Genomic DNA, 138,452 nt, shown 5'->3' on the forward strand with positions numbered 1-138,452 from the left:
TCTCCACAAATCTGGTTAGGGGAAAGAAAACAAAATATGGTCTTAATTTATCTGGAATTCTCTTTTTCCCAGCTTGGGGAATGTGCCAGAGAATTGGGGTATGGCACAAAACCATGGCCTTGGGGAATTTGGGAAGAAACCAGAGGGCAATCATCAGTCAGACAGATTTAGGTTTTACTGGATGCCTCAGTAGCAAAGTACACATCCAGGACACTTATTGTATATACCAAGAGAGTGAGAAGGTAAACAGTATGGGAAAATTGGATAGATCATAATGTCAAATGATCAAACTAATAGCCCTAATGTTCCTATGGATTTGTGCATTTGTGATTTCTGTGTTTGGATATTCTCTGGATATGTGCGATTATAATGCCAAGCTGGAAAGACTCAATCTTTGATTTCAAATATGTTTTAAATCAATTTGCATCCTACATGCATTGGTTCATTTGATAATTATTTCAACATGTGAAGGAGAACTACAGTACAGTAGTACAGTCAGACTGGATTATTGCAGATTTACTCTCCTCTGTTCTAGTCTTCCATGGTAGTCTACTGTTTGATAGTAATATTCGCCCAGGGAGGCAACACTAATTGAAAGGAAATTGGAGTTGGAGGCTCAGTTAGGTAAGTTTGTTTTCATAACAGTGATCCGACAGCTCGGTACACCCTCACAAAATCTGCAGTGCTTTTTTCAGATCTGCTATGTGGACACAATATCTCCTTCAATGCCCCAAGACGTTCTGAATCAGCTTTCCTGATTACTTAAGCTATCTTACATGTGATCCATAGTCACCCTCAAGAAGGAGCATGGCTGGGTGTGGTCCTCACAGAAATGTGATTGGCATTTTATATTTAATTGTAAATCAGTCAGACTACTTGAGGTCAACATCTCCGATACATCACCAGACACATCTTCTGGGGAAGCTGAACCCAGGTTTGCCTTTCAGTCTGCCCTTCAGTAAGAGAAACAAACTAAATTTGACTGAAGTTGGGTGATTGGCTCGATCAGTCAACAGCATTCCACTGTTTGGACCAATAAAACACAATAGAAGTTTGGCTGCACATTTAGGGTCATCTTCCTGCTAAGTTACCCGCTCTATGTCTGGTCTGACAGATGAGGTGGTTTACCTTGGATTATGAGCTGTTCTTTTCCACCATATTGAAACAGTTTGACATATCTGTCCACAACAGTTAGTTTCAATACTCTGCAGATGCAAAGCGTTAGCCTACCTAACCTTTGTATTCTTCAGAAGGTTCTTGTTAACCTTTGAAACTATGCTGGTGTCACTGGCACACTGCAGCTAGAACATGGAGGGTGTTCTTGATCTAAGGGACAGGAGGTCCAATTCTTCCATGTTGATCCTTCAAAGTCTACAATGTCATTCACAATCGAGGAGTTTGTTTACCATTTGAAACATAACGTTTATTTTAATACATATGAATGAATTTTTTCGGGGTTAGTTTGTTCAGACCAGTGGGGTTATGCTCTCACAAACAGTTGGCTTACCCTCCTGCTCATAGTAATAATACATCATACTCTAGGCCTGGAAACTGTTGCATGAATAACATTTGCATATTTCAACAGACTCTCAACTGTAAGACATGCTAAGGAAAAATACGTACTATTAACTTATGACTAACATTATATATTAATATATTATTATTTTGTAGAGTCTAGATTGATCATTTTGTGAGGTGTAAGTGGTTCTGATTTATAGGTAAATTAAGAAGGGAAACCCTTCATTATCATACAGTTGGATTCATGTGTAGTATTAAGACATTATGATTAATGTCTCATTTGGATGAACAACATCTCTTTTACCTTCTTTGACACGTCAATAAATATATTTTACCTATTGATCATCCACAGAAACTTAAGTGGAGTAGTTAATCTTCATGTTCCTGCGTTCAACAGAGAGGGTGTTGGGCCTATGGCAAGCGTGGGCGTGTACCAAAAACTCTCCAAAGCGCTTCACCTTTGATTTGGGGCTTTTAGACAGCGAAGAGACTGAGAGGAGAACCGATATTCTCTTTGCTCCAAAGATCCTTACCACAAAGCACCCTTTGTTGTGTGACTGCAGAGCAATTTGTTTTGAGTAAACGCAGTTTCCTCTATCTTCAAAGTGCATGCAATAGGTATGATTTATGACGCAAATTTATGAATATGAAAGGAACCGAGCGACGAGCACCCTCGCATCCGTATTTTCTACATCTGGATCGTGTAAGATGAGCTGAACGTGGACATCTACACTGAAGTTAATGGATTTTCACTCGGTGCTGGTAGGAGAATTATTTGACAAGTGCGCCGCATCCTCACCGGGATATGATTCATTTTGGGAATATCTGACATGGCAAGGACAATATCCATCCTCGCTGAAATCATGTTTTCCAAAATGCTGGTTTTAATTCTCCTCCAAGGTACGTTTGATGTCGATAAGCTCAAAAACACTTTTATTTCTAACATTTATTCCTATATTTCTTTCTTAATGATTATCTTTTTATAGCTTATTTCTAACTTTTATCTCGTTTCTATCACTATACAAGGTGTGTTGATGTCCGACACCTTGCTCACATCCGAGGTCAGCCCCGGGTCTCTGCCTCCCTCGAGCAGGGCGTTTGGCTCCGGGAGGTCTGCTGGTTCACCGCTGTCTGAAGCAGCGGACGCAAAGTCCAGACCAAAGCGCTGTACCTGCTATTCTTACAAGGATAAAGAGTGCGTCTATTATTGCCACTTGGATATAATCTGGATCAACACTCCCGAGTAAGACATGTTTTGTGAAGTGCATAACATGTTATTGATTCTGCATGAGCCACCCAGAGGTGTAATTGTTAGCATCTCTGGGCTTGCACAATACTTTTTGGGGGGAGAGGGGGGGGCTTAAGAGTGGTAATTGACTATTTAAAACCGATTGACATGTGGCGGTTTTGTGAATCCAGTTTGAAGCAAGGCACGCCCGGTAAATGCTTCCCTAGGGGCTTCAGACGCAGTCATGGTTCAAGTGATGGCAAGCCCAGCAGAAACAAATTGGCCCAAGGTCACAGTTTAAAGTCAGAGAGGTGAAGGTTTTTATTGCAACTCTTGTTTGCAGTTACTCCTTTTCTCCTTTTTACCTTTTGATCCTTTCAGTAGCCCAACAGATGAGCAATAATACTATTTCAATGATATATTGTTCGTGTGAAAGCTGGTATTATTCAGGCTCAATTGAAAAAAATACTATTCTAATATTGCGAATAATTAGAATAAAAATATGAAATACACTAAAATATCAACATGTTGCGTCCTTTGCAAAACTGAATTGAAGTCATACATGAGCAACAATTTCATCAAAAATATGATTAAGTATGCATGCAAGGCAAAATAAAACAAAAATCCTTGATACAGGACATACTGAATGCATGCATTAATAAATAACAGTCAATTTCTCTGAGAGCGTAAGTATTCTCAAGTTTGAGGCAAACATTATGAAAAATCCCAGGAGAAGTTTTATTCATCGGATGACATATTCACCAAGATATCTGTGCAGAGGTGGTAACAGATGTAGCTACCGTTTAACTCCCATGCAATGAGCTGAGCAGTTGAAATACTGTAAAAATGCAGTGTGGAGGTTGTTAGGCTGAGTGGACAGAGATCAGAGAAACCTGTCGTGCAAACCCAACAGCTGTTGAGGTTGTCTCTCACTAGAGCTGGATTTGTTTAGAGGTAGTTTTCTGGTCACCAAAATTGTGCCACAGTAGTTGTTTGTGCCTTTAGTCTGCCTTCATTCTGCTTTTAAACTAAACCAAAGCAAACCATTAAAGAAGAAAACTCCATTAAAATGTAGATCAATTAACTTTTCATTAGAGAGAAGCATATTCAGCCTGTGGCACAAACACCTCATGCTGTCGTGTATGGACAAACACTGAGGAAGGAACACAATTTAGTGGATTGAACCTGGGAGAACCAACACAATTGGTTCTGCTCACCATAAGCCAGGGCCCTGTCCAGGCCAGAGGTATGCCAACTGCACACCATGAGTTATGTTGCCTCTGCGGGTGAAGCGGAACCGTGAAATATTACATTACCAGTTGGCATAATAATAGCCAGAAGATATTCTTTCTACACATGTGCTTACAAGGTGTTTTCAACATGTGGCCTGTCCACCGCAGATTAGTAGCAAAACCTTACAATTTAATTTCCAACACCTTTTTGTTTAGAGGAATTTATTTTGCCACCTCCTTACCGCATATTACAATCTCTGGCAAGACGGTAGGAAAGAATTCTTTTATTCTCTTTCATCGTTTGCCAACACTGCTGTCGGCTACACATTAATATCGCTGCTTAGCAAGTTAAAACAAATTGAAATAGTTTTAAGAATGATGTTATTGTTAAAGCGGTAGGTCTGTTTTCACAAATCGTGATCACATTGTGGGGTGCTCAGCCTCTGTGATAGAACATTAACCACCTAAAGAATGTTCCTTTGAGCTAATGTTTCATAAAGTCACCGCATTTAAAGTAGAAAAGGAAGGAAATCACCTCCCTCCCGTAAAGCTCCAATTCTCCAGAGGAGCTATTTATTATTGGCTCACAAGACTATAGTTTAGCTTGCAAGTGTCAGTCTGTGTGTATAAGGCTCCTTCTTGTCTTGTGACCTCTTCCCCCCACAATACAATTATAATTAACATGCTTTTACTCTGCTTTCCATATGGTTTAAAAGGCAGGTTTCCATTAAGAAGTCCTTCTTACACTTCAGATAATAGCCACCAGCTGATATCAGCATTTCCAGACCCTATAATTATACTGAAACACCACTGCCATTTCAGGCTGAAAAGCTAATAGTTTAAAAAGGCTTTTACCCTGAGGTCAATCAGGTATACAGCCGTAAATAGACAGGCTGCTTGATTGGCCTCACACAGGGGAAGCAGCAGGTATTCAATAATATAAAGGCCGCAGTCTGATAATCTGGCAAACCTACAAGGAAAATCAATTTATCTACTTAATGTCAATCTAGCTTTTATTTCAAATGTCTTATGGAAACAGAGTTGATCAGGGTGTTTTTTTGACCTGCCATTCTGATTCTGTGATTGGTTTTATTGTAAAAACACATTCTCCTTTCTCTTAAGATCTTATAGATTCTAAAGCATATGTTTTGATACTTCATCTATTACAGATTGTCAAAAGTGTGGGAAAAAATAAAGAAGTGATGACAACTTGACACCAATCATTCACAGTGGCATCCTAGATTTGGGTGGCAGGGTTAAAAAAGGCACATACTTTTCTAGAAGCTATCTTTCAAGTTGTTTTATTCACTTTCACCGAATCTCTGACAATCCTTTCCATCAACTCTACCCAGTGGTCACTTAACTAAAAACACATGTTCACAGGCAAAGTGTTTCATCAATAGCAGAATGTTTCTATCAGTTCTTTCCAATGCTGGGCCCTTTATATAAGAAGTTTCTGAGTCCCTCACTTTATAGTATGAAAGAAAAAGTGTATACCTGTGTTCTGGTTTGATGGCAACTGAAGATATCTCCACATTTGAGAACTCTCAATAGCTACCAATATTCAACATCTGTTGTTTTTCTGTATGCCCCAAATTGTGATACAACTCAATTTATAGTGTTACTTAAATACCTCTGTCTTCATAACCTCATCAGACGCACTGTGCCCTATGGAATGTCGAGCTACAGAGGACCTCAGCGAGTCAGACGTGCTGTCAGTGGACAAGCAACTGAACATGAGGGGGCAAAGACTCAACGCTGCATTTGTGCTGTGCGTGACGCAGACCCTGAGTGCCAAGATTTCTGCCTTCCAAGGTTAGTCAGATTTTTTGTATCCTTATCTCAATAGATATATCTTATAACATTAAGCTAATTATAAAAGAAGACGTAAATGAATTAACCCAGAATAAGGACATCTGCTAATGTAAAATGTTCTCTTCAAAGCCGGATGCAGACAGTGCCCGCCAAGAGTCTTCACAAAGTCCCTGGTGCCGGATGACAGTTTGACGCCTCTCCATCGCCATTCTTCTTCTTGGAGGAATGGACCCGTCTCTTATCTTCACACCCTTCATTGTCCATTTGCCACTCTTGCCTCCACAGGTACACACTCAAGGAAAACATTTGGGATTTTAACACTGCAGACATTCCTAGGCATCACTACTCTTGGAGCAAGTTCCATCAGGCCAAAGTGGTTTCAAGTTTTCTTCAGCATATTCAATACTGGTCCCTCGAGGCGATCCCCTCTTTGTTACCTCCTGAAAGCAGAAAGAGAATTGCTTCCACTGATATAATAGCAAATGACCTTGCTTCAGTCAAGCTTGATTGGACAAAACTTTTGTTTTCATACCTGTTAGTGTTGAGGACTACACTTGACTCTTTTTCTTTCAAAGGAATGAGATAAGCTTGTATCAACCTATAAGGGGACGACAAAGACATCTCTACAACAATGTTGGAAGACAATAGTGACACAAGGACCGTCGCTGGATAAATAAGGGCAATACATTATATTGTGATTTCTTGTCCTTTTAAATATTGAAAAACACCAACGGAAAAAAAAGGTACGCTTTTGGCTACCCCAGCTACGGGGCATATTACTGAGCTTGATTTATGGAACTATCTGCAGTAAGTTTGGAAAGCATTCACACCCTGAAAGTTCGCATACTTTGCTCTCATCACGTCTTTCAACAATAATATATCATATGTGCTCTTCACAAATAAACTGTCCGACATATTTACAGTGCTTTACCTTACTACCACTGGTATACTGTGTAGAAACTGTATTTTAGCTTAAGCTGTAGTGTCCTGTATATTCAACCGTCTATTATTGAATCCAGCCCAAGGGAGGACCTTTGTGTTCCAATGCAAAGAATCAAAACACAGGGAGACATATCCTTTAGCTGTTGCATGAAGTGGTGGATTACTTGTATATTAAAGAGTAAGATACATTATTCTGTTCTTTTCAAACTGTCTACAGACTCAATGAAAACCTAGACCAGCAATGAATTGGTTCTAATAACAAGGATTGCCTATGTAATCAAGACCTGATGTATCTGAATTATCTGTTTATATTCAGCTATAAAATTCAATATTTTTTTTGCACTTGTTCACCTGTTCCCTCCACATAATGAACAGTATATTATGTGTATTAAAGAAAAGGTTCTGAAATTATTAAAAGATAGTATTCAAGGCAGAAAATGCCCCCAACCTCGACTGTAATACTGGAATATATCCTATCATTAGGTAACTATTATTCAAGCATTTATGTAAAAGCAGTATTTTATTGTTGTAGTTGGTTGAGGTGGATCTAATTGTTTAACAATATTTATAGGACAGCAACTAATGATTATTTACATAATGGATTTATCTGCAGATCATTTTTTATGAATAATCGACTTGTTTCAGATATACTTGTATATAATGTTGGGTAGATTAATTTATAACAGACATATTTTTATAAGCTTTTCCAATGTTTTTTATGCAAATGGGGTGCATAATAATATATACTACTGTATAATTAAAGGTCATTATTTGGCTAAAAAATAAATTGCAACAAATCTCAATGTATAGTGAAACATCAGGAACATGACTGTCCAAACCAGCACTTCATTTAATTTCAATTTCCCAGCCTTCCCATACTGTGCACAACATAACACCACAGTGGTGCAATTAGCAAATTGATTAACTATAAAATTAATCGTATAGAATAAACAGCACAATTAAACATCACCAAACAGATAGCATGGGCATGTATAAACAGTATAAATCTGACAGCAGCTGCAGTCCACTAACACACATATTAAAGCAGAGAAGACACTGCACACTTTTCCATATCAAAGCAGAATAAGGCATTTCAGGGATCACTTTGACAAAGAGCAGAACGTCTTCACATACCTCACTAAAGGTAAAAGTTCCTCATTGAATGCACAAGTCACGGAAATAGAATGTTAGCCAGGCTGTAGTGCGTTTAAATAATTAATTGAAGTGGTGATGAAGAAGATTTTCATTTAAATAAATATCTCTGGTAAATTATCTCTCAACGAATGAGGTAACACAATGATGAAATGTGCAGTAGTATAAACTTGGTGCCTATAGCAACATTACTAGAAAAAAAATGCTGTTTTAAGTAACTGCTAATGCAAACCGACACACATATCATACTGCTGCAGCTTCACATTAAAATGTTTTTACTGTCAAAACACGAGTTGACTTTTATTATACAGTAATCACAGGAATTTGCAATGTGTTCGTCAATGAGCTTCACAATGATAATGCGTGTCACAATGCGTCTACGAAACAAGAAAAATAAGGTTATTTGCGGCACTTTTTAAAAGTGGTTTACTCTGAAGTATTACAACACTCTTCCCCTGTCCAGTTTGTCAAATAGTTCCTTTGAATAATGTTGAGATAAGAATATTTATGTATTTATTCTATCAAAATGTTTGCACCTTGTATAATCTTCCACAAATAGCAACAATAGTTCTCTTTTCTAAAAAACAGTTAAAGTTTGTTGGTCAGCGTTGTGTCTCACAGCACCGAGCTATGAACTTAATTATGTAGTGTATTGTTGTAAACAAAAAGCCACAATGAAAACAGTAAATGGACATACTATGCCTGTTGGTTCAGCACCCACATTGTTATAGTACACTTAAAGCATTCCCATGGATGGGAGTTTAATGTGGGAGACAAGTTTTGGCACGCCCTTTCCAGTGTTCCCTGAAGCTAAACTGGGATAACTGTTTTCCTGTATTTGTATTTGCCCAATTTCTTATGAACAATGCATGCAACATTTGTTTGGTAAAAACATACATTTTTACAATATATGGTTGAATAAAATTATATCTGGTTATTGTTTGATATTGTTGTTTATTTAGACACTCAGTACGGTAATGAAACTCCAACTTAGGTTAATCAGCCATTCTGGGCAGACCAAGTAAAACCTATGACTTTCCAAAAACTAGTATAACACAAGATATGTATGTATAGTTTACACAAATTGAGTAGGATTCACATTACATAAAAAAAATATATCATAAATCAATCCAAAATACTTAAAGATACACACAATAGAAATACAGAGAGACTAGGAGCGTAAGAGAGAGTTTCAGAAGAAAGAATTATGAACCTCATTACTACAGAGGGTCCTTTGAATCTGGGGAATGATTTCTCAGAATCTGTTTCTGCAGTCAGATCCGGAGTAGAAAGCCATACCTTGTCTCAAGGGGGGAAGTTGTGAGCGATGGCGGTGGTCTTGTTGCTCGTACTGGTCAGAGGCTCTCAGCAGGGCAGAACGGCTCCAGGGGCCACAATACCTGGTGCTGCTGGATGTGAGCTTGGACAGATGGAACTGGAATGTCCTTTCCTTGGGATCCTTAATTCATAAATGAATAGCAGATGTGGGCAAGGTGTTACAGGCCTATTACACGTAGGGAGTTGCCAGGCCCAGGTGAATGGGTTGATCAACAAAAGTTGAGGGAAGTCCTGAGCCCAGAAAAGAGGCTGATGTTTGCTCCTCAAGGTCCTTTTGAAGAACTTGATGAATAAGCAGAAAACTCTTGAAGAGGTCTATGTAAAAGATCAGAATATCATTTATGTAAAAAAATAGCTTTTTCAAAATATCGTTAAGGGTGTAGTTTACCTGGTTCAGAATACTACAGGGGCCTGGTTGAGATCAGACAGCAACACAAAGTACTAGAAGTTGCACAGGGGTATATTATGTCCATTAGGGATTATCTCCAAGGGATTAGCATTGCAGATGTCACTCCTGGTGAATTTCATGGCTACCTGGAGAGAGGCAAAAATAGAGTTCATAAGAGGCCGAGGATGTCATTTTTTCTACCTTAAAGTTGCTACGTTGTCTTGAGTTGATACACTTCCTAAGGGTTTTTTCCTTCTTGTTCAAGAAGAAGAAGAAGTTGTTTTCAAAGGGCGTGGTGGAAGGATTATCCCAGCGGCAATCAGGTTTTTAATATAACTCTCTATAATTTCCTGCTCTGGTTCGGATCACAGTTGGATGCAGAGCCCAAATACACAATGTGGACAAGCAACTAGTTTTAAAAAACAATGATTTAATAACAGAAGAAGTGTATTGTGGCTTGTTGGGATTTGTTGTTGTTGTCGAGGGAAAGGGAATCCTGCGCTGAGAGGAGCTAGGAATGAGAGCTGGCTGGCGGGCTTGGCAAACTGGTGAATCTGGCAGGTTTTTCTGAAGGAAAGAGAGCAGGTGTAAGTTTTAAGCAGAGGGAAACAGACAAACTGAAGGAATACTCAACTGACAAACTATTTTAGGAACTGCCTCAAAGTATGGCACATAGAAAAAACAGATATGGAACACCGATCCGGAGGAGAATGGCGGGTAGTGCAACGTATTTGATTCTTGATGGCAGACCGGTGAGCAGATTGCAGATGACAGAAAAAAAAGAACTCTTACCACGGACTACTGTTTTTTTGTATTTCTCACTAAAAACCTTTGCTGGGGAGTATCAACCCATTGTCCTGGAACAAATGGCACTGAGGTTCTAATCAAATATGGTTAAAGCCACTAATCACTTGTGGGGTAACTTTTCTGTTTTCAATTATTATACATCTTACTTATAAACCAGCTGTCACTCGTGTATTTGTACAATGCTGTTAGATAAGACAACACAAAAAGAAAGTGTCAAAAACATTTACCTACAATTTAAAGCCATCTGGTGTAGAGTCAGTCAGACTTCATGTAGCAAAAATAAAAACTATGACTCGGTGGAGTAAATACTTTCAACGGAAATGTTTGAGTTTCTTTAACCTTGGGATGGTGCAGGTGGGATGGTGCACAGCTGAGAACCCTGGGGATTCATTGTCTTTGGCTGCTTCCATGGTTAACTGCAGTACTCCATGTCATGTGTTTTGTAAATGATTGACTCCAGACCTCCAGACCTACAGACCTCCTGCTGAACTATGAACTTCCACCACATGCAAACATAAAACAGTTCTCAGTTCTCTGTGCTCCCTGTGGGTTTATCACACATTTTATCTCAAGTTGGCCTGTCCAATGAACAGTATCTGATACATGTTTTACTTTGAATAGTAAGACCACATTGAGCACCTGCAAGTTCTTCTGCAGATGTTTTTGTTGTTTTTGTTTAAACTTTCTACATATGGAATTCACAAAAATAAATTGCTCTGAATAAAGTAAACAGGTTTCTTTAGAAACGTTACTTATAGAACGCTACCGTGGTGATGATTTTGCCGTTATCACATGATCATGAGTTAAATATGTTCTTATAATTATGTTACATCAAAGCATAGCTTAGCGGTTATCTTGAGAAAACAAAATTACATTTTCTTGTGAAATTGGGTTAAACTAACAAAACAATGTGTTTGCACAAGAGAAGACAATTATCCAGTGACTTCAAGAAAGTCACTTTGTTTTCTATAGATCACCAGATAATTTACCGTGAGGATTCTTTCTGTATTTGAAGATAACTAACCATTTTCTCTTTGTTGTTCTTAATAAATTACATATCAATTATTTTGTTGGAAATTAAAGGATATATTTAAGATTTACCTATATGCATCTCTTCCCTATGGACACCTTTCTCCTCATAAGACAGAATGTGAGACAAACTAGACCTTTTGAGGCCCTAATTCCACCTATCATCCTGGAATGTCGCGCTTCCCTAAATAAGCCTACCCTGGAGCCTCAGTATAAACCTTCTGCAGTGAACACCAATAATATCGCTCAGAGAGAAGGGCCTCATTCCCACAGTTTATTTACCCTGGGAAATATTTCTGTACAGACATCCTGCCAATGTGATGGCAGGTTCAGGGCCCCTCCCATGGCTTAAAGTTTGTTGTTTGTATTCTGAATCATTAAATAACTAGACTTTTTGTGCCATGCACTGAACTCTGGATGCTGACTGACAACTGAACCTGCAGAGGAGAGAAACCACTCTTCCAGACACACAATCATACCTATACCTATAGCTCTTAAAGTAAAATTAGGTGGGAATCCAAATGTTATCAGTCCAGGTTCATGCACTTCTCATTGACTAACAAAAATGCGCCTTCTAGTAACAAAGGAATTAATGACGCACCAATGGCAAACCAAACTTTTTTTCCAAGTGAAATAAATATAATAACACAGTAGACCTAAGAGAACAATCCAAAAACGTCTGTGTTAAGAGAATCAACAAATTCTATAGAGGCGGAGGCCCACTACTCTCTTAATATCAAATCCTTCCCTGTCTTCATGCCACTCCTCTTTTTGTGAAAAAACACATAACACCAGCCGTCCAAGGCTTAGAGGATTAAAGGTAAAAGGTTAACCAAGAGTCCTCTGTGTGAATCCTCATCTGTTGAAACCTTAGATGACTAACACACACACACACACACACACACACACACACACACACACACACACACACACACACACACACACACACACACACACACACACACACACACACACACACACACACACACACACACACACACACACACACACACACACACACACACACACACACACACACACACCAAATAGTTAATAGAGATGTAACATAATATAATAACCACAGGGAGCCAAAAGGGGACAATGCTGGATATTGAAAGCACAGTGGGCCATGCATAACATATTAAAAATATCATGTGGATACCATATTTTCTATTCATATAGCACTTTTTAAGATTTCCTGGTGAAAGTTTTACAGAACGATAAATACCGTATATCAGATGATCTTTGGGGCTTGGCTGTCTGTTTACATTTATATAATGTAAACCTGAGACAGAGTGTGGTTGGCCTCATAGGCTTGATCAACAAAATGTCATCCTGTATTACAGTTATGACAGGGTCAAATGCGTTTCATTAACGCCTTCAATAGGAGTTAATGTTTTGGTTCAGCAGGACTATGGAAAAAAACTACCGCTCATTTTTCATGAAACACGGTGAAAATATAGGGGTACCCATTATAATTTGGAGTGGATCGAAAAATCTGTCATATACACACTGTTTTTCTACTCATTAAAGAGACTTGTTGGACATCTGTTTGCCTTTCTAGTTTTGGCTGGGTAAGTATCGACAGTAGCCTGACTGTCTGCCGCAGCTTAGGTCATGAACTCTAATACAAGTCGCTCGACTCTCAGTCTAAACAAAATGTCCTATATTTCCAGCCATCATTTCTTCAGTACCATGGCCAGCTCATGAATAAGAGCAAATGTTCAGGCAGAGGTTACAACATTATATAAAATCAACAACATGTTGTTGAAATGTAGTTTCTGAGCAAAAAAAGTTCTGTTAAGATAAGAAACTCTTTCAGCTACTTTAGGTTAATACCAAATAAACCAAGTCAAGGAATAAACTATTCCTACAGCTGTTTTCTGTATTAAACAGGCAAATGCAATCGTAAAACAGACTGCATTCAAAAATCATGTAAGTGAGAAGTTAATGAAAGAGTTCGATAAAAGTTACAAAACAACAACACAAAGGTCCTCGACAGTCTCTCAAAACTACAAGAAGTCATGCAAAGAGTGATGGGTTTTGGGAAAATGACAATACTTGTATTGTAGGGATTAATATTTATGCCCATTGGTTCCTTTCCATCTCAGTTTTTCCTCAACTGTGATAGTCACAACGTGTTGTTTGTGGAGACTGCTTCTGTGCAAATGTCTCAGGACTGTAGGAGAGAAGTTGCTTATTATTCCATATTTTGCCTCCTGTTCAGATATGTGCAATGTCAGTGAAGAATATGGTTCCAGATGTGTCTAAAGTTCTCCTCGTTTTTCATACTTGCTTTTCCAAAGTTGTGAACACTCCCTGGAACTATGCCCCGGAGCCTTCTCCCTCTGGTCCCAGCTTTGATGTCCCGGCTCCTGATTTCATGTTTTGCATTAGCTCTAGTAATATTCATCAAATTCAAAATCCCACTCTGAACCAGGGATGGGAATTTATAAGATATAATTGTACCCACAACTTTATTAGAGGCAATCAAACTTGATACAGCATGCACAAGGTCTTTCCTCGTTAATCATTCACAAGTCTTGGAAAGCATTTATTAAAATGATTTATAGTCAAAGAGGGATGCAATTCCAAGAACTCTGACAACTTGGTCTTGATGTAATGTTTCAATTAGGACGATGCACTCCCGAGTCTAACAATCCATGTAGTAAGAACGTTGTATTGCATGTTGAGTGGCGTCATTGTTTGGCTCCCAGCTCCAGATTTGGAGCTCCAGAATCCAGATCTATGGATCCTTCAATTTTCAAGCCAGGCGTTATTTTTGAACTTCAGCCTTGAAAGTCTGCAGCAGCCTATCATTAAACTGTGTATGTTGTTTAGACAACTTTGATGATGCACAGAGATGTAAATTTAGTATTTGAGAATTACAATGAACCTACATGGCTTGAGGATAAGTTTGTTTGTGTCTTTTGTTTCCTGACATAATGGTATCTTCGTCGAAACTGAGTCCAATGCACTTGGATGTTGCATTGGTTTGATCATTGCTTGTGATTTTGTTCCTAAAGTTAAACACTTAATTTTAATCTACCTGACTTATCTCACACAAACAGCTACGAGACACCTTTAACCATCTTTTTATGTTCTGCCATATATATAACAGATGCCTGGTGTTTCACAGACTTCTGCTTTGATCTTGCAGAACAGCGAGAAGGCTGCAGACTCCAGTGTCTTATTTTGAACATCTGGGCTTGGCAGGGTCCGTTTCTGTTCAGCAGACTATTTTGGAACTGTGGATCATATTTGCACATGAACCTGAACAGTGCTATGAAATGTCCTTTATTGAATGCCTCTGCTTTTCGATGTGTCCATGTAGAGGGCTGTCCTCCTTGGTACAAAACAGAACAATTTTGATTTCCCATTGGTGACAGAACAACATTCAAATTTGGCTATCAAGGCGGTACATCCACTGCAGATGGATCAGTGGCTTAGCCCCTGTCAGACTTACTGGGAGAGAGAGAAATGGCTTCAGGAAGAAGCTGCCATGTTAACTTTCTCTAGTTATCCTCGGGCTAACTACACAAGCTAACTGGGCAGGGAAGCCATGGTTGATTTAAGGATATTTTATTGGAGGAGGCAGTGTCTCCTTCCTCAAATAAAGTTTTTCTCAAAGAACCAATCAAAGTTGTCTTTTTAGGCCATTGTTGTGGCAGTTAAATGGCATTAACAAAGGCAGCTCATAAAGTTTGCCAGTGAGAACCACAGCAACCTCTATGTTACAGAGGCTTCATCCATTTTTCAGTTTCAATCTGAAGAGAAATTAAACACACAAGTCAACATAAATCAAATTTACATCCATTTCTATATTTTTTTGTAGTAGTGTTTACTTTGATACTAGCGTCGTGCCTGCTGGCATATGTTCATAATTTAAAGGCCCAGTTGCTTTTTTGGTGATCAGCAAGGTGCACAATTTTTTACATTTCTACATTTAAGTAAAGCCTGTAATGTACTGTATATGTGGGAGTAGTTTTTGATTTGCCTTACCATGAATATAAAGTAAATAATTATTCTACAAAGCGCAAGGATTTAAATTAGCCATTGGAAATGAAGATACAGCTGGTACTCAGGATTAAGCCAGGCATTAGCAACGGCAGACTGGACTTGCATCACTTTGATAAAAGTCTTCAACCTTAACTCGTAAACAAGCGCTTTCTCTCTTTTAAACACATTTGAATCAGTCTGTGAGCCTTCCTCCTTTGACCCTGGGGTGCAATGCTGCATGGCAACATTGTTCATTTGTGTGTAGCAACTTACACATAATGCTAATGTCTTAAATGATTAATAGTGTTATTTAAAAAAATAGATTGTAATAGTGAAATAGCAATAGCAGTATAAATAACATTCGTTTAGTGCAATCGTTAATGGCCTATTTCTTACGTGGATGTACCCACTGTGTTGATTTTCAGCAGGGGAAATCCTGTCATATTTTTAAAATGGAAGCCCAAAACGTTGTCATTTTTCTGTGGCCCCTCACGAAAATCACATGCTCTGTCAAGTGATGAGCTCTGGCGCCAGGGCTGGTTGGGATGTCTGAATCCAGATGGGTTTGTGTTTGGACTTGAATTAACACATATATAAACAAAAAGATGACATCTGTAACTGCTGCAGACAGCCAACAGAAACACATCCTTCAAATACTATAACTGTCGTGTTGTAGATTGTTTATTTTGGAGTTGTGTTTCCAACAGACAAAAACTTATGCCATCAAGTGTTGCAATGCTGGCCAGGAAGTAGAAAGTAAAAAGCAAAAGCTTAGATACAAACAGGTAAAAAGCTAATGATCCACTATAAACAAACTACAATGAATCTTTGGAAATTTGTAAGTTGAGTATTTACTCATGTTTTGTATGTCGAAGAACAAAAAGTGAACATCTCTTATGCCAGGCATCCAACAAAAAATACTTGGAGACGAGAAAACTAGAAGTGGTAAACGCCAATTCATTTCTGCATTTTAGGACTCATTCCTGCCCACTCTGTAAAGCAGAAACTAAAGAACATGATCCTCTTTTAAGCTTTTTCTGAAATCAGGCAGGCATGACTTAAACTGCCTTCATTTGGAAGGAAATTCAATAAAGTATCTAAAGTGCATTGCACATACAGGGTGCATGCTCAAGCACAAACAACCTGGCTAGAAGAGGTCTGTTTCACAAAGTTCAAGATAAATGTATTTCCACCCCAGGGTACAAATCTTTTTAACTATTCATCAGAGAGGTAAATCATACATCCCAAAGTCTTTCAAAAACATTTGAGTTATTAAGTAGTTGAGAATCTCACCTCAAGGAACGGAGTAACATGCAAACACTGGTTCAATCAGGTGCGGAATGTGAGTGAGTGTTCCCAATTGAGCTGTTGTTCACACTCAGTGAACTCAACATTAAACTGTGTCAAATGTATTATTAAAAAACTGTCAAAAATGTATTAAGTGTTATTTTGAAACTTTAAATGTTGCAATGCATGTTAGCCACTCTAAAGATTAACAAAAAAGAACCTTCAACCAACTGTGTTGAACAATAGAGCTCTTTCCAATACATTATCTCCTAACTATGAGTGGTGGGATTCTTTAGAAAGACATCTCCTGCTATGGTTATTACACTTGAAAGACTTACTTATGTCTTTTGTTTCTTTTATCAGTGGTTTGAGGTGGGTGGGGTGCAGTTGGGGAAGGTGGCACCTACTTCTAGGTAGCATAGTGATTAAGAAAAATTGGAAAGGATCTGATGACAGTAGGTGGGTAGTGCCAATCAAAACTGATCAAACCTCACCCAATCAGTCCTGATGAAGCACAGTAGTGTTTGAGAGAGTTCAACTCATCGAGCTGTTGGATTAATTTGTTCCCATATGTTAAGTTAATACAAATACACTGTAGGAGGGAAATATAAGTGTCTGTCATGTTAAAGACTTGAGTGAAAATATTTTAAACAGAAGCAGATGGAGAAAGGAACATGTGAGCTGAGTGAATGCATACCATGTTCATTTCAGGAACCATGTGTCTTTTTAAATCTATCAGCGATGACTTTAGTAGACCTTTCACGTCATTGGAAAGTTTTATTTCTGTAATTGCTTTGTAACATCAACATTATGACAGATCAAAACTACATGATATCAGCCTACACAACAAAGGAAAACATGTAGTAAATGTAACCATAACAGAAAGAGGAGCATTGTTAAAATAGCTTAAAGTGAAAACATGTTTATTAGTTGCAGTGCAACTGTTTGTACTTGTTTAAATCAGTGTGTTTTGGATGAAGAATACATTCTCATTTATCTGAATAAGCTCACCTGTCATAGCCCCAATCGTTGATATGCCCATGGGGAAGTGAAAAGTTTAGAGTATCAGTGCATGTTGTAGCACCACTCTTTTTTCAAGTGCATAATATTATATGTGAAGATTCCTAAAATAATTTAATACCACAAATTGCTATTTTGTTGGCCTCTGGACTTTATGAATGGTTGCCAAGCTCTATGTCTAAGACCCAGATTTTGGTGCTGTATACCAAAAACATAACACACTGTCTGAACCCTTACTCGGAAATGGAAAAGACAGAGACGTATTAAGTTCATTTCTGTCCTTTTGCTTATGTATTAAAGATTTTGTTATGTGTGAATGACTTTCCGGTTTTGCAGGGACCATTTAGGAAAGAAGGGTTTACATGTTATCCCTTCAATAGTTTTCTTTTGTCACTGGTTGGTCATCCATGAACTCTTTCTTTCGCCTAGCGCCTCATTCCAGATGTGTTGGACATTGTTCTTCATCTTCAAGGAGATTCAGGATTTTCTATGGTTTGTCCTTCTCTCCCTCCTTTCAGTCATCTATGTAAACAAAGTTGTGAGGCTATAGCTGCTTGACGTTCTCCCAGATCCATTCTTCTTTCATTCTACTGGTTATTCTATCACACCATATCTATTTTATCATTCTCCAGATGTCTCTAGAAAATATATTGCACATATGCTCCTGTTTGGAAAAGATGAGAATATTGATGATGTAAAAACAGTGATTTCCATGATGAAGCGGATATACCTCACAATGGGTGGGCTGGCCTTTTTCGGCACATTTCCTCCCCGGGGCACCAAGTTGGATTTAAAGGCACGGCCACTTAGGCTGAAGGCTGAACTCACATGCTGCAAGCTTAACAGTGCCCCACTCTAGGATTTCACTGCTTTAAGGGGGGCTGTGTGTGTGTGTGTGTGTGTGTGTGTGTGTGTGTGTGTGTGTGTGTGTGTGTGTGTGTGTGTGTGTGTGTGTGTGTGTGTGTGTGTGTGTGTGTGTGTGTGTGTGTGTGTGTGTGTGTGTGTGTAAATGGTGGGTTAAGGTGAAAGCAGGGGCAATGGCTTAGACTTCTATTATATCCAACTGGTGTGTTTATGATCAACTTGTTTATAGAGCTTTGTGCTTTACAACAGCATACCATTCTTCATAAATCTTCTTATTTTTACTTTAAGAGCACAAAATGATCTTATTTAACTTGAAAATCTTCTTCCCTATAGCACAGATGTCAACCATGGACTCACAACAACACTGAATGACCTCTGCAACTGTATCGGAGTGCCGGTGATTTGTTGTTTGTCAAACCCTCTCTTCCCCATTCAAGGGAGTAACAGCAAGGAATAGCAGTGTCTGTTAACATGTTTTGAAAATAAACACAGGTGTATTTGTTTTACTTCAAGGCTGCTTCCCATAGAGTCATAGGACTCTATCTCACATATAGAACACATCTGGTGGCCAAGCTGTAGTGAGAAGATCATGACTGAATGAATGCTGCATTGACGTAGATGCTCTCAGCTCAACAGATAATTAGATCCAGATGACAAACCTGGCTGCCTGTTCTTATACTCTGTCTTGTGTTTTCTGTCTCTTATAATTTTTCTTTAAGCATATTGTAAAATTAGAATGACACTCATTACGATGTCTAAACATTAACATAAGAAAACATAAACAGCAAACTGTTAATAAACAACATTTTTCTGTTTTTCATGTCCGTACACATACTGTGCTGATCCATCCATCTCATATCCATTAAATGTCGTTTGTTTAATCCTCAATGCAGTTGTTTTATGAGTTAACACCTTTGATTCTATTACAAAGTTGTTTTTGCATTAATCCTCACCTATTGTTTCTTGAAAATACACATTCCTCTCAGATCAGGTTGACTCTCTTATTGAGAATCTACATTAGATACTATAGTCAACTAAATATTTACATTTTTAGTGATGCTAATATCATCTTAATAGATGTCATGGGCCTCGTAACAGCAACACTGAACATTTGGACCATTGAATGCCTTTCAGCTGACTATATAACACTCAATATCACACTTTAAAACAAAGCAACCTCTGACTTCCTGTCTTCTTCAATGAGACTGTGTTCAGTCATGATGCAGAACTGCAGATGTTACTCTATCATACACATTATGATGCCCATATTTTAAGAAAGATGTTCTTGTGTACACTTATATCTCTTTACCATTAACTTAGGGTGCATTACTTTGAGCAATACAGCACCAAATGCAAATGTATCGTTTTCAGTTCGCTGGTGTGTGTCTTACCTAAACTAAGGTTCCCACCATTTTTAATGCGCCTGCCATCTTCAGCTTCCTAACATCAAGTGGGAGTGCTAAATTCCCCTTCTCCTTTAAAGAGCTTTTGAATAATGTTGCATGCATTCTGTAAGAAAGCTGTGTGTTAAATACAAACATATGCTTGTCAGACAAGACTCACAAAGTTCATTCTTAAAGTAGAGTATACGTTGTAATAGCCCTAATAGCATTATAAAATTAGCCTGGATTTCTAAGTAGAGGTGAGAGCGAATTATAATAACTGTCACGCTTTTAAACAGCATATAACCTAATTACACAGAGCATTTTTGTGGGAAGAGACGATGAAACTGAACAATGTGAGGAATGCCACAATAAGGGATTTATGTCCTCCTTGTAGTTGTGAAAAATAAAAACACTGCTATTTGTTTCCTTATGGTCCTTTCTCTTTTTTAAGTATTGGAATACATTTAAATTAAATTATGATAAAGGACAAAAATGTATGTTACATGGAGGCAACACATTAGGGCACAGTTGTTCATGTTGAACCTAAGCAGAACTCTTAAATCATCGAGCCTTCACATTCCAGCATTGGGTAGATTGTAGTTTAATTTGATCATATTCATTCATTAATATACTTAGTTTTAATTAATTACGTTTGATTTATGGGGATATTTTGGGAGCTATTATCATTCTACAAGTTTGAGGAAGACGCATACAGTACAATGTGATTTAAAAGTGCACAATTTAGCAGGTTGGTGGTCTGGAAATTAGGACCGTGGCCTCGCATTAAATACCGTACAGCCTTTAAGACAGGGTCATGACCAGAACAAAATGTGTGTAGAGTGCAAGTTTTTCGTGTAAGGTCAACATAAATATGGCATTCTCGCTGACTAGACATCTGACTACACTCATACCAAACACATTTTTTCTCACTATCAGTAAAGGAATCACCTTTGCAATGTGGCTGTTTTTGCCGTCAGTCCCCCACTACCTTCACCCGATCCTGATGGCCTTTGGCTCCAACTTGATTAGCAACTGCCACATTTGTTTTTGGTCAAGTAAAAAGTCTTGTGGGTTCTCAGAGTGTCCACTAGCTGTCGATCGAAGAGAAACCCGAGAGGTCGAGGCTTTCTGTCTCGTGTTTATTTGTTCTGCTGTCTATGCTATGGTATACTTTACAGGCTGCTAAAGTGCTAATAAATGTGTGAAAGGGCTGAACAACTTTGGAGTGAGTCAATGTGCCAAGTGTTCTCGTAAATGATGAGTTGACAGAATCCTACAGAACAACATGTTTTTCCCACCATGCATATAACAAACACTCTTACTTAGAGGTTGTCATTCATCACAAAGCAAAGTACAATGGAGAGTAGTGAACTTAGCTCAGGTGACTAAAGGTAACTAAAATACGTTTTGCAGTAGCTTTCTGGTAGATAACCACTTTCATATCAGCATTTTGAAACAAGAAGTAAAGGTTCTTTCTTATTGTGTCGTTAAAGCCGTGAAAAAACAAGCTATGAGTTTCTATTTTTAATAAACAACTTATTTTCTTCTAATGCTTTCTGAAAAGGTGAGACTGTTTTAGTTTGGTTTTATGTTACAAAATGGAGGCATCTTTTAAGACAAGTACTCAAGTGGGTCAAATGCTATATTTGTTGTTCTGTATTTTATATTTTAAGTGTGCACTTCTTTAAATTAACTGTGTTCTTTAGTGCTTGCACATATTTCTATAACAATTTTGTTATAATTTTCTGTATATTTGGTAATTCTTGTTTCAGTTAACCAAACTCAATTCTTTAGATTGTAAAGATATGTTTTCATTGTTGCCTTACCTTCACTGAATATGATATGAGCCATTTTTCTCTTGAGGAACCCTGGTTTGGATACTTTTTATTAATATAAACACAGATTACCATGACTTAACAAATATTGAAATCCCACAGAAAGTTTGCATCATGTATGTTGTCTTTAAACTACAAAAAAAAAGGGATCTCTGGAGAGTTCATACTTTCCAAACAATGCATGCTGGAAAGTCAAATATACTGATAACGAGTCTTTACAAATTCCATTAAATGGTTTCAAATTCCACACTTACACAAAGTCATTACAATCATAAGTTCAGGTCAAAAGATGTAGACACAGGTCAGAATGAATCATGTTAATTAAAATCATCTGATATAATATCCAGAAATGATAGGTTAAAAAAACTATACCTTTTTCAAGCTAATATATTAACTGCAAGGTAATGATGAAATATTTTACTGCAGTGAAGTATAACGTTTGACAACTGAGATGTCTCTATTAGTTGGATGCCTCTTCCAATTTTCTAGAAAGGAAAATGTAGTGGTACTAAGCTACCACAGTAAATAAAAAGAATGCCTTGTGGCAACTTAAGAAGTGATCTCGATTGCCCTTTAAAAGAGAAATACATATAAATCATGTGTAAAAGTGATTGATCTCACACATCAACTTTTCAGATAAATATTTTGGCCACCTCAAGGAAATATAACCATGACAGCATAACAATGTAAGGTACTTTGTCAGGCAGTAAAAAGATTTATGGCACTGCTTAGTCTCAGTATGCATTAGTAATAATGGCAAAACTGTAATACATGTATAAAATACCTTGGAGCAACCTAACCCATGTGTGGAAGTCAAGAAATGTAAATGTGATGAAACTGCCAGCAGATATGTGTAATTACATCGTAAAAGTAGAAGTGCAACGCAAATGAGATGATTCCTGAAAACGGATACGTGCTTGATGATAGTGTGTAGCATGTGCAGGCTGTGCAGTGCATTGTACTGCCCTCATGGATGTGCTGATGGTTTATTACTACCACCATGTGGAGAAATCTCCTCACGACTACTTGGAGTGACTTTGACTTCTTATGTTTGCAAGTGTATGTTATATTAATGTAAGTGACTTAAATCAGGGTGTCTGGTCATGTATTCATTATTCAACCTCAGTCACTACAGGGATAAAGACATATAGCTTTAGTTTACGTTAAAAAAACAAAGTCATTCCACTGCTAATTTTCGCATAAAGGCAGCTAAAGGAGAACCACTGAAGCATGACGGGAATTGATTTCCTGTATGCATATTTGCATTTGAACAGAACACTTGTGCATAAAAGCCAAAGAGGGCGTTCGGCACAGAAGGTTACTATGAGTCACCAGTGCAATACATCACCCAGTTAGCCTTCATTCATTCAACATGCCTTTCGCTATGCATGGGAGAGTATATGACCATTTTTACTTAAAGATATTTACTTCGGAATGTAAAACATATTTTACCTTCAAAAAACATACTAATGAGCTCTTTTTGTAGCACAGTGGAATAGAGTGGACATTTATCATTAAATACCATAAGTGATCTCACTTATTATAATGTAAATCCCTCTCCAAATGTATTTCTTTCAATTATGTCAAAGCAAGACGAGAGTTTAATTGTACATCTTCTTGCTCTTTGGGCTTCAATCCAACCTCATGTCAACACCAATCAATTACACTGTCTATCAGCTGCTTGCAAAGCCAAGTGCATTGATTTGAAATTAATAGGGACAAATGTACTTTGCATTTGGACATCTAGTGACTGACAGGTGTATAAATGCCATTTAAGGGGGCTCTGGCACAGACAGGCTGCAGTGATATACCTTTGCCAATAGCTCAGCAGGTGTCTCCACCTTTGCATTTTAAAGAGGTGGGGTAGGCTACTTGAATCTGAATTTGTAATTAGCAGCACAATAGACAATCAACAATCCTCCTCCCTAAATAAAAAAACTCATTCAACAGACAAATTTAATCCATCCAAAGTGTGTTTAAAATAAATAACAATATGCCTAATTACGCGTTTAAGTGTTCCTCTTACAGCTGAGGGTCGGTAACACGATTAAATGTGCATTAGAGCACATTTTCTTTCAAATACCCCTCATTTTGCTTTGGTCTGCGCCGGGAAAAAATGACCCGGGTATCAGCAAAGCCAGTGCTAAAGGGGTGCTGCGTGTCACTAGCGGAGAGGTCCATATATCACGCACGACGTGAGGAGTTCCCGGTGAAAACGCCCCTCTACTCTCCCCCTAGCCCTCCCGACTGTAAGCATCCCTGCCGGCTTGTGCTGTCTGCTGTCCCAGGCTGCAGGGCTACTCCTCCCGCGGCAGAGGGAAGGCGTTCCGGGGCGGTGGCGGCGTCCGTCTTCCAGTTCCCTGCGATCTCCATGATCAGAATCTGGACTGAATCTTGAAAGCCCGGACCTGACAGAACAGGTATGCCTTGTATTTGTTTGTCTCATACGGTGACAGCGGAACAGGTGCATGCTGCATTTGCCGGTTGTTAGGAAATGACATTGTAGGGAAGGAACCAGGGGCATCATCGTACTGGTGACACGCTTTGGCTCAACACCGAGCTCTGCATGCTCTGCAAAGATTCCGCTTTGTGCTTCAAGTGTCACGGACGGATAGGCAGGGTGTTGCCACAGATCTTTAATCCGGATGGCAGGATGGTTTAATAAGCTGCATGGAATCAGGGCATCCTTTCTTCCATGCATATCAAGGCCCTGTGGGCAGGTACACCTTTCCTATCGTCTTACTGAATCACATCAGCCGTTTCTGTACACATCCGACCCACATACGATTGTTCTGAGCTATTCTTGGAAATGCCGGTGTGTGTAATGATTGTGATTTCTCTTTGTGGATCTATCGGCTAACAACAGCTGATGTTCAAGATAATGAGCTAATTGAAGCCGGTGTGTGCTGTCGCGGGTGTGGCAGAAGGGGCAGGCGTGGGAGCCCCAGCAATAGGAAGGTCTCCTGAATGTGGGAATTGCAATGTGAGAAAGTAGGCTATTAAACTGTTAATGCTTGAAAACTAGAATTAGAATATTGGTTTAAAAAGGATACTTCACATGTATATGAATAGATACAGAGAAAGGGACAAACTGGCCTTGTTTCATTTTATTAGATGCTGTCCTTGGTCTGTTATTAAAAAAAACGTGTTCATTGGAAATAGGTAAAGGTGTTTGCATGGTTTTACAACTATAGCATTTAAAAATGTTCGCTAAGGGATTGAATTCTCTTCACTATAAATACTCAAAGCTGGATACATTTCGAAAACCACAAATGATTATAGGATGTAGATCCTTTTTTTTCTAAATAATTGTATAAATAATGCCACCTAATCTTCTGTCCTAAATGTTAAACAATATAATCCCTAACATGAAACTTTGAATTTAAATTGTATACAAAATATAAAACACAAATTAATTTCATATTAGATCTTGTCAGAAGATACAGCAATTTGCATAAAAACACAAAACTATAAAGCATACTCCTACATTTAAGTGATGCAACCAGATGACTGAGTTTCTGTAGTAAAAGTTTGGCAAAGAACAAAGAAAAATAACTAACCAACAATAAACTTAAATATAAGACATATGTAGTTAAAATACAAAAATGAACAACTCAGCAAGTTTAAATTTCAACAACTCCAAAAAAGTCTGTTTATAAAAGTTCCATTATCAATAACACAGCCTTTTGTAACCCTCATCCTACTCAGTCCTTGTGTATCTGGCTCGCCATGCCACAGGCTACAGATATCCAAGAATCTGAATTGGTGTAGGCAGAGCCAGGGAGGAGGCAAATTAGATTTTAAAAAATCCATCCATCTGTCAATCTGTACCTCTGTCCCTTAATGCATCCTCCAGTCTAATTTTTCCTTTCTTTCACCTGCTCCACTTCCAGCCTCCCTCTGTGCATAACAATGGTTCAACTATAAGGCAGAGTGATGCTCCTCTGTTATGCCCCTTTGCTCATTCACACCAAAAGGGCAAAGCCTCTTGGTGTGTTGAATTAAACTGCTACAGGGAAATATATGGTACACATTTTCAAGGCTGTTTTCAAGGTGGTTCAAGGAATAATGGAGTTACAAGCTATATTTCCCACAGGGCTATTTGCGCTTATCTATGACAGGTATGATGTAAAGAACATTCAAGCAAACTGTTCCGGTAAAACATGAAAGGACAAGGTTATTAGGTGGATGCACATGTGGCTTTCACATGCAGCGACTACATTACTTTCCGGTAGTGTGACCTCTGTGCAATCAGTCACCAATGCATATCAATAGGGCAAAGGTTAGGTCATATGTTATATGGCCTCAGGATGCATTTTTGTGCGTGTATCTCTGTGTGCTTAAATTCTGCATGCTTGTTTGTTTAAGGAAGCTCACTTCTATACATCTCTCCCAAGAGTCCTATTACAAGTCATCCTCTGATCGATTTGTAATAGCTCATTGAAGCAGGGCCAGCTTTCTGTTCACAGCCAACTTGGAATGCTCCACAAGATAAACGCACGTCACTTAGAAGTGAGAGAAGCTTTCAAAGGAATATTCAAGAGAACAGAGTGCAATCGTTGGTCATTTTTTGCATCAACATGATGTTTTGTGGGATGGAATGCCTAAGTCAAAGACATCCCATTGTATGCTTGTTCTCGCATCATATCAAAGCTACTCTTAACTAAATAAGATAACATAAAATCATAAAAGGAGTCTGTTTAAATTTAAAAGTATAGGGATTTCTTCAAGACCACTGAAGTCCACTTGAAAAGTCAGTTGTTGTGACCTGTTCAGTTTAAATGACTAAATTAATCAAATAAAAGTAATCTGATCTGACGTTTTGAACATACTAAAGATTGCTTGTTAAAAATCTGAAGCATGTTAGCCGTAATGCTAGCAACTTTACGGCTAACATGCTAAAATACTTATCTTATGTTACATTGTCCCTCCACAGTGACACACATAACATCTGCATCTTTTCACCAGCCCTTTGTTTTCATGGCAAACTATTTCAGAACAGACTAGAAGCTGCTAGAAATTCTTGGTCATCCTCCTCCACCCACAGACCCCATGTCACTTCAGTGCACCCACCTCTACATGAAAGTCACATTCTTCAGTCCAGTGCCACGGTCCGATTGTAACCTCATTTTTATTTTACCAATGTGTATATGTGAACCAACACAATATTTCCTACCGGCTGTTTCTGTGTGTTTCTTTGTCTTAATCTTGATCTTGTTTTGATATCTGATGTTAGGCAAGGGTTCCCATGGTAACTGAATTTTAAACAGGCACGCCTGATGTCTCTGTGTTAACCATCGTTAGTGGTGACAGTCTCCTCTTTGGTCAAATAGGGAAAAAAAACTAAACTGAGCTGCAGGCACAGTGGGGTGCCTGTCATTTTCCTGTCATTGTGATGAAGAGAGAAGACGTCTATTGTTTTGTCTACTTGACTCTGCAAGTAAAGCTCGGTAAAATTGCACAGAGGGAGGTGGAGAAGTACACTATGAAAATGCAGAAGATGCCTTTATTGCAAGAATTGGAGAGTTGCACACAATTTCAGTGAGCCTGAATTGTGGTTGAATGAAATATATTTTTTAAGGCTATGTGTTCATAGCGGGTCAGAATAAAATGCATTTCTTATTACATGGATTAAAAAAAAAAGCACCTTATTCGATCAAATGTATAGATTTTTGCATTTCTATGCTTGCTGGCTGCCTAAATACGCATGTGGTGGACACAATAACAGCAATATATGTTCTGTAATCATGAAATGGCACTGCAAGAAATATTAACTTCCGATTCTGTGGTTGCCAAGGATTTACTGATTTTGACTGTATGGTTTGGTTAAAAGGCTGTAATTTGGCATTTTGCACTAAATGTAAACACTGTTCCCACACTATAGACTGTTATACAGTATGTAGGCTACTGTCTGTCTGCCTTGCTCTGTCTAATTGTATATGTTAACTGCTGCAGCATATTTGTCAGACTGGACTGTGTTTGTCAGTTAGTGTTTTAACAGTATGTCAACATGTCTCACATCAGTTTCACCCACACAAGTGTCAGCAGAGTGATGGTTCTTAAAATAACCCCTCTTTTGATAGAAAACACATTTTAACAGATTAGCAACCAGAGCATTACAATCATGTTCTAGATGTTCAAATTTCTTTTGACACTTAATGTAATGGTCCCCTGCATAGTTACATATCCTGACGTTCCCTTTAGTAAATAGCATTAAGATGACTTTGTGGTGCATAATGGAGAAGCACGGAACTTCCAGTCAGGTAAACTGATTCATTTTTAAGATTTTCCTCACATAAATCAAACAATGCATTCTGACAGCTAATTTTTAGAGATTTCCCTGCCTGATTTGTTTTAATCAGTAAGGATTAACTCTACAATGCCCCTACCACCTGCTCTAATCATGTTGATATGCACATTTGCCACCTTCTTTGACTCCAATCTAAGATACGTTTGCAATCACACAATCTGTCGTTTCATATTAGCTCAAAAAGTGGAACTAAGTACTTTAGATGTTTAAGTGTATACACCAATGTAACTCCTGTAATATCCCTTGCTGTAGTGCAGAACCTTCCCATGAGAGAGTGCTTGTACTTTGTCGATGCAGGCAGCACAACTTCCTCTGGGTTTGCTTTCTCATGGGGAGGATGAACTTGCAGCCTCATTGGTTTGCAAGTCGTATCATTTATCTCTGTTGTGGTGGGACATGATTTGCAGCCGACTTTACAGTCCTGCTAGGCAAACTGCTTCCAAGACTGCTGAGTGCCAATGGTTTTAGCGAATGTGTGTATGTGGTTTCCCCTGAACAAGGACATCGTGCCACTCCCACTCTCCCAACCCCCACAGTCCTGTACCTGGTCTCCCAGATCCAGCCTTTGCACTGTAGGATTGATGGACTGGCTGTATATTCCATTAGGGGGGAAGCACTGATTATAAAGCTTAGATATGGAGGGAGCTGCATGATAAAAGGGCAAGGCTCATTGGGAAAATGTTCAGTGATTGGCTAATAGGGTGGGTGGCTTCTATGTGGAAATACGGTAATTGATCATGTTATGTATATAGTAGGTCGACTACAGCAGCTGCTTTGGACATCAACTGCAAAAAAACGATAACTGCCTCAGCTAGTAGCCGTAGTAACCATTACGCTCTTGATACACTCATTAAATTGTAGATGTAAAGTTTCCACTAGAGTCTTAGCAGTAAGAGAACCACATACAATATACTATCAATAAGACTGAGTCTACAGCCATGCTAGCTGCTACACTACAGGATGTGTGGCTGTATATAGACACAGTAATGTTTTCTGCTAATGTCAAGCATACATGCTAAACAGTAGTACTTAACATAGTCTAGCTGAGGTTGATACATATAGTTAGTTCAGCAGGGAGTAGTTCATAAACCAAATGACTGTTTTGGACAAAGGGGGTCAGCAAAATCAGCAGGACATCAGAACATGAATGTTTTTCAGTTTTCCAATAGATAATTCAGACTGGACCAAAGTAAAAGACCAACTATGTCAACTATGGTTCAGAAAAAGCCTTGACAGGGATTCTCAGCCATTACAATCAGTTTCTCTGTTTGTGCCTGTCAAAAGGCATCGTGGAAATTGCTATAAATCCGTGAAGGGGGCCAACTGGTCCAACTAACTTCCTGGAAAAAACCACATACACGTGGCACAAAATTAAGAGACCGAGATCAATTCTTATCTTCAATGAGAATGATCTCTTTACACACCCTGAAGACAGACAGATGGTTTGATTGGAGGTCTTTTTTTTTCTGGGCAAAAGTAATACCCCCTTCAAGTCTCCAAATGAATGAACAGTGTAATTAACAGGAGTACTGTTTGGGCCATGCTCGGTTCATTTTTCTGAATGATGTAGTCTTAATAGACCTTTTGGCAAAGGATGAACACTGCCTGTAGATCACAGCGAACTCACTATGTGTGCTCCTCTCCGAAGCAGATAACTGCTATCACTACGTTGTGTTTGTAACACTTCCCTGACTAGATTAAGCTTGGATTAGCAAATACTGATGGAAAAAACATAACCAAAATCCTAATCCTAAAGTGAGGCAGTGTATAAGTGTAAATAATATGATGCAAATTTATAGAAACCAGATGGTCACTTTAGCCCACTGGGCTTTTAATGGACTTAAAACAACAAGCTGAACAAAATCAGTGCCTTTATTTGATGGCCTGGTAACCCTTAATACAAAAACAATGGTTTCCATTTGATTTACGTACCAGTCAGGTTGTTTTTGACTGATAATTGGAGTTATTTTTGGATATCTGCCAGTGAGGCTTTTAAATGGTCTATGGTTTATGTATGTCTTACATTTAAATGAAATGGTCCTTTAAGGGACCTTGGTTATTTTTCTTTGTTATATTTATCTTGCTTATTTTAATATTTTACCATTATAATAAAAGCTGTACGGGGGCCGTAACTCTTGGGGGATTTTTGTGAGAAACGCTTGAAAGATTATGTTTTTCAAACAACAACAGCACAGTAGCTGTCAAGAAAAGAAAGGCACAAAGGGCCTCATCCACGGAGTTCAATTCTGCATCTTGATCTTAAAGCTTGAAATTAGAGCAATCAGCTCCTTCCACACTGAGGGGGAGTTAGCTCCATCGTGATGATGAGAGCCTGGCACAAAATTTTAAGAGATTTTTAAAATAAACTTCAATGGGTTATTATTAAGAAATAACACAGGTTTTCTACCTAAATGTCGGGCAAGTTAGTATTTTGAGTTCCTATGATATACTGTTGCACATTTTACTTTGAATAACAAAATAGTCTTGACTTAACTGATATACTCCTTTTTGTGAAATAGTTTCTAACACTATTCCTGCAAAGCTTTGATAACATAAGAGGAGGTGCTGATCACAGTGTGACTAATCAAACAATGCTTTCACAAAAAGGTACACCACGCTTCTTTTTCTCTCTCCCATATAATCAAGAGGTATGCGGTTAGCACATGCATTTCCTGAGAGCATACTGTGTTAAAGGAGTGAGAGGAATCCACAAGCCGTGTTTCCCATGCTCTGCTCTGATATTAATTTTGTAAGGCTGTATTTGACAGATTTCTCCTGCCCACCTGCTGATGGAGGACGGGCCTGTGGGCAACTGACGCCTGCCTGACGACGCATCAATTTTTGGGTTCGCTAAATTAACAGGCTCTTTGTTTGAGAGACAGCATGAAGACAAATGGGCTCAGGCAGGCCCCCGGTGAATGGTGCATCATGGGCATCATTCTGCCCTAGATGATCAGCCATCATGTCCGTTACTATCTGGCAATTTGTCTGAGCTGCTGCACAACGGATGATGAGTGTTTTGGAGCATCACATTGTCTGCATTGTGCCTCCTTTAGTAGGAGAGCAGTTGACGTTGTACATTTTTCAGATTTCAGTCGGAGCAGTTGATCCAGGCTTATAATAATGATTACTGTGTATTTGGACGCAGAGGTCAGCTCCACAGATAGACTGACGAGGAAAGGCCTGTATGAGCAGGCTCGGGAAGTCTGTGTGTGTGTTTGATAAAGATCAAGGAACAAGGCTACGCATCTTATCTTCACAGATTCTCACTAGCTGATCAGCAAACCACAGCTTAGGGTATTGATGCCAACAGAGTTATATCCCACTTCAATATGTAAAACAAAGCCTTTGTTTTGAAGATACGATCTGGTCTTCTTGCCAGCCAGAGATACCGTACGTCATAGCCATTTGAGCTATCACTTTATTTTCACAGACAAAGAAAGTACATTTTTGGAAAAAAGTGTGATAAAATAAAAAATGTAGCACTTGTATTTTGTTGCAGTAAAATTGTTTCCAGTCTCATATTTAGCACAGATTTGGACTATCAGTTTGCTCACTATGTTGTGAGACTCAGGAGGCGTGGATGACGAATGGCTTCCTTGCATACTTTATAAATTGAAGGCTCTATGCAGGTACATGTGCTAAATGTTGGTGACTCAAATGCACCTCCAGCAGCAAAAACGATCTCTATTTTAAAAGGAATTTGGAGGTTTTAAGAATCAGTTGGACCTTGTGTTTCCTTCATAGAGTAAGTTACCCATGTTGAGACTTGAAAGATAATGTGAATAATCTCCCCAAAATGTTAAATGTAGTTTTCAAACAGGATTTATTTGTTTTTGTACAGAAAAATATTTTAGACCTGCAGGGCTTTTCTTTTTGTACAGAAAATACAGTTATTCACATGATTTTGAAGGAGTGCAACGGCATGGGGGGATTTGATGTTTAAAAAGTCTTGACTTGCTTGGAGCCTTGCACAAACAGACAACAGTGACAAGGACAGAGCTTTTGGGGCAGAACTCATACATTAACGGCATACTCAGCGGGTGCTTAGCACACACCAACATGTTCATTAGGCTTTTTAAAAGCAATAGCAAAATATTGAACTGAAAAAGGACATTTTCCAGAAACAAAACATGCATGGTTACATTTTCTAAAAAGAAAAACAATTTACTGAAGACCTGCAAAGCTTAAACATGTATGAAACTTCCAAAATGATGATTCCTCTCAATGACGTATTGCATTATATATCATGTTGTATGTCAAAATGTTCGCTATCATGGCTAAAATGACTGTGTGTCAAGAAAAGTGATCACTCAAAGTGACACAACTATTGCAAATGATCCTTAAACTCTGCAGCTCACTTCAGCTCTACAGAGCTTTCAAATGTAATGGCTTCCTGCTCAGTGTTTAATTCTTTAGTCTACACATTCACTTGGACTGTGTGGGACGATCTGATTTGACTGTGGCATCTGCCTGGCAACCTAAACAAATAGCTGTCACCACATTGTTAATGTTTCTCAATTCTGATTGGTGCATGCAAATATTTGATATAACCTCTTTCCATCAGTTCCTCACCTATTTCTTGATATTTACAACAGAACAGACACAAATAAGAAGACCTTTTCAGGACCTTTAACATGGTCAGCAGTGTTCATTCAACAGTGTGGATAAACAATGAGAATGGGCTGCAACACTTCCCTGTTTTCTATCAATATCACATTGATTTATGTCTCCTGCTGTCTTGAGCAATTACCATCATTTGCAGTTTGGGACTGCTGCGACCTTTAGTTAGTTCCATTTTTATCAGGACCAAAACACATTTAAAACCCACCAGAGACAAACACACCACAGTGCCCACGCAGTTTGAGATTAATAGACATGAGCGGAAGTAAAAAGGAAATGTCTGGCATTATGTTGGCCCTCTATGACTCAAGCAAATGTTAAAACCTGTAGTACAGTATCATAGTTGTGTCTGATTTAGATAACCATCATCATATAAGCACTCTGGCAAATCCAGCACAATATTCTGTTGTTTGGTCAATACATTCCTGAAGTAAAAACATATTTCTGTCTTGTTTAAGTATAAATAAGCCAAGTTATGTAAAGTTACTATTTTTGGTGGGCCTACAAGCCAGCACATTGTTTTCAGGGCATTCTGTCATACTTCACAAAGTCTTTCCTTGCTGATTTCTCTTTGAAGTTCAAGAACCAAAGGGCTCCAGATGCTTTTTGTAGAGAAAGACCGTTAAAAGGAGTCTGTTTGAAGACAGTGACTGCTATGGGAACATTGAGTGTAAGCAGCCACAGCAGCTCATGCTTCTCTGTCACCGTCAAATTCTTCGCACAGATGATTAGGTGTGCAAAGACCGAGACTGATGTGGAGCCAGAGTGATTAAATCACAAAGTGACCCAAATGAAAGAATTGATTAGCTTCACGTTCATGATATATGTGAAATGAGCCTACTTAAGTCTCTGATACTGATTTATTGGGATTCTTCTCAAGTCTGCTTGTGATTCACTAATATATTGTTTTGACAGCTTTTTAATACGGGGCTGACATTCACACGGGTGGGGGTATTACAGTAGATGTATCTGATTGGATCAGGTGATCAAGTGTTCAGAATACATTTTATTTAGCAGATGACTAGAGATGGATAAAAAACAATGTGAATGCACTTGAAATTGTAATCATATTTATTCCTCACTATAAAACAGACTGTATAAAATCTGTTTTTCATATAAAACAATGTAATGTTAAAGGACGTTGTACTGCCACTTGATGAATAAACAACACTATAAGTCTACAGCTATGCTAGCAGCTCTAGGAGGATATTGGGTTGTGCTTTAAGATGCTAACTTAAGTATGCGGACATGCTCGTAATGATAACGCTACAATTCTGCTTCAATTCAAATTTTTTCACCATCTTAGTTTAGTGTACTCGCACTATATTTTTCTCTTTAGTACTACATACAAAGTTCAGCTAACTGGATTTTCATTAGCTTGATTGGGGGTTTGATAAAAAAAAAAAAAGTGGACCCAATTAAAATGTTACGTGTTTGAAGCTAGATGAAAAGTTAAAGGATCACTAACATTGTTACAATCCAATCCATTCGTTTCCAAGTCCTTTCACTCAAAACCACAATCGCAAACCTTACGATCGCACCAAGGGTAAAGTCAGGTGACCACTAAAGTCAGTATTAATCATCTGAGGACCATAAACTCTCAAACTGGACTAAAGGAGTAAACCAGCTGACCAACTTACTGTCATTGTTGATGAAATTACTGAGTGAACAGGTTCACACATCAATCAAAGCTCCATAAGGTGTAAAAATTCTGGGGTTAGGGTAAAAATTCTGCCTCTTTATATATTGTACATTCATGTAAATTGGCTGCACCCCTTGTCTGACTTTGACATGGTCTCCTTGCATAAACATGATTTGTAAGGTATGAGACAATTTTACACATGAAAAGTTATAAATATGGCTTCAAGATGCATATTGGTGCACATTACAGTGATAATGAGAATCTTTTTGTTATTATTCATTAATTAGATAATCAAACAACCTGCGACCTTCAAAGTTGTGGAGGAACACTGCATGGTGTTGGTGGGACATCTGCAGCCGTCCCTGTGCCAGCCTGCTCTGCTCTTTGATCCGGCTTCATTATGCAGAGTTGAGGCTGACCTATCATGAAAGCCGAGACGTGCTGTGCTCCAGCCTCCCAAACTGTAAACACAGAGATGTACCCAGACAGCTGGTGGAGGGATAAAATAGTTAATTAGGGACTCTTTTTCTGCTACCACATCTTTTCCTGGTTTACAAACACTTCACTGGCTGATATTATTCCAAATTAAACTGCTGTTTGGCTACTCCCTAATGATAGTTTTCCCTGGAAGCTGTGTACTTTCTATTGGAGCTTCTCAGTTCCCTCCTCACTAATCCCCTTACTCTCATTAACCTCTTGCCTTATTTTATGCTGTGTAAATTAGGCTTGAGGTTTGAACTTCAAATATATTTAAAGTGTTTTTGATAAGGTACGTATTTCATAAGGTTGATATTTTCTTGTACGTTTTAAATCAACAATTTGATTAGTGTGGTATGAGTTGCAATTTGTGTGTGAAAGTGAAAAGAACATTCTGGTTATGGCTTTAAAGCCATTTTACAATGTATGGGTACAGAAGTCGGTTTTAAACAATATTACATTTTCTGGAGTAATTCAAGATGAAATTGTTGCGTTAGAGAGCAGATATGGCTTTTCTTGCACTTTTCTAGGTGATATTCTAAGCCAAACAATATACTTGTAACAACCTTGGGCAAATAAAAGGAAAAGGAAGCACAAACCTAAAACTCTGCACCATTACTATGTCATCATATTTCAGTCTTTCTCCAAAAATGGCTTGTATTCATGAGATAATTTTCTACGTTATCTTGACATTTTCAGCTGACATAGAGAGTGTTAACCGGTCACCCTGTGCTGGCTTCTCAAACTAAAGCTGCACGTTGACTCTGGGCTTTATCTGAGATAATTCATTTTCGTAGCTGAACCACCTAATCTGAATATCACCTATTGTACTGTATGTCACCTAGAAAAAAATGAGCACTCTGCAGGAGTCCAGCTCTAGTACAGCAGTGGTCACCTTCAAATGACAAGGCTCATCTGTTCCCAGCTCTCCTAGTATTGAATCAGCATTATTGTATGTCTCGCTCTCTCCTTTCCTTGATGTCTCTTTGCTCATAACCTCTGCCTTTTATTCTGCGCTACTCTCCTTCCTCCCGTCTCATCCTCAGATCATTGTTGTCACATTCCTGCCCTCTCTCTCCCCCCCCCCCCCCATCTCATTTTCAGTGTGTCTGCCGTCTTGTGCCGAGCTGCAGGGCCCTCTGGCTGATGTAATTTATGCTATCTCCTTTTGCTAGTGTGAGAGGAGAGCGTCCTGAAGCCAACACTCTTCATGCAGAGTGCTCCTGTGGGAGGCTGTGAGCCAGCACTGACTGAGCTCCCCTCTTTCTCTCTCTCACCATCTCCCATGAACACTGCAATGACCATGCATGTGAAGAAGACACTAAATTTGCATGGCTGTGAAGGCTAATTACATACGCCATAAAGTAGTTGTCAGGTGCCAAGACGTATTGCATCTGATGTAAGGACAGGTATCTGTTCTGCGGGCATTCATTACACGAAAATGTCAGTTTAAGTGAAGATGTTTTATGCTGTGCACTTATGTGAAATGTTTTGCTCACATCTCATGAGACCATCAGGAAACTGTAATTAATTACAGTCGCAGTAAAGCCCAAACACAGGAATATAGTTGATGTTGACTGCTTCATTTATGTGTGGTTTCAGGACTGCAATCCATTGGTATGACAACAGAGACGGCTTTGGCTGGGGGATTGAAAAGTGCAATGGAGGGTGACGGCATGAGAACCAATCAGGTGAGAGCGCTGTGGAACTCACAGCAGCTGTACATCATTTCACTCAGGCCCCTCAATCACTCAGGGGCCGCCGCCATGTTTGATATGCAAGGCAGCTAGCTTCCTCTGCATGTGCCAGCAACAGAACATCTTAGAGCAGCAGATCACACTACATCGTGCATTTTGATGATTGCGTTATCTGATCAAAGATTTGGATTTAAATCACTTTAAAAAGACAAGTACATAATGCCCCCTGAGACTCAGAATTTAAATGTTAAAATGAAACACAAAGCACTGGGAATGAAGCTTACACTTAAAAGAAGGGATTTCTCTCCCCAAGGGTGCCGAGGACCAGGGGGATATGGATGATAACTCGGAGAAGACCCCCAGCAAAGCCTCCAGATCCCCCCAGAAGAGCAACAAGCGGCCCAAGACCGTCCCGATTAAAGTCAGTCTACTGGACGGCTCAGTCTATGAAACCGGGGTTGAGGTAAGCTTCTACCTATTCGCATCAAGGATGGAAAAAGGGCTGAATAATCAATGTAATGACTATTATTATGTGTAGCCTATTCTTGTGCATTGTTGGGTTAGAATTAACATTTTGGTTCTCTGTAAATTCATTTTATTTCACACGTTATGCACATTTTCAATTGTAGTAAACAAAACAAAATGCAGCAAATTGGAAAAGCAAACAGTACTGCAAATCAGGCTTTGCACTTGGCTAAACTGGAAGGATTAATAAAAGAGAATACAGACTTAATAATTGAACAGACTTAGTGAATATATAAAGAGATTGATGAAGCCTGCATCACTCAAACTTCTGCTTTTCGAGAGAGATGAAAATAGTGAGACATGAAAACTTCAAATTAGGGAAGCGATGAGGAGACCATTGTTCCTCGAATAAATACATTAAACAAACTAAAATACTATTTCCATCACATTTTCTACATCTGTTGTTCCCTGTTAGAGGATTGCCTGGTGTCCCCCTACATCTCAATGTCATAATATAGCTCCTAATGTTTTCATTGAGTGGATAAAAATATGGATTGAAACTTGAAATCTTTCACTGATCCAGGAAAATACACCATTTCACGGTCCTGTCTGGCTATCTACTTAAACTCTGACAACCACAGATATGCTCATAAAATATGTTCTTGGAATGAAATATAAGATATAGGGTACAAAATCTTCCTTAATGGTCTGTGAGCCTGGAAAAAAACCATCAGGATTCAATTCTGCAAACAGGCAGAAACATAATTAGAAATAATGATTTGAACATTGTGTTTTGCAGTGCTATAAGAAAAAGCTATTTCCCTGGCCGCTAAAAAACACAAAGACTTGATGAGCAGGAATACAGCATTCATAGAAGCTGTACATATTCCTCTTTTGAACAGAGCCCCTTACTCAACACAGTACACCTCAGTGGGCTCTAATCTCCCTCGGTAATTTGCGTTACTGAGTCAGGAAAGCCGCAGCAGCTCTGTTGCTCTTCTCACCGAGAGGGCGGGTGGAGCGAGGTAACACAAGCTCTGCATTGTGGGGGATGGAAGACTCAGATGAGCAATCTCCGGCTTCCATGAATCGTGACTCTGTAACCCTTTTGTGTTTGTAAACACACGGGCATAGCTCTGGGTTTATTTGTACTTCGCAATCGTCCACACGCTCACAATGCTTAAACACGGCAGAAAATTCATCTGGAGGGAAAAAAGCAAGTGGTGTCAAAGGGGCCATATACAGCAGAGAGACCCTGGCCAGGACTTACAGATCACATTAAAGCCAGCTCTGAAACCCCATTTGCGGCTGCCAATGACCGAGTGTGATGCGTGACGGGAATGATCATGTTGGCTCAAACTCATTCATGTCACTTTATTCCTTTTACGGCGTACTGCATCTCACATGACCTCCCATATTTTACTTAGGAGTGGAGGAATATGTCATGAGTCCTGACCGGGGCATCACACATGCATTCTCCTTCAACTCAAACCCCTCCCCCCATACCTCCCTCTGTCTTGCATGTACACACACATGCACACACATTTCTTCATGTCACCTGGGCAGTGACACTAGAGGTATTGGGCTTTGATGGAAAATCCATACAGTTGACAAATGAGTGCTCTTATGTTTGACCAGAGAGAAAATAGAATGGGAAGAGGAAAGCGGAGGAGGGAAGATGAAGAAAATGGGGGAGGAGGTGGAAAGAAAGATGGAGATGCCAGGAGGGGTCGTTTGTGTACTGTAGGATATATGCAAGTATGTGTTGGAAAAAAGGCAGCAGGCACACAATGATGAATGCAGTGGAAGCGCTGCTGTAATGACAGTTGTGCCGTGATGACGAAAACACAAAGAAGCAGCCTGAGCCTCGTATTGATGTTTGGCTCACGACATTACCGATATTGATTAAGCTCAGTGCATTAGTCCAGTCCTTAACCTACAGCCATAATATTAAGAAAAGAACTACACCACCTGTGTACAGTACTCCCCAGCCTTCACGCTTACAAACCCACATACATTTCCCTCCAAAACATCTTGAATGAAACTGGCTTTTTTACACCATGAGTTACCCACATTTTAACTACTTGGACCTTGGCTGAACACAATATTTTCTTTTGATCCAACCCATGAAATGCTAATGTATTTTCATGGAACATTCATTTTTGATTCTCCCACATGACTGCGGGAGTTTCCACTTGTTTTCCACCATTGGAAAGCCAGGGCTGTGTTGGGTCTGCAAACCATACAATTGCAGTGAAACTCAATTTAGCCTCTGATGCTGACCTGATACACTTTTTAAGAAATACCTTATTAAGAAAGCAATAGAAATAATACAAAATAACTGTTTTGTGAATAAATCCTAAGCCTATCATGTAGTAACTTTTGTTTCACATAGAAAGAATGGCAACAAACTTGTAATACCTCTGACACAAACCAATGGTGTGTTCCAATAATGTCCTACTGTATTTAATATGTCAGAAAATGATTAAGTATGTCCCAATATATAGAATATGAAATGTGCCAGTACTGCTTACAGTCCCATTTCTCATTTTCTGATTTTTGGCACCTACTTGCTATCGAATGCCGTATAGTAGGCACATGATAAAAGCATTAAACCACAATCCAGAGTGCTCCACATTCTTACATTCAAAGTACCTCCTGAGAGAAAACCACCAGCGCCATAAATCGAGGTTCATGTGATCATGTGGTTAACGAGTAAAAGCTTGATACAAGATTCATGACTCTGGGAACATCCTCGGGCTCCTTAAAGAATGAAAACATCAGCTCATCTATAGTATATTCCTTCCCATTTCCATAAGCACAGATGTAAGAGGTTTCTCTGCTGCACGAGCCACTAAAGGTTCAGATGAGTTCAACCTCTTGCTCAAGGGAATTTCAGAATTAACACTTGCACAGAAGCACAACCTGTCTGTTTGAAGGCCAGCTTTTCTTATACACTGCTCCATATACTAAAAAGCCAGCTTGTTTACGCTGCGCTAAAAAAAGAGCCTTTTTTTTTTACCTCACAAATAAACAAGTTAACTGTTTTTATTATTTTTGGAACAAAGTTAATATATTTTCCAAGTGGTCATGAGACAACCTTGTGATTTTCTCATTAGAGCTTTTAATACAATTAATCTGGAACCAGTAGTTATTTGCGTCTTCCGACCTCAAATGTTTATTGCATTCACATGTTTTCCAGCAAGCTGCTTAGTGTAGGCATTGTGATCGACAACACTTATGTTATTTTCCATCAACTAAAATGTGCTTTAAAAGGTGTATAATGACGGACAAATCAATACAAATTAGATACATGAAAGGGGCTTTCCACCTACTTTACACATGAAACTCCATTTGCTCATTTGTAGGATTTCTACAAAGCCTTTAGCTGTTAAAATGAGTCTTTTGTGGTTCTGGAGGGAGATTTCTGAAAACAACACAAAAAATAACTTTGGTCAATTCATCAGGTTCATCTCGACTTGGAGGCGTAAAAATGTATCAAAGAAAGTTGGAATTACAAAGTTAGAGGATGTGGAATTTTAAAGACATAATTCAAAGTAATTGATTCGTAGGTCAGCTGGGAGATGGCTTGGTCCGGATACCTTGACCTCTGCTGCTATGATGTTGCAAATTGCCCAATGTTGTGCAATTGAACGGCTATAGTCCTTAAACTGCTATTTGTTTGGATTGTACATTTCACCTCACTGTCAAATTTGAGTACCGTATCAGAGAACAAAACCATGCTACTAAATGGCAAACTAAGAAAACTAGGAAAACTCTATAATCTGTACAGTTTTTTTCTGTAGTTAATTTCTAATTTCGAAGCGCTATCTCTTACCTTGCATTACTTAAATAGACTAAGTTCGATAGATTTACTTTCTATTTGGGTAGCCATTAAATCATTAACACACATGTCTCTCCTCATCTTGTTTGCATGGGCGAGGCGATCATCAAAATAGATTTCTAGGATTACACCAAATGACTTCTAACACAATCAGCCCACAGAACCAGTAACAGAAATGTGATTGGAGCCAATTGGAGCGACAACGAAATCTCATCAGCAGCTCCTGAATTGGTTGCCATGCTTGGGGGATCACCTGAGATGTGTGTTACAATTTCATTTTGTAAGAAAATCGAACGTATGCGCCACTCCCAAAACAAAACAAAAATACTGACTGCAGCCTATGCCTGTTAATCAGCATTATTCTCCCACTGCTTCGCCCAAGTCAGCTTCATTGCAGCAGGATACAAGTTATCAATAATTTGATTGAGAGACAGAAAACAGATAACTTATTAGTCGCTCTTAAATATTTAAAAGATATGCCTATTGTACTGCTGGCTTTTCCTACAAGAGCTGAACAAAGCTCCGTCGTGGCCTTGTAATAACCAGAGAGAGGGGGAAAGTGAGAGGGTACACGCACACACAGAAGGGACCTATTACTTCTGTTTCCATGGTAACAGCTGCTTGGTTGCTTTGTCGCCATAGGAGCCAGGTTTCCCTAGGAGACGAATCTGGCGTGTGTTCCTGTGTGTGTGTGTCTGTGGTGTGCATGCGTGTGTGGAGAAAGCATTTTGCCGAGGCAGTGTATGCATCCCACAGTGGGCTTGTTTCCTCCCCCGAAGGGCTAAAGAGAAAATAGGTGTGGTCTCCTGAATCGCCACTGATGCGAAATGCATTTCCTTCCTTATACAGGCATAAGGAGGCAGTGTGGCTCCTCCTGCACCACAGGGGAGAGGACAGGCTGAAAGCTTCTCCCAGACCACACTTGGGGTGGATTTTTCTGTCACTTTTTCACTCCTTTGTGTCATAAAATATGTGTAATAAGAAATGGTCTAGTAAGTAAAATAGTATACAGTTATAAGATAATTAAAATCAACCAAATAGTTATATATTGAATATAATAGAATAAACATTTTTTCCATTATTCTTTCTTCACAGAGGATTTTATCGGGGTATTTTGCATATACTGTAGATGAAGTCAAAACAATATGAGAAGAGAAAGAAGGCTATGACATGAACTAACGGGTCCCGGCTGTAAGGATTTGTTGTGATTTATGAACTGATTAATTGTCGTCCCATTCCTTGGATTTGCATTCATTGGTGTCTATTAATTCCCTTAGTTGATGCTTTCTTGTGCACGCACAATGCCATACACTACAGTATGCATGCAAGTTTCATTATTAAGTTTGAAACTATTTCATTTGAATAGTTTGTATCAATTGAAAAGTGAAAAAATGGGCCCTAATAAACCTGGGTGCATCATTTTCCCCCCTGATAATGCTACACTCTGAACAACAAATCTCTGTTGAAACTGTCAAGAGGAGAGCAAGTTACGTTAGATGTTAGCAGCCGATGGGCAGCTTTGTCTTGTTGGGCTAAAATCATAAAATCTCTAACGTAAAACAGACACTCCTTTGTGATGAGTATATGCTCTAATTATTTAAAGTAGATATTGTACAACCGTATCAGATTCCAATCCGCCTTCGACTGAGGGCAAAAAAGGGATTTTAGCTGCATGTGTCTTCTTACATCTTTAATAAACTTGCAACAGGCAATATTGTACTCTTTTTGTCTGTTTTGTCTATTGTTTTTGTCTGTTACAATAGTTGATGTTCATACAGCCTGAAACTGCACTGTGTCACCTGCCCACTCGCTGTGTGTTCTTACATATTTGCGTGCTTGTGTGTGTGTGCGTTACAGAAATTTGCCAAGGGCCAAACCCTGCTGGACATGGTGTGTGGCCATCTGAACCTGCTGGAGAGGGACTACTTTGGCCTGAATTTCCAGGACACTGACAACGCCAAGGTCAGACACAAAGAAACACACACATGTATTAAGATATCTTTCTTCAGGAAGTTTGCATTCCTTAAATCATTTGTAAAAGAACCTCTGTTGCTCAAACCAAAGGAAGCTGCAATTTAACAAACACAGGGCATCAATTAGAAATTGGAAACGGCTATGATTCAACTGGAGAGAAGTCCAAAATTGTTTTCCCAAATGTGGCTTATGAGAGACCTCACACACGCAAAAAGATGAGGTGCCTGATGCAGGCACTGGTGTTTATTATGTGTCTAGATTTTGTATTATATCTTATGATTGTTCATTAAGTTCTTATTCATCATATAAAGTAAAATCTGTCATGTGGTTACATTTCCAATCATTGACGCTTCGAAGCTCTATGTGGCTTTGAAGCTCTTGTGACATGTTTAGGAGCATAGCCCTCAGAATTCTAATTTGTGGTTTACTGGATAGTCATCTGGCACAAAATGTTGGCGCAGATTTAAACTTGCGGTTGAAGTGGTACATTTTTATTTGTTAACAATGTGTTACTTGATCCAAAAGGATTTGCAAGTGCTTGGTAGCTCTCACTTGTTTAATGTTGACCATTATCTCAAATGCAACAGAGAACTTAAGTTCTAATCCTCTTTTTAGAAGTCCGTCTGTTCTGTGATCATTGTTGTTACTGTGCAGGGGACATTTAGGTTATTCTGTGGAAATAAGCTTTGTGTAGTCCAAGTCCAAATGAATGTGTTGAAAAGCACTTGCTCTGTTTCTTTATACCTGCTTTCAATTGTTTTTGGGGATATTTCTTCGCTGATATCACAGCAAATGTCAACCAGCCTTTCAGCCAAGCGTCCCATTTAGCCAACCTGTTTTTCTAGGTGTCATAAAAGCAGTGAGTCCACAGTTGCCCTTTCAACCGTACTTAACCACTTGCAGCCTGAATGTGGCATACATGGCCTTTAACCTTTTAAGATGTGATTAGACAGTATGGCCTTTTAAAAATGGCCAACTGGGTCTACAGTGCAGCTTGAAAGCTCTAGTGACATTCAGCATAGGGAGCTGTACCCAACTGGCATTTATAGCCCTAATATTGATGCTTTCAGCGTTTAAAGAAGCCTGGTAGTCTTATTATATTTGGCTTTCAACTACAGAACATATTAAAAGAGGGATGAACAGCCAGTGAGGTACAGTTATTAAAAAGGTTCTTAAAAGTGTGAATATGGATGATTTTACTAAGGTGATTTTTGGAAAAGAACATTGTCTCTTTCTGTCTTTTTCAGCATTGGCTTGATCCCTCCAAAGAGATTAAGAAGCAAATTCGGAGTAAGTGCAGCCGACACACACAGTCAGATAAATCCACACACATGGCTATTCTTTACAAAACAACCTTTCTGCTGGTTTGCAGTTGGTGCCTGGACCTTTGGATTTTCTGTGAAGTTCTACCCTCCAGACCCATCTGTGCTCATGGAAGACATAACTAGGTAAGTGTTAATACACGGCACAGCTTACAATTGTCTGAAACTAGCATGAAGAGGTGTCTTGGGGATATTTTCATTTAGGCAGGAGACATGGAAAAGAGGTCTCATCTCAGGCCCTTAAGTGAGCTATATATATATATATATATATATATATATATTATCTTCTTATTATTATAGAAGATTTTGCAATGATGTTAGGCTTTCGTCAAAACCAATGTAAGGGGCTGAGAGGCAGGGTAGTTGAAGGCACCTACATCCCTAACAGGTGGCTCCACCCTCTCCCAATCAGCAGTATTGGGAGCAGGTGTGGAGACCGACACACCAGGTGCTAATCACTCCCTCAAGGGAGGCAAAGCAGACTGAGAAGCTCAGTTAGTGTCGGCACATGGAGGGAGCAGGAAGCACCCTCTCTGAGAACAAGTTTGGAGAGCTGGTAAGTCGGTTAGCGGCCCAGCTACCTTAGCCTTGGTTTTGAAAGGTATTTTGAGTGGAGTAAAAATAAAACCTTTTTTGATTCAATCACTGCCTCCGTTTTGATTGCTGCGCTACCACCTTCCTCTTTGTCGGCCCAGTCCTGTTACACCTGGTATCATAATCATGACCAGAGCAAAGCAAAATAAACACCAAAAGTATGTGCATTAATGTCAAAATGTAGGCATAAGACATTTTTTAATGGTTTGTTCAACTAAATCTTACAACAACACTTTTGTCATATGCTTTACATTTTATATCCCACTGTTTTCAGACCTTTCGGAAACTATGCCTCTCCCATTTGTGGTTTGCGGTGCTCAATTTTTTTTACATAAAGCCGAAAAATAAGTATTTGAGTTTTTCTTGATGGTCAACACAGTTAATGTCAAACTGTTGGCACTATTTTTGTTTTGCGACTTTATTAGGACTCATGTTATGCTGACCATAAAATCAACGGTAGGCAGTGTGGTCTGTGGGTTCTCTCAAATACCTTTGAAATTGTTTCTGGGGCGGTGTTGCTGTTTTTCACAAGAGTTCTCACAAAAAATTTGGGGGGGAATAAGATGTTGATGTTGAGATATTTGGGTCTGGAACATGTTGTGTATAGGCTAAAAGACAGACACTCAGGCACTGCTTTCTCTAAAGGCCAATCCACTAGCATTGCTTTAAAATCAGATCAGGTCAACATCTAATGGACTGAGACTAAAGAGTCCAGCAGTGGATCTTGATGGTTCCTGATAATACATACAATTGTCTCTTAAACACGTGTCAGTAGTTTTTCGACTCCCTTCTGTGTTTCTCGAGGTACTACCTGTGCCTACAGCTGAGGGACGACATCCTGTCCGGTCGCCTGCCCTGCTCGTTCGTCACCCATGCCCTTCTGGGCTCCTACACTGTCCAGGCTGAACTGGGAGACTACGAGCCAGACGAACATGGCCCGGACTACGTCAGCGAGTTCCGCTTTGCACCCAACCAGACACGGGAGCTGGAGGAGAGAGTGATTGAGCTGCATCGTAACTACAGGTCTGATACAATATGACGGTTAATTAAAATCAATGCCATACAAATATTGACAAAAGCTGGTATTCTTCCTTGGTGGGATTAAAATAAAAGAAGCAATTAATTATGTGTGGCACTTTGACTTGTAGGGGAATGAGTCCAGCAGAGGCAGAGGTGAACTTTCTAGAAAATGGCAAGAAGCTCTCAATGTATGGGGTGGACCTGCATCATGCTAAGGTACAGAGAAGAAACGTTGTCTCACTGAGACTGTTTCATTTACTTTGTCTGAAGTTTTATAATACTCAATGCCATGTGATTACCAGGATTCAGAAGGAATCGACATCATGCTCGGTGTGAGCGCCAACGGTCTTCTCATCTATCGAGACCGCCTTAGGATCAACCGCTTTGCCTGGCCAAAAATTCTCAAAATATCCTATAAGAGAAGCAACTTCTATATTAAGATCCGCCCAGGAGAGGTAAATAAAAACTCATTATCTTGTATTTTGCACATTGGTCGTCTTGAGAGTTCACTGTGCAATTGTCTGCGCATTCCCACTAGAATACCTCATGACAGTCACTTTGCCAAAGCAGAACAAGTGGAACAAAGGATCATTTGGTTAAGAGCCAACTCAAGATTTCCATTTCATGGTTTCACAGTTTTCAAATAACATCATTGTCTGTCTTGACTCATCCCGAGTAGCATAAATAGTCATTTCATGGTTTGATAAAGGTGTTACCTCAGAGATTTATCTGCAGCAAACAAGGTCACAACTGACAAGGAGATAATGTTTTGTTAAGATTAGGCTGATAGGTCATGTTTTCATTCTTCTACTCCTTCGCTCTTCCTTCCTGTTGACATTAAAGCCTGATTAGCCAGTCATGAGGATTTGCACTCTTGAGGATTTTACAGTACATCCAAATGTCGGAGGCACACTATGCTTTACAACTACCTAAACTAATTATGATTCATTCTTATAATTAATTATTTTGCCTTGAAAGTATCTGCAGTGTGTTGTACATCCACTGTTTAACTTGCATTGACATCTTCGTAGTAAACATTGAGCCATTCAGTGCATCCACTGTTCTACACATCTATCCTCTTAAGTCGGCTGTCATTTCTAATTGCCTGGAAGTTGCTTGTCATCGTAATTTAAAATCCTTTGATTTTAAACTGTCCCCACATCTTTTTATTTGTATAATAAGACACGATTTGGCTTCCTCTTATGTTTAAAGCCCTGGAATATTGCAAATAACCTATTGATTTGAAAGCATCTTCTTCTCACACCACTGATCATCTGGTGGAGGGATTGCATGAATGGCTAATTTGTAGGTTGGTGGGGATAGAAATACTACCTGACATGGCAGTAGAAAAATATATAATGAGATACTAGCAAAACAGTATTGATTTGCTCATTGCTGCAAAGTCAAAACAGTTCAACCTGCCACCATCCCTCCATCTTTCCCCGCACTCACTTCCTTCACTCTCTTTTCTTCCACACCTTCCTTCCTCCCCCACCTCCACTCCTTCCCCTCACTGCTCAGTATGAACAGTTTGAGAGCACCATAGGCTTCAAGCTTCCCAACCATCGGGCCTCAAAGCGATTGTGGAAGGTCTGCATTGAGCACCACACCTTTTTCAGGTAGGATACTCACAGATGCACAGGTCCACACGTTTTCTGCACTTCACTCCTTGCATGATCTGTTCACACTCTGCACAATTACCTTATCTTTCAGGATTCTATCAAGTGACACTCGTTATGTAAAATGTGTTGTTTCCGTTCCACGGTTAAACAATTTGATTGACAAAGAGCTACTGATACTGATTTATTTGTGGTTTGTTTTGTTATGTTAAGCTGTTAGTGCCGTTTGACAATTCAGTAGATTAAAACGGATGCAAAAAAATAATGGGTACAGAGAGATAGAACAACTCATTGGGAAAAGCATGAAACATACACATGTTATGTTGTAAATAATGATCATGCTGATACAAGTTATTAGATATATACCTTGCTTGCCCCTCAAGCTATTTTATCATGTTATACTTTGCAGATGAAATCGGTAACTGTTCCACACTGCTGTCTGTGCACCCCCCACCAGCCCATCACAATTGGCAACTAGAAAGCATTAGCGCCAATCTCCTGATTGCATATTGTTATTGAAAAGTCACCAAATGTAATCACTGGTCAATCATTGGGGGCTTCTTAATTTTGGAGGTAATCAAGTAAACAATGTCAACAAGGGCATATTTGTGGTACACTTACACAAGCTGAACCTTTCTGCAGGTTGGTTTCCCCAGAGCCGCCTCCAAAAGGCTTCCTGGTGATTGGCTCAAAGTTCCGCTACAGCGGGCGAACCCAAGCCCAGACCAGACAGGCCAGCGCTCTGATCGACAGGCCGGCCCCACAGTTTGATCGGTCCGTTAGCAAGAGGTACTTGCTGGCCAGAAGTATTGATGGAGGTAAGATCCCAGACTACTTCTCTGTCCACTCTGAGGTTCACTTATTTTTTGGATTAACATGTGAGCCAATACATTGGCTCCAGCCCCTCAGGTATAAAATGGATTGATAACATTGCATGCCTGAAAGAATACTTAGCTATTCCATCAACAGTGCATATTGATTTTGTGTTATGGCTCTCAGACTGAAGAAAGTGCCTAACACATTTTTTAGGTCCCATGTTGACAGAGACTGAAACTCTTTGGCAAAAACTGCAATAAAAGCAGCTTTTAACTTGTGATTTGTTAGAGCACAGCCTTTTGATATATGTGGCTTTAATTAACACTGTACTGCATATCATGTAAAGCTTTATTATGGAGTTTTGGTTGGTTCACGTATTCCTTCCCTTGCACTTCCCCAGCCTCAGTTCTTGGTTACAGTATGGAACAGCTGTCCCAGCGGAGCTCCAGTGAACGCACACAGTTCATGTCCAGAGAAGATCTGGACCAGGAGGGCAGCCTGGACCTGGACCACGATCAGTACCATTATCAGGACCAAGACCAGGACCAGTTCACAGATCAGGAGCTAGAGCAGCATGATGACCAGGATCTAGATCAGAAGCATGCCTTGGGAGCTTACATATCAACTCCCAGTAAGACCATGGAGCTCAAGGTACAAACATGGACCTGCTGTTCAACAAGGCTTAAATGTGTATATTTAAATGCACACGGTTTGAATAAACTACATACAACTATTCAATCTGCAATGTCAATAAAATGATACACCAGATAAATCCATTATTTCCTAATAGTTTAAGAGAATGGCAATGAAAACTCTCAAGGCAGTTTCTTTAGCTCTAAAAGTATACATCTACACCCTGGACAGAAAAATCCCTCATGAACTTTTGCCTTACATTCCTCATCCTTCACTCTCACATTCCTTTTCATATACGACTGTAATCACCTTCCTGACTTTTTCTCTCCTTGGCCTAATTTCCTCTATTTCCTGCTCCTCTGCAGACTTATAAGACTCATAATGAATCCTCTTTCCTCTACATTTCTTCAATCGCCTCCCGAAGTCTAACTTGACCTCTTTGCTGCCGATGATATTTCTTTAACCCAGCTTCAAGCCTCTAACAGTTCTTCTCTTCCCCTTGCTGTGATGTTAACACACACTATGCTTACTTATACTCTCTTCTCTCTGACCTCTCTGTGGTCCACCTCATACTCTCCTGCAGGGTGAGGAGGAAGGCACGTCTCTAGACTCAAAACCAGAGGTATTTGGGCCTTGGCCCTTAGCGTCTGTCTGTGTTTTTCGGTTTTTGTAGGTTTCATACAATCTATCCTTTTTTTTTGTTTGTCTCTGGGAATGTTGTTTCTTTTCATGTCATGACTTCCAGGATTCCACTAAGTATAATCCATGGAAACTGCATGAATTGATCTTCAGTTGAATAGGACACAAACTGTTTAATATGGATTATTCAGATCTTTCTTTCCTTTTTTCTTATCTGCCCTCTGGAAAAATGTTACTAGATTTTTGTTCATTGAAATGTAGCTGTTATTCAGAGTGAACAGTGAAAAAAGCACCTTTCACAATTATCAACACATGTTTAATTGTGTCCCTGTGTGAAATTAGATATTATTAGCAGAATAAACAGATGGCCCTAAAGCACTGTTGATGATTCAGTGAATCAGCGTTTCCCTAGTTGGCAAATCTCCTGATACTGCTGAGATGGGTAGACGTCCCACTATTCAATTAATATTTAGCTATTTTAATATATATTGTGCTTTATAGAAATACATTCTTAATGTAGACGCATGAATTCATTGTTGTTTTCCTTATGGTAAAGGTTATTTTACAGTGCATTTAGTCTGATCATTTGTGTCTTTGTGATGCATTCCCACCAAGTCTTTGGATGAAGAAGTATGGGAATAATCTCCCTCTCCAAACACTTATGCTCAGTCAATAGATGACTGCATTAATTATCAATTGGCTGACACTGAAATGGATTGTCCCTGTCTTCTTGGCAGAGCATTAAATGGCTTGAAAGTCTTTTAGTAAAAAGCCCTGATGGTGTTAACTGTTTGTCCGTCTGGCTGCCTGCCTCTTTGACTCACCTGCAGCACTCTACCTCTTTGTCTCTGCACGCATCTGTTCTCAACCCCGACCCCCAATCCTCAACCTCCCGCTTTGCTCAAAACCCTTCACTTCATCTCACTTGTCCCACCCTGGGCTCTTTCATCTGTTGGAAAAGGATACGGCCACCTCTCGGCCCAGACAGGAGGTACTACTTGTTCTGTCTTTTGGCATGTGCTGTGTGTCGTTATCACCAGGTGTTCTGTGTTTTCTTATTTATACCTGTGTCTCTCACTCACTCACTGCTAAACTCAAACTAACACTTTTTTTTAATAGCCTTTGAGTCCTCAATTTTGCCTCAGTTTTGTTCCCCATCTTTCAAAAATTGCTAGGCATACTACTACATGCATCACCAGTAAAAACACACTTTGTAAGATATATTAAATATAATATTTATTCCCTCTAATTAGGGAATCTTTTAAACCTTTAGACCTCTCACTCAATATATGTTTGCACACATTTCCAAGGTAAACTAAAAATGCTGATGATACTAATTTTGAGTGTACTATGGTCTAAGGTCTATATCAGTTTTAGGTTATTATCAAGACCCTTAATCTTTCAAAGATGTGTAGCAGTATTTTATGCATCCTACAGCCCAGTATCACAACAAAAAACAGGCATGCATGCACTGAACCCTCATCAGAGTTAGATTGAAAATAAAAAGGTGACTGAACCAGAACCAAATAGTAAAGTAACATTTGTTCTTTTTTCCTCCCTGCTGTGTAAGCAACAGTTCTTGGATAAGCCAGAAGATGTTTTACAGAAGCACCAGGCCAGCATCAATGAGCTGAAGAGGGCTTTGAAACAGCCTAACAGCAAGATGGCCCAGAGGGAGAAACGCCTGTCCTCAGCTACTCCTCCTGGAGGAACCCCTGAGCGGAAAGCAGTAAGAACGACCTCCTGTTCCCAAGATATAATACTCACTGTACTATTACAGTTAGAATCATATATAGTTAAAGATTTTTTCCATCCTGACTTTTGTTCCACTCTCTTTCAAAAAATGTATTTCATTGTGCCAAAACTCTGAAAAATCTGAAACGTTAATGACTGTTTTTCTTCACAAATCATTGAGAGTAATGATGTGGGATATCAAGTAGAAGAGCTAGGCTAATGTAACCATCTACTCTATGTCAACATAGGCGACCGCTGATGCCAAATTGATTGACAAGCAGGATGCTTATGAAGGAGAGCTGGATACTTGCTCTGAGAGTAAAAACACATTTTCTTTGACACCTTGGACTGAAACAAAGACGAACAATGGTCAAACAGCCAATGACTCTTTAAAAACTAAACCTGGGTCATCTCCAAAACAGGAAACAGACTTTTGGGCTACAGGAATAACAGATTTGAACCCTGTGGATGGTACAGTAGCAACTAACGGTCATCACAATTCTGTATTAGCAAGCAACACCATTCAAGAAAATGGATACGGATCTCAACATGACAAACATGGGAGTGCAATGAGCAACAGAGATATTAGGCATTGTCAGTATGAGCGCAACACTCATGGAGAGGGAACAACAAACTTTGAAACTGTAGTGGCTGTGGATTCTCTCCCAAAAGGCAACAGAGGCAGAATCGAGTGTGATGCGAGTCAGTGGGAAACCTGGAAAATAAAAGACTCAAGCCCTGTGGGAGCTCAAGAATGCAACATAGGAAGAAACTCAAACACAGAAGTCACCAAAATAGTTCCTCTAAAGCCACAGAGATCAAAGAAGAATAAGGAAAACACTCAATCTCAGAGTTGGTCTGACAGAGGTGTCTTTGGTGAGACTGGGGATGTACAGATGACAAAATCAAAAGATGACTATTGTGAGAAAGGAAGGAGAGTTGATGACAATGCTGTATTGCAGTCTGCCGCAAGTGTTGTCAAGGAAAACACAGGAGCCACCATGCGCGACAGCGAGGTTGCAATATCATTTCAACAGCAAAAACTTCTGCATCCACAGATGAAGAATGAGTTGTGTTGGCAACAGGAGCTTAGGGACTGCAGAGGCACAACAGGACAAAGTGTGTTTACAAGAGGAGGACATGATGATAATTTTCCAAACTACTTGGAGTCTAAAGAGAATCTTCTCTTTAGCTCCAAGTTTCCAACAGTACCTCCTCTAACGCTGCCTCTGAAATCACAGTGGTCCCGGGACAGACAGAGCAACATGGACAGCAGCCACATCCACTTCAGGATGCCAAGCCAAGACGCATCCAAATGGAAGCAAGCGGTAAAACCATCCGCCCCTTAACATACTTGTCAATCATCGGAAAGTAAAGCATTGCATGAGCTTCAGGCGTGCAAATCTTGTTTTTACCATCTAAAAACAATCAATCACACATACTTCAGAACTCATGTGGCTGTTTATGAGAAAGCAAAAGTTCACGTCCCTTTGCATAGCATCATTGACAAACTTAGTTTACGTACATGGCCCAGAGAGCTTTTTGCTTTCCCTTGTTCTCCCTTCGCAAAGTTTGACATCTGCTTTGCCATTTCAGAATGTGCAGGCCTCTAAGCAAAAACACCTATGCTTAAGCTTCAGGCGTCCCTTCAATCCCACCTTGACTTGTCACGTGCACACTTGGTCTCTCCTTCCAACAACCTCACAGAAAAAAAGGTGGCTGCTGTTGCAAGGAGTGCAAGACCTCTTCACAATTTTTCTTTGAAACCTCTTTTTCACATAATTTAAGAATCCTTTCTGTAAATGACTGAGAAGGGCATTTGAATCAAATGTTCTGCCTTGGCACCACTGTGGCTACAGCAGAAAATGAAGAAGGCGATTAGATTTAATCACATGCTGCAGAGCTGCCAAAAATCTTCAGGGCTTAAGTATTCATATACTGCATTTACGAATATGAATACCTCTTTTCTGAAAGGGATTTTGAAAAATCGAACATTTCAGTGCATGGCATTACCATTGCACTTGCAGTCATTTCTGATTATGTCAACCTTTGAATATACCCTATGTGCATGCTTCAGACAGTAGTCGTAAGCTTTATTTGCTTATTGTATAGTTTACCTACCCATAAAACTTTAACTTAACACCCAGCCACTTTAACTCACTGGGTATGGTGACCGTTTTGATAAATAAACGTAGGTCTCAATATGACGTTTAGTTTTAGTTATTTAATGTAAATGATTTGGATGTGGGCCTATACAACGTAAATCCGTGAGTTAAGTAGTTCCAAGTTGCTTACAAAATAAACATAAAATAAATGGTTTAACTATTGTCAATATGGACAAGCTACATATTGGTAAATCGGTTAGATTACCGCAATTTAACCGTTCAGTCCATATTACAGTAAACATGATCACTAAGGTAGCCTATAGTTTATTCAGATTTACCGGCATGGTAAACAAGAGCGATAGAAACAAAAAGTGGCGGATCCCTACCTTCGGAGCGGTCCTTCAGTCTGGACATGGGTCCACTTCTCTATAATTATAATACACACAAGAGTTATTCATTTAAATAGCTTCCGAATCCGAGTTGTGTATATTGACAGGAGAGATACATTCCTCACGTTTCCGAAACAGTGTTGTTGGATGTGCTTGTTTTCTTTACCTTGCTGTAACGTGTCCCCCGTCTTTCTTTTTAAAATTTAACCGCATTTCATTTTTCGGCATGTGAAATAAACTATTCGCTGACGGACAGGTAGGTTTTTAACTAAGGATACAGTCCGTACTCCTCTTAAATCTATATTTAATTCAAAGTAATAGTGATGATAAAACAGATTATGTCTCAATCACTCTTGTCAAACATTTTACTTTAATTGAACAAAGGCTAGCGTCAAACCTTTTCAGGCTCAGCCAATCAGAGGCCGAGGAGGGCGGGTCATACTTTAGCAATCCTCGGGGTAAAATATCGCTTTAAGTAAAACCAAAGAGAACTTCGTTAACTGTCGCGAGAACGTGCAAAGCTCACTTTAAAGTTACTGTATAGTGGACAATTTGATGATGCCCCTCTTTGCTGTGCATTCATTTCTTGCTCAGTAATTGAAGGCCTGTCATCATAATTATACGCTGATTAAGGTTGAGTGATGGAAGCAAATTAGATTCAGGATAAGGATTACTGCCAAGTAGGTATTCATTTATAAGGAATTCCCTTTGGTGCACGCAATTTACAATTTATATAGGCTATGAAGAGGTTATAGCCTCCAATTACAGGTCAATTGCTGAAAAAGTAAAGAACATTAATATATAATTCAAAATTGGAAAGTGTATGAAGACACAATAAATGATACAATTATACATTTTGTCCAATATGACTTTCTAGTGAAGCATATGCAAACATCTAACACTTTAAATCATAAGCTTTTTATTTAAGTATATGGTATGCCATGACATTGTTAGATGAATTAAGTGCTGCCATTTTATAAATGAAAATGCAGTGGCTTCCGCCAAGTGCAAAAGCAATCAGTTTAAAAGCTGTGAGATCACACACCATGGTTTTCCTAGATGTGACATCAAGCTTAAATCAGTTGTCCTTTAAGAACGTCATGTCAATGCAGACAAAAAGAAAGGCTTTCCTAACTTTCTGCTTCAGCTCTTTCTTCTGTAGTATAGGTTGGTTCTTGTCACCTGCCTTATTTAGTTTTCCATTAACATTTTCATATTGTTTCTTTTTCTTTCATAGGATACACCTCCTACACCTGCTATTCATGAGGAACCTTTCAATGAAGCTTCAGTAAGTCGTCTCCACCAGTTTGTTTTTCTCTCCTTTTTAACCACTCCTTTGGAAAAAAAAACATCCCTTAATTATTTCACACATCTTTAATTCATTTGTGTTGATATAAAAAAAGGTTTTGGTTATGGTTTCCTTCAAGGCACAGGCTGTGTATTCATATCCAAACCAATGGTTTTAACATTTTAAACAATAACTGAATTTTATTTATACTGGGTTCCCATCCCATGGAAATGTTGTGTATATACTGTACAATTTAGGTAATGAATGGAAAACAATCAGTAGAAAAACACAAAAATGCTTTTGTTTTCTTTAGATCTTATATAATAACTTGTATATTCCAAGAACGTGAGCTACAGTGGTTCACAGCATCTGATTATATAAGTAAATATATTTTGTGTTTATGTTGTCTCATGTGCTGCACTGTTCTCTGCAGAGGGAACCGTGGGAAAGACGTCTAGGCTCCGTCTCCGAGGATGACCAGGACCCCGACATTCTGTACCTGAAGGAGACCCATCTGGGCATTGAGCGCAAGTGTTCCAGCATCACGGTCAGCTCTACGTCTAGCTTGGAGGCCGAGGTAGATTTCACCGTCCTCACAGACCTACACACTGGCATGGAGGAGTTCTCCAGGGGAATGACGGAGCTGGGGGATAGGGATGTGTCACCTGACATGGGTCTGTGCTTTGGCATGGACATGCTCCAGCAGCAGGCCCCCTTTGAACCACCTCCACCGCTGGTGTCAGCCCCTCCAACCAAACATATCCAGGCAGAAGAAGTGCGACCAGAGGTCAAACGGCCCGATATGCAGGTACAGCAAAGTTCTCATATGAGATGTGTTTGTAGCTTCTCCTTCTTTAGTTGGATTTTTCATGCAGGTAAGGTCAAACTATTCTATTTTTAGGCACCTAAAAATATGTGTCCTCTTTTATACAAACAGCGGGGAAGGTGGGCATGGGTGGGAACTTAAAAGAGACAAAAAAAATGTCAAGAAATCGACTGCGCGTTTTATTTCTAATGCCATGTGGTTAATGACATGCACTTGATATTTGATACTTGTTTTGCCAAAACAACAGCAAGTAGGATTTTATTTTCTTCTCCGACTCTAACCCAACCAATTCCCATCTTCATGCCACCCCATTTTCCAAACAAGTGTGATGTCGATGAGTTCATTCAAGTTTTGTTTACAAGCCTGTGCAGTGGTGGGGCGATGTGACTGTCGATACAACAAAACAAATAGAACAGTGACAACATTTGTACCATGAAAACCACCAAAGAAAATGTGTGAAATATGCATTTCCCACACATTTCACTTGTGTTTTGTGTCTTTTCTTATTCATTTTGGGGGATTTTATTTAATTTTATATGATTTGAATTGTCAAAACGCTGTGCAATCATCACAAAATGCTCTTTAAATATTTATTCTGATTCGGAAATATGATTCTGATATTCTGACAGGAAACCAGAGCAGACAAAGTGTCTGTTATGCAATGTGTTTGAAGTGGAATTTTTTTATGAAGCAGCACTTAAGGGTAAAGAAGAAATATCCTTCATCCCTTCTGCTGTGGTTTTCTTTGTTTTTTTAATCTATTTTAAAGTACATCAGCTCAAAACAAATCTCCCATCTGAGTTACTTTAACACTCACTTGTATTTGTCTTTGCTTTGCCTTTCTTTTGATTTACTTTATGCTTAAGAAGCTTCAGTAATAACCTTATAATTTGCAACCAAAAAAACGTATTTAAGGCTTTTTGAAGAAAAAGACAACAGAATTTCAAGCTCATCTGCTATTATGTGAACAAAATGGTGTTTCTTTTTCCTCTTTAAGCCTGTAGTACCCAAAAAACCAAAGAGGTCAGTGCCGGTGTCATCGTCAGTGGACAGAGAGTCGCACAGAGTCTCTGCTGTCACACCGCTGAGCAGGGAGGCCAGTGATGTCATGCCAACCCCCACAGTGAGGAAGACAGACGTCAGGACGGAGACTCAGCCCAATGGCTCAGAGGTCACCACCACCATCGTGGAGTTTACAGATCAGGTTAGTTCCATTTTTCACTGTAGATTAGATAAAAAAATATTTGAGGTGACTAGATCTAAAGTATTACTTCCCACAAGTCACATGAAAACAACATATATTTGTCTGTTTCAGGATCACGGTATCACCGGCCTGAGTGACATTTCCTACTCCACCAGACAGAGTGTATCCCCTGTGAGTACGAACAGAAGGACCTTTCCCATTTTAACTTGACCTAAAGCAAGCACACTGCTCTCCTGGGTTCAAGCCTACTTACTGTCAAATGTCCAAAATGTGTCTCAATGCATGTCCTTACATATCAAAACTCATCTTTAATTTCTCAGGTGCATATGGGAAGTCTTGGAAGAGAGGCATCAGGGTCGCCCATCCTCGTAACGGAAAATGTTACCTCAGCAACCACTCACGTCTCCAAGGTAGAGACAGACCTTACAAAGTGCTCAATTTAATGTATGATTACGAAAAAGTGGGTTTTGCATCATGAAGAGCAGTTCATCTCTTCGGTCTGAATACAGTTATATGTGGGATCTAATTCTGAACGCTATTAAAAGGAAAGCCCTTGTGTGTTGCAGACAGTGAAAGGAGGATATTCAGAGACCAGGATCGAGAAGAGGATCATAATCACAGGAGACGATGATGTAGACCAGGAACAGGTGAGCTGAAATGAACTATGGAGAAAAAAGTCAATTCAAAAGAACCATGTCATTTGCTGTTGGATGTTGTATGTTTGGGAAATGTATAGTTGTTGGATCTTTGCAGCTAAAAAATGCTCGACTGTACTTGATATCCTTTAAGTGAAAAATCCATGTCAAACATTCATGGATTAAGCCTTAACGATAATGCATATCGCTTTTGCAAACATTAGTGTACCTTAGATTACAGTAGATTGATTTTAGCCCACTTTCAGACAATGAATGGGTGTATTAAGTGAATAAATGAAATATGCCAAGTAAATCAATAATATAATTGATAATCTGGGTATATTTACAAACTATAAAACATTTAATTGATAGACTATAGCTTGAGTAGTTTGTCAAAACCAAGATATTGACATTACACCAATGTATATGGATTTCAAATTGATTGAGCAAGAAAACGGATGTCAACACAAAACTTTAGACAATTTATTAATTAGTTTCCGTGATAAATGTTACTTTTCACTTTTTCTTGCAGGCTCTGGCTATTGCAATACAGGAAGCCAAGCAGCAGCATCCAGACATGCAGGTAACTAAGGCAGTTGTTGTCAGGGAAACAGAATCGTCCTCTGAGGATCGTTACGCCACATCATAGGTACGGACGCCATCTTGATTTTAACTGATAGTATCTCGAGAGGATTTGGCCTTCACGTCCAACCTTTGAGATAAATAGATTTAAGGTTGACACTGTCTTCTCTCTCTCTCTCGCTCTCTCTCTCGCTCTCTACCCGCAGTCCTGATTTTGTGATACGAGAGCGCCCCCCTGTGGACTGGAAGTGTCAGTGAAATGCCTGAAATTTTCCCCCATCTCCATTCGGATAGACTTCTGCCAATGGCTCAAATGGGAGCCTCTTGCACACACACCACACACTTGCCACTGAAAATCCAAACATCTGGAACAATTTAAAGAGATCCCAATTTGACTAAATGCCTGCAAAGCTCTCAGGGCCGCTATATTAGAACCACTTACTTAAGTATTCCCTTGACGGTCAAAGGGAATCATTCATACACTGTGGAATAATCCAGGGCCATGTGCCATGTTGGTACCCACACAATACAAAATAAACTAGGAGTGTCTTTTTCATGTCTGTGCTGCTGTACTGAATAACAAGAAATCATCAGATTACTGCTGTGTGCTGTAAAAAAAAAAGAAAAAAAAGAAAACTGCTGTAAAAAACTACTGTCTGTGTTTACACATAAAATAATCCATCACATTTATCTCTAGTACTGATAGAGCATCCAGTGAAGCAGGGTTCAGTTCCACTCCCTCTGTTACACTGACTGATGAGGATGCACTGAGCAGATCGGATCATGGAGAGCAAACTAGATCCTCTGTTGATTATTCCAGCCTGAGCTAGTCTGATACGGTCCTCTGTTGGCTCACCTGAGAATTTAGTTCTGTAAAATGTATTTGGCCATGAAGTACGAGTCGCTTCATCAGGATGGACTTTGGTTGGAGCTGTTGATACACACAGTGAAGTCATATTTATTTACACAGTGGAGATGTAATGTAGCTTCTGAACATGCTGATGTTTCAGAACAAGCCCAGTTCCTCTCCTTTTAGCCTTTAGATATGCTTTCAGAAGACAGTATATAATACCACTTTGGCCATTTTGTGTAGTCAGTACGTAGAGTAGGCTCACACCCTTGTTCAGGTAACAGAATGGGCTACTGTATAAGTACAATTAGTATTTGAGATCATATTTGCATGATATGTTCTTGCATTATTGGATTGTAATTGAGTATTATAGATATGAACTAATACAAGTAATGGTGTCCAAAATAATGAGGGCAAGAAATCTGAAGCTAAATCTAAGCTTACAAAAGAGAGAAAAAGGAGGAAATTAAGCCTTGAGACAGGAAATGAAGAATATTCAACAGAAGTAGTGGGAAATTTCACAATACATTCAGTTTAGATATTTGTTAATCCCAAAATGTAATGACAACTAAGGGCAACAGTGTCCTTTCTCCTCATTTAAGCCACTAGTGCTGTTACACATATCTTTATTTTACATTTCAATTTGCTTTTAATTTAATCCCCATGGTAAAGAAACATGAAATAGAGTTATTTATTGTACAATACATTTTCTTTGTCTTTGCAAAATGGTGGTATACATCAGAGTCCTTCCGATACTCTTTTGAGAAAAGTACAGTGTTATAAATACCATATACAGTAGGAGCAGAATCTGTGGACTAGTTTTGTGTGATTTGGTACATGGATGTTAGAGGAACGTAGTATGCCAAGTAAGGTAGCAGTGAAATTGTACAAACTCTGATTTTATATTGAAATATTTGTATGAACAAGCTACTTTTAATTAAAAGAGGTCCAGAAAGTCAAATGCATTAACTTGACACGGCAAGGTTTCCCTTTAATAATGATGTATTTAACATTACCTGCAACGTCTCAAAAGTAACATTTTATATATAAATCAATACATGCAGCAGCAAAACCACTCAATTGAGAAAAACCATGTTAAAACCCCCGTCATGTCAGGTTTATTAGGGTATTACTGAGATATGAGTTTGGCTTCCAGACGCAAAACTTTTCTGTCAACGTTCAAGTGTAGTGTAATTCCCGTTGTTATTCATATTTTGGTTAAAAAATCCTTTAAAGTGATGATTAATCACGGATGTCAACCTAGAAGTTAAAAAATAATGCAGCCATGCATACCTTGTACTGTATATTTGATGACGTTTGATTGATTGTGAAGATGTAAAGTAGTGAATGGCAATGGACTTGATGTACACTAGGGGGCACCAATTATCCAAAAAAGAAGAGAGCTTTGCAACAACATGGAGCATTCCCAGCTGAAATCCTTCTCACTATTCCTTAATAAGGTGCAAATATATCCAAATCATGCCTGGATCAAGTGATAACATAACACCGTCCTTCCTCAGTCCAGAAAAGGCCGGCCCTTGGATGTCTGACAATAATGACCAGACGGTGATAAATCAGAGACATTTGGCTGTGGATGAGACACCTGGTGCTGACGTCTGATTGGACGACCTCTGGCTGATCCTTAAACGTCTCTCTGTACAGAGCCCCCCTCAACCCCTCCTCCTCAGCAGCTTCCTCCCCTCTGCTCTGCTCCTTTTGCCTGTTGCCGTGTCTTCGCTGTACATTGTAATTGCATTCCTTCGAAAATAAATAAAGAACAGAAAAAAAGAGAACGAGATTAGAAGGGAATCCCTCTGTTTGATTTCTTCCACATATCTGTGCATTAATCCAGCTGCAGTGCATTTGTTCTCTAGGCCAAATAATAAAAGTGCATCTACGGTATTTTGTTAATGATGAAAAAATAATGCAGTATTGAATACGATTTTAAGTTTCTCACATACAGTGGGGCAAAAAAGTATTTAGTCAGCCACCAATTGTGCAAGTTCTCCCATTTAAAAAGATGAGAAAGGAGTGTAATTTTTGTCATAGGTACACTTCAACTATGAGAGACAGAATGAGAAAAAAAAATCCAGGAAATCACATTGTAGGATTTTTAATGAATTAATTGGTAAATTCCTCGGTAAAATAAGTATTTGGTCACCTACAAACAAGCAAGATTTCTGGCTCTCACAGACCTGTAACTTCTTCTTTAAGAGGCTCCTCTGCCCTCCACTCGTTACCTGTATTAATGGCACCTTTTTGAACTCGTTATCAGTATAAAAGACACCTGTCCACAACCTCAAACAGTCATACTCCAAACTCCACTATGGCCAAGACCAAAGAGCTGTCAAAGGAGACCAGAGACAAAATTGTAGACCTGCACCAGGCTGGGAAAACTGAATCTGCAATAGGTAAGCAGCTTGGTGTGAAGAAATCAACTGTGGGAGCAATTATTAGAAAATGGAAGACATACAAGACCACTGCTAATCTCCCTCCATCTGGGGCTCCACGCAAGATCTCACCCCGTGGGGTCAAAATGATCACAACAACGGTGAGCAAAAATCCCAGAACCACACGGGGGGACCTAGTGAATGACCTGCAGAGAGCTGGGACCAAAGTAACAGAGGCTACCATCAGTAACACACTACGCCGCCAGGGACTTAAATCCTGCAGTTCCAGACGTGTCCCCCTGCTTAAGCCAGTACATGTCCAGGCCCGTCTGAAGTTTGCTAGAGGGCATTTGGATGATCCAGAAGAGGATTGGGAGAATGTCATATGGTCAGATGAAACCAAAATAGAACTTTTTGGTAAAAACTCAGCTCGTCGTGTTTGGAGGAGAAAGAATGCAGAGTTGCATCCAAAGAACACCATACCTACTGTGAAGCATGGGGGTGGAAACATCATGCTTTGGGGCTGTTTTTCTGCAAAGGGACCAGGACGACTGATCCGTGTAAAGGAAAGAATGAATGGGGCCATGTATCGTGAGATTTTGAGTGAAAACCTCCTTCCATCAGCAAGGGCACTGAAGATGAAGCGTGGCTGGGTCTTTCAGCATGACAATGATCCCAAACACACCGCCAGGGCAACGAAGGAGTGGCTTCGTAAGAAGCATTTCAAGGTCCTGGAGTGGCCTAGCCAGTCTCCAGATCTCAACCCCATAGAAAATCTTGGGAGGGAGTTGAAAGTCCGTGTTGCCCAGCGACAGCCCCAAAACATCACTGCTTTAGAGGAGATCTGCATGGAGGAATGGGCCAAAATACCAGCAACAGTGTGTGGAAACCTTGTGAAGACTTACAGAAAACGCTTGACCTCTGTCATTGCCAACAAAGGGTATATAACAAAGTATTGAGATGAACTTTTGTTATTGACCAAATACTTATTTTCCACAATCATTTGAAAATAAATTCATTAAAAATCCTACAATGTGATTTCTGGATTTTTTTTCTCATTTTGTCTCTCATAGTTGAGGTATACCTATGATACAAATTACAGGCCCCTCTCATCTTTTTAAATGGGAGAACTTGCACAATAGGTGGCTGACTAAATACTTTTTTGCCCCACTGTATTTATAGTGTTTCTGTATCTGCTTTTAATGTTTTCTGAAATTATATGGAATTAATAATTCACATAAAATGCATTGTTGCAATTATTACTCACCTACTGCTTTTGTAGATAAGTGTCCTTACAGTTTACAGCTAAGAGAACATGTTTCCATTCATTTGTCTAAGTCGTCTATAATTACTTTAATCAATAATTAATTTGTGTTATTTTTATGCAAAATAATTGATTTCAAAGAAACATAATAATATGAATATTATTAATATTATTAATAATAAAAATAATAATAATGATAATAATAAAAACTAAATTATGTAACCTGTTAAGGACAACCCTACATACATGTTTACACAATCTGTATTACACAAACAGCATACACATCTTCAATGACTTGCATAATGTAGTTACCGTGGTGATAATCTGACCTTGTTTGAAGTTTCTGCTCTCCACAGCAGATAAAAACAACCCAGCATTTCAGAAACATGAAGACGATGCTCTCCTCTGTGTGAAGATCCGCTGTAAGATCATCAAACACACCTCACAGTGGCAAATAAACAGTTGAAAAAGGCAGAGATGTGCAGATATTGATTGCACTTATGAGTATCTGCTTCCTCATATCGATCAGTAGCATCTGTGGAGGGAGAACAGAGAAAACACTGCTTCTCTATTTCTCTCGATCGTGTTTGGAACCAGCACGACATTGACCCTAAGCAAAAAAAACAAAACATCTTCATTTACATTTACAATTTAAATTAATGGAATACTAAAGTATTACTGAACAGAGCTTCATCCAAGAGACCTTGGACTGGAAGCAATTCTTGTACAAAGAAATGGGCTTAAACACAGCCACAGTATAGGAAATGTTTAGTTAAAGTCAGTGTTGCAAAGGTTTTAGTTTACATACTTTTCCATCCCAAACTCTGAAGCACTCACCAAAATCTTCCACTAAGGCATGTCAAAATCTTTGCTTGTTGAGATTGCTCTTTGTTGATCTATCTCAATTAGTTAAACGATAAAATTAAATTAAATTAAGTCTAAAAAAACCCCATAGTTTTACAACTTGATGTGTACAATAACTGAAACTCAAATTGAGGTTATTAGACATGATATGACTTTTGGGTACATTCTCAGCTTACTTAACTTCTTTGTCTGTGTGACATTTATGTCAAACTGTGATTGTGTATGGCTGACCTTTGACAAAGCAGATTTCTTACTTTAAGTCCACTTAAAACCAGAGCAAACTCCATCTGCTCAGTAAGACCTCTACCTATCATAGGACAGTCTGGTGATGCACAACCTTTAACGCTTTTGGCCTTTTCTGACACCAACGAAAGACATGAGGAAAATGGCATTATATTTATTAAAAGCAGGTTTATTCATCCAGACATCCTAAGCAACGTAGGTACATACACTGACCAATCTCATGCCAAACAGCAGCTGACAGTGAAATACTGTCCCTACTTCAAATAAACTAGAAAAGTCAGTATCACTGCCACTGTATTATAAAGCTCATCATGAAAGACGTAGGAGAAAGGCATGTTGTTTCTGAGCCCAAAATGGCCAAAAATATGATCTAAAAAGTAACAAAAGTGAAAATTCTCAACAAAGTGTAGGGCAAGGTCAGTTATCCATACGTTCCAGCATGAGTGAGCCAAAACACAATGCAGGAGGAGGAAAAATAAATAAAACTCTCTTGAATAATAACAACATGTATACTAATCAAAAGACTTAAGGCTCATTTGGGACCTGAGGATTTCCAACATACAGTGTAAAACAAAGTCGCTCTCACTGCTCAGCAAGCCTTTGTTACACACTGGATCACGGATGTGGGAGAAAGGTAAGACATCAATTAACCAACACAAGTCTGCTGTTTACAACTGAAGCCATATTGGGGATGTACACACTGCATTTTCGCACACAGATACAACAGTTGGAACTGAACCTTGTCGGTTCAATACCTTTGGTTTACAGTTTCATGGCAACGTTTGAGGTTTCGATGCAATGTGGTGTAACGCAAAAGCATGAATAAAATCCAAGCAAAGTCACAAAGGTCCCAAATTCTTGTTTGTCATAACGGAATGCGGCTTAGCTCCCTGTTTTTGGGCAGGGATTAGTAACACTTGGTTTTCCTTCTTTGACAGTGCAGGAAGTTTCCCAAAGACAGTCAAAAGAGAGGAGGGAAAACACTTTACCCATTTATTGTCTTCACCAAGCTTAAATGTAACTTCACTCACATTATTATGAGCTATGCCAGGTCTCCTCCATCCCCATTCAAGACAAAATCTCAGCATCAAAAAGAAAGTCCAAAGGTTCACAAGAAAATCCATTTTACAGAACCTGCACAGTCCAAAAGAGAAAACATATACACATCCTATTGTGCATCACACACCGCCGCTTCCGAGGTTCAAACCATTTGAGAATATCCACTGCTTAGAAGGGGACAAAGAAAGAAACATCATTCAAAGAGACTGCCGTCGAGTCATGGTGTCCTTTCACTTCCTTAAAAGCAGCTTCTGAAAGAGCCACTTCCTTTCAATAACTCCTTCAGAAAGGTGGTGAAAGAGAAACTTCCCCACAAAGATATCTTTGTAGAAAGAAGAGGAAAGACACAGTAGGGAAGGGAGCAGGTGGAAATGCGGCTGTCAGTCTCTCGTTGTCTCTGACCTGCTGTTTCTCCTCCTAAAAAGCAGCTGTGGCGCCTGGTTGATGCAGATGTTTGTCATAGTACAGTCCTGGCTGTGATGATTAGCGCTGCAAGGTTGACCAAGGAAAACACAGACGACTCTGGGGCTGCACCTTTGGCTATGGAGCCTGAAACACGGAAAGAAATCAAGATCCAACAAGTGCATGTTTAGTGTTTAAGAGTCTGGTATGGTCTGTAAATGTCTCTCTAAACATGGCTTGAGTATGAACTATTGACATGAAAGTCTCATGTTTTCTTATAACAGTAACAAATTATAAAATGTATTCAGTGCAACAAACTAGAGTGTGGTGTAAGTACACAGCTGTGTCGATAGATGGCACTGGTATGCTGCCCTCAATTATGGCTTTCAAAGAGCTAGAGTGCAAACATGTAGGGTGGTGAGGAAAAATACATCCCAAAACAACCAGCTACTGCCAATATTCTCTGCATGTCTGAGCCCATTTAGCTGTTTTATGATACGCATTTCTTAGTCTGTGGATGTGAGACTAGGAGGAATGTAAACACAACAAATATACTTAGCTTTCAGCGAAAATGTTTATTTGAAGACTCACATTTTTTTAACCAGCATTTAAAGGTGGGATACCTATTTGAGGATTCAGAGATTCCTGTTTATGTGAAGGCAACAACCCTAAAATACCATAATGCACAGCAGCTAAAGAACATGTTGCCTTTACTAGGCATATTTTAAAGCCATTAAACATATTGATCCACTGAGGTAGAGTGGACAAAAGAAGTTGAGGAAAAGTGGACACTAAATAATTCTCACATGATCGAAACACCAGTGTCTGCAGTTACACTTTTCATGACATTCAAATCTAGCTCAGCTGAATGTATCTGTTTTTCCACTGAAGTCTCACACTCAGAAACAACACAGACATCATTTTCACATGTCCCACCTGCTATTTTGGGGATGGTAATCTGGCGGCTGCTGCTGCCTTCCCCTCCCTCACTGAAGGGTTTTATCTGGATAACATAGTCCTGGTTGACTGGCAGCGACAACTCCAAGGAGGTGGTGTTGGTCTCCACCACACTGGGATGGCTGTGTTTGTCCTGGCTGTACATCACCTGCAGGAAGCAGAGGTTGAGACGTTGACAGTGTGAAGCATGGAATGGAGCCACAAATACAATGCATCATTATGAGGGGTTTCAGGAGTGTCCTCGTTGAAGCTCTGACAAGAAAATCTTTCTGTTTCTCTCAGACAGCTCCAGGAAATCTCATGTGCTGCCTCAGAAACTAACAAGGATAAATCTTACGGGAGATATCTGCACATGGCTGTGATGGAGCAGCAGAGGAGAGGGTGCAGCAGAGATAAGGGGAGTGTAGATATTCATCCATCCGTTCTGCTGCAGTCTGACTCTGAGCTATGTGTGCATCTGCCCATTAGACTATACACTAAGCCCCACTCTCGGGAGACTCCTTTAACGTAGTGAGAATTATGAGCTGCCACTGTACGTGACTAAGACACTGATTTCACACTTAGATAATCTCAATGTAGGAGGCTGCAAATGAATGGTATTTTTCAGATTGGTAAAACACCTAGCACTACATAATGAGTCATAAAAACCTGGAATGAGCTCATCATTAAAATATGTACTATGTATATGATGCTGCTATGACTAAGTCGAATGTCACAATCAGGGAAAATGCGAAGGAACATTTATAAATATTCTGGAATAACACCCCTCTTTAAAACAATCAGAAAAGTTGCTTCTTTCTGAAGCTAACATCATGTGGCCAAAAATAATGAGATGTGGGTAGTGTGGTTTTCAAGGAATTGTTATTTTAAGGTGAAGTGGCAATTGGTGGACGACTTTGAAATCCAACAAGCTACACATCACACCTTCACAAAGGATTTAGGAAATAGTTAAAACACGGCTTGCTGCACTACCAGGATAATCGCAGCCAACTCTATGGTTAAAAGTTTTTATGCTTTTCTTCTTATTTGTAAAATCTGTGTATTTATAATTGAGCCACTCAAAACTCCCCAAAAAACACCAGTGTATTAACATGGGGTAAATGGAGCAAGTGACAGTGTGTCATACTGTATTTTGTTACAATCTAAAAACCATTTAGTTGTCAGAGATTCAGCCGGTCGAGTTGAGGCACTCTCTAATGGAGAAACTCTCCACTTCTTACCTTATATCCGGTGACTTCTGACTCATTCTCCAGAGCGTGTACTTGGTCCCACCTCAGGATGACCTTGGAGTTGGAAGTGTTCCACATGATTTTGACAGGGGCTTGACTGGGCGCTGGAGGAGGACGAGAGGAGGAAGAGGAGGAGGAGGAAGGTGAAAAACAACAACAAGCCACCTGGTCAATAAACAGTAAAGTCCAGAACCAACTCAGCATGAAGGAGAAACCTCATTATCAGTTTATCATCCCACTGTTAGGAGTGAGCAGAGGAATATGTGTGTGGAAGTGAGTGTACAAGTGTTTGTAAGGGGGATGGCTGGGGAGAGGGAAGATTAAAACAAGGTGTAATACATACATTAAAACTGTGATAATAATTCACATTATAGGCCTATATGACAGTAAGATGCTACTCATCTGTCAGGACCCTGGGAAGACTTTTTGAATATCCATGGAGTGGAGTGTGCCTGTTTAGTTAGGACCTTATATATACAAGGGACAGATGTATGCACTATTAACTAACACTTATAGATAATATCACATTAGGGAACGTTGCATCATTTTGCAATATAGGCCTGCATGTGAAACTGCACAGGTGACCCTAATTAAGCTGGCATTTACATCAAACATTTCCTGGTTCTATTAAATGACAAGAGTGCTATTCATGTGGTAAAACTACAAAGGTGGGGAGGGTGAGGAGGATGTGCAACAAAGGCCGGGAGTCAAAGCATAGCTTAGAAAATATAATGATGCATCAACAAAAACCCTACATATGGTACCTTTAAGGTGCTCTTGTGTAGTGAATATTCCCTACGTTGAATTTAATTGGTAGAAAAATATTTCTATAATGAAACACACACCCATGCAAAATGAAGCATTAGCCAGAGGGAGAAAAAATTCTCCATTCATAGAAAAAGCAAAAAAAGACAGGCCTTTCACTATGTTCAGAGTCCTTACGGGGTTTCTTGGTTGTGACATTGACTATGATGCTCTGTGGACCCACTCCAGCGCTGTTGTAGGCCCGCAGGGACATGTAATATGTACTGCTGCCCTCCAGATCTCTGATGAGTACTGACGTTTTATTCCCCACTGTCCTGATCACACTGGCTGTGTCCTGCTTCTGCCTCTCGCCCCAGTACTGCAGCTAAAAACACAAAAGAAGAACAAAGATTATCAGCAGGCATCTGATTGTGTAGTTCAAATGTTCAGCTGTATTTGCACCAATATGGACAAGAAAACTGGAGGGCTTTATCATGCTCATATACTGTAGTTTGCTTCATGAATGACAAATAATTTAGACACTAATGGAAAAAAGGTCCTCGCATTCTTATTCAAGATATAATGCCACTAGCTGTTGGCACTGTCCACTGCATGTACAGTTCCTATTGTGTGGGCATGTGTTGCTTTGACCTCATAGCCCAGGATGCGTCTTCGATTGTTGCTCCAGGCCAGCGGCTTCCAGGTAACCTCTACCTCGGACGCTGATACACTCCTCGCCCTTAGCCTCCCTGGAGCTCTGCTGGGCTCTGAAAGAAACAGAGGATGTTCAGAATGAGGAGAAAGACATGGATTCATTACACCCACATCCACAGAGTCTTTACGAAAATACTGGCGCTCCATTCAATCTTTCCATATCACTATGTGAGGAGGAGTGAGTGTTCCAACATTAAGTCCTGCAAAGAATACATTACATTACAGACCCTGAGAACTCTGTAACATTACATATTACAGAGGAATTGATGTGCAATAATTTAAGTTAAGTTCAGAAAATAGACCAATTCCGTTATGATTCACTTGATTGTTTATGAGACACATCACTGCCATAGTATAAGTGTATTCCCATGGTTAAGTTAAGGCATGCGTTGCTGTAAGGTTTTAATAGTACACACCTTCCTCTGCGGAGTAGATGGTGGTCACCGGACTAAAAGGCCCTTCTCCCTTGTTGTTGTAAACCCCAACTTTGACTTGGTAAGGGGAGAAGGGAGGGATGCTGTCATTCTTGAAGACGTATCTCGAGGCGTCAGGGGACGTGACAGCAGCCTGCATCCAGCCCTGAGCCCCCAGTGGGCGGAAAGCCACCACGTAGCCGAAGCCCGGCCCACTCTGGAGCTCCTCAGGAACGGGCTAAAGAGGTATGAGTCAGAGTGATGACTCAATATGACTGATCTTAGAGACATAAATACCTTAAAGAAATGCAGCTATGCACAGATTAGGGCACTTAGAGGAATAGTGCTGAGGGGAGTACTGTTCTTGCAAGCTTTGCACAAATGTATTACTCTGTCTGGTTAAGGGCAGAGGTTATAGAACTATTCAAACACTCTGCATAGAACGTCTTTATATGATGTCTTTCAGATTCACTTAAACATAGATCAACAACCAAATACACAAAAAACATGTTCATTACTTTTATTTTTGATATCAATATCAATTTAAAACAGCTTTCTATACACTTGCCTTGTGGCTATGGGAAATGGCGTCCTGCCTCGCTTTGGAAAAATTAACCCATGTGTTCAAAGGGAAATATGGGAGATGTTCATGCATTTCCTGGAGAGTCATCAAGCGGAAATAGTTGGGTGAAATTGATTTATGTCGCTATCAAGCACTGATAGAGAATAAGGAATAATAATAATGCTGCTTATAACAATAACTATCTCTAAATGTAGAAATGGTTTATTCTTTCATATTTGTCTTTTTAATTGTTTTACACATTAAGGTACATTATCTATTTTACTATAACATATGCATATATATAAATATACGTATACATTTTAGTTATTTTATTTGTATGTATTTATTTTATTAGTATTTTTTATTTTTTTATTCTTTTATGTTTTGTGCTTATTCTAATTCCTTTATTTTATTTGATTGTATTTACTCCTATTTAATTTCAATCTGTGAATGTTCTATAATGAGGGTGGGGGGAGGGGAGGGGAGGGGAGTGTTACCTTCCCATGTGTTAATGTATGTATGTGTGACTATGTTTATTCAATGTTCAAAAATCAGTTAACATAATGTTAAAAAAAACAACCAAAAAAACAGCTTGCTATTATATTTTTTGTTTTTTAACACAGTCACGTCTACCTCCCAAGTGATGACCAGCTCTGAGCGTCCTCCACCTCCGCCGTTCACTCTGCCAGGCGTCACCCGGGGAACTAACAGATCAAACACAGTGTTAGAAGAACAAGTTTGTATATTCAAGTATCTGCAAATGTTCAGTATTTAGTTCTTTACTTATACATTGCATGAGCAAGATATTGAAGATTTGTTCTATTACAGTCCAAAAGATATTGTCTAAGAACATTTTTCGAAACCTGGCACCTTAGATTACCCACAGTGCACCTCATCCGCAGACAGTTTGGTCAGTGATTCAGCTGTGGTATGCTAATAGTGGTTAATTTAACCCATTAATGAGCTGCTAGCCTCAAGCAGAGATGAGTAGCGGGCTGGATGTCTGTCTGCTAAGCGCACTTTTTTGGAACTCCACACCCCCAGATATTTTCACCGTTTGAACATCAGCACAATCCGTCACTGTTAAGTGACATCTTCTGAGGCAATTAAGGAAGACGTTTCTCCTGAACCGACAAAAAGCTTAACACAATGTTGTTCTCTAAAATCAGTAAAATCAGTGAAATTTGCTTTGGATACAACAACTTCAAATCCAAACACATTTATAAAGTCAAAAAGTACTGCCCTGAACTTAGTCTTTCAGCCATCATTTTTTTATGTTTATCCATATAAATGTGTCTGTGTTTATGTGTACCTTATATGCATTTGTATAAAGGTGAACATACCTGAAGTTATAAAGGAAAATTGTATATGTAAATTTACTCATGAAAACATTTGTGGTGGTTAATTTAATTGTAAAATTCTTTGATAAAAAGTATCTTTTTAATACAGTCCTTTGACAGTCCTTAGATGTGTTGCAATTTCCCTTCTGAACAAAACATAATGCATCTATTATTGTATTTTTTCTAAGCACTGCCCTTAAGCAGACTTTTTTTCCTCTCTCCTCTTTACACACACTGAGTTTCTGAGTGAAACTGCCGGGCATCATCATATTTATTGTGAATTGAATTCATTCATGTGTTGTGTGTCCTGAGGAACAGAACATTCCCGGACATTCACTGCTACAATAAAGTTGTTTCAAGGGATATAATTGCACTCCTGAAGTAGAAACTCTAAGTACATATTGGACGTAATTGCAAGCAATCTGAGTCAGTGATGGTAGCAGAAGGAAAAGTAAGGAGCTTCGGATACATACGCATTTCTTTGGTGCGGGACTTTTTGGAGGGTTTGCTGGGCTCTCCTGTTCCTATGCTGTTGGTTGCCAGGACTCTGAACTCATACTCCACCCAGGGACTCAATTCAATGACGGTGGATGACAGCTGCTTCCCCCCGAGAAGCTCAGGAACTGAGAGACATCACAGAATAACCTTTCATCAAAACCATGCAAGATCCACCACTGAACATTAGCCAAGCTGGTGATGTGTTATTTACTGTCATGTCATGTGTGGTTTTGAAAACGATCCAGCCCTCTCACTCTTTTTTCAAATATACTACACACAATCTACACTCAGACGGACTGACAAAAGCCTACCGGTTGTCACAGCTTGCCACCCAAGAGAGAAGGGCGTTCTGGCCTGGATGGTGTAGCTGACGATGGGGCTGTGGTTGTCCATCCCGGGGCCCCAGGACACGGAGGCAGTGGTCTCCGTCATCGCAGTCACCTGACAGTCCACAGGGGGACCTGGGGGACCTGGAAGGAGAATTAATCACAGTTCACTCACTCAGGATGATATATACTGTACAGATTAATGAAGGCAAGCGGCATAAGAGCAGGGATATAGAGTGGGTGAGCCATAATTAGACGTGATGTAACAGACTGATTAGAAGGAAAGCACAGCTGTGAGTGCACTACTTAACTGCATCCAAACACAGTGTTTAGTACACTGGTGGTGTAGAAGAACAAATACATTTAGGAGGGAAACAACAACACCATTTTATGTCTTCTGAATAGAGTTTATTGTTCTGCAATATAGGAAATAAAAAGATCATAACATGCCCTCCAGCAGTGGTTGCCCGTGTTCAAGGTAAATCAGGGGAGTCAATAGACAATTTTTATTATTAAGAATAAGAAAATACCTGAATATGATTTTCTATTGCAACCAATAAAGTCTTTTATTATTTTTTAATTGGGATGACTAGACCTTCTACTCTCTTGTAGAGATTAAAATGAAACATCCGAGGATATTGCAAGAGACAATCACATTTCCACAACTCATGTAGATGTACTTTAGGCTGTAACCTGTGATTAGGGGTAATAATTACACATTGATCTGAAACAATAGTGGTTGGTAATCACTGCCAGTCGTTAACATAGAAGGAATAGGTAAAATCTCAATGTGCTTATGCATCGTGGAGCATAGCTCTTCCACAAGTTGTGCCTCCAATACGGAAAGTCTATAGACATCCCAAACATTAGGGAGCCATATTATGCTATCATTCTAAAATCCCAAAGAAACTGCATTTACAATCTTTCACTCATTTTGTAATTTACAATAGAGTAGTAATTGGAAGGTTAATTTGTTTTGCTCCTGCAGTGCAGATAGCTATAGTGCAAATGTTTCATTCACAATGAACAAGAGTGATCATTTTGGCTAGCAGAGAGTTTGAAGTGGAAATGACCTTGCTAGATGTAGCTGGCATTGTGTATGAAAACAGTGTGATATAACTTCTTAGAGAATACCTATATGAATTCTAATTTTAAACATAAAATGTGAGGGTGATCCTTACCTCTGACGACCACATCGGTGGCAATAGACACACTATCCACCTTCGTTTGGACAGCGCACGTGTATTTCCCAGCATGCCTCAATTGAATGTTGCGTATCATTATGTCACCAGCTGAGCGCTGTTGGTGTACAAGTTAGGAAAAACTATTTAAAAAGTGTTTGAAATAAGTGCAATATTATTTAAATGTTCTTTTGACATTCAGTTCAGAGAAAAAAGTACAACACACACACACACACACACACACACACACACACACACACACACACACACACACACACACACACACACACACACACACACACACACACACACACACACACACACACACACACACACACACACACACACACACACAGGTTTTCATAATCATTTATGAGGATAGTTTTTTTTGGGGGAATTGAAAAGCTTCCTTCTGCTGTATCCTTGTATCCCCCCTGATTTCATTTAATCTACAGACGACCATTCAATGCCAAATGCATTATTAGCTTTGAACTTTAAAGTTACAGCTAATGTTAAGTTGATGTCTTATCTATGAAAGTAAGGGACTGTGAAACCGTATGAGACCCGATAATTACTTTGATGTATAATCAGGGACATTTTTTTGAGATACAAACTCAGTTGCTGCGAGTCATTCACTCTTTGAAACCCTCAGCCATCATTAAAATGAGAAGGAATGGGTCACAGATGTCTGACTTTGGGACATTTTAAAAAAGAACTTCAAAGCATGCTTATTAAATCAAGACATAGATTTCTGCAAAACACAGTCATCATATTTAGTGTGGCTTTTAGACATAGAATAAACTAGAATCACCGCCTTGGGTTTGAATGCCTTCGCCAATCAGTCAAGTTGCAAAAATGTCACAATTTATTCATTTGATCCTTTTAGACATTCATGTTAAGTCACATTGATCTTGACCTTTGTCCCCCCAGATTCTACCCAGGTTGAGTTCAAGGGATACTTTGAGTGTCAAATTTAGAAGTTAAATGTTGGTTGGTCAGCTGGTGCAGAGGGCTAAAAATGTAAATGGCTTTTTCTGTCCAAGCAGGTCAGGTCTGTATCAGCAAAGCAGTGCAATTGCTTTATGTTAAGGCTGACATGTCATGATTTATGTGGTGTAGGGTTTCCATAAGAAAAACTGAGCAAAACACAAAGATGTTTTTTTCCCCCTAACTCTTCTGAAAATGCTGACCGCGTTTCACTGGCTCTTGCCAAAGCATTCAGTCAGCCCTTTTGCTGCCCTTGATCTCAATTAATGTAAGCCTATGTCAGACCAAAATATTCATGGTCTTATATTGTTAGTAAACTGTTATTTTATTTTCTGTTTCTTTCAGGTATATACTGTCTTTAATGGAGCTGCAAAGGGTCTTTAATCGAACAAAACAGGAGGTTGTAGTCAACAGTGAGGTTGGTGTTCATGTTGCTAGAGGCATACAGTTTTCATATTGTTCAACATGTGCAGGATACAGAATATTCTCTACCCAAAGACTTCAAACATTTTGCTGCTGGGTTTTTAACAACACTCCCTGCGTCACAATTTCAATAGTTAATTTGAACATAATATAACATATTTGTGTAATGCAGAGTCATAATGCAGTGTTCAAGGAGCTTGTATCTTGATAAAGTTTGTGAAGATTGTAGCTTAAGATATTAAGGTCTGACTCATGTAGCTAAGTAGTACATATATTTTCAGTCTTTGTGAATCAAAAAGACATATCTTCAAATCAAACACCAGGGTTTATACATTTACTCACCATCTGTACATAAATAATGCCTAGACCTTACACAAAGCCAATGACTCACTGCTGTTCCTTTTAACAAGCCTTATTCTCCTTGAGTCCACAGCAGACTACATCGACAGAGAACAGCTTTTCATTGTCTGCTTCAAAAGAAAATTATGAAAAATGTTGTTTTGCTCACAACGTTTCCAAACAGACGAGGAAAGTTTAAGTAATGTGACCATTCTCCATCAATAGGTCAATGGTTTCTCGACCACAACATGCCGCTGTGGGTTTGGTGTGGAGGAGTCAAGTGTTTAAATGAACTGTTACACAAGATTATAAAGCGCTTGTTGTTATAGTGCCGGTTGCAAAAGAAAAAAAGAAAAATCACAACAAGAGGTGATAATGAGGCCAAGACCTCATAATTGCTTTCCCTAATTAAAGGAGAAAAATTATCTGGTATTAGATGATCAAATGTAATGCATGGCTGAGCATTGCTTGATGAGTTCCTCGGTTGTTGCTTTTGTCAATGGGGGAGGTGACAAGCAGAACATGCAAACTCAGAGCCCTTATGATCACTCAAACAAACAAATCAAATATGTATAATTCATCATGGACAAGAGTTCAATACTTTGCTCATTAAAAGATAAAGTGGAAATTAAGCTGTAGAGGGATGAGGCGTAAATGTTTTAATAATTGTAATAATTGAAATAGCTCATTTCCTTATGAGTAACTTTAATCTAATGTATAGGTGTAAAACGTTATATACATATGGTAGTAATTGGTTAAGTAAATAAGCCCATTTTTAACATTATAACGAGTGTAACAATACAGATATGGCTTTGCGTTAAGCATGCCTTTACAGTCAAAAGAATCAGCATTCAATCAACACATTGTGAAGAGTTTTTATCCATAGAAATATAAAAAAACGATTTAAATGTATTTTATAGGTAATTATATTCGATCCTAATTATTGATTTGGCTTCCTTTATTTTACCGAGGGGGATCAACATTCCATGGTGTTTTATTTTGTATTATCATATCTTTTACTGCTGTGTTTCTTAAGGTTTTAAACTGTTGTATCATGCTTTTTTTGTTTAGTTTAGTTTTATTTTTTTGCTATTTAAATTGTGATGTGTGTCTTGATAAAGTACTTTGAGCTCCACCAGCTTATAATGTTACTTGGCCAACACAGGAAGGTGTTACCTTAACATATATTTTCTAGTACAATGAAGACATCAAATGTAATTCAAACAACTCAACTCCAAAACTTCTGTTATGCATCGTTTCATTTTTTCTTCATGTCTTAATGCTGAACACAAAGAGAAATAGAAGAATGTTACACTTACCCCACCGATCTTTTCAAAAAATGCCCAGTGGCTTCCAAAGTGGATGAGCTGCTCGTTGAAGAACCAGGTGAACTTGAGGTCCAGTGTGGGGTCATGCGACACCTGGCAGGGCAGCACAATGCTCTCACCCACGGTCACGTCCAGATGTCCTGCTGGACTGGTGATCACCGTCGGCTCTGTGAACAGGGAACACCGAGTTAGAAAGGTGGGTCACGTTAACAGAGTAGATAAAAGTTATCCAGACCCCGTGCTGTATTTAAAGTTAGCTTTTTATAGTTGTTTATGTTCCCTGAACATCGAGAAATAATTGCAAAAACATGCCATACTCAAAAACAAACCTTGCCCTCCGCCAAATCCTATTCCCGATGTTAAACAAACAAGATAAATTACTTTTGAGTCTGCCAGTGAGCTTATATTGCATTGCTTCCTTTGAGTTTCATAAATCAGAGTAGGTTCTAAAAAATATCAATGAGCAACAACAGGGTAAAACAAACAAACAAAAGGAAAAACTCAACTATTACGGCAGGTCAGATCCGAGTCTATAATTTGGCTCTGTTTGTGCCGAGACAAAAAGCCATCCTATTTCATCCTCAGCGTGATGCGCATCAACATAATCTTTGGTATGTCTCGGCTGGGTGTCTCATTCAACAGCGGTGTGATGCACAGAATATAGCTTAGGTTGAGATCCCATACACCAGACCACTGTGAATTATGCATGCATGTCATCTAATGGACAGGCAAGCCAATGCAGCATGTCAGAGGGAGTAAAGGTCTATATTCAGCTCTGTCAAAACAAGGCACATTGTTTTCCTCGCATCGCCTAAGGAGAAGCGACTGGTCATGGCTGTGCATTTTAGGTGAGTTTAAGGAAAGTTTGGCACCGGGTTCAAAATGAGAGGGGGTGAAACTTTCTGCTTCCAATTGCTAAGCTGTCACGCTCATTTGCTGTTATGACTCGAAGGAAAATCACAAATTGGCTCCCTCGTTCCCGCTGGTTTGCTCTGCGCAGGGCAATTCTCATTCTCTGAACCTACAGAAGGACAACTCTGCAGGAATCATTTGCACCTCAGACACCAGGTGTAATAGAATTACTGCAATGAATTACGCCAGAAGGTAAAAAGGAAAGCTGTTTTAAGAACATTTTCAGACAGAATTCAACAATCAAAAATGTAATTAGAAATCATTTGTTAAACAGTAGAGAAGGAAATTCCATTTAGCTTTGAATGACATGAAATGTTTTTGCCAACAATTATGTTTCAATAAATGCAATAGTGTGCTTGATTATTGATATGATCAATATTATTATTATAATTAATAACCTACTACAATTGTTTCTGCTTTTATGTTTTATGATCATAATGGTTTTAAATATATGTATGTTTTGGACTTGTGTATAAAACAAACTAAAAAGAAAACATTACCTTGGGCTCTGGGAATTTGTGATTAGGTTTAATGGACCAAACAATTCATAAAATTATTGAAAAATAATGAAAAACATCAGTAGCTGCAACCCTCAGCATTGTCAATTATATTTTCAAACAGTAACCTACGGGTAAGAATTAGGTAACACAAGGGGGCTAGGTAATCTCAAAATTATACATTTTTCAGGAAGTCACTATATGTTTTAAAACCTTTTTCTGTACTGTGTTCTTTGAATTTGTACTTACGTATATAGAGCCCTGGAATATAACTATAGTTTATTTCATACCTCTCACTAATACTATGAATACATATATACTGTACAGTACACTCTATTACAGCTTTTGCTCTTGAAAATAGGCTGTGCGGGGAAACAGGGGAGCGAAATTGGCCTTCAATGCAAGCCAATTTACAATTCAAAAAACCTGTGAAGAGAAATCACCAAAAGTCGGTTTAATAGAGCGCTGTTGTTGACTCTGCTCTTTAGAAAGACCTGGAAAATTCATCGCACTGCAGAAGTGTGTGATTTGAATGGATTGCAATCTTAAACAAACCAAGCATGGCTACGAGCCACCGTGCAAAGAGAGTATGAATTAAACATAAAGGCGCATGAATGCAATGAGCCTCATGTCTCACTTCCTCCAGCCTCTGCCAATCAGCTAATTGGACTGTATATCTGTCAGGTGAGCAGAGCAGAGTCTTTATAACTCCACTCCACTGTTTGTTCATCAAGAGCACAGTGAGGGTCATTGGTTTTCCCTTTTAAATGCAGCACGGTCGGTCGTGTCTTGCAGCTCTTGTGCAGCATGCCACATTTATTCTGTGTTCCTTCAAAATACTGACGGAGCACACATTTGGTGTTGATATTGCAGTTTGTGATATTTTTTTAATACATGGAGAATATTGCTGTATTATTTACTCCATGTGTGGTGGAAAAGTAGTTGTTGCCAAGGAAACAGCTATTGGGTACACAATAAACAATTAACAAGCAAAATCCAGCAGCCGTTCACAGTAAAACAAACAGGACTGATGTTGGAAGCCAAGTCAAGAAAAATTATACATTACCTTTCACCAAAAGGCTGCCAGCACTGCTCGCCACTCCAAACTGGTTTCTGGCTACACACGTGTAGAGTCCGGCATCCATTTTTGTAACATTGGAAATCCGTAGGCTGCCATTATCCAACACAGTAACTCTGTGGGTAAAATGTGTATAAATATTAGGCCAATTAAAAGTGCACCAGTGTCGGGTTCATAAAAGAAATCTTGGGTGGCTGTCATTTTATATATATATGTATGTATATATATTCTAAATGAGCAAGTCCAATGTCCTAAAGCATTTCCACTTTAGCCTAGAGTTTATTTCAGTGAAATTTAATTGGCTCTCTGTGCTTTAGCGTGACACAAGGAGAAGCTCAGAGTGAAGACTTACGGTTTGATTTCTCAGCACTGAGTTGCAGGATCACTTTATGGGAGGAAAGTCTCATTTTGAGTTCACGGATGTCAAGGTGGATTCTGGAAGTTATAGAAATACTTAAGCTGTATTAGCCTTAGCGTTATTTCATAAATATTGCTTCAACAGATAGCAATAAATTAAATTGTAATAGAACATTACTTTCTTTATAACTGTGCTGTTATCAGAGAATCGCTGGTTGTCACACTGTATGATGATAATGTGCATTTACAGTAAGGTGATCATTTCAATTGACTTCATCCAGCACCCTTGTATATAGCGCTAAATGATGGTTGAATAAATGCAGTTCTAAGAAGAGCTACAACAATTAGTTGAGTGTAGTATTATTCAATGGAAATAAAAACAATCAGAAATGATTTTTGATAGTAATGAATCATTCATGTCATTTTTTTAATGATACAATAAAATGTCTTTGAGCCTTGGAAATATATTTTCAATATTTTGTTGACTTATCAGTCAATTAAATAATCCACAAAATAATCTGCAGATATATACAATATTAAAAGAAATCATTAGTTGCAGTCCTACCTTAAACAGAGGCAAGAAATACAGATTCTACAGCTAAATTTAACTGAGTTGCAGCACAAAATAAAATTGAGACTCAACAGCACTGAGATCATATAGTTCATAGTAAATAAGTAATATAATAATATAATAATAACTTAATGACAAGCAACAACTAAAAAAAGTATCAACAGCATCAGAAAAACAACTACTGTAATCCAACCCAGCGTATAATTGGGTTTAATCCAATGGTGTCTTGTATATGTCAGTGAAATTTCCCCAGCAGAGTCACAAATTCGAGCCGCCTGGTTGTGTGGTAATAAGATGAACCTCTGTGACAGATTGCACCAGCGGGTCCAAATTACAAAGTCTCTCATTTCATCTGTGTCATCAGTCAAGCCTGACAGATTTCCTCTGACAGAGAGCGTACTGCTTCTACTTCACCAGCCAACAAGGTGCTTGAGAGATATGAAAGATAGGTCAGCAACAAGGCACTGCTTGTATAACACATAAAGTGCATTTCCAATTGTTCTGTTTTCACCTTTAGATTTCCTCTGACTGCTCATTTACTGTTTCATCTGAGACAATATGAATTCATACACAAGTTCAGTTTTTCTTATTTCGCTCGCTTGTTCATGAACATCTTAACTATAAATTAAAAGTGATGAACAAGTTTTATTTTGTTTTGAATTCTGGCATAGCAACAAGGGGACAACATCAAAAACTGTAAAAAAAACAAAAAAACTGTCAGTCCTTAAAAAGCAATCAGTAAATCCTTGAATACAGCATCTGAAAGCCTTTGCACAAAAATGTGTAAGCAAAAATGCATAATGACATTTTTGTTTGCACTTCTGAAAGAAGACAAATATTTAAATGGAAGTTCTTGTGTGATATCCTTGCACGCATTGGAAAACGAAACATTTTATAAAAGTGAAATGAATGGCGGGGTCACAGGTGATTGAAGCATAATAAAGTGGTTTGATAAATTGTAGTTACTGGGAGGGCAGAAAAACATTCCCCTGCTTTAGTGAAATACTGGGCACATCCTGTGTCAATTAAAAACAGAAAGGATTTATTCAAGCCACAAAACCATTCATTTCGAAACCCTTCATCAAAAATGATCAAACATTCAGTTATAATGTATTACAACACCATTTATTTAATATGTAATGATCATGTTTGATCCTTTTTTCTCTCCTGTTATCAAAGCATTTCAGCTAATTTAGAAAACAAATGTTCCTTGTACACTTTGAACTCTGGGATTGCAGGTAATCTATCACATCCCGTAAAAACAGCATGACTGAAGTTCTTGTTGACTTGCTGCGTTCTCCTGTTTCACAGTTTCCCAGTTCTTCTATCATTCTGTTTGGAGGCAGCATTTGCCTTTTTTTACCCCTGAACTTGTTTTTTTCAAATCAAACAGACGGAAAAAATACTGATTATACATGTATTAGTTCTGATAAATTAGTAACTCAGGTGAGGTAGGTGTCTTTATGGGCTTCGCAGTCAACCTCAATGTGTTGAGATATTATGAAAAAGATCCCATTGGAACAAAGACAATGTTTTCTTGTTATTTATTTGTTAAAAATTACTTTTATTTTGGGCAAAACAATGATGAAATCCAACAAGCATGAATTTCTTCAAGTGACTTCTTAAATTCTGTTATTGTGTGATATTATGTGACAAACCTGTTGACAGGAAGAGTATCAGATATGTCAATTATATCTTATAAGTATTTTCAGTTCAAGGGCAACATTTGAAAAAAATCTTGGTACATAAAAAGGTGTGTACAAATAAATAATACCTTATGTACATTATGTAGCTGAAAGCTTGCCCTTACAATATGAACAAGTCAATAAAGGTCAATCAACTCACTGATTCTCACTGAATATCGCTTCGACTGTACATCTCTAGTAAATAAATAAAAATAGAGACAGGACAGGCTAGCTGTTACAGATCCAATGCTTCAGTCCCACTTAAATTCAGGAATCTGCCGCGCTGAAATGTCCTAAAGTAGCACTGAGCCTCTATCAGCTCTGATCTCCCTAGAGAAAGCATGAAGAAAACATCCCTGCAGGGATCAATAACATGTCACAAGGTTAAAAATGAATTCCCTTAAGCTAACAAGACAGCCATTGCTTGTTGATTTAATAATACATTGTTCCTGGTGTTATCAGGTATAACAAATAAGCAATAACCATTTAAGCCTCATGTGCATAGATTTATATTTCATGATTTGAAACAGTTGTTAGACTTACACAGTTTAACAGACAACAGGAAGATATTTATAAGCATTGCCATGTGTCGGGTTTCTTGTCTTTAATAGTAAGTTGTCAAAGAAAGAAACTCCAACCATGGGTAAACATTCAATGCTTGTGAGAGAAATGTGTTATTGACATTTTGATGGATGCAAAACACAAAGAGCTTCACCTCTTTCACAAAGTCAAGCTATAGTGGAAAATCTATCTACAGTTTATTCCTTCAGGGCAGAATAGTATTGCCAATTTGGTCAAATTATATCCAAGCAATCTTTGATACTGCCTTTCAATTGTGGTTGTAGAACAATTTCCAGACCACACTGACTGAATGAAATACCTACTTGATGAATGCCTTGCCCTGCAAATCCTCACTATAAGCTCCCATCTTATCTTCTAAACTGCACAACAGTGTAATAGGGTTGAGCCGTTGTTTCAAACATAACAGGTTTTAAAGTACAACTTCAACGCTCCTTTCTAAAAGCTCCCTTAAAGGCGCCCTCCCAAAATGATCAAAAAATGACTTGCTTGGCCTTAAAGGCTTGAAGAATTAAACTACATTAGCTTTATTCTACAGTGCCCATTCCCCGTGCAGCCGGAGGTATTTTCTCCTGACTGAACCAAAGCCTTCCTTTGTAATGGACAATAACAAAGAGTTATGGATATGAGATGTCACAGGAATAAGACTTGCCATTAAACTGTGCAGTAGCCTATGTCCAGCTTTCTCCTCAACAAAGCTAAAAAGGGACAAAGCATGATAAAGATGTAAGGAGCATTATCTGTCTGAAATGCTTTCACGTTGTCACCTTTTCTCTTAAAGGTTGCCCTGCAGCAATTAAGGTATAGGGGAAATTTGTGGTGTACATAAAACTAGAGCAGTGTGATATAGTAAACAGGCACTTTACCTCAACCTTATTGGCCGGTGTTAAAGTGAGCTACCGGCTGTAATCTGAAAGCCTGCTATGCCTCTCAAAGAACAAAGAACGAAGTGGCTGTAAATGAAAAACAGTATTTTAACCGCTTAAGAAGGATTGCATAATTAACTCAGTATATTACCGGGAACATGCAGTATTCTGGAGGACTGCTTATTTCATTCCAAAGCAATGAACCTTCTGTATTGGCAACACACCCGGAAAGCTTAAGCTGTTTTAGTAGCAGGATAATAATTGCATTCCCATTACATGATGAAGCAATACATATCATTTCGCTAACAATCTTAAACACAGTGGTTCAATCCAAAGGTAATATTCCTGAGAGCTATTTCCCATATCCCTTTTACAATTGCTGGCAGTGGTCAGCAGTAAAATGAAATTAGGGTAAGCACTTTATCCTTAACCTTATAGTTTCCTGCATAAGTGCACAGCAACCGTTCTATATATCTGGTTACACATGCCTGGGATATGAGATGATATAGGTATCACTACAACGTGATTTCATTAAGTAATCAGATCCTTCCTTGTTCTTAGTTGTTGTTTTAGTTAATTTGTTCTCCCCTGCTCCAGATCCTTGAAAACATTATCCCTAGAAGATTAGAAGGAATTATGGGTATTTTAGTTGAGCCAGTGAGATGGATTAGTGTTGTGCCACCGCTTTAATAGCATTTATAGCAGCTCCATTTTGATATGGGGTAAAGTAAATGCTAACGAGCCAGGAACAGGGGAATAGGTTCGTGAGAGATGCTGCAATAATGTCAAAGTCGAACATCTTGCATGAATCTCACTCTCTTCACGGCAAGGCTGTAACGTCAAATCTCAAATGGGATATATTGGCTTTATGGGCACAATTGATATTGCATATTGCGGTATGGTTACATTTGACTTTCACTACTCCAGAGGATAATAAATCTGCAAACTTGGTAGGACATTTAGAAACAAATAATCTTGTTGCTGACTGTGATGCTCTCCCTCAAATAAAACATCTCTCTCCTGTAACGGAAATGCCTCAGCCTGGCATCTGTAGAAACAATTAGATCACAACTTTGGTTTCCTAAACATAGCATCTGACAGGGGGAGGCGAGAGATGACTAAGCCTGCTGCTCTCCCACTGTGGTGGGGATGGATATACCAGAGGTTGGGTGTGGAAAAGCTGCTGAGCCAGTTGAACAATTAATCCCATATCAAATGAGGAATCCGGACCCCCACTACGTCACCACATGTGCCAGCAGGTGTGCTTTGTCTCATGCTGTTACGTTCCTCGACAAAATAAAGATGTTCTCAAAGAGAAAGCGGAAATAAATGCATCATCGGAGATATTCGTGTCGAACACACTGTGTTTTAGACGATGAGATGTTTTGAAAGCACACCTGAGAGTTTACACTTTCAAAAACAGCTTAGTATCTATCCCTAACGGAACAACAATTAAAAGTGCACTAGCACAACAGGGCGTTCTCACTGCTTCCAATTTAATTGTGTGGAATGTTTTGCACTTGTAAAAACTGTGCAAATATCATCAAACGGTGACATCTCAGAAAATGGAGACGTGCAAGTATTAAGTATATTTCCTGTAATTGGCTTTTTATGCAGTTGAAACACATGTTGAATATCCTTTGCGCAATGACAAATGATATGAGGGCCATGTTGTTTGACGTGCATGCTACAATAACTGCGCGTCTCTCTGATTGCCGCCATGTGAGGAGAAACTATATGAATCTTGATCAATCACTGACTTTCCACCCTACAGCGGCCTTGAACAGCGTTTTATCTTCAGGGGAAGAATTGCTTTTTCCTTGTCTGATTAACATTTGTTTTAACTTTTTCTTCTTCTCTCCAGAGCACAGAGGTATTATATTGATCTGCACTTAACCTGATAGTAAAACAAGGTGTCCGGCTAGTTCCCCTGGTGTCATCGCCATTATCACACAGCAATGTATGTTCTTCAGCGGCTAGCTATTGATCAGTCCTTTTGGAGATTTTCAGCTTCTTCTTCCTTGTCTAGATGGTAGCAAGGATCATAGTCCGCCTTGAGCTCTAATGACCCTCCAGGCCTTACATGCTGCTAATGAGCTGATGGATCAGTGCATCGATCCAAGTGCCGCAGTCTAGGAACGGCCAATTACCTCAAGTAAACAGTGCAGAAACCACCTCTGAGCACGGCCGGGAGAGAAGAGGACAATGGAGTTGAAGGAAGAAATGTAGATAGCATGGGGGAAAAGTGGCGAAGTGCAGGACGTGTTGTGCAATTCAAATTGCATTGTGTCACAATGTTGCTAGCAGTTTGTCACCATGAATACAAAGTAGGAAAAAATAAATAACAAGTCGATGAAATACGATTCTGCAAGTAGAGCAGACAAACTAAACAATTGGGATCCGGCATACAATGCACTCACTGCTCTGCACAAAAAACTGGTACCTGTGGCTCTCTCTAAGGGCTTCCTTCCCCTTCCTCCATGAAATCACCCCCCGAGGAGACATCCTGGGTCTGCATTCGATCAGTACGTCGCCGCCTTGTCGGGCCAAAGTCTGGGCCTTCAACAAGTTCTGGGAGAAGTCTGGAGCGATGGCTGATAGGAAGAGTGAGAATACAAGGAGTGTAAGAATTGTGAGAGAGACAGGAGGAAAAAAACTGAGCTGAGGTTTAATTCACTGTCAGAGAAGAGATAGGAGCAAAGGGAGTAGAGCTATTGAGGAAATGAGGGTGGAGGAGCGTTCTAAAAACATGCAGGTCACTCCATCCATTAGGGAGGTCAGCTTTCACATCCTTTTCTTTCTACACACATATACACTCACGCACCCAGACATGCACACAGGACTGCAGGAGAACAGACACGGTGCATCATTATAAGAAGATAATTTATTTGAAAGAATGTGTTTTTCTTTTCAATTCCAAGAATTTTCCCTGGAATTATTCATTAACAAGTAAGCTGTAAGGCTCCGAAGCAAAAATGAGAGAATGTAAGACAAGAGTGAGGCTTTGTTGCTACTCCTTTAGGCCTTAATTACTAAGGCGCCGTCGTCTGGAGCTGTTTTGTATGCGCACCGACTCAGCAGAAAGCTCTTCAAAGTGAACACACAGCCTGGCGCCAGCGACATGGCTCGGCACCTGCCAGCGCATGCGGGTGCACGTGTATTCACAGCAATACACTGTTATACAGTAGGTCTGTACTTATGCGTCCATTGCCCATTCCTTGACAGAAGTATGAATTGCCAGTGTATCCTCTAACATTACAGATACTTGTTGTTCTTCTCTTCTCACAACATGGGTGGCTTTCATATAAACTCATAATCTAAAGCAAAAGTTTGAGAATATATAGGTGCAATGAAATCCGTTTGTCCTTAAGTATGTAAAATAAAACATAGGGAACTGCAAATTGTAAATCTTTACTCTCTAGGGGGGCCATGTACACAAAGTTAGACAGTTAGCTACTATTTCTTGTTTTAGAGTTTATTCTCATTCCTTCATGATAAAGAGAAAATACACAGATATCAATAATGGTGGGACATGAAAAGATTTTAGATGTTATCATAAGCATTATCAATTATAGAAATATATTTAAGTTGAACTCTGTCGTTTGATGATTACATTCTATTTTATCACTTAAGATTCATCAGTCGATCACCCCAAAAATGATTAACAACACATTTAGCAATTTATACATAATATTCATATTCACAAAATGTTCTTTTACAGCTTCAACATCGCTTCTATACATGCAGTGACTGCCAAGTAATGCATGTTTCTAAACACCACGCTGACAGAATGGCAATACTTATCAAACTGCCACAGCAAAGCGCTGTGAGTGCTCACACAAGGATATAAAACAAAAGATTTTTTCCATCACCTGGTTATATATTATAAGTCAAAAATGGTTTGCAAAGAAAATGTTTGCACTTTATTTTTTAAAGATCAAGGGCAATATGTTAAAGCTTAATAAATTGAGCAATACAATCACAACTCAAGTCTGGACTCAGATAGTTGTGTGTTACCTATGTCTGTTTGTCTGACCACCTGTTAAATGTTTGATTTGTATTAAGCCTGAAAAACCTCATAAGTTGAACTGCCTTTTACCTTAACTCAACATGCTGTGTGTTGACATTAGCTTTAGAATCTTCCATTATTGGAGTTGTGTTCCTTTTATCACCCTCGCTGACAATGCCATTTCTAGTCTTCATAAATGAAGTAGTAACATTGCATCTTCATATAGTAAATATATAATAAATGGTATTTCCAAAAGGCATTGGAATGGCAGAGATCTTGACCGGAGTTGGAATTTTCCTGGTGGTAAATGTATGTTGTTTCAAATCCATCCAATCCAAATATGTTTTGAAAGCAAATTGTGACAAAGGAAAAGTTAAATTCAATGATTAGTGCAAGACATGGCATGGTTCCCCTCTATTGCAATCAATATGACCAGCTGGTGTTAAACCATGTCCCCAACCAAGACAATTCAATCAATAGTAACAACTTGAGCCTTTAAAATAAGAAAAGAAAAGGTAAGATGAAATTGTATATTTAACACGCACTACAATAGTTTTCCGGGAAAGACAATCAGGAGATTGTATTTCATCAAATAATGAAACATTAAAAAATCAAAGTAAAGAGTTGCTCTAATCCTATCTCAGTGCACACGAATGCTCATCCCCGAATAAACTTGATTACGAAGGCAGAACTAGGGGGAACTTTTAGGCAAGCTACTGGCAAAAGAACTGTTGACACAAATGCTTCATCCTGAGTCTGCTCAACACAGAGGAAGCAGAAACAAAGTAATTAGAATTGGGTGGATGAGTTTGTCTTTCATATGTATTTTACAGCCTTTTTTTTGTCAGAATGACAAAATAAGAGACTGGGGAAGGATGTATTTTTCTATAATTATCTTGGTGTTACAACTAGCAAAATTGCAGGGAAGAAGGAGAAAATGTGTAGCAAACGTTCTGCCAATATTACTGTGGGGGTGGGAGATATGGCCTTTATATGTAGACCTTTAATTATAGAGCCTCCACGTGGCTGAATGGTACAGTATTTCCTTTGGTAGGTTTGGCAAATGTACAAATGTTCCCTATTTGAGTTTCTTTCATGTAGCACTCTACCTCCAACAACTCTACTGAGATATATTTTTTAAATCAACAAGGTCTTGAGTGTTTGGCCTTACCTACGACTTGGAGCTCAGCGTTGGTGAAGATTCGGCCATGCTTGTTCTCCGCCACACACTGATACATGCCGATGTCAGCCAGATTCAAGCTACTGATCGTCAGCACTCCGTTATTTGCCTGGACCCTATCGTGCTAGAGAAACACACACACACACACACACACACACACACACACACACACACACACACACACACACACACACACACACACACACACACACACACACACACACACACACACACACACACACACACACACACACACACACACACACTTAGTTAACCTGTCAACAAACACTAAACACGTTTAGACAAGGTGAACAGTCAGCAGGAGGCAGGAGAGGTTTGCCTCTGGTGCAAATATATCCCCAGCACATACCAGGCTTTTCATCAAATCAGACCCTCCTATGTGCAGGGACTTTTGTTATTTTGTTTTGTTATTTCTTGGGCCCCTAGGTAAAGAGGAACGGCTTAATTTTTTAATTAAAAATCCTTCACCTGATGTGTTATGAATCTATTCTACTTCTAACGTGTTTTCAATAAAGAATTTGTACATGCAACAAACATGAAGCAGTTTTTATTTTGTCATTTATCTGGCCATCTAGATCCAATATTCACCATTTATGATTATATGGTGTCCAAAAAATCCTTTAAAAAGATATAAGGGTCTCAGGCTAGTCACTATTTGTGTCTGCCTGGTGTTGTGCTAGTGTGCAGTGGATTATTTTTCTCCTTACATGCAGTAATTGGATCCGTTGTTAATATTAAACAATACTATAGGACAGACAGTCTTTTAAAAAAGGTGGGTAAATAATTAGAGCTTCTGAACATACACTTTAGAGGTTACAGTAACTGGCCACAGATTCACATGAGCTATCCTGGCCATTAAAATGCCGTTGCAGAGACCTCAGTGGATGATCCCTTAGCAAATCTGACATTAATCCCTGAGAGGACTGACACCTGTTTATATAACAATACCATTATGCAAACAGAACACACAGTATGAGCACTCTGGAGTCACGGTTTTCTGATATACAGGAGCATTTCATTTCCACAGAATATTTAACTGTTTTAGTTCCCTCTAATTATACGTCCATCTGAAGCGTTGCGATGTAACCCTTATTTCATTATATTGTATTAACCATCCAGCTGTTAGTGCTCATTTTCACGCGTTTATGATGGTAGTTTCCAGCAATCACGGAGTAATTAAAGAGGTTACCACACGTTGACTTGTTTTATAAAATAAATAGATTTTTATTTTATTTCAATAGTCTTTGGCCTATCATTTTAAAATAAATGTTATTGAAAGCAGCATCTGGAGGCTGTACCTTAAATAAAACTAACATCCAAGGTTAAAACAGTATAATATTTTGAAGTCCACAACAAAACATCCACAAATTCAGTGAATCATATTTAGTTTTTTGTTGTCTTTCCCTTTGAATAAAAGCTCATAAAGACTTCTTTACATCATAAAAGTGTCACATACTCGGTGTTAATATGAGAATGCTGGACTAAAACAGCTTTGAGGTGGGTAATTAGGGCTACATATAGCCATTTTAAGTACCACGATGCCAACTGTGTTCATTCTGACGAACGGCCTGATCTAATTCTAGCATTAGCCACTCACTTTTTCTCCTCAGTGGGGTTGATAATTGAAACACTGCTAATTTTCTGTGGTCTTGATAGGCCCGCAGTGACTAAATGTAACCCCCCTCTGCTTAACATAGCACTGAGACATTATCAAAGGATGGTTAGAATAAAACAATGGAGGAATTAGTTAGGAAGAGGCTGAAGCACGTAGTCTATTTTATACTCCATCATGTCTCGGAGAGTAAGGTGGCAGAGTGAAAATTAAAGTGTTTGTTTAAAAATATAAAACTCCTACACCGAGTACCAAGAGTAATTACAACACCAGAAAGTTCTTCTCTTCCTTTTTCTCTTTTGACCTTTACAAGGATTTGCACTACATTCTGCTCCTTTTTTTATAGTTGTGTCAATTTGAGTGTGGCAGCACTCATTGTTCCTGCCCTTGATCTTTTTATTTGAGTGTAGCCAGACCTTTTAATGTCACTGACAAAGTAGTCCAGAGGGTCCTGCCGCCAGCCTGTCTGTCGTCTGCAATCATTACAGCACTGCCACTTGAAAAGACAAGGACTGTCCCTTAGCATCAGTCAGGGACATTGCTGAGGACATACAAAAAGGGCTCGCTCTGAGGCCCAGTCTCACGATGGACACACGGCTGACCTGGCGCTAAATCCACCGCCAGAGGGGGTCCTGAGTGAGGATGGATGCAGTAGTTTCCAAGTGGGACAAAAATAAGTCCCTGGGTTTTTGGCTAGGACTGGATGCTTATATGCATGTTGGATGAGAGAGAGTGAAAGAAATAGAGAAAGAGAGAAAGAGAGAGACATGGCGAATGGATGATAGATGGTCCTTTTTAGGTTACACAGTACAAGGGCCCAGGGGGGAGAAAGAGATGAAAGAGATCTGTGTAAAGTGCATGGATTGGTGCCACACTGCACTGTTCTGTACCCAGTGCCCTGTTAAAAGACCCTTAGAGACTCAGTGGTGGCTCTTTCACAATCTCTTTATCACTGCAGACAAATGGTGGCATTCTTCCGCTTCATGCTTATCATTAATTATGCTCTGATACCAGCACTGTTTCCAGTTGAGCTGTGAAAAGGCAAATCCTGGGCGCTTTCTTTGATGCCGGTGAGGTAACGATCCTATTCCTGATTGCAGTCAGTGCACTGAATGCATGCTACAAAAACAGCAACTCCTCAGAAGGCAGCTCCCTGACTTTAGAGGTCGAAAGGTAGAAAAATCTCAAAAACACACACTTGTGTATGTAAGGGGAGTTGGTGGTGGAGTGGAAAAATACAAGCGTGAGTGGGTCCTTGTTTCATCGGGATGACATTTTGAAGTGACAGCCCTCCTCTGCGCCATTTAATTCCCTTGGAGGGAAAAGTGGGAGGGTAAAAGCTTGAAAGAGAGAGTAAGAAAGAGAAAGCGAGCACCAGAGATGCTGAGATAAAGGGAGAGGGAGGGAGAGGAGGACTGATCCATTCTAATGAGGAATAACAAATGGCCCCCTTGGCCTTCCGCTCCTTCTCCCTCTCTTTCTCTACATCGCTGACCTTTGGGTTTGAAAATTGATTTACTGTTGCCGCTGTTGATGGTGGCATTTTGAAAATGGTAACACCCCACCTCATTAATATAGCCACATGTACAGAGAATATGTTTCCTTGGCCAACCACCAAAGGAATTTCTTCTAATGTTATTTACAAATGAATACTGGAGACGCACAGGTGGAGTGATAAGTGTTTTCAGTGGTTAAGGATTTTTTGGGCAAATAGAGGAAGTGACCTGTGTCACCGAACTGCCACAAATGACAAAGAGAAGAAATGTTCATGACAATGAGGCCTATTAATGCAGATTACAATTGGACTTGCTGCAGATAAAGAAATTGTAGATAACTACTTCTGCCATGTGTCGTATTGGGAAGCTGTGTAATCTTCTTCACTGCATGTTCATTGTGATTCAGCTCTTTAATTAAAATGCTACAGTTTTGGAATATTATCTCAGCTCTCAATTGACGTTGCAGAAAACTAAACCCACCTGGCTTCTTAAAGACATGTCCAGAGAAACAGGGTGGTTATGGGCTCATTACCCAAGCCAAACACTGGCACTATCCATGACTGTGACTCACTAGAGCTGTTCTTTTTTACTACTGGAGTGAGTGTGCCTAAAAATAAAAAAATAAAAACAAGGCAAATTGCCCAAATTTAAAATGTATTTTGTATAATAAGACATTTTTACTCCACCCAGAAAGAAGAGACTTATAAAAAAAATTGAGCGAAGCAGATAGGAAGGATTGAGAGATAAATTGTTGAGTCCCTTGATGATGACAGGCAGTAAATGGCATCACTTTGGCTTCTTTGCAAAACACATACAAACACCCTCCCCCAACACACGCACGCACGCACCCACGCTCGCACGCAAACACACACACACACACACACACACACACACACACACACACACACACACACACACACACACACACACACACACACACACACACACACACACACACACACACACTTTAATGCCAGAATTAGTTACAAGCAAATACAACCATTTCAGAGTGACATGTTCTTGCCAAGTATGGGCCTGTGAGGTGAAATCATTATGTGCTCCTCAGCAGAAAGAATACAGCGAAGAGTTTGGTGACACACTGTGCATGCTTTAAATAAGACGATGCTGAATTTACTGTAATCTCATCATCTTTCATCCTACACATTAAATCATGTTTATCTCCGTCGACTCAATAGCCTTGGGGCTGTAATGAAAAAAGATATATTGACTCTCTCCCAACACTAACAATACCAGTTTACAATTCAAGACTGTCAGAGTATATGTGTAGAGTTTATGTGTTTGTTGTCGAAAGGATGTCACACCACTTCATAAAAGCAGAGAGAAACAAATAATGTTTTAATATATAGTTTTTGCAAAAGCCTGCTGAGGTGTGATTAAAATATAGATACCTATTCAAAGTAAGGGCACCAGTTTTACCAACTATTTTATTTTTGTATTTATGATTTGAGTTGGCAAAAAAAGTCAGTGATGGATTTTAGAAATACATGCAATGTTTGATAATTGTACTACAAATGATACATTTTGCCACTCCAATGTAAAAACAGGGTAGATGCTTTCTCAAATTATTTATCTGATGGGGTTTTTTTGTTTTATTTGTGGTGCTGCATGATGAGAAGCTTTGGACCGTTTTATTAAAAAGTAAAATAAAGATAAATCCCTTACTTCCATGGAGTCCAGTGGCTCTCCGTTCTTCAGCCAGCGGTATGAGGGTTTGGGCTTGGCACTTGCTTTGCACTCCCACACCAGAGTATCATCAATGTTCTTCTGAACATCTTGAGGCTTCTCAGTCAAGTGAGGTGCAGCTGTAAGGTCAAACACCACATACTGTAAATGAACACTGATACGTTACACAAACTCTTGAGCATTTCTATTACGCAGCAGTTTAAGAATAAATCGATGAACCAACCAAGCGGGCAATTAGTTCATTAAAGAGGCATCCAAGGGCATGAATCATAAATCCACTTCCAATTAACCCAAAGCTCACCTCTGCTTGAAGAACATATAAATAAAAACAACTGTACAGGCTTAAAACGTGAACAGATCAATAGGTGGGTTGAAACCCTTCATTGTAAGGTTAATTGCTAAAATAAAAACGGTTGTATTTACTACAGCCACTGTGAATTAGTTAAACTGATGAAATATTTTACAATCATTTGGAATACTAACTTTATATTTCTTGTGATGCTGGTAGTACAATGCAAGGGTTGCAATTCTTTCTTGGCCATGCTGTTCATAACACAGGCTATATTCCCTTTTTGTCTTTTGAAAAATCTGAAATCCATAGAGAAATGCATTTATATTTATGACTGTGGACCTGTGGCACAAAAATGACTAGAACCTTATCTCTGGCGACAGTATAAGAAGATTTATGGCCCCAATGAATCACCCACATAAATACAAGACGCCCTGCCAGGGTCATGGGGAACAAGGCAGTCTGTGTGCCTGCCAAGCTGTGTGACTTTGATTATTACAAGATTGAAAGAATGCCATTTTTTCTTGAAAAATATACATCTCCAACAGTAACTACAGTACATGGACTTCTTAGCAGGGCAAACACTCATCCACACACAGGGGAAAAAATAGTGCCACACCTTTCACTATTTTATTATAAACGTCATGTGCCAATCTTTAAGTTTGTTCTTTGTGTAGGAGCTCAGAAGGGGATCTACTTTTTATTTTAAGGGTGAAGTTTTAGTCACATTTCCAAAACAGTTGGTGTTAGGAACCATGTTACTGTCAACTAAAAAGACAAAATCGTTAAATTATTAGATGACTGAAGAAATGTGTGGAAGCAAAAACCGTGCATTTCGAAAAGTGTGTGAACATGTTCCTTGCTGATTATTTGCCTTTGTATTTCCTATCTTTGGAAACAGTGCTGCATGCGGTGCCTTTCATGCATTTCAGTTCATTCTACTCAGTGAGAACAAGCTCTGCTTCAATCAAGTAATATTTTAAACGCTTAAAGAGAGGAAGCGTTTAACAGCCCCATATGAGAGCCAAGATAGTATGTTGTTATCTTAAACAGAGAAACAAGCTCTCTTTATGTTCTTGTTGTGAAAAGAAAATGCACTATACATACATTCAGAAATGAGCAAGCAGTATTGAATGGAAAATATGTGAGGCCTTGTTAGCAATATTACAAATAGGACTGTGATGGATTAATATAATGGAGGGGAAGACATGATGCAAGTGGCTTCCATACAAAGTCAATCTGTGTCTGAGCCCATTCAAATGCAGTCATCTGCTAAACCATGATCTAATTTCAAAAATCCCCTGGAACTACAGAAGGACAATTAAGTGGGAAATTGAAAGAGAGGCCACCCCTTATTGTTCCTGCACTTGCATTGGTTGGGTGTCACAAACACCACATCCCCATATTGATTCTCCTATTCTTCTATAGAGTTGATGGATGTCCCACAAGCTCCTGTCTATGGGAGTTTAAAACGAGATTACAGATTTTTATCACCTGGCGGCCGGCTAGTCTAGGAGGCTTTGGGATGACACAGGACTTAAATCTTACAAGGAGAAACGCGACTACCAGACAACAGCAGAAGAAATGTGCAGAGGCTTTGCAACACACTGTAGGACCAAGACAGATGCAGCTTGTTAATTAAAAAATGACCATAAAATGATCATGCCATTTTCCATGTTTAAAGCCCTCTAAAACATCCATGCCAAGGGCTGTGACGCTCTGCTGCACTATTACAGGCACTTCCTCTTTAAAGTATACCATGTTCAATCTTAGGCCTACCTACAGGTACTGTGAGCATTTCATCTTACCCACAGGTGCCGCAAAAACTCAGTATTATCATATCAAAAGCGCCCTCCTTCACACGGGAAAGAAAAATCGGGAGTTGATGATTTCAGTCAAGCACATCCCTACAGGCCCTCGTGGGCAGACATCATCAACGCATAAACTGCAAAATAATGGAGAGAGAAGCCATAAAGATCCTTCATCAAGGGCCATTAAAAGCTTTCTCAGAATATGGGCTATAAGTCCAGTGTTGGTGAAGGAAAAAAATCAACTCTCCCTTTGAGCTGGTATAAATCTGAGTGCTACGGCCCTGTGTTAGCCGCTGGCACAATAAAGAGCTTGTCAGAAATGAACTACTGGCAATAGGTTAATTTATTACCACATAGCACTATATGATGCAGTTATATATGGGTTCTAATAAAAGCTACAGATGGCATGACAACAAATTAAACTTTTTGTTGGACCCAAACCAAAGCTACACTTTTATTCTGCAAGATTTTCAATCAGGCTCAGCTGTGTTGAACCTCTGAGGCTGTGAATCAATAGGTAGAAGATCTATAAATGTACATGATATGTTGGGAAGAATACTGACAGGTTAGATGCACAAGATATTATTTGGTCCTGAGACAAGACAGGCGAATGAAGATCAGTTTAAGATTAAAGTCAGCGAAACCATCCTCCTACTCACCATAGAAAGACAGCTTTCCTTTAGCCGAGTTTCTTCCTCTGGTGTTTTCAGCCACACATTCATATATTCCTGCATCCTCCAGCTGGAAGTAAGGGATTTCTAAAACGCCGCTGGCTTTATTTATGTCAACCTTCCTGCCAAAAGAGGCTCCATCCACCCTTCTCCAGCTGATGGTTGGCACTGGGCTAAAGGGATAAAAATAAAACACACAGCAAGTCCACAAAATGAAAAATACTGAAGATCATCTTTCTGTCTCTATAGTTTTAGCTCAAATAATTTGTTATCAGTGAATACTGAAAAACACCAATAAAGCTTGCCAATGTTTAATTAATCTGAAACACTAACTGGTGAGTGTATATATTTTGAGTCATTAAAAGTGGAATATTTTAGTCTCAAAATCACTTCACAGGGTCTTCACAAATTACCATGTAGCTTATATTTGTACGGTAAACAACTAACAGAGACTGTGAGGTTATTACTGGGGAAAAATAACACGCAGTGGGACGTACTTTCCAAGTGCAAAACACTCTAGTTTGACGGTTGAGCTTTTAGCAACAGGGACAACTTCAGGAAACTGCACTTCAATCTTTGGCTCGTATTCGCCCATCACACCTGCAAACACAAAGAGAAATACAGAAATGATGCCATGCGTGTCTGAAGGGAATTCTTTCACATCAAGCCTTGAAAAGGTCACAAAGAAACAAAATCAAAACAAAGTGTAGGTCATGACTATGTCAACTCAAATATACAAAAGAAGTATTTCTTTGATTTTAAAAACACTTTACTCTGTCCAATGGCTTAGGCGAAAATGGGTCTAGAAAATGGGTCTAAAAATGTTATCAATTAGTATGAAATAGTCGTATAATCAGACATCACTGATCATAATAACCAACCAATCATGGTTCGACATGATGTAAGGATTCTGCCTGGTGAGGTTGATACCAGGTCCTCTCTGGGATCACCTTTCAAAAGAAGTCTTTGATATGATCGGCTGGATAGTTTAACCAAGAACCATACAGTCCACTTTCTATCCTTTCAAATGTCATAATAACTCTCTGTACTGTTTTCTTTAGTAAAACAGTCTTTGTCAGAGATTGAGAATATTTTAAAGCAAAATGTTTCATTTAGTTTGAAACAAATCAGCAACATGTATAAATTTGCTGGCAAAAGTTACCTAGCAGCTGACAAGCCACTCTTCCTCTTCTTTGTACTCTATGTTTATTACTGTGGGCAAAACTGTCTTACCATCAACCCGCAGCACCAGAGGAGTTAGCGGTCCTTGAACACTGCTTTTGGTGACCGTGTTGGTGACAACACAAGTGTAGTTGCCCACATCAGATGGCTCCACTTTGGCGATGTAGAGGTTGCCGGTCTTCTGGGACACAAACCGCCGCGTGTCCTGGATGACAAACGATGGGTACTCATTGAAGATCCACGTGAAGGTTAGTTCTGTGAACAAAGTCAAGAACACGGGGCACAAGTCAAACACCTACTGTATTTATATACCATCTACAGCCAGGTAGAGGTTATGTGTGCTTCATCAGCAGTCTTATCACTTTGGAGTGAGTGGATGCCTTCAGGGATAAAGCAATTAATGGATTGGAGTGAGTGCCAGCCTTCTATGATTAAAAACACAATTTACAATTGAAGAGCAATTACTCTAACTCACAGTTGGTTAAATGCCTTTAATATCATAACAAATTCACAGCTTCACTATGTTGGAGTGATGCTACTGAGAATATGAACAATTTACTTTCAGGGAAGCAGACATTTACAATCACAGCAGAAATGTTGAGGTATTTCCTGCGATGGTGAAACAGTGGAAACAGTCTCAAGTTTTTGATGAGACACAATGCAACAATGTCCAGCAAATACATTTCTATGACGATTCTTGAACATCAATGATCCCACAGGATGAAATGTTGGTTGTAGTTGTGATAGCATATATTTAGCTTCCCAACATAACATAAATGACTCAAGGCTTTTCTGGACCATATTTCATCATCTCTCTCTCATCTATAAACCTATAACATGTCATAAATTGTATTTGTATTGAATTATTACATTTTGCCCTATTTTATTCCATCTTCTCCTCTTAATATTTACTTGAAGACACAGAGACATTAGAAGTACACAAAATAAAAAACAAGAATCTCCCTTTGTGGTAGTCACATAGCAGCGATGGACCTTAAATCAACCCTTAAGAGGCAGATCCTGCATAAGAAACGGTTTATTTCCCAATAAAACCCATGTGTTATACATCATGTTTTTCAGTATGGATCACCTAGTCTACTATTAATCATCTATGATAACACAAACTTCTGGGAAATACTCCCAATACTATCAGATAAATGGAGTGCAGACAGAGAGGCTTTGCACTAACAAAAAGCTGCTATATAAAAAGGAATGATGGTGTTTTGACATATTGACACAAGGATAGATTGCTCTGGACCATATTGCATCCCTGTCCCAAAAGCAATCTTGGCCGTTGGTAAAAACTTGTCTAAACGATGACTCGGCACTACAGTATAGGGAATAATTGAGACGTGAGTTAGACACTCCTCCACTGACTCAGTGTTCTTCACTTCTGCTCTTCAGGGGCCAGGAGTACATGTAAGCTATGACATCTGACTGCAAACCTTGTAAATCCCAAAGTGACATCTTAAGAAGTTGTGATGCACAAGTGAGAAATGCTCCTTTCAACAACTAGAGAGTGGGTGTTTTTATGCAGACTGGACTTGTAAAGGACGGCATGACCTTGTGATCATCCCAAGAACACAACATGAGACTGAAACCATGGACCACACAGTGTAATCACATCTGCCTGAATGTTTGTGCCAATAAATGCTTCCTGATTTACAATGTGCTACATTTCACAAGTTATAATGTACAAACATGTAGAGTTTATGGAGCCAAACTCAGCTGTTAAATTCATACATCCATATTGACTGATGTGAATTGGCTTTAAAGAAGTAGTTTGACATTTTGTGAAATACACTTATCTCATTGTGACTGAATTAGATAAGGAAATCAATACCACAGTTAAGTCGGTACAGTAAATATGAGGATACTGTCAGCAGATAGTTAGCTTTCCATGCAGACTGGAAACAGAGGGAAACAGTTAGCCTAGCCCAGTCCAAAGTTAGCACCTTTATGGCTCACTAATTTATGCTAAATATGATAAAGATAATAATTACTTTATTGATCCCAGACTGGGAAATGTGTGTGTTGCAGCAGCATAAATAATACAAGTCATTGCACATAATATATATCGTTGTTAATATCGTACAAGGTAATACATTCTTTTTTTTTTGCAGGGAACAATTGTTGTCAGCAAGCAGGTATAGCTATGAAAGAATATCTAAAACCATTCATATGGCATCAACAACAAAAACATGACCTGTTAATTAGTGCCTGAGCTTTCAGATTTTTTCCTTTAGACCGAGACAGGCTAGAAGTTTCCCCCAAGTTTCCAATGTTCATACCAAGCATAGCTAACTGTCTCTTGGCCTTAAAAAAACCCACCAAATAGTATTCTTATCCAACATTTAATCTGTGGGCATTTCCTCAAAAGATAACAGTTTCATGAATGACTTTTTAGAGACACGTGATAAGAGGAGCTGCATTTCAATTTCATTGTTTATCCCATGTGGTTTCCTGAGCCACGAACTCTATCATAGTCTCCATCAATTGTATCAACCATAACTTCTTGGCTTGATCCATCCGACCCAGGGAGAGAACAGCTGTAATATCCTCTCTCCACTAAATAATATATCCCAGCTCTCATCCTGAAAAAGTCATGTATATTTAATGTCCGTTTTTGAAACAATATCTTCCAAAAAGGTGCAGGGCATGACAAACTGGAACAACAGCAAATAAGAGGTTACTAATTGGTTAGTTAAAGATTTATGGTTAGAAACGGGAGCAGGAAATAGGAAGTGCAAAGTACCAATGGTTGTGTTTGATGACTTGACTTGAGAGCCTTTTGCAGATGGGTGCTAATGGAATAATGCAATCCTGACTGACAGTGAGTGGCAGATTTTCATTGTGCTTCCGTTTAGCCCTTGCATAATGAACAGGCAGCATCAATTTTCTTCTAATGATTGGAGAGGAGGGAAGAGAAATGCAACATGACAGGCCAAGGACATGCTGAATCCAGAGTGGGTTTTAGCAAAGTGTGTATTTTATTTTTTTAAAAAGATTTATGCACAACTGCTGTTAAAGTTTGTGCTAGTAAGTCTGTTCCTTAGATAGTAGCACCCCTTAACCAGGGCTACCTATCTGTATTCATAACACACAACAAGTTCACTCTATGAAATGGCTTAGGTCACGCACATGGGAGAGATTCCTGCAAGCTATGTGTTTTGTTAGTGGTTGGCGAACAGCCTCTGTTTTGAGGTATATGCTCTGCAAAGAGAGAACAAGTGATTTCAGCCTTGAGTAAATCTAAAAGGCCCGTTTCCATTAGTGAAAGGAGGTCAGATGCATTAGGTGCAGTACAAATCCACAGTCATTCGGTTCCTCTCAAAGCAGAAGATGACACACACTGACATCTAATAAAATACAGTACAGTGCAGCGGAACAACACCGCGGCAGCTCCTCTTGGACACTTGATAATATTTGTGTCGGTCTTTAAGTGCAACTCTAAACTATCTCACAGTTTCAGACCATTCTGGCTGCACCAAACTACTTCCTGCAGCTGTCATGAGGGTTTTGAGGCATCGTTAAAATGAAATAATGGCCTCTGAATCATTCATGGGATATTGAAATCCTTTAAAGGGGAGATGAGGCAGATCCTTGTCTAAGGCTGTATTGCACTGATGGTGAATTATGTCCTGTCACCCTTTACTGTATGAGAGCATGTTTCTCACTTCCAACGCTGTGAGTGTGGTGGTCAGACTATTCTGTGTTTCAAAAGTGCAACAATACATTAGCAGTGCTACAAATTAATCAGAGCATGTATTATGTATTTGCCAAATTAAGCAAAATATATATTGTATGTATATTTAATTCACTCCACAGTTTCAGATTCTCGAACGGAAAAAAAATGGTTCTGATTTTCCATCTTTTCTGTGAATAATATGTATCTGTTGCTTAGACAAAACAAGAGTGTTGAACCTGGTAATTGGGTATTTTTTCAAAATGTCTTACATATTACAGCCTAAATTATTCATTAATTATTAATGATAAATTATCATTACATTAATGGATGATGAAATAACCATAAGCTGCAGTCCTATTTGCTTTGAGTCAAATTCAGTGGATTAACGTGACCAGGTGCAGCATTGCCATTATTATTAGCCCTCTAAGAAAGAGGCTGAATGAGGACAAGACAATGTGACGGTAAGGTGTGTAGGTGTATTTCTGATTGTAGCAGCATATAGTTAAATTAGACAAAGTACATCAGTACCATAGCAAATACGGTCGGGCTTGCGTTTCAGCAAATATGTTAGAAAATTGGAGATGAGTCATCGTAAAGCACATCTTTGCATCCTCAGCATCTCCATCAATAGGCATAATCTAAAATGACAGCTGCCAAATATGTTGTCAGAAAAATGGATCGTTCCAAGCACATTGCAAGGTCTCTAGAGAAAAGCTATGATCCATCGCAAAAAGAAGAAGGAAGGGGCTATTGGTATACACAAAAGCAGGCTGTATGCTGTTGGTCGGTAGGACAAAAGCAAGCTCTGGCTGTGTTTATTTGGTACGGGCAAAACAGCAGGGAAGCAAACTGAACCAGTTTGAATGAATATAAAAATGATTAGCATTAGAGTACCATTTAACCAAATAAAATCATTGTTATCAGTCTGAGCACTGATACTCATATTCCAATATTAAAATCCTTGTGTTTCCTGGTATCATATCAGAAGATTCTGTGTGTATCATTCATGATCAGTTCTGATCATTTATAACCAGATAATGTGTAAATGTCAACTTGAAAAGCAGTTTTCCTCTCTCTTCCATCTTTGTGTTAAGTTTACTGCGTCAAATTTTCTTTAATTTCAATCGCAGATTTGTGTGTAAAACTTCTGTAGCATTGTTTAAAGCACAGGTTTTTGCATATTTGCTATTATGGAGTGAGCCCAATGGTCCCTACATTTATGTTCTTAATTAAACTTTCACGACAGAGGGGCTTTATAGAAAGTTGGGTCATGAGAAACACAGCAAAAGCCATTGCTCCCCAGCATGTTTAAACTTTAATCCTTTTGTCAGTTATCTGATACAACATGTTGATGCAATGAGAGAAAGCACTTACTCCAACTATAGTGGGAGTTTATGTAGCTCATTGACATTATAGGAACATTAGTCTTTTCTCTGAATCTTATATAATGAAATGATGATGACAAAACCTATAACAGGCCGACCGTACAGAGTCTGTATGAGCGTGAATGTAGCTATCATTCCTTTTTAAGAGCAGGTAAGGGCTTCTTATGAGACTGCATGTGACAGATATGGGCCAGGTACAATGTAACAGTGTTGGTTACTGACAACAACCCCTCCCCTCGTCCCAAATGATCAGTGTCATGCTGTTGGAGGAAGGTCCAGAGGGAGTGAGGAGTCTAAATAAAAACAAGCAAGTTTTGGTGACAAATGACAGACAAGATGAACATGAATTATTTAAGAGAATTATTGAAAGAGTCTATTAACATTTCCCTAAAGGCAAACACATCAAGAGCCAGATATTTTATCTCATGATGATTTAGTCAAATTCTTACCCAAACAAACACACGCATACATCTTGGTAAACATCTGCGGATGTGAGAAGTTGTGAAATATGCAAGTTGCAGTCACAACAAAGCAACTGGAGTTTGTGAAACATCAGAAGCCGGGGAGTCTCTTGAATGTTCTGAAAATTAGTTTATAAAAAGAGGTGTTACATTTTTAATGCCAATATGAATCAATGGTGTCCTGAAATCCTCTTATTGAACTAGAATATGGCCATGAAGCTCAGGGACCTTGGGCTCAACAGCGCCCTCTGTGACTGGATCCTGAGCTTCCTGACGGGCAGATCCCAGGCAGTGCGGATGGGGAACATCACATCCTCCACCTTGACCCTCAACACCGGAGCCCCTCAGGGTTGTGTGCTCAGCCCTCTCCTCTACTCCCTGTTCATGCACGACTGCGTGGCCACACACAGCTCTAACACCATCATCAAGTTTGCTGACGACACGACCACCAACGGCCTGATCACAGACGGCGATGAGACGGCGTACAGAGAGGACGTCAGAGCCCTGACATCTTGGTGCCAGGACAACAACCTCCATCTCAACGTCAGCAAAACAAAGGAGCTGATTGTGGACTACAGGAAGAGGCAGAGAGAGGCACACACACCCATCACCATCGACGGGACTCCTGTGGAGAGAGTCAGCAGCTTCAGGTTCCTCGGGTTAGACATCAGTGAGGACCTGACATGGACACATCACACCAGGGTCATATCCAAGACAGCTCGACAGCGGCTCTTCTTCAACATGGACTCCAGGATACTCTGCAACTTCTACAGGTGCACCATCGAGAGTCTCCTGACTGGCTGCATCACCGCCTGCTATGGCAATTGCACCGCCCTCAACCCTAAGACTCTACAGAGGGTGGTGAAAACTGCTCAGCACATCACCAGGACGGAGCTGCCATCCATGGAGGACCTCTACACCCAGCGGTGTAGGAAGAAGGCCGGTAGGATATTAAAGGACCCCCATCACCCCAGCAACAATCTGTTCTGTCTGCTGCCGTCTGGCAGACGGTACCGCAGCATCCGGACCAAGACCACCAGACTCAGAGACAGTTTTATACCACAGGCTATAAGACTGCTGAACTCCTGAGCTCTGTGAATGTCTACTCACATCTGTTTATAGTACACACATATATATATATATATATATATGTATATATATTATACATATCTGCCATATATATCTGTTATAGAACACATATCTATATATTATACATATCTGCCATATACATCTGTTTATACGTAATATATGCATCTGTCCATACCTCCTCATTCAACAGTGTAAAGTATTTAAATTACTGTACAGTGTATTTAAATACTTTCAATGTATTCCACATATGTATATATTTCACATCCTTAAATCTATATTGTTGTTATTGTAAATATTCTTCTCTCTTTTTGCACTATTTTATTTATCTTATTTGCACCATGTATGTTGAGTTGTTGGAGGAGCATGGGATATAAGATTTTCATTGCCAACATATACGTTGTATATGCTGTGCATATGACCAATAAAACCTTGAAACCTTGAAAGATGAGTAAACCATCTGTTCTATATAAGGTCGAACATTACATTTCATCAGCCATAAATAGAAAATGTGTGACAATTGTGGGTTTACACGATTAGAGAAAGGTGAGTTCATAGGTTTTTTAAATGACACATATGATGTGTTTCACAGAGGTGAAGCTCCCTCCTGCTGTTAAAATGAATAAAAGGAAATTCATCATCAGATGTGCTTTCCAATTCTTAACATCCAGGTCTGATTTTTCATTATGAGCCTTATGAGATGTGGACAAGGTCATTCAATACTTCCTGTCTTTTGTTGAGCAGAAGCTGGCAGAAGCCTTGTGAATAATTCTTAAGGTTTGAAAATCTGAGTAATTGTGTAATGGTAATGGCTCACTTTCAGTTTGCTTTTATCCCCATCATGAAAAACCAGAATTTTGTTTTGTTAATCTGGGATATAATATATTTCAAAATGGACTGTTGGACTAAGCGTAATTGGCACAAACTGTTAATATCACATTTTAATTGAGATTACACATCACATTTAAAGTAACATTTTGGGATTTAACTTTTGACGATTGCTTTGACATTAAAGGAATAGGAAAACAAAGAATAAATCATTTGCTCTGAAAATACAGAAGAACAGTAGCTATTGAAATGTTCATGCTTGGTAAAAATCTAATATGTGAGAATTAATCTATGAGAACAAATCAAACAACTGTATGTGAAATGTAAAACTTAAAATAAACAATGCCAAGCTGTGCATAAAATGTTAAAACCTAAACTGATGTCAGCATTAAAATACCTCAATACATAATCAAGTAAATAAATGAAAGCTTGGTTAGTGAAGTGCAAAACAGCACTGTACTGCAGCCTGTTTGGTTAGTATGTGCAAACTACCCAAAAGGAATTGGCACAACATGTAATGTTTCCAAGAAGAAGTCAGTCAATGTCAACTCATTTCTGCACTGTCTAGGCTGGGCCACACTCCTTTCCATGCTCTCTCTTCCTAATTGTAAACATGTTCCTGCACAACTACCACCAAAACAGACAATTTTACAGTGGCCTCTTGAAATAAATTAGACCGATTTTTGCACATGTGACCTGACTGAAGCTGTGCTGTTTACCTAGAGATAATGAAGGAACTATTGAATTTAAACAGCCAAAATATTTTTGGGCACTGTCATGACAAAGCGCACCACACCTGATGATGCTGCTGTTTGGATTTTAGCTGGCTGGAGTTTGTTGGCATTTGGACGTCTTCCACCAGGGGATGTGTTTTAGAAAAAAAACAATACACTGAGAGGCTGCCAAATGTGAGCATATGGCTCATTGTTCCAGCTTCACTTGTAAGCACAAGGTGAGATGTCTCATTATAACACAGCATAGAACAAAGGACTACAAACACAAAACAATTCTAAGGTGAGCCGGCGACTTAGTGATGAAAAAACAAAAACACCTTGTACTATTTCATTGCAGGAGCTGAAACACTGGACTAAACTCAAAGACAAACACCTATTTTTACGATATAACATACAGCACCCTGAAGGTGTTCTGTTTTTAAGCTGCTTCCTGATGTATAGCAACCTTAAACAGTAGCAACACATTTGGTTTTGGTTAGTCTGTATGATATAATGTGTGCAAGAACCAAAGTGAGCTAAGGTGGTCCGGGGGTGGAGATATTATGTCTGTAAAAGCTCAAATTGGGTGGTCTTTAGCCCATTATAATACTGCTATTTCCTCATATACACTGAACTTAATTATTGCATATTTTAATTTAATCTGACACATGTAGTGAAATATTCCAATGTATATATAAAAGTTTAGGCTTTATAGAAGAGAATGAAAGTGAGAAGGGTAATTTAGTCCAAACCAGTGAGTACTACAGTAACAGACCCTCATTCCACTCTTTAAAGCTGATCTTCAGAAATAATGGCTGAAACCACTCCCCCCCTGCTGTGCTCAGTATGTTACATTACATCCTGATTCTCCAACAGTGGAGCATTACATTCAGACGTACTGCTAGAGCTACAATCCCATTACCAGAACCCTGTGTAGGAGTTAATAGCATTAGATGCTAACTCTCAATGATACTGTCATGGATGCAAAGTACTGATGTGAAGCAGACAAAGCACCTTCAGAGAGAGGCTCTATTACTCAGCTTGGCAGGGCCCCAGACACGGACAGCCCCTCCGTCTGCATGCCAAAGTTTTTCCTCGCTCCCCCTTTGAAAATAAAGTGGATAGACCGGAGTGTCCTGAAGTAAAAATGACTCACTCCGCTGACCTCAACAACACAAACAAAGAGCCAGGGAATCTGCAGGCGGAAGCACGCATGTGACTTCCAGATTAACTTGGAGTTCAGGAGTCTTCACTGATACTGAGTTTTTGTTAAAAAGCTGTGGAAATTGTGATTGTGCAAGTGATTAGGATGATGGAAGAGTAGTCCGTCTTACCTCCAGAGTGTGGAGGCGGGCCGCACAGTAGGACCACTCCTTGACCTTCACGAACCCTCACTGGACTTCTTCTCTGGGTCTTGAAGTTCTCCATGTCTGTAAACAACAATAAAAAAAGAAACAAAGCCAGATATAAGCAATTATTCTTCACAAAAGAAGTTGTAAGCAGACAGGCCGTGCAAAGTTGTTTACAGAGGTAAAAATTCACTTTTTATCTGCAGCTGCTTGGTCAATAATGTCATATCTGGCTAGAACACAGCAGAGTTTAACAGTGCCATATGATGCAGAACTTTTGCACATTTCCATGAAACACGCTATGTTTGCATAAATGCAGACAAAGTGCTGTAAAGACCTAAACACTCCTGACCGGAGCAGAAAGCAATTCCTCACGTATAAGTCACACATGAGTGAATTTAATTGGAATTGCGTATGGTTATCACTTTCTGTGTTTCATCCACTGCACACAGACCAGTAACAATTAAATGACAAAGACTGAAACATCATTTGTATGGAGACCGATTACTTGTTGACAACCTGCTGAGAAAAAACAAATAGAGACTGCAATCCTTGAACACTTTGCCTTTTCCTGCCTGCTGTGTTTCTTGGAGATATCGCAAGCAGTGCAGCCAAATATGCGGCTGCCATATAATGACATAATCAAGACTGAATTCAAAAACAGGCAGAAAGAATGCAAAACTGACACCTCCTGTGTACAAGCACAGCAGGATGAGCCTCTGCATAATAAATACAGTACGTGCTCTTTGCAGACCTTGTGAGTAATGGAAAGCTGCAACCAGCAGAACAGCATTACATTATCACCACCGAAAGCAGCTTTGCCATGGTACACAATAGATTAAGTGGAAAGCTTCCGTATGACTTCACAAATTATTAAGTAGATCATTAAGTTATTTTCATTTTTGGAGCAGACAGATTGTGTGGATGCTTCAGAAGCCAATTTTTAGACTATAGCTGAACCATGGGTAACAATCGAATAAGCCTGTCTGTGCATGAACAGATTGAGCACAGTTAGGGTCCCTCTGGACAGCAAGCCATCTATACTCTGGATCCCTGAACATGACAGCTCATAAGTGAACGTGAGAAATGTATTAATCTATCATTTTATTGCTGTATATACCAGAAATGATTATAAAAACATTTAATATCAGACCAAATGTTCACATTCTATCATGCTTAACTCCACACCTTAGAGTATAATTAGTAGGCCTATATGAACTACTACTAAAAAAAAAAAAAAAATCAAGTTGAAAGCTTTGAGAGTGTCAATATATCCAATAGTTGATTAAAGCTATTACTTGCAGATACTAGCAACCAGTACAACAGAGAAAAAACGTCTTTCCATTGGCTGATCAAAACATATAAATCCTATCTTATTTGATCTGTTTTATTAAAATATATTAAGACTTACAAACTGACGTAAACAAGACTTAGAGTCTACAGACACTGTTATGCCTTTAGAAATGTGTTTGTTATTCTGCTATCATAGTTTAATGTGATCGGGTTATTTTTGTAACCATGGTAATACATAAGCAGTGCATGCTGGAAGACAGGAAGTAAATTTGCCATGGCGCGACCAGATACAGTTGCGTGAGCACATCCAGTCATCAGCTCCTCAGTGTAAGGCTATTCTTTCTCTCTCTTTGCTAAGGCAAAGTCTGTAAGTATTAATGCATGTTATAACATTACCTCGTCAAGTATTTTGAGTTTGCGAGTATATTCAGACGGCTAAGACGTTAATTGGGTTGCTAGGCTAAGTAAGTGCTAAAGTTAGCTTTCTGCTCTACCATTGCTTGCTATTTGGTTACCCTGATCGTATCTCATTGTTCTGTGTTTACAGTTTCACAAGATTCCCAGTAAACTTAATGGAAACGAATCATCTGTGTCCTGGGGTTTTTGGGAGTGTCTAAGCTGAATGGAAACATAGCCCATGACAGTGAAAAGACTGCAATACAGCCAACGGGTGACACAAGGACTGCCATCATACGGAACTACTCAATATCAAGAGATAAGCAGCTAACACTACAGCTTCTAGACAGCTTCTCAATAGCTTTCTTCTCCTGATATCGAAAACACAGTGAGTCACAATGTCACAACATAGCAATGGAGATAACCAGTCAGAGTGTGTGCGTCGTCCAGCTCAAGGATCAACATGGCCATCGCCATGGCAAAAACTGAAGCTGCGCAAGCTAGAGCAGCACATTCCATAAGGGAAATTGAACTTTAAGTGGAGCAGGCGAGTATTCAAGCCAGTCTTGATGCATTAAATGATGAAGATGAAGATGAAAAAGACGCTGCAATAGCATTCTCGTAGCTCGTTTACAAGATATGGGCTTAGATGGTAAGCAGCGAGGTTAACAGCCTGGTCCCTCAATCTGTCAAAGACCAGCGCATCGCCGCCTTTGTGTCTGAACAAGCCAGGCAGCAAGGGTTTATCAGCCATGAGAGAGTGTGACAAAGATATCCCTTCAACGCCCCACCCACGCAATGCGAGACAAACCCGAGCTGCTGCTTCTGCTGCCATTACGCCACACCAGGCTCCTCAGACCCATCAGACAAGTGGAACACTTCCACAACAAAACACTTCAAACAGGACTCCACATCTCATGTGCACCCGCCTGTCCATGGGACACCTTACGAAGCTAATCATGACCATCCTACAACCATTGGAGACCTCATCAAATATCTTGCCCGCAACTGCCTGGTGGCTTCAGGTCTCACCACGTATGATGACCAGCCTATGAACTACTGGGCCTGGAAAACATAATTCCAGAATGCTATCGCCAATCTAGACCTGTCTGCTGCAGAAGAACTCGACCTCCTAACCAAGTACCTGGGAAAAGAGTCAGCAGAACAGGTCAGAAGAATAAAAACAGTCAACATTAGGAATCCGGCTACTGGACTGTACATGGCATGGGATCGCCTCGACGAAATATATGGCTCACCAGAGGCCATCAAACAGGCTCTGTTCAGCAAACTGGAAAACTTTCCAAAGCTTACAACAAAGGATCCACAGAGACTCCGGGATATACCCGATCTGTTGTCAGAGCTACAAGCCGCAAAGGATGATGGCTACCTCACAGGCTTGTCGTATTTGGATACCTCCAGAGGAATTAAGCCTATCATTGAGAAACTCCCATACAACATACAAGAAAAGTGGCTATACTTCGGGACAAGATACAAACAAGAACATTTTGTTAGCTTCGCACCTTTCTCCGTGTTGGTAAACTTCATTCGCTCAGAGGCAAAGGCGCGCACAGATCCAAGCTTTAACCTCTTTACGCAAGCCCCAGCAGAGCGAAAGAACAAATGCGAGAGACCCACAAAGACATCTGTATATGTCCACAAGACGCAGGTCTCAGGAACGGCCAAGTCTGAGTCTAAAGTCAGAAGAGAACGAATTGACCCAGATAAAAACTGCCCATTGCACAAAAAGCCCCACCCTCTGAGGAAATGCAGAGGCTTCCATGAGAAGAGCATAAATGATCGCAAACAGCTTTTGAAAGAACACTACATCTGCTTTCGCTGTTGCTCCTCCACAGAACATCTTGCAAAGAACTGTACTGCCGAGATAATATGCACAGAGTTTGAGATCACTGCTCATGTGACAGCTCTTCACCCCTGCCAAACTACCTGGAAATCTAAGTCGTCCCCTTCCATTTCAGAGGGTAGCGGGGAGGAGGACAAAGCAGACAACCAGGAGGTCAAGTCAACGCGCACACAAGTATGTGGGGAAGGTCTGAGCGCCAGAGCACGTGCTAAGATCTGCCTTGTCAGTGTGTTCCCAAATAGACGCAGGGAGGAGTCCAAGAGAATGTACGCCATATTGGACGAGCAGAGTAATCGTTCCCTTGCATGGTCAGAGTTCTTCGAGGCTTTTAAGATCTATGGAAGCTCCTACTCACACACGCTCAAGACCTGCGCGGGGCGTACAGAGACAGCGGGGAGGAGAGCCACTGGCTACACTGTTGAGCCAGTGGACAAGAAATTAAGCATTTCTCTGCCTACACTCCTTGAGTGCAACCAAATCCCTAATGCCCGTGCTGAGATTCCTACCCCGGATGCAGCCTACCATCATGCCCACCTAAGACGCATCGCCGACAAGATACCACCTCTGGATCCGGACGCCAAGATTCTCCTCTTACTGGGCCGAGACATCTTACAGGTGCACAAGTTCCGAGAGCAGAGAAGTAGCCAGGGAGATGGACCGTTTGCTCAAAGACTTGACCTACGATGGGTCTTCATTGGTGATGTGTGTCTTGGAAGTGCTCACAGACCACTGGAGGTAAGAAGTTACAAAACAGCCATTTTAGAAAATGGTCGTGCAAGTCATTTACAGCCAACAACAACCAGATCAGAGTGACAGAAGTATTTGGCCAAGCCCCTAACCATCAGCGCCATTCAGCATTAACCTCCACATGCAGCTCTATGACACCCATTAGAGACAACCTGGGGCAAACTGTCTTTGCTCGCACTCCCGACGACCATGGACTCGCTCCATCCATGGAAGATCTCGAGTTTCTGAAGATAATTGAAACCGAGTGCTATCAGGACAGCTCCAAAAATTGGGTTGCACCCTTACCTTTTCGGTCACAGTGACAGCGACTGCCCAACAACAGGAAACAGGCTTTCGACCGTCTTGTCTCACTTCGACGCTCATTGGATAAACGACCGCAGATGAAAGCTGACTTCCTCGAGTTTATGGAGAAGATGCTCAAGAAGGCACACACAGAAATTGCCCCACCAATACTACCTGGCCAGGAATGCTGGTACCTGCCCCTGTTTGGTGTGTATCATCCTAGAAAGCCAGATAAGATCACCATGTTGGTTTAACTAAGCAAAGCTACCATCCATATTACCTGCTTTTCGTGAGTGCCCAATAAATCTTACTTATATTTAACTATCATACGAAGTACAAGGACCCTGTAATTGAAGCACGTTATTCCTCATAGTTACTTTGTAATAATTTCAGTTTTTCCACTTGACAGGTAAAAATGCCTGCTTGTTAAAGGCCTATACTCACTCAAATCTACAGGATGTGCTGTGGAAGTCAGGAGAATTCAGCCTATGTGGACCATGATAAAAAATGCACAACATTCCAATCAATGACAGAGCACACACTGACATCCCTACCACAATAGTGCACCTCAAAATAAGGATTCTTTTGTATCTTCCTTTTTTTAGTTGCTCATTGTTTCAGCTGTCACAAAAAAGTCTTTTGGCTTAGAGAGGCAAACAGCTATCTGATAACATATGAAACAGAAGCTGCTCTGGCAGGGCCGCTACCTGCTGAGTCAGACAGTACGTTGCAGCAGCTGCAGGAGCACCGTCTCAGAATGGTTTGGTGTTGTGAATGGTTTGGTTTGAGTTAATATTGTGCACACAGTTGTAATCTGAATGCTGATAAGAAAAACTATATGGTTGTCTGAAGAGTCAGTTTTTCATATAATATATATTACTCTGAAATGAGGCAATCTGCATAATGAGTACATTTTGAATGCAGGACTTTTACTTGTAGAGTATTCCTACACTAAGTACACAACTACTCTAGTAGAGTACTTCTCCAACTCTGAAAATAAGTGTGTGTACTGCCTTCAGGGTCAGCTACCTGATAACTTACAACAATTTGATAAATGAATTATTATTGTGTTGTTTAACTAGAATTATCCATATCATAGTGTTTGTCAAGTAATAATGTATATTTAACCTTTCGAAAATTGCCAAACATTTCTTTCCAAATGGCCAGCATAAGGCAATCAATTACATAGAGTAAAAACTAAATGTCACGATGAACTAAGGACAAAATAAAATGTAAATATACAGTACATTCCTACACTTATAACATATCCAATAGAGTATAAACAGTACATCTACAAAGACATACAATAAAACTGTCGCTATCTTGAGTGCATGGATGTCATTTGTTTTGAATTGCTTTGATATTTCATGTGCATTATTAATTAACATACTTGTTTACTGTCAGTTTAACGTCTGCAGAGGTAACGAGAATTCTGAGCTTTAAAAAAAAGGCATGTAGTATGTGTGGCTGCTCAGGGGAGTACGTTTGGTTAAGAACAGTGTATTAAATCAAATATTTTACCATCATTACAATGAAATATCGCACCAGAAGTTTCCTGCCATGCCCTTTCAATCAGAAGATGCTGTGAACAACAAACAGGACCAGAATTTAATAGATTTACATATTAGAACATATCAGAGTTGCTTAACTCACACTGAGAGTAAATCTCTCCCGATCAATATTCCTTTGGAGTATGGTGGGGCGTAAATGACCTAGACACAGTAAAAGCCAACAATGCCTGACAACCCAAGCTGTTCTGCGCCCCGTGGATCATCTTATCAAGCCCATCACGGCTCTGCTCCGCCATGTGCTTCTCCATGGCAGGGTTCAGGCTATTTTGAGTGCTTTCAGATCCATGAAATTGGATGTGAATTTGCATTTTTGTGCTAGCTACATCAATGTGACCCATTGTAATGAATAGGAAGTGATTGGAGAGGAGCAAAATTGAAGCCATTCTGCTGGAGTGTGAGCTCGAGGGCAATTTGTGATATGGTTACATTTGTCACATTACCATTGGACAAAAGGCTTAAAGAGTTTTAAAAACTTTCCAAAGTGGGCTCTTTTTTAAGTTCTCTGGCTATGGCATAATTTCCTTCAATTATAGGTTATTTTATATTTCTGATGAGAGCCAACCAGTCAAAGAGGCTTTGGGTAGAATTCACCAAAAATAACATTATTAAGAAATGTAAACTTTGACAGAAAACGTGGTTTCAATGCAAGTAGTAAAGTAAATGGTGGCTTTAGATCATTAAAAGAATGCATCAATCAAGTGACTAAGGTTGTTGAGACAGATGTTACACTTGACCTGTACGAAACCTCTCTGAAATATTTAAATGTTTGTAATTGGCAGGCTCACTAAAATTGCCATCCCTAAAGGAATAGATAAAAGGAAACTAAAATAAAATCACACAAAAAACATTTGATTCAAAAGAGCAATTTAGTTTTTATTTCCAAATCAAAGTAGTTGAAAGGTGGAAACAGCCAAGGCCGTCTGGGAGTTAGTCACCTCCCACCCAGCTGTAGTTCAGCAGTAAAGGGGAAGAGCCTTGGATCCAATTTAAATGGGATGACATTCACTGATTTTTCATCTTCACTCGCTAATGTCATCTTTCTATAAAGCCTTTTTACGGAACCACTTACTTTGCCTGAATCACTTTAAAAAGGTAGAAAACGCATTTCAATACATCTAAAATTCATGAGACAAAATAAAAAGAATGAATAAAAGGTAAGGAATGGGGCAGTTATGCTTTAGCCAAGGACATGTCAGATTGCTACTCCCACTGTTGCGTTATCTACACACTTTACTGAATCAAATTATTGTTGCACTCAAGACAAACAACAGTTCTTAAGTTAGTTCCCAAACTCACCCGACCACTACACTTACTTAGTCGACTAATGTCTCTCTGTTTAATGTCTATTCTGCCTTAAAATGACCACTTTCTCATAAAACATGTTTTTTCTCACCACATCTTACAAAAAAACCTAATGTGTTTTTTGTTGCAAACAACAAGTCCTAATATCAAACTCTGACCTGCAGCTACATACAAAGGGGGATAGATTACAAACTGTTAAAATGTAATGCCTGTCTACTTGAATATTTAAGATAAATCATCAATCGACACTCAACAAGTTGTCATATGTGGTAACCATAAGGGTAAACATGAATGAATACTAGTAGATTAAAAACAATTATCTCCCTCGTATTGGTCTTCTGGTCTTCCCTCACTCTGCTCTCCTGTTCTCAGAGAAGCACCATGCAGGCAGTAAACCCCCAACAGTGACTGACACCTGACATGTGAGCAGTGATAAACATCAAAGGGGCCTAATTCTTACAGGGCGATACTACTGGTGTCTCCGGAAAATTACAACGCCGTTGTGAAGGACTGCATTCAGAAAAAACCTGCTGCCATCTTCTCTTAAAAAGAGGATTTGAAACGCAGATTGAGCACTTAGCAGGACAGTGCTGATGGAAAATGTTATTGACCCTTCCTCTGATGCTTTCCAGCTCAAAACAGGCTACAATTTCACCCGAGGCAAAACCAATGAATAAAGAGTACGGAGCTGATGGAAATGAGAGAGGCAAGGGAAAAAAATGAGATAGAAATTGTGCAAAGTAATTAAACAGATAAGGCAGTTAGGTTAAACTAGAGCTGTTAAGAATTATATGCAATTACAGAACTGAATATGATAGGAGAAATCATCAGCAACAAGATACAAGGGAGACACACCCAGTATTGCTTTCATTAATACAGCTATTTCACCCTTCATTAAATACTGCATTACCCTTTGTGGCTCTATAAGCAGCACAGCATTTAGGCTGTAGCATGTTCCCTTTCAGGACAGGCATCCTTTACACTTGGCCGGTATTGCAATTGGTTGTATAATGTTGCATCTTGCATCAGCGAAAATCCTTAGACTTACACCAAAAATATCCCTTGGTTATCGAAGCAGATTGCGTTTCCTAATCTCCAACTAGATTATTCCTTCCAGCACTCTCAGCATGCGAGCAGAACCTTTTAAATATTTAAGTCTGCATTGTCAACAACATCAAGAACCGTTATACTTTTAGAGGTTTAAACCCCTACCAGATGGTAACAGGGACTGTTATATCATCCATCCAGAGGATTAAAAATGTGGGCTGTCTTTACTCCCATGTATGCACTGCACATGTGTTCAATGTGCATTTAATGTTGCAGGACATCATGAGGTGATGCAAGTCTTCCACATTGATTTTGTTCACCATATGTATAACGATAACAATTAATTATTCCCTAAATATAGATTACATTCTGAAGAAAGTGCAATGGTTGATATTGAGCACGCTGTTATTATGGTATATTTGGTTTTTGCAGCACCTTATATAATTGAATCTAACACATATTTGGAGATCCTTGTTTCTTCTTCATTAACGGCCTTTACCTTGTTCTTTGTCTCACAGAGTTATTACAACACAGAGAGAGACGCAAGTCCCTTGGTGTTTGAAAGAACATATTGAGCTACTGAGTCAGTCCGTTACAAATGACAGGACACTGACTCTCATAACAGGCTGCTCCTCCATGAATTACTCCCTTGACCTAAGGCCCCTTCAATCATAGAGAACACTTAATTAAGTTAAACCACAAGCAATAAATAAGACGAATGACACATCAGCACTGATGCTTGTCCTCATCTGTTGACAAAAGCAGCAGGACCCAGGTCAGGCCCAGGCAATGGATGAGACCAATCACGATGACACACAGTTCAGATCAGGCCTCGAAAATTGATAGGAAATGTGAATATGATCAACAGCCTGCTGGCAGCCCAGGGCACCGATTTGCACTATACGCTGAAGATTGAATGCTGCTTTGTGACAATGAAGCACCAAATCGTGGCTAGATGGATGCTCTCCAAGCCAAGGATCATCTCTGCTTCGATGGCAGAGAAACAGACATAAGAATTCATCTAGCTGCACCATCTGTTCACATATATCGGGGCTGTCATTTGATATGAGCTGCCCATCAAGAGTGGAGGCCTCAAGTTCACCTTTCGATCACAGGTGCCCCAGACTGCGGTCTTATAAAACGTGATGGATGAAGCCTGTAAAGTATCAACTATACAGAGTCTGTCAAAGCCCACCACACAATCATCACAGGGGTGTGAGAAGTTAAGCAGAGTAAACAGCAGAACTGGAGCTTTAATCAACAATTAAACGATGAAAAACACAGCGTGACAGGAACATAGTCGGTTAATTTGTGTTTTCTCATAATTACCTTTAACGCTAACTACTGTAAGAGTCTCTTGTTGCTGTTCGAGAAGATCAGGTCTGATAACAAACAATTTCCAGAGAATCCTACAGGGTCATTATACTTTCAGTGAACCAGAACATCTGATGTTTAATGAACTTTCTCTTTCCAAGGCAAACAAAAGCTGCATTGAACTCAAAAGAACCAAAGTTGAATTGAGGTGAACTAAACTAAACTCTGGAAAAAAACTAACAATGGAAAGTAGGCAAACTGCTCAAGACAATAATACAACACTAGTATTAGTACACATATTATTATAAGTGACAAACTGCTTGGTAAATATAATATGGACTTACAGGCGATGTGCAGACTGGCCTCTCTGCTGACGATGGTGCCAAAGGAGTTTGAGGCCAGGCACTGGTAGATGCCAATATCTTCCTCTTTGTTCAGATTGCTGATGTGTAAGTTTCCTCCCATGAGAGAGTAGCGTGACCCCGGTCTGGGCATGATGAAGGAGTCGTTTAGCTTCCACCTGCGATTGTAAGATTCACAACAAAAAGATCCTTAACACAGAAAGTTAAGATGCCCAGTAACATGTCATACCCATTCTTCAGACCAGCTGACACAGATGTAAAAACAACAATTCATGTCAAAAAGAGACTACCCAGTAATCTCAACTGTAATCAAACTGCCATTTGCTTGTTCAGAGCAGACATACAGTATATAACACGGTGTAATGTGTGTTTTCGCGAAACTGGAATGAATATAACTGAAAGGAAAAGCAATCACAAAAACGGTCATTTCAAAAAAGATTTCTAATTATAACACATCTCCTTCTTGCAAATCAAATGGTATTCATTTCTCTGACATTTCTCTTTGCCTATTTGTACATCAATGACAACCACATGAGGGAGGCCCTTTCCCCATGGATCAAAATTCTCCCATCAAATCATAGTGATCATTAGAAGGGAGGGACAAGGGAGGGACAAGCACTGAGGGCCAGATGCATCAAACTATGTACATTTAACAATAAAACTGTGTTTACGCACAGGAATTTTCCTCTGCATTATTTTCGTCAGATTAAGAAAGCCGCGCTGTGTGTGTGTGACTGATTCTTGTTTGTAAGTCTTGATCTTTGTGGAACTGGGTGCAGTTGGACAATTTCCACATCCTACAGTAAGCCTTAAATGGATGTAGAAACAAACTTAAGTTGGTTTTACACATAGGGAACACCTTAAAAGAAAACTTGCTGCATAGATTGTGTGTGTGTATTGTGAGGGGATTGTACTGTAAATGTGTGTGAGTGAGCAGTACAGTAACACTGATGCTGTGAACGTAGCATTGCAGACGGCTCACTACCAGCTAATTGAATTGAAGGGAGTTTCAGGCCTTTCAGTTGGACGAGCAATTATAATTTTAGTGACAAGCGGCTCTCAGCATTTTTGACGAAGTATGCATGAGGTGCACGCATCCTCAAATGTATGTCTTATTTTATAAATTCTAGTTTAGTGTGAGAAATTGTGAAGGCATTGTTAATTAATCCGGCCCCAGGAGTGCTGAAACAAAATGGCCACGTGTAATGCGCAGGATAATATTGCTTTTCTGTTATTGTTTTCAGTAATAACATGGGTCCAGCAAGTGTGTGAGTAAGGAATATGGAGACCAGCAAGATGCAAGAAATCAGCATTTAATTTTGCAAGATGTATGTGTAGCTTGATTTAGAAGACGTAATGGTGTTTACTTTGCGTAATTAAGGCATTTGGTCTAAGAAAACCTGCTCAGTCGATGATGGACGTTCAAACAAATGCAGCATGACCATAACGTCCTGAATTATAATATAGACTACAAGGCTGAGTTTCTAATCACTGTAAACAGCAAATGCAGCAAAATACCGCAAAGACAGGAAAAAGAAAAAAAAGTTTTGCATAAAGTTTTTCAATTCTGATACATTTCATCAAGGTTGTCTGTATAATTCTGTGGCGAAGGTGGTGTTCAAATAGAACTTTCATTCTCAAATCAAATCACATTAAAACGTAAGGAAAATTAGAAAAAGGAAGAGAGTAAACAAGGACCAACAACAAAAGTGATACAAGCAACTCTCAGTAAATGGCTTTTCATGAAGGAAATAATACACATTTAGATTCAATGGTAGCTCCTCACTCTTGATTAGGTTTTAAAAGCTCTCTTGAGGTTTCTATTTCTGACTTTCTTCCTCCTTTTTTAGTGGTTAGGATTTAGACAAAGACAGGTTGAAAAAGGGAGAGACATATGCAGTGGAGCGGTGCTCAACGGCAGATTGGATGATTAGATTGATTTAGTGATTTGGAGTTGCAGCTGAAACTAGTCCAAGAGCTCCAGATGAGACAAATCAAGGGGCCATGGTGACAACTTGAAGTGGGAGCTTTACGCGGTAGAGGTCATCGGGGAGTCTCAGACAAATTTATTTGCCCTTAACGACCCTGAAATAGACCTGTCTTTATACTCAGCAGTGAAGAGCCACTCAGCATATGGGTTATTCTGCAGCCACAAGTTACCTTTGGTTTAAAAGAAGGAAATTACCAAGGCGATGACGGCACTATGATGCATGCTGACTGAACTAACAACACAGCAATGTCCATCTGAATATCAGGTCCATTATTAAAAGGTATGAAAGCTTGTGATCTGAAAATCACTTCTTAATGTGGTACTGTATATCAACTGCCACAGTTGGTGGCACTAGCTGTAATTAAATAGCTCATTAAAGCAACATTTTATTTGATATGGAGCCAGGGCACACTCTCAGAACTTGATCTCTGAAAGGGCAAAGAAACTTGCCCATCTGACCTCATTAACTGATAATTTTAAAAAGGAGGACTATCCAGAGTGGGAGGAATAGTGACTGATAGCTTTAAAAATATGCAGCTGATCTAAGTGATACGATCTTGTACATTCATTTCAATTAGTGCCCATTAGGCATAACACCAAGGATCTTCAAGCTACATTACCGGCCGCATATGCTGATGTTATGAAGGATCGTTTCAACCTATTACACATTAAATGCTTGGCTTGGCAATTTGCATTTAATTACACTGACAGGAGTACAACTGCTATGTGGCCTCATTTGATAGATTATGAATTAATAGCGTATGCGCTTATTGTACTTAGAAAATCATTGTTTGTCATTTATTTTCATTTGTTAAAATTTTGGAGGCAGTGAACTCGGGCATTCATTTTTTTCTAAGACACTTGGTGCACAACCTCGCACAGCCGGTGTGCTGAACATGGACAAGGACAGCAGCAGGTATCCCACACCTCAGTCCATCAAGTGAGTTGAGTAATGTTTATCATTGATTGATAACATCCAAATGAGATTTCCGGTGGTAATGTCTTTGCTACTGTGGGCAGTGATGCTGTACATATCCTATAACTGAAGCAGACCTGAAGCAGAGATAAGGAAGGACAGCTTCTGCCACGTTATTTTTGGTACTCGCAATACACTCTAGGCGTGTTTCTCTTTTCAACTTGGTCTCTGTCATGAGAACAGAAGAGTTTTGGTGCACAAAACTGTTGGGTCACTTGATCTTTCAAATGGTTAGTGATACGGCTGACAGGAAGCTCTTAAAGTGAGCTATACAGCGGATCAATGTCCACCAGCCAATGCTAATATGCAATTGACCAACAACAGAAGCCAATTAATTCATCATTCTCAAATTATCACTGTCATTGACGCCAAGTGCTGAAGGCAGTGAGCCATAAGGTCTACAAATCCTCAGCTCTCCCAGGGCATTAAATCCAATCTCTGTTCGTTATTAGTACAAAATTTGCCCTTGAAAGCAAAAGAAAGTTCTGCATTGTACAAATGTTGTGCATAAAGTCGTGCCTGGAGGTGTTACCTGTAAAAGGGTGTTGGGGGTCCCTGGGCCTCACAGCTAAACACCACCTCTCTGCGGTTCTCGCCAGGTTGAAGGGGGAACACCACACTGCCGGGTTGTTTGGTGAACACAGGCCGCAACAGGACTCCGCTTCCTGGGTGGAGAACCAAATATACCTACATCAGCTTTGATGTCTTGGTGAGCCGGACAACACATATTCATATTTTTGTACTTGCAAGTAGAACATGAGTGTTTACAGAGGCAGGAAGCAAGTGGAAAATCAGTACTGGACAAGAGAAGGTTACATCATTGTAAAATCTCTGCTTAGTATGGATCTGTTGTCCATGTGAGCAGAAGCCATGAGCACATCAGTCGTATTTGTCAGAAGAAATGCATAATCGGTTGGTGACCTTCATATAACTTTAACGCAAAAATGTGAATGTGAAGACTTGTCAAAGGCATATTGCAATGCTGCAGTGCTTCAGTGCAATTGCATCTTAACACTTTACACCACTTTCCCAGGGGATGTAATTCAACAAGACACAAGAAATAAAATGCCATAACAAATACTGAGTGGGATATGGTCTCACTTTAAGTTGACCCCTCTCATTTGAGCCCTTAACATCGTGCTCTTTATGACTCAAATGGAAGAAAAGCATTTACTTTACTGAAGGAAAAATACAGGACTAAATATTTATTGTAATTCCTGAATATATATTAAAAAAAGCAATAACGATTCTTGTGGTATTTGCCTTTATTCTAAATGTCATACATATTATTAGTCAGGAAGAAAGGTTGCTATTATACAAACACCAGTAAAGCTGGCAAATATTGTTAAATAACACTTTTACACTATTCCTGCATATATGCACTATGTGTCCACAGGTTATTTTTATCACAATTGTTCATGTATTGTTCTGCAGGGAAGAAAACATACACAATATAATGTATATAACACAGCCTACGATGAATAAATATATTTCTGGAGGGACAATGTAGGATATAAAAAGAAAGACAGCAGCATTGTTAGTGTTACATCCGTTTCCTAGTTCATCACAAAGGTACAATAGTAGATGCATGTTTTGCAAGCAAAGCCTACAGTAAGAGTGACCCATGGGGTAGTCAACATTTCCCAGGAATAAACATTTCTTTCTGTGATGGAAAGGAATTAATTTGGATTTGTCAGAATACATTTGCATTCTGTAATGATACAGAAGAGGGAAGATTCTGTAGGTAGGGTAACTCATTTGTATGAGAGGCAGGTATCCCTTTCAAGTTTTTGGTGCCATGGGAGAACAGGTTTATCCTCAAGACTCAAAATAACTGCCTGAGAGGGTGGGGATGCTTGACAAGGGACCTTGTACGCTGATTGTTCCTCTCCACAAGGATGAACCTCTCAGAAAGTTACAGAGAATAAAAAGGCTGCCTAATTATAATCTTTGTTAGATGAAGCGTGTACCTCGAAGCAGTGTTGAGAGAAGATTGATTACCAGAAGACACCTCTTGTACAGTCCATACTCAAATACACATCCTCACACTTGTTGTACACAAACCGGGAAGGATGACAAAGCCTGCGGTAAACATGAGATGAATCACTGTGCCTTATTAAATTGATAAATGATTCCAGTTATCAAGTCAAAAACATTTGCGTTCAGCATCGTTTTGAAGAATGCCTAAATTGGGGCAATTCAGCTGGCCGCCCCTAAAACATAATCAAGCCTTTTAGTTATTTATAAGCACTTTATCTCGCAGAATTTCCAAAGATAGAACTCAAAGCCAAATCATGAGATGTTTTATTTTATCTGATAATCACTCATTTAACTTAATACAAACAGAAGAGTATTTATAAAGCACTTAAATTCTCCCGCCTGAATAATACTTCAACCCAAAGGTGATCTTGCATGCAGCCCAATGTAGTGTTTGTAAATCCTGTTGAAAAGTATTCATTAATGATGTACAGCCAGGCTTAGGGAGTAACTGAATACACAGGATGGCTCTAAGTAATTAGGACAAATATATTCCATCACAGGATTACAATTTAAGAATGTAGAAGGGTATACTACAAGGCTCATGCGCACATAACAACACTGCACGATATAAGTCTCACACAATCTCTAATGTTAGTAGAAAGAATATTTTTGGCAGTAGAGCATAAGAGTCGGACATTACATATCAGGGCAAGTTATTTCAAAGCAGGATTGTATGAGAAATGTCCAGTCCATACAGGCTATTCATATTATCCTATTATTCTTTGACTCATTAAATGATGACAGCACTTTCACTGGAAGTCAAAACTTGCAATGTAGCAGGATGATGTTCCCCATATTTTTCTTCAGAAGCAAAGTTAATGGTAATATTACAGCCTTGTTATGTTCTCTTCTCTTACAGATTTAGTATTTAAGGAATCCAAAACTAACAGGATTAGTAAGTAATTAGTGATTGTAGCGGAAAGCATATACATTTAAAGATTGAAGAATGGTTGATTCATTGTCACAGCAGTTTTGTGTGCTAACAAATGAATGCAGTAAATGCACTGCTGTGGCTTTTCCTCAAATTATGTTCATGACCACCTGATTAAGACTGTGGTAAAACCTTTTTTTGGAGCGCAGTGAGTGTTTCATGGTGCTTATTTAACGTGTTGGACCCTGCACTTATCACTGGCACCCTGCTGTTGCCAAACTTAAAGCAGAAACAACCGCTCAACAGAACCACTCGCATTATCTCTACTGCACCCAGTAGCAAACTACCCAATCGTGCTGAACCCTGTCTGTGAGAACATTTTTGCATAACCTTGGTGGGTATTGCACTCTTAATCAATCCAAAAGTGGGCTGCAAACCTTACTCAATATTCAATTAATTCGACACTAATCAACACAGATATTTGTTTGCAGCCCTGGGTTACCTAGTTTATCGCAGCAATGAACTGACCCGATCTTGGCAGCACCATGGAAACAGATATTGTAATGGTGAATGAGTGCCAGAATAATAATAAGGTATTTTGGCTCTGGGGGCTGTGCCTGGGGGCTCAGTTCAACCTGATGCTAACTCTTTGAAACTCTTTTTTTGCATTCATGAAATGAATGTAAGATGCGGTGGGGAAAAGCAGAATCATTTTCAGACTTTCTGGTATCCAAACACAGAAATTTGACACACTACAGCAGACTTAGATCTACAGGCTGAATATATTGAAAGTTGTTTTCGTCGAGAAATAAATCATATAAGTAGCTTATCAGAATCAGAAAAAGAATACCAATATTAGCCGCACAGAGGAGAAATGTACATTGTTACGTTAAAAGGAAAGTGGCAAAATGGGGCATGCATAAAAATACTAAAGATAAACTTTGGTTTAAACCTTGGTTTAACCGGACTGTGGATGTGTACTGGAAATACTTCTGTTAAAACTTCAAAATGTTAAAATAACATTGACATTTCTGTTAATGGATTCTGTACTCCTTAAGGGAACTAAAGAAGTCAAGAAACATGTTTGAACATGTTGTCAGAATCTGATTTCAGGTCCAACGCTGAGCACCCCGCAAGGAAAGCAAAATCATGAAAAAGCTCTCTATCAGAGGAGTGCACTGATCCAGAATCCTAACAGGAAGTTGACTGCACAATACTGCAGGACCGAGATGGAGGTCATTATGAAAAGGGTCTTTAAAAATAAAATGGGTCGCCTGCACTCATATCTGTCACTTGCTGCCAGATGGTGATATGTGCAGCTGTTTTCGAAGGCTCCTCACACAACACAAGACTCAGCATCAAAGCACAAGTGGAAGGCAGAGGGAGCTGTTTAGGAGACTGAAATAAAAACTAATCTCAAATTCAATAGTAGCTGACAGCAAATGAATTCCTCCGGCTTACCTCAGCATGAATAAACAGGCACATGGGGAGTTGGCTGTGGGGGAGGTATCGGTCGTTTGTGAGGTCCCAAATCCATTCGTTTCAGCTCAGGGTTTTATGCATCAAATAAAAAAAAAAAGCCAATCTTGCTTTTTAAAGCATCTTTCTCCTCTGTCCAGAATGATAAGGTAAACATTTAAGGTTTCGCATTCAGGGGCAGCAAATGTTACCCCGGAGCAGAAGGATGGTTTGAGTTGTTTTGAGCAAAGTATGGAGTCAATCACATCTGTTTTAAATATTATATCTGTGAAACTTGTTTTTCGAGGTTCCATCAATATTTTCACATTAAATTCACCAGTAAAACTTCTGAAAAAAGGGAGAATATTGGAAGGAGATGGATGCCGTGTTGTGATTCCAGTACTACTATAAGGTAGCAACAAAATAAAGAAACAGATCAAAAATAAATACCACTAGAAATAAAAATATATGATCCAGCGTTCTTTATTGCTAGGACTTTACAGTGTACTGTACTGCAGAATCTTTTTTATTTAGTTAATTACATTTTTAGCAACACAATCGGTATTGAGAAGAAAGTGGTTACAAACCAATATCCAACCATGTCACACCATTCTCAAGCTAATCAAAGCAAAAGCATCTAAAATTCAATAACACTCATTGTATCCAGTGTATCAATGCTGTGTTGGCTGTAGACACATGGAATTGATTAGGTGCAGTCCCATATGTGGGAATGGCAAATTGCACCTATTTCTTGTTGTTGCTTCCTCTGTTAAATGTCTACATAAATCCAGCAATGCATTGCTTCTAAGAATGCCATTTGTCATCTAATTGCAGTAATGTTGCAACTATTACCTCCACAAGAAGGGTGAGGTAATTTGTCACCTACCAACTGCTATGCACTAATGGAAACATTTATCATGGTTTGGAAAATATTTCCAACTCAGTCACGTACATAATGCTTGAATTGACCATTAGTCCTCACTTTTTGAAAATGCAGTTTAAATTGAATGTAAATATCTGATAAAAATACAAAAATCTCAGAAATAAATATCAGGCAATTTTTCTCACTCTATCAAAGTTACTGTATATGAGAGAATACTGTGAGGCTGAAAATGTTTCATTGCTTTTTATTAATTTAAATTAGTTGATAAAAGCATAATTACAGTCTCCACTTACATGGAGGATGATACAAGTCAAATGTTGACATTAATTCGTAGTAATCTTCACAAACCATTAACTTCATAAGAGCAGCTCACAGCAATGCTCCAGGCTAATGGATGTACCTCGACAGAAATACATAATACTGTTTAATTGATAGTGATGTATTTACAAAAAGTAATAAACAGTACAGATTCCGATTATTATAGAGCTATAATTAATGCCACAGAAACACATTTAAACTGGCAGATTTTTCATTCCTGGATAAAACCAGAAAAAAATACAGCCAGCTATGGGAGGAAGACCCACTGGGGAATATTCCACATCTTCACATATACAGAACTTCAAAGATGCAATAAAATCCTTGCTTAAGGATTCCTAAAAGGCTTTGCCATGTTCTGATGAATCAATGAGGTAAGTCAATATTTTAAACTCCAGTCGTCTCTGGGATGCACACAGGGATAGAGAGCAAAGTAAAAGTAGTTCTAGGAGATTATAAGACTGGCCAGAAGCAGCGCTTCATTTCCATGGCTAAGATATAAACCTGCTCAAAATCCACAGTGGGCTGGTAACACTCTCAGTCTTGTCTTGTCATTTTTATTAAGGGTGACCACTGTCTGTGTCACATTAAAGGATAGGTTGATATCTATTTGAGTCCGTCGTAAAACTATACTTGCATAACCATATGTAAATGTAACAGTTTTCAGGTCTCCCAATGGTGGAGTTAGTCCTGAAACCCAGAAATTATTTATGTAAGCATTTTACAAATTCCTGTTCCCTCATCTCAAAGTCAAAGGGATTGCAAGGCGTGTGGTCAGAAGCCAGAAATAAGGTCTGTGGATAACACAAGCTTAAAAGATGTTCACATTTTGTTCAATGACATAAAATAGTAATCTAAGCTTCTACTTCTATCTAACCTAAGTGTCTAAACTAGTGTCTAAATAAGCTACTAAACATCATCAGCGGTGGTGATGCGCAGCCATGCAACCTTGATGTAGTTCATTTATTGCCAAATGAAAGCTTTTACTCACGACGATTGCATTTACACTTCAAAAATCATAGGGTGTTAATATGTGGAGATTATCCTGCTGAATAAAGCGTGTGATACATGTTTGTTGCCGCAGAGGTTCTACCAAAGTCCAAGTTACTGGGCAAGGATATTTAATAGAAGAGGACCAGGTACCAAATATTTTCTGAGCAAAGGTCCCAATTCATGTATAGTCAACCCCTATGTCTTTAAAATGTAAATCTCCACTGTATGTTGAGGATACGAAGGTGAGACTTTAACATGCAGACAGATTTACCTGGCACTTTATTATTACCAATAATACTTAAGTCCAAGGAACATACATCTTTAAGTAAAACAAACCAATACAGAATCTTGTAGATAAAATAGTGTCAAAAAGGTGTGTCTCTTTAGAAAGAACAGCTTTGAGCCGCCCTTTTTCACAACATCAAACACAGAGAGCCAAAATGCATTACTTCTCTGAAACTGTTGACACCCATTTAACTAACCATGAAACATTTCTCCCAAAATAATTCTGAATTGTGCTGAAAGCATAAAACAAATGATTGCTGGTTAAAGCCATAACAGCAATCTGACTTGATTTGAAAACAACTTTGTTACCAATGCTGCAAAATAAATTGTAGTCCTTTAGTTCTAATAACAGATGTTCATTTGATTGCATTATTGCCAATTATTTTTAGGAGGATGCATTTAAATTCATTGAGCTTGTTGTAAAATGTTTTAAAATCAATATTTGCATCAAATGAATTATGTTTTTAGCAAGTGGTTTCATAGCAAGGGAACATTATGTTAAGCAAGCTCCACAGAACGTACTTATTTTAGGTTTTTCTCAATCAAATCGTGGTATGAAATCTCTTTGATATAGTTGAATGTTTTTTTTATATTGCAGTGAGTTAATTGAACAGAAAATGTATCTCCGTTCTCCAGTCTCAGTCTACAGAGTTTATCTGTAAGAGTTTTCTTGGTTACACCTATGACTGTGATTTACCAACATGTTTTTTACCTTCTGACTGTGAATAAAACCACTTCTGTCAGATGGGAACTGTTGATCTGATGCTGGAAGTGGCTTTCTGCGGAAAGGTTTTCTGTGCGTGTGTGTGTGTGTGTGTGTGTGTGTGTGTGTGTGTGTGTGTGTGTGTGTGTGTGTGTGTGTGTGTGTGTGTGTGTGTGTGTGTGTGTGTGTGTGTGTGTGTGTGTGTGTGTGTGTGTGTGTGTGTGTGTGTGTGGCAAACCACATCAAGCCGTACCTCAATGCCTATTCTTTGCTCCCTTGCTCTAACTGGCTAACACATTCACACACACACATCCAGTACAAGCCCCGGTCTCTGGTCGTTCAGCCCCCCTCTGGGAGGAATAGTGTAGAGCTGGTTAACTCCCGATGAACTCGCTATGGGAGTGACTTCCCCTTGGCCCCATTGCCCTCCCACACAGTCAATGCTGTTTTGAGGGGAAAAAAACAACACTTCCAAGTCTGGATAAATAAACTAACCAGAAGCACCTATCTAACTCCCTCACACTGTGCTTCTCTACACAGTATTGCAAGCCTGCATACTAAAATGCTTATCAAGTCCTACTCAGAACACAGAGGCTTTGGAGGTCTATCGTTATATTGCGCCATATTTGTCTTGCAAGCAGAGCATATGTAATGTAACCCCTTACTGAATATTAATGCTGGGTTACTCTGTGTCTTTGACTGTGCGCCTCGAGAGTGAGGCAAGGGCTGTTCAACACAATGCTTTTCAGAAACTGTTTGCATTCTGCTCCTTTGTTAAGCACTAATCTGTTTTAAATAAATAACCCTGAATGTGTTTTTTGCACCTCAGGATTGCGAGAGTGCAGATTATGGCAGTGCGGCACAGACTTTAGTGCTCTCCTGTTGTCTGTTCAAAAATCTGTCAGGTCTGTGGCAGGATTTCCACCGATTTCGCAGACATTTGCTCGTCTGTATGTTTAACAGAATGCTTAAGTAGGACATAATATGTGATTCAGACATGTGGTGTAGATCCTTAATCCCATAGTGAATCACAGTTCCCTGAGGAAAGCCTCATTAGACAACCACTGATGTGTATTGGATTTAGTGATAAGTGGTGCTAATTGCCATGTAGGCAAATTTAGGTGCCGACGTGCTGTTGTCGTACACACACAGTGACCGTTACAAGCACACGCACGCACATGCTTGCACGCACGCATGCACTCTAATTATTTTTGGTCCAGCTGTGAGGAAGGGCTGCTGATTTGGAGCAAGGCAACATGAAAGATTAGTCATTCTTCAAGAAACTGTGCTCATGCGACAAAGCCCTTATTCATCTTGTTCTCAGCTTCAGACTCTGACATGCAGAAGAGAACTAGCATTTGACCCTGAACATTTTGTAAGGGAGGAAATTAGGTCTCTCATTAAAAGCAAGATCAATGACAAGATATCGGCACGACTGCCAGTGCAATCTCTATTAGGGTAACAATCGAGGGGCTCTTCAGAATGAATGACTGCACATTCAACCACTAAGAAAGAGACCGTCTCTCAGAGATAGAAGCCTGGCTTATTCTTTTTTCAACAGAACTCACTGGCAGGAAAAAAAAAAGATATAGCTGCTAAGCACAACTGAAGGAATGTTGATTTGCTGACTTGAGCTGACAATAAGGTAAACATTTCCTACCGTTTGTAAAACTGTAGTAAAGCTTTGGTAGCTCTATACCATAAAAACCTTTGCTTTTCAATTTTTTATTTGTGCCAGTTGTTCTTTAAAAAATCTATAATTAACAATCCATAAGCCCTATGCTAACAACATGAGGAAAAGAAATTATGCTTGGGAGACTTACCTGCCACACAGTCCACCAATGACAGCAGAAGAATAAGTTTCCATAGCAACTCCATTTTAATAGTCTCAGGTCAATGCAAGCTCACATCAAATCACAGGTGTGTAGAATCCTGGCTTGGTCCTTTTCCCAGTTTTTCTGTTAAATTAAAAGAGAATGGGGGAGGGAAGCCATTAGAAAACAACAGCAGGAGAAGGTCAACGTTTGTAATATACAACACAAAAGCTTGGTAATAAAATAAACTATGTATTATCTGATAACATTCAATCTTTGCAAATACTTTTCTCGTCCCATTGTGAAAGAGCCGTTTCTTGATCTCAAAGATATAGATTATACCCAGACTGTGTTCAGAAAAGGATTTGTCCAAGCAAAGCACTTATAAACACTCGCGGTAGCATTTGCTTAAGTGTGCTTAACATTGCATAATAGGGATCCTGTCTTCAAGAGAAACATAAAGGGATTGCTTGTTTTCAAACCTGCTGAGACAAAACACAAAGCAAGCTGGCTGTCTGACACTTCCCTAGCATGTAATAAAGCACTGTCCTGGCTCCTCCAGTTCGTCTGAGCAGGAGGGATTATGTATTTCTGACATAAAGAGATGAGTGTACGCAGGGCAAAACAATTTCAGTCCCCAGAGTGAACCACATATTGATTTTTCTCAAGGACTTTACCGTAATTTATCCCTGCTAAGACTCAAATGATGTCCCCCCCAAAAAAGTTGTGAAATGATAATGAGACAAATTCCACCCGTCGCTGATAAACAATGATGTTTTATTTGTGTAAATGCTCTAACTCTCCCGATACTTTGATATAATCCTTCATGATAAAGCAACATATAAATGTTTGCGTGTGAAAGGCTGGTTATAGAGTGAAAAAGGATGAAGAGAGGGAATTAGCCATCGTCTCTTCTCATGCCGACTCCCTCCCTGGTACATTTAACTGACTGATGGCACAGTCAGCACGCTGAAATTAATGAGGAAAGAATTAATAGCAACATACAGTATAGTCTATCAAAAGGCCTGTGACAAAAAAGCAGAGACAACAGAAAGATTACACTTTCATAGTTTCCCAGTTATCTGCAGGCCTCTTATCTTCGTAGCACTGAAAGGCATGACGGAGCATGCTGATGCTTATGTGAATATATCAACTGTGTCTCAGTCGCCTACACTTCTCTTCCTTCTGCGTATACTAAAGCATTAAAAGGTAACACTTTTCCCCTATAAATCTCATTATGGAGATTGGGTTTAGAGTGTCATCCTAGCTCCAACTTATCTTGCAGTTATTAGCATGCAAATGTCATGAGTAAATGTTGGCTTTTAATAATAAAACAGAGAGACTTCAAATCCTTTCTTGTGCTCCTGGATATTTTTGGAGTGCTCCTCCTTTGAGGAAATAATTGTGAGAGATGCACTGAATAAATTACTCCGCACAATGTTGTTTAAATGAAAAACAGGAGCCAAGAAACTAAGCAAAACAATTTATTCCCCACTCCACATAGCGCAATGTTATTTGGAAAAGCTTATAATTCAAAAACTGCTGCAATTTGACAAAACAACACTAGAAGGGAACATGACTGTGATGTGTGAACATTGACACACCCCATTCATAAAAGCAGGTATCTGTTGGACTCTAACAGCAATCTCCTGATCTCTACAGGAGACATCAGATGGCAGGTTAGTGGGGGATAAAGGACAGCCTTTTGATCCAAAGACGCTCAGCCCTGAGATGATGGCTAGGCCAGCCTGGAGTGTCCATGGCAGTATTTGACTTCCTCTTCAGTAAAATTAATTACCCTTGTGACCTTAAGTGGTACTGACAAGACCAATGACTTACTTTCATCCCAAATTGATTCTCTCATTTGTTTGCAGCCTGAGATGAAAGTTAATGATAGGGAAAGCTTTGCCTTTCAAGTTTCACCCTCTTTCATATCTCCAGGAAGAAGTCAGTGGTTGAAAATTGTAATATGATCAAGGACGGAATGACAGTCATAGCCTCAACATTTCCTGACCCAATTTGTACAAACTCAACTGCATTTAAATGTATTACAACAGTGATGTTATACATTTGACGAATTCAGCCTCTCGTTTCACAAATGCAGATGATGTAGCTGGAGAATAACACACAAAATATCAATCCAAGAAATTACACACGTAAAAAAAAAAGATATTTCTTTGGGGTAATGATTTAACTGCAGCGTGTGAAGGGCAGCATTATCTCTGTTGAGTGCCTCATATTGCTCCCTGGAAAACTGACTTTTGGGCTTAAGCACTTTGTCAATTTCTGAAGGAAATATAAATTGTATCTACCAAATTCAAATGCTCGGACATTGGTTTACTGAAAGAGGGCCAAACAGCCTGTGGTGTGATGTTGGAAGATCAAAACATTTTAATTAGTAGAAAGTCACAGTGATGAGCAGAGATCTGCAAAATGTCAGGTGCAGCTCAGAGATGTTGCCTCTGACTTCATCATCTGTGGTATTTCCACTAACAGTTGACCAAAATGTCAAGTTATCATAATAATCGTAATCCCTGATGATTTTTAGGCTAATGTTGAGACATCAATATTACAGAAGATTTTCCTTTGAGGATTATTGAACAACATTTTTGAAAACACATCAAATCAGTCAAAATGCCAAGCATTCAGGTTTGTCAAATGTGTGGATTTACTGCTCTTCTCTGTTTAATTTCATTGTGATTGGATATCTTTTTATTTTTGGACTATCATTCTGACAAGCAAGGCAAAGAAAACCTGACCTTAGGCAACCCATGCTTCAGGAAATGTTTATATGCATTAACAATTTTTTATATTCCTTATCAACAATCTATCAATGAATCAGTTTCATGTTGCCTGCACTATGCTACAGAGGGCAGTCAGGGTAAATTCCCTAGTGTATGGGACTTTAGCTAATGACATGAAATCAAAGCCATAGAACAGAATAAAGCTTGGATATAAACACTTCTTTTTCTTTGACTGTTGACGAAATGCAGCTGCTTTGAGACGAGCCTCAGATTTGAGGAGACAAAGCACTTCACCAAATGTCAGTGTTGTCAAAGTGACACGTCTCTTCCTCTTCTTCCCTGACAGCAGCAGCTGGAGTTGATAAACCACAAACTATAGTTCAGTCAGCCATAGTAACTGACAGTGATGTCCACTACACCCGATTTCTCGCTGCCATCAATTTTTCAGGGCTCAAAAATGTATTAATAGAGGGGTACTCCAGGTCCCTCTGGTTGAAGAGTCCAGATGAAGATAAAACTCACAATAAAATGCATGTGCGCTGCACACACACCCCCAGGCTCTGAATCATGAATGAGGCCAGACTCTCACACTCTGCAGGAATGAGAGAAGACCGGGAAAATGGCATACAATGCTGCATCTTTAATCACCTGAGCTGTGACTTCACTTGATCTGCAGACATCAGCTCGATCAGTGTTTGCCTGCATGTGAGGTTCATTCCAAGGCTCTGAGTGCCTCACGTCATTTAAAATTCATTTTCTGCTGGTGCTCGAGTTGAGACTCGTAGTAGTAGGGAACGTGAAATTTCGTCCTCGTCCTCAACACTTTGATTCACAGCGCACATGATTTAAAGATTCACAAAGCAGCTCTGCGGTAGAGTGGCCCTGATGCTGATATCAAGTCCTAATTAAATAATATCCACGTTTTTTACACATAATATTTAATTATTAGAAAACATAGCCTTAAGAGAGGAATTAGGATTATTGTTTTATCTTTTTCATTGATACTGTGAGCTTTTTATCTAGTGCTTTTCTTTTTAATGTTTGCAAATATTTTTGGTCCTTACTGAGTGTAGTTGTAATATCCAAACCCAAAATACACGTTAGTAGTGTCTTGTATTTAAAAAATAAATAATCTGACGGTTAATTTAAAAGGTATTTCGAGGATGCTTACTTCAGTACTGACTGTAAGCAATGAACTCAAAGGTACTTTCAAAGTTGGAAGGGCATGAAAAAGCAAGCCTGAAAACAACCTAAACTTCCCGCTGACAAACCTGATTTCTAAGAAACTATGCTCACATAACCAATGAGTTTAAAACTTTTCTTAAGCTTTTGAGCGTGCCAATGTTTATATTCCTCCCAAATTGCACACCATGGGAGTCAAGGGAGCGCCAACATAATCCCTAGCCAAGCTTGTACCTCAAATAGTGGCACAAGACAAAGAGACTAATGGTGTTTTGATCCAAGCACACAAGCCGCAGGCATGACATAACACATGCCAGCTTCTTCATTTCTCCAGACCACACCAGGGGCGCTCCACAAAGCGCTCAGCCCAATCTCCCCTGCGACACCATCAACTGAGCATGTGGAAAGGTTCTTCCTGCTTTTACACATGCCCGAAGCCCAATTTTCCGCATAATGAGCACATAATATGGTAATAATTTACACATCCTTATAGAGCTATGCATCAACATTCAGTCAGTATGTTTCTGAACACCCTTTATTCAAGCATTATTGATTAAACGGTTAAACCTCAAGCAATGCACTCATTGTAAATGATAATACTGATAGATCTAAGTGAATTGATTCATCACTGTGACTTTTTATTTAACTGGAAATAAACTAAATATAACTGGAGTGGCCTAGATTTTAATCACCCTAATTAGGCAACTGCAGCAAACATATTGTGTATTTATGGTACAGCTCATGCTAGCTCTGACTGAAAGCAGTTGACAATTCCATTTCACCTGCCTTTGCTTAAGAACTAATTAAGAATACCAATTGGATTTAACAGCATGCCAATTAATAGTTCCTAAAAAATACACAGATTTCAATATTTGGTTAAATACTTTGGTGGAACCCAGGAGTTATAATGCCTATAACCAGGAAAGTGTAAGCTAGTAATACTGTGAGGAATAAAGGATCCTCCTACAGTTTGAGAACCTAGGCTTAGTATGGCAATACAAACTAGAAGGATAATAATGACAACAGGTCTGGAAGATGAAAAAAGATAGAAACTGTGGCCCAATTGAAAATAACAATCTATTCGATCCAATAATGACAACACATTGTTAGGCAGCTACAACAAGATAAGTCAAGACAACATATGCATGTCAATCAAATATTAACTGGCTCTTACTGACTCTGAGTCGACTCCAAAAACGTCCAGCTGTGATATGTTCTATGTAAATAAATGCAACATGTTTTGAACAGTAGAGTAACACATTATATATAATGTGAAGAGATGGATAAATTGGCTCTTCCATGTGTTAATGGACGGTTACTGTATGTCTGAAGATATCGCTGAATCAAAATGAGGAGGAGGTTGAATCGTGAATCTACAAAACCCCACTGAGCTGGTGTGCATTAGAAATGAAAATATAAACATGTAGCAAAACACTGAGGAGTTTTGTTTCAGAAAAACAATCTGTATTCAGTCCAAGTACAAATTGTGGTTGTCTATTCTAAACATTTTAAGGCAAGCTAAGAGCTTCAGTTTTGTGTTGCTGCTGTTCTGTTTACAGTCTGTACTGTAAAGAGTCACAAAGATGAAGCAGTACCCTGACTCAAAGAGACTTGCCTTTTTTTATTGTATTTTAAGGAAGCCTGGAAAAAGGACCATGACGTGACAATTCTTATGGAAAGTTGGGGAACTGATCTCAAAGCAAAAGTTAAGTATAAACTCCCGACACAAACTTGCAATTGAAAGTAATTCCTCAGCTACACTAGAGGACAAGTCGTTTGATTCTGCCCTAAACTTATCACGTTCTGGTCCGATATTTTTTTTTATTTGCAACTGGGATATTACAGTACACCCATACACCGCTATGTTGAAACCAAATATATATCACATTTGCAAAAGAAGTTAATACAATGTTGCCTGTTTTTGCAAAAAGTAATATTTAAACCTTTTCAAATGAGGATGTTGGCTCTTTTTAAGGAAGGAAGTTTCGGAAAAGATCCGATGCCTCTCTCAGCTCTGTAACCTTTGATAAAATCATGACGCAATCATTTTTGTCTTTTTATTATAGGATGGCCTAAAGTGTTTGCATATATCTTTACGTATGTACATATAGGGGTGTACTTTATATACCGTATACGTGTGTATTTCTCTCGGTAAAGGAATCGTATGGTATCCATTTATGGCTGATGGTTTTGTTAATCATATTGCTTTGTATCCTAGCAAGTTTTTCCCTTTTTTACCACTGGGGCAAAGGGCTGGTTGTTTTCTTTGTAGTTTATCGCTTATTTGTTAAACTGGAAACATACACAAAAATCCCAAAAATCATTGCTCATAATTTTATATTTTTGTAAGCCAAAACTTTTACTATAAGTACTTAGTTTTGAAAAGATTAGATAAGCTCTGCAGGTAAATTGTTGGTGGTCTACTCTGCTGCATTCCTTAAGTTTGGAATGAACCACAAGGACACAATACTGGAACATTTTTCTGAAGCAGTCATGTTGATCCTTCTGAGCTTCCCTGTTAGGTGGAAATTCTGGAAAAAGGATTTCCACCTAACAAGCAAACTTTTACCTTTAACAACTTTTTACCTGCAATGACCCTTTTGAGTCTATGTGCTGTTTTTCCAGGCTCCGCTCAGTGGGGTACTATAAACTTCATTTTACACCCTCCTCCTCTTTCTAAACCAGTGACATCATCCGAAACGTGTCCAGCCATAAGCACTCTTCCCCAAGGAGATGTGTAGTAGCTCTACTACTCCAACCACTTGGATACTGAAGGTTAGAAGAGTAACTGCACTCCAAAGTCATATTTGTGTAGGGACTAACACCACATCCTTTGATAGAAAAAGTTATGCCCAGCGCACATCCAGCTGGCATTATGTCAACATGAAACAAACTAAATGTTAACAACACTGAGACTTCCCTGCAAACAATGGAAACAATGACACAAACCATAAAGATTTTGTGACAAAGAATAATTAAATGTCAAAAGAAACCCACCCTAAGCCATCTCTAAAAAATCCTACTTAATAGCAGAATCATAATGTGCGAGGCTTTCCCTCTCAAACATGTAGACACTTGATTTCACCAGAATAGCCATTTCTAACAGAGACACACGCTTAAGGACTTTAGACAATCTGATCAGTAATCAGGCTCAGAGCTGGTCGCAATCAAAGAAAGCAAGAGATGATGAGACTGGACTGAGTCCAATCCCACATTGATAGCTGGCCACAAATTAGTTCTGCCAGAGGTTTTAAATTAAGAATTAATAGGTGGATTTGTACTCTAGAATATATGCATGGTATAAATGATGTTCATGGAAATAAGAGGACACAAAGATTGTTATTATCTCTAATTGATGGTGTGGAAATTGTACAAACCAGTGGGGAACTGGCATTTCAAACCTGTTAGTTTTCCAATTGACACATGGCTATAAAAGCATGAAATATATGCCTTGACATGTGCAATTTCACCCTGGACATTTATTAATAGGCTGTGAGTGTGCAGCCTACTATTGCCCGAGAGAGAAATAAATAAAGAGCATCATTCTGAAAAACCCACAAGAAAGTACCCTCTACTCTGATATTTGTCGGTAAATTACTTGAATGTTTAACGCATTTCACAGTAATTATTTTGGCTGTGAGAGTGGAAGTTTCTATGGGCAGACGGTTAAGAGCAGCCTGATGATTGCAGAGACCGAAACAAGCAATAATGTGTTAATATCAAAAAACAGAGTGTATAGAAATGAAACACGATAAACAGTTGTAGTTAATTACCTGAGTATGACCCCTACGGTGTTGGCTGATGTTTATCCCTTTTCGGATATCCATGTTACACCGCGCATCTCTTCACTCCTTCAGCCCAGCAGCTGCCAGCATCGAGTCCACGGCGACAGTGAAGTTCGTCACTTCAAAGTGCGGATGCTGCTCTCGTAGAAATGGCCCCAAACTCTCCTCTTCTCCTCTTCTGAGGGCAGGCTACCTTAACATCTGGCGTACACTCTTTCCACCCTTAGGTGCCTTCGGTGTTTACAGAGTCCGAGCAGTTAGCAGCCCGGTCTTCCACACTCCTGTCCCCGGCACGTTAACTCAGGGCACCCCGGCAGTCCTGCTCGCACCGCCGCCAGGCTGATCCAAACTAAACACGCTGCCGTGGCTTGCAGCATAAAGGTCTGCGGTGAGGAGGTTTTAAATGTCGCTGTATGAATACTTAGAGTGGCAGAAAGTGATCACACGGCTGTGTTCAGTCTTAGTGTCCGAGAGTCCACAGGATGGCAGGACTTAATTGCCTGTGCGTGGCGGCAGTGGCACATGGGGCATCACATCATAGACTGTGGGTACAGTAGGTGTTCCTGTTTTTGTGTACAAGATGCAGGTTCACAGCACGCTCTTCATATCCTCAGGTCATCACGAAACAAAACCTATACAATGAATCACCCTCCTTATCTGACATTTTTGGGTAATTGCTTCTTTTTTACTTTTCTATGTAAGAAATTAAAGCCGCAAAATGACTATGCTACTTGTCCTTATTCTGAGTGGATTCATTATTAGGAAGCTCGCTAGAGTTGTCATAATATATTTATGTTATTATTTAATTTGTTTCAGAAAAACAATCTGTATTCAGTCCAAGTACAAATTGTGGTTGTCTATTCTAAACATTTGAAGGCAAGCTAAGAGCTTCAGTTTTGTGTTGCTGCTGTTCTGTTTACAGTCTGTACTGTAAAGAGTCACAAAGATGAAGCAGTACCCTGACTCAAAGAGACTTGCCTTTTTTTATTGTATTTTAAGGAAGCCTGGAAAAAGGACCATGACGTGACAATTCTTATGGAAAGTTGTCCTTATTCTGAGTGGATTCATTATTAGGAAGCTCGCTAGAGTTGTCATAATATATTTATGTTATGATTTAATTAATTGAACCTTTCACTTGCATAACAATTTAATGTGGTTTAATTTGAATGCATTGAGGTCAGTCTGAAAAATGGTATTCTGTGTTGAATGCTTGCTTTCTTTTTTCTAGTACGTAAAAGCTGTTAGGCAATTTAAAATCATATGACATATTTGGATCATAATGTCAAGAAAACACGGAAGGTTTATTATCATAAAATGTTCCACTTTACCATTATTCATCCTACATAAATATTATAATAAAATGCATTGCAATTATTAATAGGAGGTTCTTGCTTCCAAAACCAGTTACCAGACTCAGGTGTTTACACTTACTGATGATGTCTGATTGAAGATCTTCTCAGGACTGTTTATGCACATAACTGTTATCTTCATCTTCCTCTCCCTTGTTTTACTGTAGCCATCTTATAGTAAACCTCATATAGTTTGGTGACATAAGGTCATCAACAGCTTAGCCCCACCCAAAACACACATGGCTCAAAGACTAATCAGTAATTGGAAACACCTGAGCGGGTGTGCAGAGCCTTTACCTGTAACTAGTTACTACAGGTATCAAAAATGTGAAGAAGAAATACTGTATAAAGTGCTATAACATGGAAATACGGTACATAAGTACAGGTTCGTCAATACTGTACTTAACGTGATTGTACATTTAAGTTGATGTTTTAATAGCAGTGTCACAGCACTATCAAATAGTGTTAA

The 138,452-nt window shown here is 39.3% G+C and overlaps 3 protein-coding genes and 1 long non-coding RNA gene across 7 annotated transcripts; 2 read left to right on the plus strand and 2 right to left on the minus strand.

The window, feature by feature from the left end:
- The first annotated feature begins 2,014 nt into the window (after positions 1-2,014).
- Positions 2,015-8,816, plus strand: edn3b (endothelin 3b). Of its 2 annotated transcripts, none has more exons than XM_063887523.1 (4): positions 2,015-2,418; positions 2,545-2,761; positions 5,635-5,793; positions 5,923-8,816. In XM_063887523.1, the coding sequence occupies exons 1-4, from the start codon at positions 2,349-2,351 to the stop codon at positions 5,975-5,977; spliced, it is 501 nt and encodes a 166-aa protein (XP_063743593.1). In that variant the 5' UTR covers positions 2,015-2,348; the 3' UTR covers positions 5,978-8,816. The 2 variants fall into 2 exon arrangements, with proteins under 2 accessions (XP_063743593.1, XP_063743602.1); XM_063887532.1 differs by having other exon boundaries at positions 2,545-2,713.
- LOC134867176 (uncharacterized) lies at positions 5,919-54,143 on the minus strand. 2 transcript variants are annotated; one of them, XR_010166126.1, is made up of 6 exons: positions 53,909-54,143; positions 53,740-53,779; positions 9,614-9,759; positions 9,187-9,346; positions 6,326-6,391; positions 5,919-6,233 (listed from the first exon to the last, which is right to left on the minus strand). It is a non-coding gene; the product is annotated as an uncharacterized LOC134867176 (long non-coding RNA). The 2 variants fall into 2 exon arrangements; XR_010166125.1 differs by lacking the exons at positions 5,919-6,233; positions 6,326-6,391; positions 9,187-9,346; positions 9,614-9,759 and adding an exon at positions 10,059-10,180.
- On the plus strand, positions 24,020-60,910 carry si:dkey-178k16.1 (band 4.1-like protein 1). 2 transcript variants are annotated; one of them, XM_063887503.1, is made up of 22 exons: positions 24,020-24,259; positions 36,494-36,582; positions 36,902-37,051; positions 42,755-42,859; positions 44,119-44,161; positions 44,244-44,319; positions 45,592-45,810; positions 45,936-46,023; positions 46,110-46,262; positions 47,329-47,426; positions 48,069-48,244; positions 48,643-48,893; positions 49,459-49,497; positions 51,091-51,243; positions 54,980-55,030; positions 55,464-55,838; positions 56,854-57,060; positions 57,172-57,231; positions 57,381-57,470; positions 57,627-57,707; positions 58,228-58,344; positions 58,484-60,910. In XM_063887503.1, exons 2-21 carry the CDS (start codon positions 36,511-36,513, stop codon positions 58,342-58,344), a joined length of 2,604 nt encoding a protein of 867 aa, XP_063743573.1. In that variant the 5' UTR covers positions 24,020-24,259; positions 36,494-36,510; the 3' UTR covers positions 58,484-60,910. The 2 variants fall into 2 exon arrangements, with proteins under 2 accessions (XP_063743573.1, XP_063743582.1); XM_063887512.1 differs by lacking the exon at positions 49,459-49,497.
- A 3,147-nt stretch (positions 60,911-64,057) lies between these two features.
- On the minus strand, positions 64,058-137,098 carry cntn3a.1 (contactin 3a, tandem duplicate 1). The gene is made up of 23 exons (XM_063895735.1): positions 136,623-137,098; positions 128,933-129,067; positions 120,094-120,226; positions 116,578-116,753; positions 106,406-106,501; positions 96,962-97,165; positions 96,226-96,328; positions 95,717-95,901; positions 92,937-93,076; positions 88,116-88,248; positions 85,379-85,529; positions 78,866-78,993; positions 76,382-76,557; positions 73,314-73,431; positions 72,118-72,276; positions 71,782-71,931; positions 70,602-70,672; positions 69,410-69,644; positions 68,931-69,046; positions 68,478-68,664; positions 67,527-67,639; positions 66,286-66,454; positions 64,058-65,496 (listed from the first exon to the last, which is right to left on the minus strand). Exons 2-23 carry the CDS (start codon positions 128,985-128,987, stop codon positions 65,405-65,407), a joined length of 3,090 nt encoding a protein of 1,029 aa, XP_063751805.1. The 5' UTR covers positions 128,988-129,067; positions 136,623-137,098; the 3' UTR covers positions 64,058-65,404.
- Positions 137,099-138,452: the final 1,354 nt, after the last annotated feature.

Source organism: Eleginops maclovinus, chromosome 1 (genome assembly GCF_036324505.1).
Source record: "Eleginops maclovinus isolate JMC-PN-2008 ecotype Puerto Natales chromosome 1, JC_Emac_rtc_rv5, whole genome shotgun sequence".
In the NCBI taxonomy this organism is placed as follows: Eukaryota; Metazoa; Chordata; class Actinopteri; order Perciformes; family Eleginopidae; genus Eleginops; species Eleginops maclovinus.

Bases quoted from the DNA above. Each gene is read 5' to 3' on its own strand.
- edn3b (XM_063887523.1), top strand. From the start codon at position 2,349: ATGGCAAGGACAATATCCATCCTCGCTGAAATCATGTTTTCCAAAATG. The intron at 2,419-2,544 runs GTACGTTTGATG...TCACTATACAAG, and splicing joins GGTTTTAATTCTCCTCCAAG to GTGTGTTGATGTCCGACACC. The intron at 2,762-5,634 runs GTAAGACATGTT...TAACCTCATCAG, and splicing joins ATCTGGATCAACACTCCCGA to ACGCACTGTGCCCTATGGAA.
- si:dkey-178k16.1 (XM_063887503.1), top strand. From the start codon at position 36,511: ATGACAACAGAGACGGCTTTGGCTGGGGGATTGAAAAGTGCAATGGAG. The intron at 37,052-42,754 runs GTAAGCTTCTAC...TGTGCGTTACAG, and splicing joins TCTATGAAACCGGGGTTGAG to AAATTTGCCAAGGGCCAAAC. The intron at 48,245-48,642 runs GTAAGATCCCAG...GCACTTCCCCAG, and splicing joins GGCCAGAAGTATTGATGGAG to CCTCAGTTCTTGGTTACAGT.
- cntn3a.1 (XM_063895735.1), bottom strand. From the start codon at position 128,987: ATGGAGTTGCTATGGAAACTTATTCTTCTGCTGTCATTGGTGGACTGT. The intron at 71,932-72,117 runs GTAGGCTTTTGT...GATGTCTCTCAG, and splicing joins GTGGCAAGCTGTGACAACCG to TTCCTGAGCTTCTCGGGGGG. The intron at 65,497-66,285 runs GTGGGACATGTG...TCCGTGTTTCAG, and splicing joins TACCATCCCCAAAATAGCAG to GCTCCATAGCCAAAGGTGCA.